Source organism: Populus nigra, chromosome 12, assembly GCF_951802175.1.
Source record: "Populus nigra chromosome 12, ddPopNigr1.1, whole genome shotgun sequence".
NCBI classification, from domain to species: Eukaryota; Viridiplantae; Streptophyta; class Magnoliopsida; order Malpighiales; family Salicaceae; genus Populus; species Populus nigra.
Window position 1 is genome coordinate 11,738,805 of NC_084863.1, and position 144,179 is coordinate 11,882,983.

General features: G+C 31.5%; 14 protein-coding genes and 1 long non-coding RNA gene across 19 annotated transcripts; 6 read left to right on the forward strand and 9 right to left on the reverse strand.

Annotated features, from left to right (window-relative positions):
• Window positions 1-8,140: 8,140 nt before the first annotated feature.
• LOC133669194 (patellin-3-like) lies at window positions 8,141-11,151 on the reverse strand. Its single transcript, XM_062089246.1, has 4 exons — window positions 9,561-11,151; window positions 9,334-9,458; window positions 8,941-9,076; window positions 8,141-8,817 (listed from the first exon to the last, which is right to left on the reverse strand). Exons 1-4 carry the CDS (start codon window positions 10,929-10,931, stop codon window positions 8,563-8,565), a joined length of 1,887 nt encoding a protein of 628 aa, XP_061945230.1. The 5' UTR covers window positions 10,932-11,151; the 3' UTR covers window positions 8,141-8,562.
• Window positions 11,152-28,646: 17,495 nt separating this feature from the next.
• Window positions 28,647-31,314, forward strand: LOC133669618 (beta-amyrin 6-beta-monooxygenase-like). 2 transcript variants are annotated; one of them, XM_062089821.1, is made up of 4 exons: window positions 28,647-28,891; window positions 29,052-30,083; window positions 30,312-30,499; window positions 30,773-31,314. In XM_062089821.1, exons 2-4 carry the CDS (start codon window positions 29,120-29,122, stop codon window positions 31,079-31,081), a joined length of 1,461 nt encoding a protein of 486 aa, XP_061945805.1. In that variant the 5' UTR covers window positions 28,647-28,891; window positions 29,052-29,119; the 3' UTR covers window positions 31,082-31,314. The 2 variants fall into 2 exon arrangements, with proteins under 2 accessions (XP_061945805.1, XP_061945804.1); XM_062089820.1 differs by having other exon boundaries at window positions 28,647-30,083.
• Window positions 31,315-39,432: 8,118 nt separating this feature from the next.
• Window positions 39,433-41,925, forward strand: LOC133669573 (beta-amyrin 6-beta-monooxygenase-like). The gene is made up of 3 exons (XM_062089769.1): window positions 39,433-40,580; window positions 41,021-41,208; window positions 41,335-41,925. Exons 1-3 carry the CDS (start codon window positions 39,539-39,541, stop codon window positions 41,632-41,634), a joined length of 1,530 nt encoding a protein of 509 aa, XP_061945753.1. The 5' UTR covers window positions 39,433-39,538; the 3' UTR covers window positions 41,635-41,925.
• Window positions 41,926-44,811: 2,886 nt separating this feature from the next.
• On the reverse strand, window positions 44,812-48,944 carry LOC133669961 (protein NRT1/ PTR FAMILY 5.10-like). The gene is made up of 4 exons (XM_062090302.1): window positions 48,540-48,944; window positions 48,235-48,452; window positions 46,600-47,132; window positions 44,812-45,878 (listed from the first exon to the last, which is right to left on the reverse strand). Exons 1-4 carry the CDS (start codon window positions 48,685-48,687, stop codon window positions 45,062-45,064), a joined length of 1,716 nt encoding a protein of 571 aa, XP_061946286.1. The 5' UTR covers window positions 48,688-48,944; the 3' UTR covers window positions 44,812-45,061.
• A 5,766-nt stretch (window positions 48,945-54,710) lies between these two features.
• On the reverse strand, window positions 54,711-59,254 carry LOC133669960 (protein NRT1/ PTR FAMILY 5.10-like). Of its 2 annotated transcripts, XR_009833987.1 has the most exons (5): window positions 58,982-59,254; window positions 58,677-58,894; window positions 57,033-57,565; window positions 55,362-56,302; window positions 54,711-55,135 (listed from the first exon to the last, which is right to left on the reverse strand). XR_009833987.1 is itself a non-coding variant. In XM_062090301.1 (4 exons), exons 1-4 carry the CDS (start codon window positions 59,127-59,129, stop codon window positions 55,486-55,488), a joined length of 1,716 nt encoding a protein of 571 aa, XP_061946285.1. In that variant the 5' UTR covers window positions 59,130-59,254; the 3' UTR covers window positions 55,236-55,485. The 2 variants fall into 2 exon arrangements, 1 of the variants encoding a protein (XP_061946285.1); XM_062090301.1 differs by lacking the exon at window positions 54,711-55,135 and having other exon boundaries at window positions 55,236-56,302.
• A 2,410-nt stretch (window positions 59,255-61,664) lies between these two features.
• On the reverse strand, window positions 61,665-65,048 carry LOC133669963 (protein NRT1/ PTR FAMILY 5.10-like). Its single transcript, XM_062090304.1, has 4 exons — window positions 64,856-65,048; window positions 64,552-64,769; window positions 63,776-64,320; window positions 61,665-62,706 (listed from the first exon to the last, which is right to left on the reverse strand). The coding sequence occupies exons 1-4, from the start codon at window positions 64,977-64,979 to the stop codon at window positions 61,890-61,892; spliced, it is 1,704 nt and encodes a 567-aa protein (XP_061946288.1). The 5' UTR covers window positions 64,980-65,048; the 3' UTR covers window positions 61,665-61,889.
• Window positions 65,049-80,127: 15,079 nt separating this feature from the next.
• Window positions 80,128-82,979, reverse strand: LOC133669964 (protein NRT1/ PTR FAMILY 5.10-like). Its single transcript, XM_062090305.1, has 4 exons — window positions 82,593-82,979; window positions 82,286-82,503; window positions 81,601-82,145; window positions 80,128-80,992 (listed from the first exon to the last, which is right to left on the reverse strand). Exons 1-4 carry the CDS (start codon window positions 82,708-82,710, stop codon window positions 80,176-80,178), a joined length of 1,698 nt encoding a protein of 565 aa, XP_061946289.1. The 5' UTR covers window positions 82,711-82,979; the 3' UTR covers window positions 80,128-80,175.
• Window positions 80,927-81,379, forward strand: LOC133669968 (uncharacterized). The gene is made up of 2 exons (XR_009833989.1): window positions 80,927-81,030; window positions 81,128-81,379. It is a non-coding gene; the product is annotated as an uncharacterized LOC133669968 (long non-coding RNA).
• Window positions 82,980-85,267: 2,288 nt separating the features above from the next.
• LOC133669373 (large ribosomal subunit protein eL15) lies at window positions 85,268-87,295 on the reverse strand. The gene is made up of 4 exons (XM_062089475.1): window positions 87,137-87,295; window positions 86,755-86,921; window positions 85,760-85,957; window positions 85,268-85,632 (listed from the first exon to the last, which is right to left on the reverse strand). The coding sequence occupies exons 1-4, from the start codon at window positions 87,138-87,140 to the stop codon at window positions 85,387-85,389; spliced, it is 615 nt and encodes a 204-aa protein (XP_061945459.1). The 5' UTR covers window positions 87,141-87,295; the 3' UTR covers window positions 85,268-85,386.
• Window positions 87,296-92,310: 5,015 nt separating this feature from the next.
• Window positions 92,311-94,646, reverse strand: LOC133669965 (protein NRT1/ PTR FAMILY 5.10-like). Its single transcript, XM_062090306.1, has 4 exons — window positions 94,435-94,646; window positions 94,138-94,355; window positions 93,373-93,914; window positions 92,311-93,148 (listed from the first exon to the last, which is right to left on the reverse strand). Exons 1-4 carry the CDS (start codon window positions 94,538-94,540, stop codon window positions 92,332-92,334), a joined length of 1,683 nt encoding a protein of 560 aa, XP_061946290.1. The 5' UTR covers window positions 94,541-94,646; the 3' UTR covers window positions 92,311-92,331.
• Window positions 94,647-97,653: 3,007 nt separating this feature from the next.
• Window positions 97,654-100,372, reverse strand: LOC133669962 (protein NRT1/ PTR FAMILY 5.10-like). The gene is made up of 4 exons (XM_062090303.1): window positions 100,118-100,372; window positions 99,829-100,046; window positions 99,180-99,727; window positions 97,654-98,477 (listed from the first exon to the last, which is right to left on the reverse strand). Exons 1-4 carry the CDS (start codon window positions 100,239-100,241, stop codon window positions 97,661-97,663), a joined length of 1,707 nt encoding a protein of 568 aa, XP_061946287.1. The 5' UTR covers window positions 100,242-100,372; the 3' UTR covers window positions 97,654-97,660.
• A 2,509-nt stretch (window positions 100,373-102,881) lies between these two features.
• Window positions 102,882-107,846, forward strand: LOC133669966 (protein SRC2 homolog). 3 transcript variants are annotated; one of them, XM_062090307.1, is made up of 2 exons: window positions 102,882-103,930; window positions 107,382-107,846. In XM_062090307.1, the coding sequence occupies exons 1-2, from the start codon at window positions 102,984-102,986 to the stop codon at window positions 107,395-107,397; spliced, it is 963 nt and encodes a 320-aa protein (XP_061946291.1). In that variant the 5' UTR covers window positions 102,882-102,983; the 3' UTR covers window positions 107,398-107,846. The 3 variants fall into 3 exon arrangements, with proteins under 3 accessions (XP_061946291.1, XP_061946292.1, XP_061946293.1); XM_062090308.1 differs by having other exon boundaries at window positions 102,883-104,636; window positions 104,716-107,548; XM_062090309.1 differs by having other exon boundaries at window positions 102,883-104,636; window positions 104,943-107,548.
• Window positions 107,847-117,382: 9,536 nt separating this feature from the next.
• Window positions 117,383-118,253, reverse strand: LOC133669599 (uncharacterized). The gene has a single exon (XM_062089799.1). It carries the CDS (start codon window positions 118,106-118,108, stop codon window positions 117,563-117,565), a length of 546 nt encoding a protein of 181 aa, XP_061945783.1. The 5' UTR covers window positions 118,109-118,253; the 3' UTR covers window positions 117,383-117,562.
• Window positions 118,254-128,060: 9,807 nt separating this feature from the next.
• Window positions 128,061-138,582, forward strand: LOC133669496 (transcription factor bHLH81-like). The gene is made up of 5 exons (XM_062089658.1): window positions 128,061-128,680; window positions 128,945-129,082; window positions 129,184-129,249; window positions 135,925-135,993; window positions 138,142-138,582. Exons 1-5 carry the CDS (start codon window positions 128,210-128,212, stop codon window positions 138,187-138,189), a joined length of 792 nt encoding a protein of 263 aa, XP_061945642.1. The 5' UTR covers window positions 128,061-128,209; the 3' UTR covers window positions 138,190-138,582.
• A 3,327-nt stretch (window positions 138,583-141,909) lies between these two features.
• LOC133669206 (agamous-like MADS-box protein AGL80) lies at window positions 141,910-142,595 on the forward strand. Its single transcript, XM_062089259.1, has one exon. It carries the CDS (start codon window positions 141,963-141,965, stop codon window positions 142,449-142,451), a length of 489 nt encoding a protein of 162 aa, XP_061945243.1. The 5' UTR covers window positions 141,910-141,962; the 3' UTR covers window positions 142,452-142,595.
• The last annotated feature ends 1,584 nt before the right edge of the window (window positions 142,596-144,179 follow it).

A 144,179-nucleotide genomic window follows, 5' to 3' on the forward strand; every position in this document is an offset into this window, starting at 1 on the left:
TCTACATGAAAATAATTTTTTTCTTCAACAAGGAAAATAAAAATAATTTTTTTATATTTATTAACTTAAATATAAAAAAAATCCTTTATTCTAATAATAAAAAAAAACTTGTGTTTGTAGAAGAACACGAGACAACTAAGTCTAGTTAATAGTCAAGCCTATCCTCGAGATGTGAGTATGGAAAGTTTAAACCAGTCTGGAGCTTTTTATGCTAGCTTTTTACTCATGGCTTGAAATTAAAATCCTGGAATAGTAATGGTAATAGTATAGAATTCACTAAGGAAAAAACAATAGTAATTATTGATGAGTGATTTAAAAAAAAAAAGAATCCCATAAATCGACTAGTTGGTGAGGAGGAATAGGCATAGAAATTCTAGTTAAATGGGACAATAATTGAATTATAGCCGTTAAAGAAAGAGATAAGAACATGGACCGTTTGTATAAATATATCTTCACTTGTTTTTTTGGGGGGTTTTTTACCTACCTTTCTTGTTGTCGAGTCCAATTACTTACCTCCTTTCACTTACCCTTCTCTTTGTTTTCTTCGATATGTACAAAACCTCATTTCATGTCGAACTTCGAACTCGATGTGCTAAAGCTAACCCATAAAACAAAATCACTCGAACTTCGATTTATACGCTTGCATATTGCACTTCATGCTAGACCCCCCACCATTTCAAAATATGCAACATTTGCCTTTGACTGTAAAATCTCGAGGCATCATTAAGGCTCTCGACATGCCGGTTTTAACAATGATTACTCGGTTTATTTAGGTCCTTGCAAACAGCCAAGCATTCATTCATCGAATATAACTGGTTTCTTGAGCCTCCAATGTTTATGCTGATTTAACGATAATGTCTGTTTTTATATTTTAAAAATATTTTTGAAAAAATTAAAATATTTATTATTTTTTGATGTTTTTAAATATTTTAATATATTGATATTAAAAATAATTTTTTGAAAAAATATTATTTTAATATATTAAAAAAACATTATAAAAAATAACGGTTACCACACAAATAAATATCTTTAAATAGAGGAGGGTGTGGATCTCCTCTTTTAATTTGCTTTCTCTCTAACTTTCTTCAGCAGGCGTGACACATTTGGGACCTATATTTGAATTTTCCTTGCAATCATTCGTTAAGAGGTTATGTTACCCTTTAAACTAAAAAGATAAGGCATAATTAGGATTTGGCATTTCATCATCCTCTAAGCACTAAAGCTTCCATTGCAAAAAAACACAAAAAGGGAAAAGGAAAGGAAAGAAAAACTCAAGAACCCTCGACTCTACCGCCACATAACGCCACCGCCACTGGCTTTGGGTCACCATTGGCCTCGACCATGTAGGCCTCCCTGCTTCGAATTCTCAGTTTCAAGGAAATTAAGCCTGCGTGCTGTCCGTAAGTGGCCCATATACTTGACAGAGTGTTTGAATTTTTATCATGAATGGCTTTTTCTAATTTGAACCTTGAAGGAATATGTTCTACCAAATTAAAGCGAATGAGAAAATCGTGGATATTTTGTTTGATTTTTCCCTAAAAATTTACTGTTTTTGAATCATTTTGAGATGTTTATATACATACACACATGAGTGACAAATATTTTAAAAAACAACTGTTATTATACTTTTAATTACCCTTAAATTATGTTAAAGTAACCATGAAGGGTGTAGTTTACTGATCAAATCTTAGATTTGTTAGAGATTATCATTTTGAGTCTCATAAATTTTAGGGTCATTGGAGGTTTACATTGTCATTAATTTCAGGGCTCGTGAAATTAGTTGAGGTACATGCAAACTGGTCCGAACATCCATGTTAATAAAAAAATATATATGTTAAAGTATGGAATTAATTCTTGTAACATATGATGGAAGAGATGTGTTTCCAATCAAAACTAAGCATTTTGATATGAATAAATGTTAGACACAATCACTTGCCATAAATCTAGCTGAGATGAACAGGATCGAGGAATAAAACTGTAGGTGCTCCTTGACGGCTCATAAGCTTCTTCATGTGTCCATTTGCAGAAGATGTTCCTGAAGAAGCAAACATGGAAACATGGCAGCAGAGGTGAGATGTTTCAAAACCTTGGTTAATTTGTCTCCTTGCCAACACAAATAGAAACAATTTTCTTTACGACCTAATTGGACAGCAGGTTTCTAGATAGACTGTAGCAATTAATAATGACAAAGTCGCAGAACTGTGTTCCTACTGTAACTTTGAAAATCAGACACTGTGGTCCTTGAGATTGCCATGGCTTCAAATGGAATGGGGACAAAGTATCGTAATTAAGAAGGAACGGTTGGTTCATTGGATTCCTTTTGTCATTTTCAGCTGTCATTGCAAGAGGGGATGATATATAATTTTGATGGTGTATTTTAAAGTGTATTTTATTTAAAAATATATTAAAATAATATTTATTTTAAAAATTATTTTTAACTCTAACACATTAAAAAGATTTAAAAATTTTAAAAATTAACTATAAATAAATATATGAAAAATACAGTTTCAATCGCATTCCTAAACGATCACTAAATCAAGACCATTTCTTAATTTTGACCATGCTTTTAAAAATTTCTGAATTTTTTTATGTTTTTAAATTGTTTTGATTAGCTAATATTAAAAATAAATTTTAAAACATAAAAAATATTAATTTCATGCATTTCCTATTAAAAAACACTTTAAAAAACAATAAGGTATCCATGGCTTTCTTCCTTTCTTGAATTATTATTTAATGAACATGGATTAATTTTCGTTAAGGAGGCAAATTTTTTTTTTCTGGGTGATAATATGATGAAGAGGAACATTATTCTGAATAATTCAAAGCTTACAAAGTTATAAACAGGTTTGTAAAATTAATTAAAATACATATAATAAAAAAATAATTAATAGAGGGACATCTTCCACCGGATGACCTCACGATCTAACCACCTGCCCATATTAGCTAATAATTCATTAGTGTCTCTCTCCAACGAACACATGCTGCTGATCTCCATGTTCCTATTTGCAGTCAAAGAGAGGCAGTGCACATGGCTTCTTGCTCCTGCTGCAAGCTGCAAGCTGCAACTGTCCATGGATATATAGACATTGTTAATCGATTTGGCATGAACGTCAAGAAAATTAAACTGACATTTCCATTTCATCTCGTCTAGAGAGAGCAGCTGCTGCTTCACAGGTGCTGTGTTCATAGAATACTCTCAAGTTTTACGAAATAATACTGGGATGGTGTTGTTTACAATGAATTTTATATAAATACTATATAATCCATGACTAGTAATTTTAGATTAATAATTAAACTAAAAAAATTTAAAAATACTGTATCTTACAAAATGATCAGTAAATAGACATAGTATTTCAAAAATACACAGTGAAATAATTAGTTAAATGTGATAATTATAGTGGAATGCAAAATTTATTTTCGTAATTGAGAACTCAAGATTTGTGAAAACAATCTCCTTGTTAAGTAGGCTTTTCTTGTACTGCTTAAAAGAATAATTATTAAGAAAGTGGAATCATCAATTAAACTTGATGAGTATTACAGTTTTTTGACGTATTAGGCAAAAACGCGTTATATAGCTGACTAATAGGGATCCACTTGTGTTTCTTTATTCTTTTCTTTTTTTTATTCGAGAAATGTGACTGTGTCAGATGATATCAGCAATTCAAGAGTTAAAAAGGTTATATGCGAACCTTAAAATTACTAAATACAAAATTTAATTAAAAAAAAGAGTTGAGAGAGAAAAGAAAAGAAAAGAAAAAAAAACACCCTAGAGGCATATTGAAACTCTAATAACGACATCATCGGTACAATTAAAAATATTTCGACAAGATGAATCCAACGATATCAAAGAAGGTCACCAACAATGATCGGAGTGGGTCACACAAGCAACCCAAAAGGAAGTGAGCTTCGATACCTTCTTTGGTGTTGTTGGATTTGTCTTATCGGGATCTTTCTAACGATACTAGAGGTGTCGTCATTGGAGTTTCAGTGCACCTCCATGGTCATCTTACTTTATTTTTTTCACTTTCCCCACCTCTCTCTTATCTCTTCATAAATTATTAGGAGAGAGAAGAGAGAGAAAAAAAAAATAACAAAATAAAATTATACTGGAAGCACATCAAAGCTCCGATGATGACACCATTGATATTGTTGGAAAGATCTGGATAAGACAAATCCAACGACACAAAAAAAGTCACAATCGGTGAACGGAGTGGGCAATACAAGTTGTCCAAAAATATTGGAGCTCACTTGCCTTTAAATTGCTCATGTGACCCACTTTGATTACTGTTAATGACCTTCTTTGTTATCGTTAGATTTGTCTAATCGAAATCTTTCCAGGGGCACCAGTGGTGTCATCATTGGAGTTTTGGTATGCATCTAAGGTTTTTTTCTCTTTCTTTTTTCTTCTCATCGAAATCATATCACAACTTATATGACACTTGCGACTTGCGAATCACAAATGTTATTTACGATTCTCTAAACTGTGCTATTTTTCTAAATATCTTGTTCACTATATTATTTTATCATTTTTTTTACTATATTAGAATCCAAAAAAAAAACTCAATGTTATATAGGTAGCTTTTTGGGTAATTTTTCATTCCATTGTTGTGCTAAATTAATAAGCATTGTCCCTATGACTTGTCACGACTTTTAACTTATATAGTAATATGATGAATAGGGCCTTATATATATATATATAGTTGGGTTGTTTGGGGCTTAACCCGAACAACCCCGATCGCCTAGGTCATCCAGATTGGCTTAGCAACCAATAAAATTTTCTTTTTCTATGATTTTTCTTTTCTCTTTGCATTTTTCTCTCATATCTTATTTATCCTTGTACTAACAACTTTAATGTACAAAAAACAATTTTTTTTATCTCACATAAATAAACTTTTTGCAGGACATATACCATTTTTTTTTATTACCAATAACTACATTTCTGTCATGCTTATCAGCCCACATGAAGACTAAAAAAATTAAATATACTTTATCAGATAGACATGGCATACCAAACAATTACGTATCCAACACATAACCCGTTACACAATATCACAACAAACAATAAGCCATCTTGGTTGGTCAATGACATGATTCCTTTCTTCATTAAGAAATTACAAACTTAGGAGGGGGTCCACAATCTTGCAATGCCCAGATATGTTTCCTCACCTCTTCCATATTTTTTATCTATTATTTCCTCTACACATACAAGTACTAACTTAAACATCATAGTGTCCACTATCTCAATAAGAACCAATTTTACAAGAACCACTCATAAGCTCAGTTTGCCAATTAAGGAAATTAATTTTTTTATGTGAAGTTTTTTCATGATTTCTTTAGTGGTGTCATTTGTGAAAAATAGAATAAAAAAAATAATTCATTCATTTTCACTCTTTATCATAAACACTTTCTATGGCTGACGAAACTCTAGGAAAAGAAGGAGCAATTGATCTCCCATTGCAGGAACTCTAGCTCCTCTAAGTCTCCAACAATTATCCCATAAGGTGTGGGTGTTCAATGATGTTGTCGTGGTGATGCAACATTTTCATACTTTTTTTCTTCCATAACAACAAGCATTACTAACTGTACAATGATGATTGTGGAAAACGTAATAAAAATGTAATTCATTCATTTTCACTCTTTATCATAAACACTTTTTATGACTGACAAAACTTCAGGTCAGGGTGGAGTAACTGATCTCTCTACTACATGGACTCTAGCTTTTCTAAGTCACCAATAACTCTCACATCAGGTGCAAGTGTTCAATGATGTTGTTATGGTGATGCAACTGTATCTTATCACTATTTTTTTCTTGCATAACAACAAGCATTAGTAAATGTACAACAACGAATCTAGTTCCTTGAGAAGGCATGGATGAATGACATGTAAGTAAGAAACACTCACACTTTTATATTTAAAAGGAGCTACACATATCCTTTTCATATGAGATGCTCTAAATAATCCGGTCATCATCAATCTCCATCTGAGTTTTACTCATGCACCAAAAAAAGACCTAGGTGTGATATAAGCTCCATGACGACTTCGTGAGCAAGAATGCAACCCCTACCAAGTTGGAGAATCCCCATGTTGTCACAGAATATTGCACACTCAACTCTAAAAAAAAAGATCAAAATCATAAAATCGAGTTAATATGTCTTCTAAAAGCGAGTTAACATTCAACTAAGGTGATGATTCAAGGTTAAGTCATTTTGAAGAGAGGAGGAATGATGCAAATCAACGAGAATCACTAAATATACATTAAAGGTACTAATTGGGCTTATTACAAGGTTTAAAACTAAGAAGATCTAAGAGAAATTGATTGGGCTGATTTTGAATATTTGAATTAATAAGTTGCAAATCTGTCAGGCTTGAACTTTGTCTACCATTTGGTCCATTTATGGTGCTACATGTAGAATTTTATTGTGATTCTAGTTGGGATAGAAACTAGACATCTAAACTTTCTATCAATATATATTAATAGTTCATCCATATAAGAGAGAATAACTTGTTTGAAGTAAGACCAAATATTTTTGTATGAGTTTTGCTATTTGTTTCATGATGATTTGTGGACTTCTTATTTAACAAGGATTCATTTTTGATATATATATATATATATATATATATATAATTGGGATTATGTTAACGTGCTAAAGTTGTAATTATCTATACATATAATATAAAAGAAGATATACACAATATAGCATTTTATATCCCCACTCACGATTTTCTTCTTTTCTTATATTTATTTATATTTCTCTCCAATAATGTAATTATTATAAAAATTCTCAATAATAATGGGAGGAAAAGGAGTCAAGATGATTTTTTTAATTACTGCGTGGGGGAAAAAAAACCAGATAGCCACAATGGTACACAAACCATATGGCCCATATATCTTCATAGCAAAATCTCATGCCATGTCATTTTGGACCCAATTGTCAAATGAAAAGAAAAGCCATCCTCGAAGATCAATTCAGCTGGATAATCAGGTAGATTATACATTACTATTAATTAATCTCTATTAATAAGATAAACACAACCATGATCTCAGCATCTCGAAACATTTTGCTCGTACATTTGAAAATGATGCAAGGATCGAGACAGGCGAGGCGAGATAAAAAAAACCAGGAATTTACAGGGGAGTTGTCTCTTTCGTTTTTGTCTTTCCACAGAGACACATATCAAATTCCCTTCGAGAAAAACAATAAGCATGAGATGTCAGTCAACGTTAATCTCTGCACTGTACTGATTATTGAGATACCCTTGTTGATGGGACCACTTGCTATGATGTTTTATTTTGTTACGTGTTTCAAACGATATTTTTAAAAAAAGTTCTAAATTTTTTTTATTTTATTGCTGTTACTAAAAATAAAATTTAAAAAATAAATAAAGTATTATTTTAATATATTTAGTAAATAATTCATCTTTGTCAATGCAAGTGTGGATTAGGATAACATTTCATAAGTTAAGCATGTTTTACATGGCCAAGCAATGCCTAACGCATCTTGATCACAAAAGTAGGATTCTTCACTAATGTGATTGATCTTAGACTGAAGAACTTGACAAAAAAACTCTTCCTTCACAACTTTAAGCCACCATAGTCCAAGTTGTAACCAGAAAAGTGCCATGGATACATGTGAATTAGATGTTTTTACATGACAAAAAGGTCAAAAAAGGACTTTGAACTACAAGAGAAGAAAGCGTCTAAATTGTGATGTCTCATTTTGTCTGAGATGAACAGTTTTTGAGCATATGATATCTTGTAATGTTTTATGTTAATGGTGAGACAGAGAATGCTCCGAAGTATAAAACCACCCTGAAAGAGCTTCTTCCTTCGACATAAAATAAGCCATAAACAACTGTTTTGCATCACTTTCATTGCTGTTTACGTTTCCAGCAAGTAACTTGCCTTATCTAATCTTCCGGCTTGATTCTTTAATTCTAATTTCTTGGCACCAACCGATTTGTTCTGTAATGGTAAGATGCTTACATTTCTTCTCCTAGGGCTTGCCCCCACTTCAATGCCCCGAATCAAAGCTTGGGACTTGCCTTCCAATGCATCACAAAATATGGAGCCAAAAGAAGAGCACGGGATGGGAAGATTTAGAACCAAGTTCATGTTTGAATGAAATGGATCCCCGAGAAATGCTATGAATTGATCAAAGACATGTATTAAGAAGTTATACACCATCACATTTACACAAATTTTACAGGTAAGAGTAGCAAGAATGATAACAGATGATATTCTTTCCACCTTGGCAGACACATTTTCATGTTCTCCATGCTTTAACCTCAAATCTGTCTGTCAATCCATGATATCCCAGACTGTCGTTACCAGTAAATTTTTATCTCCAATTCAACACCAAACAAGAAAACCCAACCCCAAAAAACTAATGTATAATGAAATATATAAATAAATGCCCCAGACTTTATAAGAACAAAAAATTAAACAAAAACAAAACTCCACTCTGGTTTTCATGCATTAAGATCAAGGACTCCTTGCATGCCATCCATGTCTTCTAAATGATTGGAAGTTGAAAACTCCACGATGGCACTGATCCTTGAAGCTCATTCAGAAATGGGTTTGGTCTTTGATCTATAGAGGAGCTTCTTCTTCTTGGAGGTTTGGTTATCAATGGTAAGCACAACCTTGCCAGGTTCACCAATTTTGAATGTGTCTGAGATCACAGGCTCGTCGGTTGAGGTAACCTTCCTAGTCTTTGATACGATAACAGTGTAACCATCCTCAGCGCTAGGCATGAATTCAGCTTCATAGCTAACGTCCCAACCCAAAACTCGAAGCTCCCAAGCAAGAATACATGCCTGAAATTACAATTAATTTGATGTCACCAATGCTTCACCCAAAAAAATGAAAGAAAGAAAGAAAAATGCTTGCTTATCGTTAGTTTAAGAATCAAAACCGGCTTATTAAATTTAGATATGTACCTCAGAAACTGGGAATTCAACAGTGTGCTTTGATGTTGGCTTAATAGTAACATCTGTGACAGAGTCAGCAACTGTGAATTCACCATCGCTGCTCAATCCACCATACTGAACTGGCACTTCTTCAGGAGCTATGTATCTGTATATCATCAATAAACACACATAAATACACGACCAGGCATATGAGAGATTATATCAACGTGAAGAAATCAACACGGAGAAAAAGAAGGAAGATGAATCTAAGAGATGTCTTTAACCATAAAAAGAGGTAGAGATATCACGGGACTTGTCAGAACTATTAATGATCAAGCAATATACAGAATTCCTAGAAAGCAAATAATGATCAAATATCTTGAAGGAAAAATAAAGGAAGCCAGATTAAGGAATTGCACTTACTTGAAAAGGGTTTCAGCAGATTTGGATGGACCAGCAAATACAAACTTGCTCTTTGTCCTTTGTGTCAGGAAAGGACTGATCATCTTACTGAATGTTAGGTACCACCATGGAACATTTATGAACACCTACAAATACCAAAACCCACATCAAATTAAGATAACTTTTTTTTTTTCAAAAAAAGCATGTAATTTAATTCAAAAGGAATTAATAGATTATGGATCACCTACATTTTTTGCCACAAATTCAGGATAATTATCTTGTAGCAAACTAAGCGCCTGGTTGGTGGCTTGCCTGAGTCCGGTCTTGGCAGGTCCAGGGGAATTCTTGAGATCACTGACCTGAACAATGGTGCAAATACCACTGGGACTAAAGTCTAACTTCCTGATACTCTTCTCCAGGAACTGAATCCTCCATTTCAGGAATTTCGCCCTCTTCTCTTCATCAGCAAAACAATTCTGATAAAGCTCCTTATCCTGGAAAGCACCATAAGCATTGTAACACACAGGGTGACCTTCTTTATCAACTCCATGGGTAAAGACCACTTTTTCCAATTCAGTTCCAAGGTCTTCTTCAAGAAGAGCATCAATTCCAAATTCCTTCCTCCACTTGATAGTGTTCTTGATCATAGTAAACGCATCCTTCACTTTAAAATCTCTAGCTCTCAAGAACTTCAAGAGGATCACATCACTCCTCTCATCGCCAAGAAGGGGGATTCCCCAGATGAAAACTTCCTCCGGGGGTGGCGGAGGAACATCTGGGGTCGCTTCCTCTTCTTTTTTAGGCTCCCCCTCTGCAGGAGCTGCCTCGGGTTCTGCAGCTGGGGCAGCCTCTTCCGTTGCAGGGGCAGAGACTGATACTATTGTCTCCTCAATTGCCTCAACTGTCTTGGCTCCATCCTCATCCACAGCAGCTACCTTCTCCACCTCTGTAGCAGAAACGACAACCGTCTCCGCCGCAGCAAATGGCTCGGCCTTCTTTTCTTCTTCTTTTACTTCTACCTTCTCTTCCACTTTTTCCTCTTTCACCTCAACCTTCTCCTCCACCGCCGGTGGTGGTGGAGGTGGAGTGGAATCCTCAGTCTCAGCCTCAGTAGCTTTAGGCTCCTCTTCAGTTTTGGGCTCTTCGCTAGTAGAAGGAGCCTCAGTTTTCTCCGCCTCCTTGACTTCTACCTTCTCAGTCTCAGCTGGCTTCACCTCCTCCTTGGCTGGTGGTGGTGGTGGTGGTGGTGGGGTGGTGAACTCGTGCTTATTAAGAGCCTCTTGAATGAGTTGTTTCAAATCATCAAGAGCCTTTTTTTGAGCATCGGGTAGTTCACCAACAACATTGGTCTCTTCCTTAAAAGAAACAGATTGTGTTATTTTCACCTCCCCTGTCGTTTCCTCCTTTGGTTTCTCCTCTTCAACAACACCTTCAACGACGGCAACAGCGTCTTCAACCACCGCTGGCTTTTCTGGCGCCACAGGCTCTGGTTCAGGAACAGGAGCTGGTGTTTCTTTCTCGATCACAGCAGGCTTCTCCTCCGCCACCACAACTTCCTCTGTTGTCGTGGCCGATGGTTGTGCTTCTGGTGCAGCTGCCTTCTGGGTTTCCTCAGCCATGGCCAAAAGTTGTGATTTTTTGGGGTTTGTAAATAAAGAAAAAGAACAAACTCTGTGTCTTTAGGCCGTAAGCAAGCAAACTTGTGTTTTAGAGAGAGAAGGAGAGAGCGAGAGAATTGAATAGAGAGTAATGGAAAGAGTAAGGGGGTTTAAAAGGAGGGAGCAAAAATAGAGGGGAAGGGTTTTGGGGTTTGTGTACAGACAGACCAGAGGAACAGGAGAGAAGAAAGACAATGAAACCAGTCTGTCAGTCCGGTTTGCCAGCTACAATACCACTTTGTTAGTGGGACCCACCCGCCACCCACCTCTTCCTTCCCTCTTCTCTATTTTATTCTTTAACCGCTATATGGTTGGTCCCTTTTCTTTTCTTTTCTCTTTCTTAACATTTTGACATTTATCACAAACTAATTATATATTATATTATATATATATATATATATATATGTTATTTATTTTTTATATATATATAATATGCATAGTTATAATATATGTAATATAATATAATTCAAGAACCCGGACGATGAATTAACCAAGTTAATTCACAAATAATTATCTAATTTTTTAATTAAAACAATTTTTTATATATATTTTAAAATAATTTTAATTTAATAAAAAGAAAATGTTGTTTCAAATAAAACCTGGTTTTAATTGAATTCAATAAATATAATCAAATGATTTAAATATGTTTTTAAAATTAGATAAGAGACTAAATTATAATTAATATTCAAGTTATTTGAAAATATCTCCATCGTATCACTATATGAAATAATTATTAAAGAAGAGAATAAATTAGAGATGAGAGCAATAAAAGGGAAGGAAAAAGATTGTGGAAGGATTTTTCAATAAAAGAATCATAAAAAGCAATTCAACTTTACAACTCATTGCCACGAATACCATCTGTCATTTGAATCTTCCAATTAATTAATTAATTAATTAATTAATTAATACACCGTATATTCTTAACTTTCATCCCTCCATCAAGGGGATTTCCATCTTTCTCCATTTATTATTGTGCTGCAGCTTAATCAGAGGATGCATTTTTCACATTTGATTTTCTCCGAGTGATAAGATTTTGCTTTGATTCCTGGATTCTTTTTTGAAAATAGCATAGTTTGCCTAAAACTTTATGAAAATAGCATATGTTAAATAATTATTTAAAAAATAGTATAGTTTGAACACAATTATGTTTTGAAATATTATTTTCATACACTTGCATCTCATGATGTGTTTTTCTACATCTCTGCTATTTGAAATGGCGGTTGTTTAATGAATATTTCAAAAAATATTTATTTTGTAAATTGATTAATCTATATAAAAATCAATCAAAATTTTATGAAAATTCAATGATCAAAAGATGGGATTCAAGATCTAATGGTCAAGAAAGAGAAAGGAGATGAGGTGATATGACAAGAGAGATAAATGGGAGAAGAAAATAAAGAAAGAAAGAATGGGTCACGAGGGACACACTAGGATTCTATTTCAATATACTCGGTGCCGTTAGGAAGATCTCGACGAGACGATTCTAACTACACCTTGAAAGAACACTAAATGAGATCGTAATTAACCCCGAACAAAACCCCTTACAAATTATGACCATGTTTGGTGATCTTTTAATGTGTGGTTAAAATTATCTCATCAAAATCTTTCTAACGGTACTGAGTGTGTCGAAAATGGAGCTCCAGTGTATTCCTGGAGACCCATTTTTTCTTGGTCATTGAATATTGAATCTCATTTATCGACCATTGGATCTTCATAAAATTTTAAGTTGATTTTTCATTCATGTTAATTAAAGGCATGTTTGTTTTTGCGTTTCAAAAATACTTTTAAAAAAAATTTGATTTTTTATATTTTTTTTCTTTATTTCAAATTATTTTTTTTTAGTATTTTTAGATTATTTAGATGTCTTCATGTCCAAAAATAAATTTTTAAAAATAAAAAACATTTTAAAAAATAATTGCTACCATACTTTTAAATATTCTCTAAAACAAAAAACATAATTTTTAAAACAACCGCTATTTTCAATAGCATATAGCGTATGTCTTCAATTGTTCTTCTCAGCAGCAATTGTATTCAAACTATGTTCAACCCGCTATTTTTCTAATATTTTTATAAAATATGTTATTTCTTTTATGTTAAAATTCTAAAATACACTTAATTCCTTCCCACTCTCTCATCTTTTAGTATTTTAAAGCTCGTTAATATTTAATAGTGGAGAAACTTAAAATTACTGTAAGTAATTACCAATAATTATTACACGGTCAAATTTGAGATGAGCTGTAACTATTTTTCTCCTCAAAACAAGCCCATATAATAACTCTTAGTAGTTACTTTTGGAAAAAATAAAAAATAAAAAGGGTATAGAATTTCGTTAGCTACGTTTTAATCCTTGAAAAGATTTAGTAATGTTTCACTCCATAATTTGTATTTAATTTTTTTTTAACAATCGCCCATAAAGTTTTTTTTTTATATAATGGAAAATTTTGAAAAGTTTTGAGTTTTTTTTGTTTTAAATTATTTTTTTATATTTTTAGATCGTTTTGATGTGTTAATATCAAAATAAATTTTAAAAAATAAAAAAATATATTATTTCAATATATATTTTAAGCAAAAACATCATAAAACACAAACTCTACCACACTCTTAAATAACTATTTAACTAATACAACAACATAAAAATGTAGAAATAATGTTTTGGTATCGAGTCCCTGCATTTCACTAAATGATCAACAAAAACACTAGGTAAGTTAAACAAAACACTAAAAGGGTTGAGCAATTGCCTAATTATTCCATTTATGAAAATATATTATAATAATATTTTATTTTATTTTATTTTTTAAAATTTATTTTTAATATTAACATATTAAAACGATTTAATATATAAAAATTTAATTTAAAAATATAAAAAATTAATTTTTAAAAATACACAATCACGGTCATAACCACAACCATAAAAATCCAAATATGTTATTTATAGATGCTGTTTATTACTGTAAATTTTAGCCTATACGAAGTCCACGTATCATGTATTACAAAAATTGTTATCTTTTATTCTTTTTAATTAATTACAAAAAGAGAGTATCATCTCGTTGTCAATTCATGATTACACAATTTGATGTCGCCAGCAACGGGCGGCACAACCTCAAGGGCATTATAGGAAAGGAAAAACATACCGGTACGCACGTAATGCCTTTACAAGATACATACATACATACATACATACATACATACATACATACATATTTATTATATCCACAAAACAGCCACTCAAATAAATAATCCAATACCAACAGACAAAGTACATTGTGACGGAACTGTCAATGTAGGATTTAACTCTTAGGTTAGCTTAACTAATAAAATAAAGCCTAATAATTCTTCAATAATGTTAACATCTCATGCTTTATTTTAAATAAAACATTAATTACAGGACTTAACTATTTATTTACAATTTCTTTTCGATTTAATAAAAGCTTATATTTTAATTTACTAGTTAATATAATCTAGTTATAATTCAATCATTCACTTTATGTTCTAATTTATTAGTCAAGTCTAATTTATTAAAGAATTGATTTGATTAAATTTGCACATTACAAGAGTATTTGATGGTTTTTAGAATGAATATGTGTTTATATCTAATTGTTTAAGAATTTCTCTGATAAATATCATACCTTGATGATTACAATACTCTATGAAATTTAAAGAGAAAATAAAAATAATAAAATCTCCACTTATTAATTAAATAAAATTAAAAATCTTAAAATAAAAACCGACTTTAGAGTCTTAGGTACTAGATTAGTCATGTCTAATAGAAGATTAATGTCAATCGTACAACATTCTTTCTAACAAAAAGTTATTTGTCACCGCGCAGTAACCAAAACCTAAAATGATGTTGTTTAATACCGTTTCGCTAAAGTTTTTTTTTCTTTTTATTTCAAGTTCAATCTTTTTACTTCTAATTTATTTACTTATTAAAAATTTTGATTTTTTTCTTTAAGACTTCTTTTAATTTAAGCTTTGATTGTATTCAAATTAATCCTTTAATATTGGTGCCTTTCATAATATGGTTTTTGGATTCTAATTTGCGCATTTTTGGTCAAATTAACCCCAAATCTCAATGTTTTCTTCAATTATACCTGTAATTGAATTAATAAGACCCCCACATTTTAGCGTCACTTCTATTTTGATTCTTGGTCCTTAAATTTTTTATTTTTAATTAAATTGACTCTCAATTTTATTTTTTTATCTTCAATTAAGTTCTTAATTAAATTAATAAAACCTTGAGACATTTCCATCTATTTCATTTTGGTCTTTTAATTTAGGCAAATCAACCATTATTTTAATTTTCTTTTCAATCAAACCCACAATAGTTTCTCAAAATTAACCCTAACCTAATCGTACATGCTCTGTACATTACTTTTAAGAAATTGTTACCGGTTTGATTTTATACCAAATCATATTTTTTTTATTTTTTTTTAAAAGCTAACTTTTTTTAAAAAAAATCTGTCAAATTTTATCTACAAAAGACTTTTGATGCAATTTTGTTTTTGTTTTTTTAAAGAGGGTAAAAATTGGTTTATATATACAATAAAAAGTATATATGTTCACAACGTGATTTTTTCTAATCTCAACAAAAAAACCCCACCCAAAAAACGTCACAATATTTCCTGTATTGACACGTGCCCCTAGCCATGGACCTGTCGTGTGATTAAAATCTCATTTTTCCATTTTTTTTTCCTGCTTGGAAAATTCTCAAGATCCCCGTACCGTACCCCTGCGCATTATGGTTCTTGTGTGAGAAATACTAAAATGCCGGCCTTCCACATTGTCTTAAGTTTTTCTTTTTTTCCCCTAAAAAATGCTTTAAATTTCCCAAATTGATAATACTCAAATTTTCTAATATTTTTTCAACGCATGCAAGCCCAAATTGCTGGAATTCCAACAACAAATCTGGTATTGAGATTGTCTGTCCAATCCTATCCATCACTTTTTCACGACTTTTTCAAGTGCCCAAAAATCATATGTAAACTTTTTGATGTATATATATAGTTCTTTTTACACAAATAACATTAACTATCAAGAACATTATCATCAATGACACGTATAACACAACAATCATGACATGATATGATATAAAAACCAACAATTATATAGCTAATATATAGTAATACATCAATTAATCTTAAGAAATATATCTCAATTGGTTACGTTTTAGATTCGCTCCTTAAAATTTATCAGTTCAAGTCCCATAAATTTTAGGGTCACTGAGACTTATATGATCATTAACTTTAAGATTCGTGTAGAATTAATTAAGGTACATGCAAGCTGATTTAAACACCAATATTAATAAAAAAAAATAATAACATCATAAAAAATCCAAGGACCTTAATTCACCAAGCAAGAAGGCATAGCAAGCCAAAGCCAGCCATGCTATTATAGTCCATAGCCAAGCAAGGATGCATGCCTTACTAGTTCTATCAGTACAGAAGTCATCCGAACATACAATATATAATTTCTAGCTAGACGTGCACTCCCTATAACTTTTTTTTTTATTATTTTTTTCTCCTTCTCCTTCGTTATACCATTCTTTATTTTATGCTGACTTAAGAATTGAAGTGTTCCTTGTTCCCATGTAGGACTGATTTTCCAGAAACAAGTCAGATCATGCAAGACAAAGGTTAATATTATTCACCAGATCAGAACAGAGCCATGAAAAACTCAGTTTCTATGGCAATCCACCATAAAGGGCACCAGTATAAACAGAATGAACAGGGGCAGGGGAAAAGAAGATCTGAGAGTGGGGCTCTCAAATACCAAAGAGCCATTGAGTTCTCTTGCTCCTTAAAAGCAAGCCGAAGCTGTTGACTGGTTATTTGCCGTCCGTCCGTTCCTCTTTTTTGAATTTTAAAATGGAAATGAATCCGATTTGTTTTCCAGCAAGTTTCTTTCATGGGAAATTCAAAAGGAGAGGTTACGTGTGGGACTGTAAAGTAGAGCGAGAGGTTGCTTGCAAATTAATCAACACAAAAGCTTTAGTGCCTGTTCCGCGAGGATATGACAGGTAGTTTGTGAAGCACTGTGAACAAACCAAAAGGAACATGATGCCGTTGATCAAAAGTGATACAAAGAAAAAGAGAAGGATGCCGTTTTGTAATCATTATAGCCCCTTTTTGTTTTTGAAATCATTCTTTTTATTTTTATTTTATTTTAATATTTTTAAATTATTTTGATTTTTCAATATCAAAAATTAATTTTTTAAAATAAAAAAATATAATTTAATATATTTTCGAGTGAAAAACATATTGAAAAACAACTGTTATCACATTCTTAAAAATATCTATAAGGTGTAATATTTTCTTTTTTACCATCAACCCGTACTGAGTAATATTTTAAATCAAACCACCCAGTACAATCCAAATTTAATCCGGTTCAAGGTGAATAGAATATTAAGCAAAATTATAAACGAAGTTTTTTTAAAATATTTAAAATCTTCTAGGGATTTTTCCTTTGCTGAAGAGGATAAAGACACATTATATAGAAATAATAACCAGAAGGTTAATTGGTTGAAACACTCCCTGATTAATCCGTCAATGGAAATTAAAATCCAAATCTTTTTCAATTTTTTTTCTGTCTCTTGTAGTTTTGCATTAAGACAATGCAGAGCTGTTAAAATATATTAAAATAATTTTTTTTATTTTTAAAAAATTATTTTTAAAAATTAACACATCAAAACTATTCAAAATATATAAAAAAATTAATTTTTAATAAAAAAATAATTTTTTATAAAACACGATTGGGATCTCGTTTCCAAACAGATACATAAGGTTCCATCTAAAAAGCAACAGAAGGTGACAACAAACACTCCTCAATTAATGAAAGACCGTTCAACTTCAAACTTGAAATTCAAAGCTATTTATTGACTTCGTTTTGTTTTTTTTTAAAGAACAAAAGATAGAGTTCGAGATAGAGATAGACAACCAAAACCGTGTTGGTTTGATGCCAATGTCGCAGGTGGAATAATTGTTTTTAACTAAAAAAAATATGTTGGTTTTTTAATGTTTTCTTTTTGACAAATAAATGTTGATTATAAATTAAAAAATTTATGAATATATTTAATTTTATAAATCGAGAATTATATAGGTTAATAAATAAAATTTTTTTATTAGTGATAACTAGAGACTAAATATGAGAAATAAAGAGATAAATACAAATCAAAATATTTGATCATACAAATCAAAATATCAAAAAAATATATTATAATTTTATGTTTAAGCCAAATAAAAACTAAATGATATTTAATCAAAGACTAAATAAAAATATTGAGAGATAGATGTTGATGTAGTTATTTAATCTTGAAAAATAAATCATAAAAAAATGATAATAAAAAAATAACACGTAAAGGAAAACAATAAAATTAAATTAAAAAAAATACATATAAGTAGGGCTGCACAAAAAGAATGTCTTCTAATATTAGAAAAAAAAATACTTAAATCTTATTTATAGACTAAGTAAAGATTAAATTATATTCTATTAAAAAACATAATAAAATTTTGTTAAAAAATCTTTAAAATAAAAAACAATCAATAAAAAACTGACATTCATTTAAGGATGAAAGCAGAAGAAAAATAATGAAAGGATAAAAAAATAATAATAAAAATTTTTTGTACCACAATTGAATTTTTGAAAAAACAAAGGGACCAAAAAGTTATAATGTAAAAAGTAAGAGGATCAAAGTGAACTTTTTGCTTTGTTTTTTAAACCGCCACACCTTTTCTCTTGTTTTTTACACTTTGGTTCTCTCTTTTTTAATTTTATCCCTCCTTAACAATTCTTGATAATTTGGTCATGAATTTGGATATAAAAGGATACAATTAGAGAGAAACGAAATTTGAGTATCAAGTTGGAAGAAAAATCATTTTGAATTGCTAAACGATTTAGTATATTCTATAATAATAATAATAATGAGGTATGAATATAAAGAGATTTTCGCACACGCATACAATTCAAAAACATGAAAAGGTAATTATGATCAACATCGATAGTAATCACCAATAATGACCAATTGCTAAAGGGCTGCTTTCTGGGCATAATCTCCTAGCTGGCTTCAATTTCCCTCCATTGCCATGAAGCTCTAATTTCTGAACAATAATGGCATGCACAGTGAATATTTTGGTGGTCAGGCACAATCAGAGACTTTATTTTGACCGATATGAACATATGATTATGATTGAATGCAACTTTTTTCTGCTCCAAACTGTAGACAGAAAAGGTGCAAGTGCCGATCCTTTGATATATAACGTTCAAATTCTGCCCACCTGGGGAAATTCTCGTTTCCGGAGTTCATGAGATTTGCCGAGCAAGAATCGACGAAACATTTCATACGCGGTTCGAGCTTTCAAAGAGGGACATGGCCCATTAAAGAGTGCATGCACCTGGAAATCATGAAGAAAAAAAATAATGAAAGCAATTCAAATGGCTAAAGATTTATAGGATGAAAAGGATGCACTTGATTTGGTTGTGACTTGACATGTTGACGTGTATACTCGAAACATGAGTGTGACTTTGAGAGTGTATAATCTCGAGCTAAAAATACAAGTACCAGCATATTGCAATAAAACTTATGGATGATGATGACTATATATAGTAATACTCGAACTTTGGATAACAATGCCCCTGTGATGATGTTCTAGAATCTGGTATTCTCAGGACAAGAGTATTGAGAGTTTGGATAAAAAATAATTACATATTCACTTTCATATTTTCTTTTCTAGAACTCATAAAATTGATGGTTGATCATAAAAGATCTAATACATGTAAAACAGTTTATTTTGACAAGATTTAGGAATTATTTAATGATAAAATCAATTACTTTTTACAGGGAATTGCAATAAATATATAAATGAGCTTTAAATTCAAGAACAAAAGTATTTGTTTATATTTGTGTATGATAAATACTATGAAAATAAGAATATAAATATTTTGAAGAATAAAAAAATTATTTGCCTCTTATTTGGGTGGTTCGGGGACATTTATTTTGTCTGAACCTTACCTTTTTGGCTGCAAGGAGTGGAGTCTTTTCCTCGCAAGAGCATTAATGAAGAAGAAAATATCTCTTACATAAAATATTAATGTTGTGAAAATAATCTTTATATAACATTAATATTGATGAAAATACGATAGACCCGTAGAAGACTTTTATATGCTATCTCAATTAGCTTAAATGTTGATGAGAATGTGGTAAGTCCCTAAAAGACTGTTCTGTACCTAGGTGTGTATGACAATGAATATTCTTAGCCTAAATATTTTATGTAAAAGTTATAAGCAAACATGACCCAATTTAGGATTTAAGAAGATTCTTAACTCTATTTATAGACATTGAATGATTTCAAATCCAAGGATAATAGATCCACATGCACTCGAACTCGGCATATGATTGAACTCAAGAGTATTGAGTCTAATATTTTTTTGATTCGCATGCATTCAGACTCAACATGTGGCTGAACCCAAGGGTGTTGGGTCTATGTTGTTGGCTGTTCAAACTTGTCCACATGTACGACTTGTGTTTACGTTAACGGATTCCCTGGAAATTATGACAAATCAACTTTTTTTCTTAATTCTTTTGAATTTACTAACTGGTTTGTTAATGGCCAAGGACCTAAGGCTAACTTCAGTGAGGGTAGTGTGTTTGGTATCTTGATAGTGATTATATTTTAAAGTATTTTTTTAAATACATCTAGATAATTTTTTTTTATTGTCTAAAATTTATTTTTAATATTAGCATATCAAAACAATATACAAATATAAAAAAATTCAAAATTTTTAGGAGCAAACGACTAGCTGCGTTTACAAACATGCACCCTAATCACAAAGGCTTATTAACGTTCGGCCTTTTGCTATTCATTTTTGATAATTCACAAAGGCTTATCATTGTTCGACATTTACTATACCTATTTTTTGCTAAAATTTTAAAAATTTCTAAAAAATTTCTTCATTTCAACAATATAAAAAGTATGTTTTATCTGGTGTGCATACAACTAGATTCTAAAATTTTCATGCGTATTTTTTATGAAAAAATAAAAATTGTATTTTCATCATATTTTGAAAAAAAAATAAGTTAATGGGTATCACAAAATATTTGCAATTATCCATTAGAATTTGACCAAAATTTCAAATAAAAACCCTTTTTTATTTATTAGCTTTTAGGATAGTATAGTTTTAATATGATAAGATAAAAATCTTTTTACCGAGGATAAACTTTCTTAAACCTTAGACAGACTTGTCTAGGCTTTAAAATGGTTAGGTTTTAACTTGATAAGATAAGGATCTTATTATTGAGAAAAACTTTTCTCAAACATTAGATAGACTAATAAATAGAAACACGACTTAGAACAAACAACAAAGCAGCTTACCATAGGTAAGGTGCACCAGGAGTGATACGTCTTCCCCTTACATAACTAGTCTCCTTAGCTAAACTCTCGAGACTATTAGGTTTTCTAATGACTATAATATTAGGTGGCGACTCCCTTTTTCTTTTTTTACTAATAAAGGACAAGAATTTCTTGTTCTTTCCACCACCCATATCTATCCTGATAACTTTGATCTGGAAGGATGATCACTACAACGTCGTCCACATGCAACACATTACTTTGGTTTGATTCAATATTACATCATTAAAGTCGCAACATATCCAGGTTTAAAAATGCGAAAAGAATGAGCAAAGTAGTTTTGTGTTGTACAATAATTCCCAGAACAAGTTTGTATTTTACAAGCTTTGAAAACTGTTATTTTTATATTAATGAAAAGACATTCCATCACACTTTTTAGATATCCAATGACTTACTTGGTATTTGATATTTGGTTTATGTTTAAATAATTTTTTTACGAGGAAAAACTACAATGAGAGTTTGTTTCTCATGATTGACAAATATCCCCCATATCGGCTAAAATTCTTATGAGCTTGGTGTCTTTAATGAGAAATTTTTTTAAAGTTCAACCTAATTCGTCCTCATAGTCCCAACATAATAGAACATTTTAACAATAACAAGCATACATACTCAATCTAATTTTTGCATTAATTTTTACATTATATTTATTTTTGTATATATGCATAACAAATAAGTGTAAAAAAAATTATAGGTCCTTCAACTTCCTCCTAAAATCTGTAACAATATATATATATATATATATATATATATATATATATATATATATAAATCAAAGAAAAATGAAAAACAAAAAGAGATCACATCTAGAATAAATCCACCAAATGGGAGATAAAAAGTTTAAAAGAAAAGGAAATTAAGTTCTCTAGCCTGTTTGAGCGAGCATTATAAGTTATACTATAACTATCCCAATTATATTAACTCAAATTAGATAACATATATTCATAGTTACCAATTTGTTTACACACAAACACACACACACACACACTAAAATTTCGGCCATCTCCTTTGTATTTTTTTGATACCAAATTATCGACTTAATATTTCTCAACCTGTAAACATCAATCACAATTTTTATCTCATTATTTTGAATTTTAAAACTCAACCATAATATCAAATATCTCATTTCTATTTTTCTATAGAACAATTATTTAAAGCTAATTAATTCATAGCATACATTGATTTCTCTCAAAGGTAATTGTGCTCAAAATATGTATATAACCAACCGTAATTCAACTTAATAATAACAACATCATAAATTACATCACACAAATAATTAAGTTAAACATTACAATTCTTAAATATAATAGTGTATCAACAAAATAACAGTTCTTCCAACTACATCAATTTCTTAACAAAATTATATATCCATGCATCTACTTTCTGGTTCGAGGGTACTATGTACCTAAAAACATGATCACATTAATCATGATTAAAATTGCACATTTCGATAAATAATTGATTAAGGACTAACTATTCATGTACATTAAAGTAATTCTCGCATCATTAAATGAATTATCTTATCTTTAATAATTTAAGAATTTCATAAATTCTTAATACGATTTCTAGATAAAAATAAAGTTCTAAAAATACTAATAGTGTTTCTAACAACCTACATATTTAACTTCAATTTAAGTCGAGTAAATTTTACAATCTATCTATTACGCCAAGTATTTATCCCATTAACCAAGAAATTAAGTAAACTCGTCCATTTAATATGACATTATTTCTATTAACCAAGAAATAATTTTCTGAACTCGCTCATTCAACAGGGTATTATTTTCATTAACCAAAAAATAAATTTCTAGAACTCATCAATCCAATATGGTATTATACTCTCTTTGTTTTTTTTTAAAAAGAAACTTATACTAGATTACAAACTACAAAAGTTCTTCTACAAATCATTTAAAAATAAGCTATTTAGTTACTTCAAGGTATCGAATATCTACCTGGTGTCTATACATACGAAAAGATCCCTTGTTGCTGATTAGATTCTACGGCCTTCTCTGTACAAACACAATTTACTACGTCATTGTTCATTCATTTGAACCAGTACAATTCTAATAATAATTTCACATTTCATGATTAAACCTAACACCCTTAATTAAGTTTGATTAAATTTTTAATTCGAGGAGGATAAAATTCTTTTTAAAAAAAATTCTTTTTACAAAAATCATTATTCAGATAACCTATCAACATCAATTATTTGCAATTTGGCAAGATTTCTTAATAATTTATCAAAAATCAAAATTTCCCTGATTTTTCTTCTTTTTTCCAAAATTCACATAAAGGAGAAAGTTAGGAATTTTCTTTTCTCTTGAAAATTCTTTCATTTCATATAATAACATTTATAAACCTATATTTTCTCTACATTCTCCAAACAATTGCATTAAAACCTTAAATCTCCTAATTTCTTTTCTCTTTGGCCGACAATTCTAATAAAAAGGGGGAAAGAAATTTTGTTTTTTATTCAAAATTAAGCACTTACCCAATCATAATTCATGCTTTATAACATGGTTTAATCATAATTTGCATTATTGTTGTAATTTATATCATAAAACCCATATTTTCATATTCTTATAATTTTACATAATCCTTCACCAAACATAAAATTAAAAAAATTAATCACTTGGAGCATGTTATTTACCTCACTTTAATAATGATTCAAGGAAAGAATGTAAGAAAAAAAAAATCAAGTTTTCTTCTCCCTTTTTAAACCCTACTTTGAATTTTTCTTCCAAAGCACTCACCAAATTAAAATGACCTTTCTTGATATTTAACTAAGTTAATTATTTTAATTACACACTTTTATTGGTGAAGTCAACAAGAATTTAAGTAGAAAAGAATCACACAAATCCTCCCCCTCTCTTTGTTTTAAACCATCAGCTAAAAGAGGAGAAATGAAGAATTTATAGTCTAAATATTTTTATATTTAAATAATGGCCCTCATTACTTTTTATTTCTATTTTGACCATCAATTCTTCTTTTTACTTAATTTATGTCATAACATCTTCTCTTTTATTCTATTGTATCCCTCTTCAATACCAGAAATCCTTTTATATACTCTATTCAATATTTTATTTATTTTGTTTGAATTATAATTTATCGGGTTTTTACATATACCATTAAGATAGGGGACCTCCAATAGGGATCAAACTAAGATAAAAATATCAATTCACCTTAAATGTCCATTTAATGTAACAAATGCAATCAAGACCATCATTTTTCCCTGTTAAACCATAGGACACCAAGTGCTTCTTTTAAGTCCCAATACATAATGCATTCCTCATTCATGGGTTTTCTATAAGCACCACAAGCCCAAGTTACTCCAATTTTTGTTCTCATTGGTAAAGAAAATTTGAGGGTTAATATTGTAGAAGAGTTTGATTCTAAAAAGTTGTATATAATAGAAAAATGATTTTTACCAATAGAAGGAATAAACCTTTATAACTTAGTAAAAACAGTTGAAATGTGTCTTGTGCCTAACATCAAAATACTTAAAAATTTAAGGTGTTTGAGTTTATCAAATACACTGGCACATAAAAATTTATGACATACTTATAGGTATATTTCAATGAAATGGCTTTAGTAGTCTATGACAAAAAGCTTCTAATCCACTTTTTTCCATAGAATTTTAAGTGGTGCAATGTTAAATTAGTACATGAGTATGAATAATACTAAGATATGAAGGTGGATAGATTTGGTAAATGCTTTTATAAAATAGTATAAGTTTAATATGAATGTGGCTCTAAATCGATCAAGTTTGCAAAAAATAGAAAAAGAATCCAAAGAATCTATTATGGAGTATGCTTAAATGTATTGTGAAGTGGATGGCATGTCTATCCTCTTCTAATAAAAAAAAAAGCTCTTCTTAAATATATTCAAAGTTCTATACTGTGAATATTTGGTTAGTAGTTTAGAACAATGTTGTATGGATATTGTTGTTGTAGGAGAAAGAATTGAGTAGGCAGTAAAATCAAGAAAAATCTTAAACACTATTAAAGCTAACCAAAAGAAAAGATGGATTGCGAGAAAGCGAAGTGACAATAAAGTGTACTAGATGGAAACCAATCAATTTTTACACAGAGGTTATTGAAAAAATCATTAGATGTCCAATCAGCAAGTCAATACCATTAGTAACAATCTTCAACCATTTACTTTGACACCACCCATAACCACATTCATTGTCAATCTAGTTTTCACAATTCATTACTTATCAGAAAATTAATTTTCTATAAAATCAACTGTTCTTTAACTAATCAACATCAAACACTCAAGTTAGCCTAAGCAACCAGCCTTATAAAAATATATTTAAAAAATTAGGAAACATTATCAATTCTTTTACTACAATTGGGAGCAATGTTCAAAATGCTCATTAGCATTGGAAAAATTGCTCCTAACCTACAAAGACCCCTTCATCCACCCTACCTTTATTGGCACAAACCTAACCTTAAATGTGAATACTATTCTAATTGTTGGACATAACATTGATAAATATAATGTATTCAAATACAAGATTATCCATCTTATTAGGAGAGGTTGGATAACATTTGATTGGGAGCTGGAATGCCCCAAATATGAACACAAACCCCTTACCAAACCACGTTGCTATAAGGGAATGAAGTGTAAGTATGATATTGTATGACGCTGAGTATGATAGAAAAAAAAAGCCATCTTGAAGATGACAATGAGAATTTTGTTTGACATGTTATCCCAAGAAAATTACATAAGGGCACCTTTCAAAACATAGGCTATTGAGAATCTTGATGAGTACTATAAGTTTCATCATAAGTCACGACATAATATCGATAACTATAATGAATTTCATTATGAAGTTACGACTATGATTATCATAGGTATGTTACAATTTAAGAATAGTATGATTAATGATAAGGTGAGGATGTTATCCTTTCAATGAGTAAATATTAAAAAAATAAAGGTATGTAGGTACCAACCAATATAGAATGGTCTTCATATAATGATTTTATTTAGCACAACTTATATGATCACTAGTAACTATCAATATTTTTCTTATAATTATGAATACACCTCTATTAATAAGGAGTCAAACCCTATCATACAGATCATATAGACTAAAGTTGGGGGTTTGACAAGAATGAAAGATGTTTTACTTTAAAAAAGTCAAAAAAGCAAAAGAAGGTAAAAAAAAAAGGTAGTGAAAGTGCTTGCCCAATATGACAAAGTCTATAAGCCAATATATAATGAGGAAGCCAATGAGTTTCTCAAATTGATGAAAGGCTACAATGGTTGACTGACTAAAAAAATACCTAGTATGGATATCCATACTCTTTCTCATCTTGAGTTCGAAATCATATTAATAGGCTCTCTAAGAGGTTTTTAATAAAGCAGATGTTCCTCAAGATATCATATATAATTTCATGAAGTATTTAGTGGAAAGAATCCAAGCCATCAATTATCTATATTTTATAAAGATGAATTAGGTCTGAAATGCATTTGATACAATAAGTTATTGCATGCCACGATCAAGTATAAAGATTATGTCATATCCAAAGTATTGATAGATAATGGTCTGGCTCTAATACGCTTCCAAGAAACATCTTGGATTGTTTAGTAGTTGATGTATTCCATATACATCTAAGTAACATGATGGTGAGGTTTTGTAATGGTTCATCAAGGCAAATGATCGGTGACATCGATGTAGACTTTGTCATTGAGCTATAATAATTTTAGGTCACTCTACAAGTAATTTATATTCAACCTTTCTATAATATGTTGTTAGGATGACCCTAAATATATGTTGTGGGAGCGGTGGAATCATCTTTGCATCAAAGGCTTAAATATATAGTCAAAGGAAGGTTGATAATTGTAAAAATGGAAGAGATGTTTTCTATGTTGAAAAATATGTTAGAACTTTACATAGAAGTTAAGAGGGAAAAAAGATGGAGATATTTATACTTTTAAGGTTGTGAATATGGATTTGGTGCTTAAGAGCATATTGTTTAGAAAGCCTGAGATTTTAGAAGCTACAAAAATAACTATTAAATACCTGATAAAGTATGAGTTATTATTGAGTTAAGTTATTTTATGAAACTTTAACTATGTTATTGAATGTATATTTATTGTTTGTATTTAGTTAAAATATCCTTGCATTGATATAAATATAGAGTTACAAGAGTGAATCAACTACATAACATGGTGATCGAGTATTTGCTTTGGTTTCAAGCCAAGTAAAAAGAATTAAGGGTGAAGGAAAGAAAATATAAGAAAATGATGGCCTAAGTTGAAGGGCATGATCCTAATGATGAAAGAAAAATCAAAGTTTTTTTTTTTATAAGGTAATGAGTTGTAATTATGATTTTTTTAATTTTTACATATGTAATAAAATGGTATTGTTTAATAACTTTTTATTACAAAGAGATCTTATACAATAATTTTAATATACAATAAATGTATATTAAAAGTTATTGCAAAGGATAAAACATCAAATTTGATCTCAAAGCTTGGCATAAGATGTGCTTGAAAAGATTGTAATCAAAATTCATGTTAACTTCTCTAATTCAAAGTAAGTGTAGGACTGAAAATAAAAGGAGTGAAAAAACCTTAAAAATGTTATCTAATAATATTTTTTATAAAATAATTTTGTTTATTAACTTATTTTTTTAATTTCAAAAATTCACTATAAAGTCTTCCCATCTATATATGATTATTGATTCCATTCAAATTGTATTTTTCCCCTTAAAAAATGACATTATTTTGTAATAATCCTAGCAAAAGGCTCGATTAAGAAATCAAAATTGTTACAAAAATATGTTAACTAAGCTTGGGGGTAAATTAAGAAGTAGTTCCATCGTTTTAAAAAAACAAATTAAATAGTTTCTTTAATTTCAAAAACTAATTAATTAGTCTCTATGTTCCTAAATCTATTTGTAACTTAATAAATTTTTTTGTCTATTTCAAGGTTTTTCCCCAATTTATTCAATATTTTTTTAACAAATAGAAGAAACAAAAAAAATATAGAAAATATAGAAAAATTGATGAGAAATGAAAATAGTTTTTTTTGTAACAAAGTAATATTCAATTAAAGACGATAAACATTGATAAAGGGACTAATTAATTATTTCTGAAATTAGAAGAAAAATTTAATTCAATTTCAAATAATTATGGGGTTAAATTATAGTTTACTCATAGTTTGGGGGTATTGTTTAGGTTTGTCAAAAACATTGACCCCACAAGTCATAAAATAATTGTTAAATATCTTATCTACCTTATCCCCTTGGTGCATGGCATCGATGTTAAATTCTGTCTCCATGCTTTCCCTATCCATCTTCAACACCATATTGAAAAAAGAGAAATGTCAAATTCCAAACCATGCTATGAAATTCAATTTTATAAATCAGAAAATTACTTGAAGAACTTTCAACTTTCACTCATGAGATTTTAGTTGCTCCATAAACAGAGAAGCATTTGGCTTTCTTCGTGCTCATGAATGTTCATTTTCTTCCTCACTGGCTTTGCCAAGGTGGTTTCACAAAAAAACCCCAGGTAGCTGATGCGACTTGCCTTTTGTTTCTCTGGGTTCTGATATTACATTCTAACCGTTTCACTTGAAATAACTAGGCAAGAAAGTGCTTTTGTTTTAGTAATCTTGAGTTGATGTTGAAGCTTTGTAGAAAATAATTATTGCACTTGTAATGGCGTTTAGATTTGTCGAAAAGAAGATGAGCACAAAGCATGTTGATGCCTAGAGGATGTTTAGCAAAGTGTTGAGACATGGATGATCTCTTCTTTCCATATTTCATTCACCTTGTTGCCCTTTCCATATCCCTTTCTCTCATCTTTCTGGTCTACAAGAAGAAGTCCTCCAACATCAAGTTTCCTCCTGGAAGAACAGGATGGCCAATCATTGGGGAAGCGTGGGGATTTGTGATGGCAGGAAAACGAGGAACTCCTGAAAAGTTCTTAAATGATAGAATGAAAAAGTACTCTACAGACGTTTTTCAAACTTCCCTTTTTGGGGATAATATGGCTGTGTTCTGTGGTGCTTCAGGGAACAAATTTCTGTTCTCAAGCGAAAACAAGTATGTCGCTACCTGGTGGCCACGCACAATAAAGAAAATCATCTACTTTCCTGAGCATGTTGATAACTCTTCCATAGAAGAGACTGCTGCGTTGCGCAGATTTCTGCCTGAATTTCTCAAGCCAGAAGCTTTGCAGCATTACATTCCTATAATGGATTCCATGGCCAGGGAGCAGTTGGAGGCAGACTGGTGTCCACACAAACAAGTTAGAGTGTTTCCATTGTCTAAAAAGTACACATTTGCACTAGCTTGTAGGTTGTTTATGAGAATCAGAGATCCCGACCATGTAACCAGACTTGCAAATCAGTTCGCTCTGGTTACAGATGGCCTAGTTTCAGTTCCTATAAATTTTCCTGGTACAACTTACAACAGGGCAATCAAAGGAGGCAAAATGATTCGTGAAGAGCTGTTAGCAATTATGAAACAGAGGGAAGGAGAGCTGATATCAGACAACAAAGATGACGCGGGAGCCATTGATTTATTAACTCGCATGCTACTTACATCAGATGACAATGGGAAAACTATGAATCACAAGGAGATTGCTAATAAGATTGTTGGCTTACTTGTCGCTAGCCATGATACAACCAGTAGTTCAATCACAATGGTCATGTACTATCTTGCCCAACACCCCTGTATCTATCAAAAGGTCTTGAAGGGTATGGTATTTCTCTCCATCCTGTTGTTGTTGTTGAATATTTTATCATTCATGACAGTACTTTATATGGGATGTCTAATGCCTTGTTCTTGGTATTAATTCCTAGATTCAAGTCTCTTCATTTTATGATATTTGTTCTTTGGATATAAGTTTTTTCAGCATATGAAGGAGAATCAGTATACTACTCGAAAGTATAATTGAATGCAACTCAATGGTGTTTGCTTCACAGAACAAACAGAGATTGCAATGTCTAAAGCTCCAGGAGAGTTATTGAATTGGAACGATGTCCAAAAGATGAAGTATTCTTGGTGTACGGTTTGCGAGGCGATGAGGTTTTCTTCGCCTGCTCAAGGAGCTTTCAGAGAGGCTATAACTGATTTCTTTTATGCTGGTTTTATCATTCCAAAGGGATGGAAGGTGAGTATTAGTTAATGTCAAGTGCTTGAAGACTAGTTCCTGATGAGTATTTTGCTTACTGTAATTAGAGATGATGATCCCTTTTGCTTATTGAAAATTGGAACGATGAAAATTCTTGATGTTGCTCATCGGAAGAAGAACATGACCTCCTGCCGAGCTAGAGCTTACGGCTCAGTAGTGAAGAAAAAGTAGTTGTACAATGCCCATCCAAATTACATAGCAGCTTCATTGTGATTAATGAAGTTTAATAGTTTTGTATCCGTCAACCTGCAGGTTCATTGGAGTGTGCATTCTACACATAAAAATCCCAAATATTTTCCAGATCCAGAGAGATTTGATCCTTCAAGATTCGAAGGAAGTGGCCCGGCACCTTACACTTTCGTTCCTTTCGGAGGAGGTCCTCGAATGTGTGCGGGGAAAGAATATGCTCGGTTGGAGATTCTTGTTTTTATGCACAATGTGGTAACAAAATTTAAATGGCAGAAAATTATTCCGGAAGAGAAGGTTTTGAATATTTCATTTCCCATGCCAGTAAATGGCCTTCCAATTCTCCTCCAACCTCATTCCACAAGCCTCGAGTAGATAAACCATTGGTGCTTAGGTAGAACTGGTCATGGTTGCAACTATAATGAAGAATGGATAGACAGGCAGAATAACATAGTACTTGGTTTCCTTGGCGACGGAGTTGTTGTGTGTGCGATTATCCTGCTGGATTAGAATTTTTGTGATGATGGAAAGTGTGGAAAGAGCTGGGAATTGTTGTTTTTTTATCAATAAAAACAGGGAATATAAGTTGATATTTAGTATTTTAATCACTACAAGCCATAACATAACTGTTATGTTGTGAGATTATGGATAATAAAATTAATTGAGTTTTTATAATTTTAATAAATTAATTATTAAATTCAATATGTATACAAAATAAAAACTATTTTTATTGATTTTTTTAGTATTTTTTTATGTAAATATAATTTTTATTTGAGAGACTTGTCATATACAATAAAAATATTTAAATACATTTTTTTAAAGGAAATTTTTATTATTTTTGAAAAAAAAAAGTAATTTATTTAATAATGAAAAAACATCTCGTGTGGAGGTCAGTAAGGTCACAATCCAAATATTAAATATAAAAAGGTAAAAAAAAAATTGAAAACTCAAAATTAATTACAAAACAATTTTTCAAAACTGTGAAATTTATTAAAATTAAACTAAGAATGAAAAAAGTTATTTTTCTTTCTATGAAGAAACGGAGTGGGAGTGTGTGCTGGAGAGTCTTTGGGTATGGAAAAGGAGAGGAGCTGGTTCAAGTATCAAAATGGTGGCTTCCTGAAGTTGCTGAGATGGTGGCTATGGAAAGTTTTTGTTTGGTTAGGTTTTAACAATGGCTTCCGTCTCCCTTTCTTGGCTGTATTAGTTAGGGTTTTGTGAGATTTTCATGGGATAAATAAAAAGGTTCTAAGGCTTATGGGTTGATAATATCTCAACTCTTGATGCAAAGAAATAAATCTTAGTTATTTATTAAAGCTATGAACAAAAGCTTATCCTATCTTAGTTATTTTTGCAGACAAAACAATGTTAAATAGTGTTTCTAAGAGACTCTACATGTATTTTTAATGCAATAAGAACTTGAATTTTAGAATGAAGTACAAATATCATAGTATAAACGACGTGGTAAATGGATTAGGGTTTGGATTAGGGTTGAAATGTGGGTATTTGGACATCTTTTTTCTTTTATTTTTGAAGAAGAAGATAATGAATAATAAAATTATGGTCTTTCTTGATTTGATCCTTGAATCTTTGGCAGTTTACAATAGAGCTCCCAATCAGCTCTAATCTTTTAGATTCCTTACAATTTCATAGCCTTCTTCAATTGGATTCTTGAATTTCAGTGCTTTTTACAAAGTGATTCTTGGTTTCAAGTTTTTTTAATGTGGTCCTCAATTGAACTTTATACTTTAATTTTTATTTCAATTAAACCCTTGATTGCACCAATTTATCCTTTTAAAGTTTCAATTGTATCCCTAATCTTTCAATCTTTGTGAATTAATACGAATTAGGCCTCCAAATTTGATTTTTTTTTTCAATTGAGTACTTGATTGAATCCACAAAACCTATTAGAAGTTTAATTAAGTTCTTGAACTTAATTAATTCTTTTAATTTTTTCCAATTGACCTTCAAACATTTTTCTTCAATTAAGTCCTTAAATAAGTCATTTAAACATGCCAGAAGTTTAATTGAGTCCTTAGACTTAATTAATTCTTTCAATTTTGATCAAGTTTGAATTTCGACCTCAATTTCATTCATTTCTTCATCTCATCTTGTCAAAACATCTCCATCTGGTTAGTATTTTGATCTTTTGTAGCTTGAAGGTTTATCTTTTTGTGTTCCGAAAATATTTTTGGATTTTATATCTTATATTTTTTTGGGATTTTTTTCAATAAAACATAAAAATATTTTTTTTTTTATAAAAACAAATTTGGGAGGTCCAAAATTAGATTATGAAAAAAGTAATGTCCTGATAGTCTTATTGCTGTTATTTTTAATCTTCAAGTAATTTCTTCTATATATTGTGTAAATTTAATCTAAATACAAGTATTGTAAGGGTACTTGTCAAATATTAATTTTAGAAACCCGGTCCATCACGCCTTAAGGAAGATGAAAAGATCTCAATTCACAGTAGCAATAAATAAATAAACACATAAGAATAAAAAACAAAATGGTTGTTCCAACTTCTGTAATTAAATAAATATTTCGCATAACTGAATCATAATCCCAATTATCGCAATTGATTTTTGCCCTCCATATCCTTCCTAGGCCCATACGACTGGATTAATTATCTTGGAACTAAAAAGCTTGTTTTTTTTGTGGTTTTAGATTTGAGTTGTTGGTTGTTTATATGATGGCTACTGGAAGTTTACATGGTCATTAATTTCAGGGCCCGTGGGATTAGTCGTGGTGCGCGCAAGCTAATCCGAACACCTAGGTTAATCTTAAAGAAAAAAAAGAAGAATACAACTGGATTTATTTATCTACAGGTCCATGGCTTGCTATGAGTTTTCAAAGAACATGTTTTTGCACAACACTTTAATGGATCATTAATTCAACTGCGCAGATGTGGACCATGGGCGCAAGGTGTTTGGCAAAATGCACGTTTGAGATTTGATTTGCGGACCACTTTAATTACTTGTAGGATTTGTTGTTTGTGGATATTCGTTGCTGATGGGGCTTCTGATCAAATGCCAACAAAAAACAATTATGGATCTATCATGGATTTTTCAAGATAAGCTTTGAAATTCGACAATGGGTTCATTATGGGTCTATTAAAGCTCTAATATTGACTTTGAAAATTTGTAGGTCTAGAGAGATTTTGGAAAGATTTCAAGATATGTTACGTGACTCGTCTTCAAATTTATTGAGTGAATTTATTTTTTTAGCTGTTAAATTGAGCTTGTTTAGAAATTTAGTTATTTTTTAAAGTGTTTTTTATTTGAAAATATATTAAAATAATATTTTTTTATTTTTTTAAAAAATATTTTTGATATTAACATATTAAAATGATTTGAAAATATAAAAAAAATATTAATTTGAAGTAAAGAAAAAAATAAAAAAAATTTAATTTCTTTTAAAAATATTTTTAAAACGTAAAAATAAACAGAACGAATAACTTAAGGGAGAAAATAAAAAGAAGGTTGGTGATGGTGTGGCTAGTTAGAGAGATAAGAGAAGGACTGATGATCGATAGTTAATGGAAAGTTTTAGAGGTGTAGATTAGTGATTTATTTTTATTTTTTATCAACAATTATAAGAGAAATTTGGACATTAAATTAATTATAAGAACAAGCTTGTGATATTTTTGAATTTTATTTTTCTAATTGAGTTGACTCATTTCTAATTTATTATATAAAAAAATAATATAAATCATATTCATAACTCTAATTTAAAACATTGTATAATACGTTGATGGACATGGAAACTAAGATTAAGCTTTGGTGGCAGAAAGAAACTCTATAAAGAAACCAAGCAGGTCTTGTAAACATTGTTTGTTGTTTGATGAACCGGGTTCTGTTTTTTATATTATTGTTTTTATGATTTGTTTGCTTGACTAGAAAAACCATAGCAAAATAATTTTTTTATTTTTTTTATTAACGTGGATATTCGGGCTAGCTTACACACATCTCGAATAGTTTCACAATCCCTGAAGTTAACGATTATATAAGCCTCTAGTAGTCTTAATATTTGTGAAAGTCAAACTGATAATCTTTAGGGAACAAATACAGAACCTGATTAATTAAGTTATACTCTTTAAGATTAAAATATTTTTTTTTAGGGTTTGTTGTGTTAATGTCGTAATATATGGCTATATTTAGAAACTGTTTGGAACATGGTGCAATCCGTGTTTTCAAAAAATTCAATTTTTTTTGCTAAAATTTAATATAGTTTGTATGTTTTGGATCGTTTTGATGTGTTTATGTCAAAAATAATTTTTAAAAAATAAAAAAATATTATTGGCATACATTTCAATACGAAAAGTTATTTAAAAAATAACAGTTACCATACTGCCAAACATACTCTCAATGAAAATATGATATATTTTAATAAATAAATTATAATAATCTCCTAAGATATCATTATCGGACAAGGGTATTTTTTTTTTTTTTTGGTTTCATGGTTTGTTTGCAGGCGTAGCCTCAAGCGTGCATGCACTTGACTTGATTCGCACACATGGACCTAGCCTTGCTGGCTTTTTTTTTCCTTGCACTTCAAATTTTTTTAACAAATTTACTTACTCATTAATATTAAATTTGATATGGTTATTAAATACTATCATAAATTTTTATTTAAATTTTAATAATTTTCTCAAATATTATGTATTTGATCCGAAGACAATAATACTATAATAACTTATAATTGAAACCCATTGTTTATTGTTAAAATATTTAAATAGATTTTTGAAACATGATTAAATTATATTCATGATATTTTTAGCTTTCAATCACACAAAATATAAATATACTATTTTGATAAAAAAAAATATTAACTTATTTTAATAATCATAAACAACTATATTTTCTAGTTTAATAATAATATCAAAAAAATTCATGAGTTCTAGTTGGTCCTCTAACAGCATAGCACAAGCATAGAATAATTATTGTATGTAGACACCAATTAAATTAAATCTTAATCTATTGATAAAATGAACTTAGTATTCACATTTGATCCACACATGCACTGTATAAACTTAATTTTCTTTAATTTTTGAAGAAATGGAGGGCACATGTGAGTTTTCTATTTATTTCTTTTTTGAAAAAATATTAAAATTTTGAAAAGGTATAAAAAAATGATATAAATATTTTAATATTTACAATTTTTATTTATTTAATTTTTACCAAAATCAAGTCTTTAATTTTTATTTATTTACCACAAATGTTTTTCTATTTTCTATTTTAAATTTTTACTTTATTTTTTTAAAAAAATATTTTATCTTTTCCCTTCATCATCGACGAAGGATAAAATTATCTATCAATAAAAACATACTTGATTCAATTTGTGTATTTCTTCATAAGAATATTTTTTCAGTTTAATGTTTCCTTGAAACCTTTTATTTTATGTTTTCAAGATGTCATAATTTTTACATAAATCAAAGCTGTTTCTTTCTTAATATATTTCTTTGGATTTTTAAAATAAAATAAAAAATCAGCAAAAAATACAAGAAAAATACCTTTTAGCATAAATTAAAAAAATGAATAAAAATTATAATGTAAATACAAAAATCAAAAAATTAATTTCTAAAAATATAAAAAAAATCAGCAAAAGTTTTTAACAAACTGTTTTGGTTTTTTTTTTTTAATATTTCTCAAGTTTTTAATAAATTTTTCTTTTTATATATATGGAATTGTAATCAATAAGAAGGTGCTACTATTCCCCTCCCCTTGAAAGTTAAAATTTAAAATAAATAAAAATCAGGTTAATTGTAAATAGATGCACTTCTACTAGGGATGATTATTTTCGATTCGGTTCGGTTTTTATCAAAAAAAGTAACTAAACCAAAATTTATTTTAAAAAAACCGAAACCGGTTCAAATCGACCGGTTTCGGTTCGGTTTTTTAGGACAAAAACCGGTTCAAACTGGTTTGGCTCGGTTTTTTTCCGGTTTGGCTCGGTTTTTTTTTGGTTTGGGTTCGGTTTGGTTTTTTCGATTTTAGGCTTATAAAACCGAAACCGAACCGGTCGGTTTTTTCAAAATTTTAATCAGTTTTTTTTCATGGTTCGGTTTTTTCAATTATTTTTTTTATTTTTCTCAGTTTTTTAGTTTTTTTACTCACCCTTAACTTCTATTATCTAAGAAATCAAACTGAGGACCCAATTGCCCAAATTAAAACTATAAAAGTATCTTTGCAAAATAAAATAATACAACATAAACCTTTAATTTCATTAAACCTCCTCCACAGTCAAACAACTACATTCAAAATGGCGATTGCATTCCTTGAAGCACATGTCTATCTAAATTAAATAATATAATGTAATATTATATATAGAATTGACTCTTTTTCTGCCGCCGGAAGGAGGTGTTCAAATCTTGTTATCTTTTTTTTAACCAAAAATTTACTTTCGTACGAACTAAAAAGACTATTTCACACTCTCTCTATTTAAAGATAAAGAAAGATGGATAGAGAAACACTATTCATGGCATTGCATGTTTGTTTTTATATTTTAAAAATATATTTTTTTAAAAAATTAAATTAATATTTTTTGGTATTTTCAGATCATTTTTATATGTTGATATCAACAATAATTATTCAATATTTTTATAAGTTTAAGATTAAAAAACATTACACACAATTGATCTAGATTAAAATGTTTTTTTTTAAATAAAAAATATATCTAAATGGTTCAGGTGTCACTCACACTTTCATTATAACTTTTCTCTGGAAAGAGAATGAACACATCTCACACAAGTATAAGCTCAAATTTTTATGAAAATATAATCTAACATAACATACAAAGGTAAAAAGTGATTTAAATGCAATAAAAATTCAATTTTTTTTAAAAAAATACAAGAGACCGATCAAAACTTTTAGAATGAGCAATATCAAAGCATTAAGAGTAAAAACAATTAAAATTTAAAAGATCATGTAGAGAGAGTTCTTACTTCAAAATCAATTAAATATATATAGAAAAATATCAAGAACTAGCTGTGACTCACAATCATATAAAAAGAAGAAATTCTTGCTCTTCCATGTGTTTTTGCATGTGTTAGAAATGGCTAGATTTAGGGTTTTAAGAGAAAAAAAGTTGTTGCAAAAAAACAAAAAAGAGAGAGAGAGAGTATTGTGTACATTTTTCTCATAATTACAAGTTTATTAATTTAGCTTTAATAAATTAATGGCATAGAAACCCATGTGATGACATTTTTAGCTACAAGTGAAAAATAAGATATTTTATAGTGCTAGAGCACATGATAAATATCATACTCTTCATTTAAGTGAGAGATCCAAAAATCATGAAGAAATAATTTTTCCTGAGGTATTTTTCAGTATATAATATTTTGTTTACTTAAAAATATTTTTATATGGTAATTTAGTGATAAAATATTTTAGAATGATGAAAATCATTTTGTGATGCCAAATAATCCTTTAAATACTTGATTACATAAAGATATAAGCTTCAAGTTTGCATCCAAGGAGTCTATAACTTCAATTTGATGTAGAATAATTCCTATAGCAATATTACTTTGAAATACATATTAAATGCAATAATACGTTGTTATCATCAAAAGAAATAATACATAGGTGATTAAAGATATTTGGGCTAACAAAAATTCGATGAGTATGAGGATGATAAAGATGATGTTGAAGGAGAAAATTTATATGTGAATTTTTCATTTGTGATATCCATGAAAAAAGAACCAAATTATTTGTGACTCCAAAGTTGATTTTTGATGAAATATATTATGAAGGATGTGTGCCTCACATATACTTAAGGATAATTTTAGAATTGATAGAATCGAAGTTAATGTTTCTATACTTCAAATAAAAATTGTGAAACAAATTTTCAAATCTTTTTCTAATGCTAAGATTGGTTTTATTGTTAGGAAAACTAGGCATGATAGATATTATGTTTTCAACAAAAAAAAAAATGAGCACGTAATTTGAAACTCTTGATTCAGCATCCACGAGATTGAGTCAGGAATAATTTGAACTTGATAATGAGTTCTTTTCAACCCACGGAGAATGATGCAAAAGAGGTATTTAGAAAAAAAATATTATTTGTTTTCTTAGTTATTTTTTTTCTATAGTTTAGAAAATTAAATATTATACTTATTTTCCTGGTTTTTTAAGATTTTTATTTCTTTTCCTTTATTTTTAGGTTTTTTTTTGTTTTTTTAGATTAATTTTTTGGCTTATTTAAGGACTTGTAAATATCTTAGAAAAGTAGACTACTTGAAGAGAAATATTAACTAATAAAATTATGAATTAAGGTTTTAAGTAACAATTTTATTAGACTTCAATTTTATCTTATTAGCTTCTTGTTTTTTATTTGTGTTTTTATCTGTATCAATATATTTATAGAAATAAATCGTCACCATCAAACTCTTCTCATTAAAGAAAACTTGTTGACGCTAACATAACCATTTTAGTTACTAGAATGTGCCGAACCAAATATTTTTACTCATATATTGTTTTTTAATAATTTTTCTTTTCTTTTCTCAATCCTATAATTTGATATATAAAAAAAATTAAATTAAAAAAATATAATTTTTAAAAACAAAGGTTTGACAAAATCTTCTTTAAAAAACCAGAAAGAGGGACTGAACACTGTTGTGAGAGGATGCACTGTTAAATCAATAAATCTTTTAGATTTCTTTTAATTTAATATTTAAAGTATCTGTACGCCACCGTGACTGGCCCGGCACCGGAGAAGTCACTAACATAAAAGAGAAAGGTTGAGCAAACCAGTTTTGACCAGCCAAAAATATCTAAGTTGACCAAAAGGACTTGATCGACCTCTTCTTTTGATATATATCAACCATCCTTTTCTATGCCATGGCAACGTGATGTGCCCACCATGCCGCTGATAATCCTTTTGGTTGTTGCGGCCAAGTATATGGACAAGGATCTCAGACTCCTCTTTTCATATCTCCTTCCTCCTGCTGTACTCTGTATATCTCTTTATCTTGTCGTTTCAGCATACAGAAGAAAATCCTCCAATGCCAAGTTTCCGCCGGGAAAAACAGGATGGCCGATCATCGGAGAAACATGGGACTTTGTGAGAGCTGGCAGGAGTGGAACACCTGAGAAATTCGTAAATGATAGAATGAGTAAATACTCGACGGATGTGTTTCATACATCCCTTCTTGGAGATAATTTGGCTATGTTCTGTGGTGTCTCAGGCAACAAGTTTTTATTCTCGAGCGAAAACAAGTATGTCACCACCTGGTGGCCTCGCCCAATACAGAGAATATTGTCTTTTCCTGAGGAAATTGTTACCTCTTCCAAAGATGATAGTACCATATTGCGCAGATTTCTTCCTGAAATTCTCAAGCCAGAAGCTCTGAAACATTACATTCCTGTTATGGATTCAATGGCGAAAGATCATTTGGAGGCAGATTGGTCCCCATACAAACAAGTAAGGGTGTTGCCATTGTCCAAAAAATACACTTTTGCACTGGCTTGTAGATTGTTTATGAACATCAAGGATCCTGCTCATGTTAGCAGGCTTGAAAATCACTTCAATCTTGTCACTAATGGCCTTGTGTCAGTACCTATAAATTTTCCCGGTACAACCTATTACCGTGCGGTCAAAGGAGGCAAAATCATTCGCGAGGAGCTTCTAGCCATCATGAAGCAGAGGAAAGGGGAACTAGCATCGGAGAATTATGAAGAACGTGCTGAAGCTACTGATCTATTGACCCTGATGCTTCTTGCATCGGACGATAATGGGCAACCTTTAAATGAAAGGGATATTGCTTACAAGGTTTTGGGTTTACTTGTCGCCGGCCATGATACAACCAGTAGTGCAATCACAATGGTCATGTACTATCTTGCTGAGTATCCCCATATCTATCAGAGGGTTTTGGAAGGTAAATATCCTTAATTAGCCTTATTCTTTGCAAGCCAACACAGACTGATTTTTAGACATTTCGTGTATAAAATGCATAACAGAGTTGTAAGATTTAAGACAACAAGAAGCTTGAGATTATTAAAGAGTTAGCAATGTTGGTCAATTAGTGCTAATTTTGAAACTTCAACGGTTTTGACTTCAAACTTCAAAGTATAAAAATATTTTGAATGTGTACAGTAGGTAGTTAGTTGCTGACTCTTTCCATTTTCGTGGCTCATATAATATATATTCTGCCGAGGCTTTGAATCCACTTAAAACGTATAATGTTGATATTGTATTGCATACAATTTAGCTATGCTTTTTTCTTGTCAAAGGCCTATCTATCACATAGAAATGAAAATTATGAAATTGCTGTGGAAGGTTAATACATTGAAATTCATTATGGTTTTTGATCAACAGAACAGAAGGAGATTGCCATGTCAAAAGCTCCTGGAGAGTTGTTGAATTGGGATGATGTTCAAAAGATGAAGTATTCTTGGAGTGTGGCTTGTGAGGTATTGAGGGTCTCGCCACCTGTTTCAGGAACATTTAGAGAGGTTATAGCAGACTTCTCTTTTGCAGGTTTTACCATTCCAAAAGGATGGAAGGTATGTTATCATTCACAAGTTGTTAGAATGGTATTTTACGAAAAAATAAATATACAATGAACAGAAACACCCTGCAAATCTTGAGTGTACTAACTTAAACGATGATGTATATGAACTTATCTGCAGGCATATTGGAGTGTATACTCAACACACAAAAATCCCAAATATTTCCCAGATCCAGAGAAGTTTGATCCTTCAAGATTTGAGGGGAAAGGCCCTGCGCCATACACATTTGTACCTTTTGGTGGAGGACCTTTTATGTGTGCAGGAAAAGAATACGCTCGGTTGGAGATTCTTGTATTTATGCACAATCTGGTGAACAGAGTCAAATGGGAGAAAGTGATTCCAAACGAAAAGATTATGTACACTTCATTTGCCATGCCAGTTAAAGGCCTTCCAGTTCTCATCCAGCCTCTCAAGAATTGAATAGCCTGCATGCAGTTTGTAGGACAAGTATTGAATTAATTTGTTTTTTTTAAGGTACATTTTATCTCAGGACAATATTGGGACCTGGGTTTGAAGTCAAATGCTATTCAGCTGCCAAGAAGGGAAACTCTACTTGCCTTTGGGACATCTTTCAGCAAGCCTAATGTTCTTATTGTTTGGTCTCTGGGAGCCAACTGATACGTACGAGTCTTTTACAGTTGGAGTTTTCATGTATTACGTTTGCATTTCATTGTTGAAGATAACTATTTTATGAGTTTTGAGATTTTGGAAGTTGGGATATTGCATTCGAAGTTTCTCCTCCTCAGCCCAGCATCCACGTGAATTAACAAATGGGGGAAATAAGAATAGTAAAATCTAAATCTTTGTAAAATCATCGTTTAACAATTGATTAAAATCTTTACATAAACAGGAATAACAACTGAGAAGAAGTTTGTTGGTTTAATATGCTCTACATTCAATTAGTTGGTTATACATGATATTATTATATTAATATAAATATATATTTATTATTAATGAAGATTTAATATATAATATTAAATTAATGAATCTAAAGTAAAGATAAGTCCATGAGACAAAAATGTTTTTCAATAAAAATTATAAAGTTGTTATAATTATGAGATTTATATTGCATCGAAGTATTGTTCTTGAAATGTTCTTGGTCGATGCTCTCTTAAGTACTGAATATTTATTAGAGTTGTAAAGACTAATACATATTATGTTCTTTGCTTTACGAAAAGAAACAATTATTTTCATAAGCTGAAGTATAAAGGATACCTATAATTAATTTATAGGTACTTGTCATAAGACATATACACGGAACTGACCCGCATAAGAATTTCATATGAAGAGATCATCTATATCTATGGAAAGGTTCACACGGTGGTTATGTAAATGATCCTTAGACTTGAGATCACTAAGTAATCTTATATAAATAATGTTATGCTTTAATTTTGTTACATGTTATCTTAATAAAGATAACGAAATAGAAAAAAATTGAGTACAACATGAACTATATAAATGTACTTGAATGAGCAAGAGATGATTTATTACCCTAGGTCAATTAAAAAAATATTTCATCTATTCTCAAATAGTATTGACTGATAAATTCTTGGATAAAGTGGAATGAGATTTAAAAAGAGTTCCAAATTGTATTCAAACAATCAATGATTATTATATAGAGAACAAACATGATTTAACATGACGGACATATTTCATGCTTTAATGTTAAATCGGAACATTATTGGTAAAATAATATTAATTACACTGAGAAACCGGTAACTAAAAGATTAAATCAAATCACTAATGACTTTTTTAATATTTGGGGGATCATGACACGATACACTTGATTTTCAAATATAAATTAATCAATTGTTTAATTGATAATAAATTAAATTATTTAATTTATTTAATTATAATTATAATTTATATTTGGATCAACATATTACAAACCTAATGGATCATATACATTAAGAACTATTAGTCAGAAATTAAACTGTGATGATTTAATTAAATATGACTTGATTAAAATATATTTTAAAAATTAAGAACAATAATATAATTAATACAGGGATTATATTTATAGATCTAGAAAAATCAAGAAAAAACTTAATTGAGTTAATTTCTAAAATTATCCTGAATTAATATATAGATATTATAAGGTTTTTTAGATTTTTCTATAAATAGTAAGTCATGCTTCTTAATGTTTAGAGGTTGTCTGTTAAACATAAAAACTATGTAAACATAAAATTAGAGTAAACACTCTAGGCATATTAATTCTTCTCTCCTAAATGGGGATATAGAAGATTTCTTATAGGTAGTTCGTGTGGATTACCGTTGGAAGCTAGACAATTGAATGACTTATGGTTTCCAACAACTTAACCTTTAAAAAATTATTCAAAGCCGAAGAAGATCAGATCTTTAGGTAATAAATCCTTAATAACTCTAAATTTGTTTAACGAAAACTTAGGAAATCTCAAATAATTTTATTTCATAATTTTCGCTGCATGTATGATATTCGAGAAACCCATCACTAATACAACATGTAAATTCCAAGTGTTCTAGTTTCTAAGATGGACGTAAGTGAAGAAATCAAGAAAAGACCAGAACTTCCCTTCACCTCAGAGGCTAGTGTAAATAGATATCAGTCATGCATCCACCACATTCATGGAACTTGGATAGATCTGGAGTGATAACTAACATGCAACCAAATATTGTTCACGATCAGTTCATAACAAAATGCGATCATGTGAACGTGAGAAATTAATTGCTAAAAGGGCTTACATCAGATTCAATTAAAAATTAATTCAGCTGACGAATCCTCATCAGAAAGACCCGGTAACAGCAGGGTGGTATAGAGAAAATGATGAAACAGCAAAAGAAAAACATGGAATGGATAGAACCCCTGTACCATAAAGGCAATCAAAGTTTATGCCTGCAGAGAACTTGAACATTAGACAAGGATAAATTATGCAGAAATAGAAGAAGGATCGATGTAGAAAGCAATTCTACGTACCAGCTATTTCATTCAACTCTTTGCGCATCACTGAGACTTCGAAGCACGAAAGGTTAACAAAAGCAAGTCCTATGAAAGTCTCGTATCGCTGCTTTCTTTTGGTTTTTATATGCAGCCATGCTCGCTACAAATTTTGATTGTCAACTAATCTCTGCACATTAGATAATAAAATCAGCACCCTGATGACTAATTCTACAGGACCAAACAAAGATGATAAGTATTGGAGATTAAATAAAAAATGGTTACAAACAACAAGTAGAGAATTGAAAGGCCTTTTGCGCATAATGATGCCAGACAAGACAGAAACCAGCAAATGAAATTCATTAGTCAGCTTTTATTTTCTCTATTTCTTGATGAAACAGACTAACAATATTCACGTCTTCCATCTTTCTTTGTATTCCAGCAGGATCCAAAGCAAATGCAGCACATTCTGTCTTCAAGATCGGACATCATCCCACGGCTTTGCATCATGCAGCACATTTTCTTGACACACATAATGCAACTGATTAACATTGGACAAGGCTGCATAACCGGTTGAGCTCAAATCCGACACCTGCTGAATTTAAACTGCGTCAACTTATGAGCTCATGCAAATATCTCAACTCAAACGCTCAGGATGAGAACTACATTTATAGGCAACTAAATTACAAAAACCAGACAATCAGTCACCATATAAAATACACATTTAGAAAATTGTTGCCAATTACAAATTTACTGAGACCATTTACATTTCAAACAAAAATGGATAACCAAATATTTTGACCACTTACAGCAGTGGCAGACTAGCAGCAAACGAGGATGTTGTGTTCCTTAAATATGCCACTCCTCTCCCCACAAGCTGCATGCTTGCAACAATTGTAATTGCAGAGAGATGGTAATGAGAAAAACATTGCCTTAGATTCTCTCATCCCTACTATAAATGTAAAATCTTGTATAATACATGTACATAATCAATTCCACCACACTTAGCGCAGCAAGTATCCAATAAAAATAATCAAGATGAGCCCGGTTCAAATTATTGTCGAACCAGCTACAACAGCCAATGCCACCAGTCGCTTTCTCAATGACAGAGATGAGAAAGCTGCTAAGAAATTTTCCTACACCAAAGATACTGAGGTATAGTGAAAGACCAACACTCTTTAAATCACTAGGGACCTGATCATAGAAAAGTTCTTGCAGACCAACCATGGTAAAGACATCAGCAACTCCGAACAAGACATATGAAGGGACTAACCACCAAACACTCATTGGAACAGTCACATTTGGTTCATTGACTAGACCAGATTCTTGAGCGATTTCGAGCCTTTTCATCTCAACTAGAGCAGCAAATGCTATCGAAACAGCAGATAAAAACATCCCAGTTCCAATTCTCTGAAGCATTGAAATGCCAGATGGTTTCCTTGTTAAAGCTCTTGCAACAGGAACAAAGAGACGGTCATAGATAGCAATACAGAGGATCATGGAAATGCTGCTAAAGCTTTCAAGTGAAGCTGCTGGTATCTCGAAACCTGGTGAAATTGATCTATCCATGGTTGCTGCTTGCTTGACAAAGAAAGTTGAGGACTGTGGAAACACAATAGCATATCCCAAGCATGTAGTCCATATTGGAATAAGCCTGAGTACTGCCTTGGCTTCTTCAACATCACGAAAGGTACAAACCTTCTGATCTTCTTTTGAGCCATCTGTTGCAAGCAGCGCATTGTTTAGGAACCTGGAATCAAGTTTTATCTTAGAGAAGCTTGATATTGTAAAGCAAAAGGTCTTTTGAGTAAAACTTCACTGATTCAAGAGCACAGAGAGAAGAAGTAATCTCCCACTTGATAAAATATCATAGAGCATCACAACTTAATCTATATGGTGATGTCAAATCACTCCCTTCTGTACCTCAGTGTTACAATCTCCACTGGTTGATGCAAATCAACAAGCACACTAAGACAATACAGCATCTTAGACCCATATCAACAAATAATTAAGTGTATCTCCTAACAATTATAAAATTGATATCTTCAAACAATTGCCAAGGATAACAAACAGCCGTTTACTGGTAATAATAGCACATAAATCAGAGACATTTCAGAGGTGATTAACTGTTTTGTGGAAAGTGTTAAAAGTGCAAGGCGCACTTAAGCACCAGGGCTATTAGAGGCTAGGCTGCCGGATCTCTACTACAATGCGCTTTGGATCCCCAAAATGAATAACGGTGATATACTAGTTTTCCATACGAAGGGTTAAATAGAATATCAGAGCTCAGATTGCTATCACAATACGATATCATGGACTTTGCATTTGATCCTAACTGGTTAAAGCTCACAAAATAAAGTATTTTCAATCAATGTCTTACTTAAAAATTCCCATCTATTGAAAATCTTCAGCCCAACTAGATGCAATTTGTGTTTAATTTTTAACCTCAAAGACACGATAAATTCTCTTACTTGAACTGCTCATAACTTTGGTGAGGTACAGTTCCACGACCTTCTTCCTCAGAAGCTATTGAGGAAGGAGTAAATCGCCAATTCCTGAAAGCTGCCACAAAGACCCGAGCAATTCTCAAAAGTGCGTTGTTCCCTTCCCTTTTAACACTGTACCGATATTTCTTTGATCCCAGTAAGAAAATGATCAGTGCACAGATCATCATAATGCATGGGATTCCAAATCCAAGACTCCAACTAAGATTGTCTTGAATGTATGTTAAAACCAGTAGTGATACTAAGATGCCTGAACTCACAAAAAAATACCACCAATTGAAGAATGAGCTTTTGGCTTTGTACTCTTTGGTGTCTTGTCTATCAAATTGATCCGCTCCAAAAGCCGGGACACAAGGCTTGTATCCACCTTGGCCAAGTGCTACTAGATAGAGAGCAATAAAGAATAAAATCACTTGCAGTGTATTAGAAGAACAGGACATACTGTCACTTTGACAGTCAGATGTACGAAGCATAGCTGATAGAGTCAACAAGCCAAATCCCTACAATTAAATTCAAAATATGACAAAAACTTTAAACCCAAAGCTGAACAGCATAAGTTTATTAATTTCCAGGAATCATGAACAAATTGTTTACCCACTCCTCAAGAACAGAAAAGAAAGGATAAGTATATAGTATGTGGTGTCTTAAAGACATTACACAATCATGCTGACTATTTAATAGGGTAGGTTTAAAATCCTTAATTTATGTCCAGCCAATCCAAATAGAGATCAAGAAAACAAACCTAAAGGAAGATGTTATCAACCTGTGAACTCGGGTTCGGTTTCAATGAAAGAAACTGCAACCAATACGAAGTATAGTAGGCAATTACTGAACTTTGGCCACAACTATCTCAATTCCTCCCGAATAGACTCTATAGGTCAGTTGATTCTTGCAAAGATTAAGCTTTGAGAACTGTTTTCAATTTCCTAATACCTTGGTACTTCAAATAAACCCAAGATAGTTAAAAGGGCCAGGTGATCAAGAAATTTGCAGGAAGGAGTGATGTTTCGCCAATGCACAACTTTGTTTCAGCTTCAATTCTTTACTACATGTGTGCGTGTGTGTCATCCATAGTTTACTAAAATGATGTGACTCGAAGCCAATGTAGATGGCGACTTTCATCTCAATTCTCGAGGACTAGAATATTTACTTGAGTTACTCAACAATCATAGATGAACATTTTCCTTTTACAAAACTCAGCTAAATGTAAGAAAAATAGCTGAGCAGATACATCAGCTAACTTAGGATTGATGATACTCAAAAAATAAAATAAAATAATAAATAAATATCAGAACTTTTTTATTTGCTTTTATGAGACTGCAGGCCTACTTTATTTGTAATCTAAAGCTTGTATCCTAGCCAAGCTTTCATAGATTGAAACATAGTGATTTTTGTTGGCATGTCATCCATACTCAAATTGGTGTATTCAGGAGAAGTTTTTTTCCCACACCCTTTCTAGATTGGAACCTACAATGATGACACAGAGAACAAACTTTCATGCTACCTAAGCCAACACCTCAATTGGTCCTTAGGAGCAATTATAAACATCTAGAAATCAAACTCTCTAACCACTAAAATTAGTTTTTGAGAGATGTTTTTTACCAAAATGTAGATAAGTGAGGCAATAATAATAGTCCTGCATTTTCCAAGAAAAGAATCAGCAACAAATGCACCGAACAAGGGCAGCAACGACGCTGTGCCTGACCATACGTTCACATTCTTAGCCGCAGTAATGGTTGACTGACCCAACGGCCCAGTTAAATACGTTATTAAGTTGGAAGAGATCCCATAAAAAGCAAACCTCTCTGCCACTTCCACACCTGCACTTGTACACCAAACAAGCTAGTTAAAACACAAAATAATGGCTTCGGCTGGATTAATTATAGAAAAAGAAACAGCTGTGTTACCTATAATGAAAGCTGCAGACCTCCATCCACCAGAGTTGTATCTGCAAACTGGGTTGCCCTTATAATCAACGCAGCCATCAACAGTGTCGTTTAGGAGTGGAGTTCGGACCTCTTGTGTCTCTGAACTGGAGAGGTTAGAAATGGACATCGCAGTTTACTACAGCTACTGATTACTAGTTAAAATGACCAGCAATCATAATCTGGTTCCAATTATGCTAACATATGGAGGATAACATTTATAAAGAATTGCCGTCTTGTCCAGCAAAAAAATGCTTGGCTTTATTTGTTAGTTGGATTGTCAGCCTCTCTTATTTATATAATATTATTACAGGGAATCAATCCTTTGTGCTTGGTGTTCATGATTGCAGTTCCCCGCCTTACTACCCGGTCGTGTTGCGAGGAGCAATATAAAATAAACGAGAATACCTTTTTTTTATTTTAATTGTATTTATCGCACCTTCTACTATTTTATAAAATATCAATTTACTTTTAAAGGCTCACCTACAACATATACTATAGATATCATAGCACTCTACCTCCCATATTAATTCTAATTTTTATATATTTCACAACACTATTAAATATAAATATAAAGATAAAATAAATACATGTTGTACAGATAGTGTATATATATCAGGTCAAATTAATTGGGTTTTAAAAAATCTCAACTTATCACCCAACTCATGATATCTATATTTTAGATTTTTTTAACTTACTATTATTTATAATAACTATATTATTTGATTTCAATGAATTGAGTTGGATTAAATAATACAAATATTGCAAAATAACCAATTTCTTTTAACATCTCTACTTTGTTCTCACTAGAGAGGTTTAAAAAACCCATGAATTTTTAACTATACATGTAAGATTATGATGTGAATTAATTCGCAACATAAACAAACATAATTTTAAAAAAATAATTTCAAACCGAGAAGTATGGAAGTTGTCGATTTCATCTGTAGATGCGATGCTCCATCTGGAAATTTTCGATTTCATGTATATTCTGAAGATTTCTAGTTTAATAAGAGCAAGTCAAATTCATTTTGCACTTTGATTTCATTAGATACCTTTCAATTTCCAGTTTTAATTCTGTTCGTACTATATTTTATGATGAATAAAGAGCTGATGAATTTTGATAAAGCTTCATTTTCACGAGGGAAAAATCATTACATCATAATAATGAATTTTTGTGCAAAGAAAAGTCATTGAATCTGCATTTCACAATGAAAAGATGAAAACCCAAGATAGCATATCATCCTGGGAAGCATGCCCCTCCCTCTTTGGCGTGTTGTAGCATCACAGTTCATACATTTAAAAAAACACCAACAAGGTTGATGATGCACAACAATGAACAAGAAAAATTAAAGCGGGAAAAAAGAGTTTTTAGAGAATTAGAAGCTAAGAATAAAAGTAAAGAAAGAGAAGAATGGGAGATTGAAAAATATACAACTTTGCAATTCTTATTCATTCATAAAAAAACTACATAATATTTAGAAAAATATGATATAAATACTAAAACTCTAGCTACAATAAGTGATTAAGCTTATAACCCCCTAAATAAAATATCCAAAAATAAATCAAACTCAATAAATAAAGCCTAATTAATAAACTTCAACTAAAAATTCATATAAATTAAATTAAAACATAAATTAAAGTCAAATCTCTCAATATTTTGAGCTATCTTTCATTGTCTATGATCATACGCGTGTGTGAACAATATTTCAAGTTCGGTGTCCCACTGCTTGACTTTTCTGACATACAAAAACAAGAAAGTATCTATAAAATAAGGAAAAAGAAGCTATGATGTCACAGACGCCAAAAGATCAAAATCAATAACAAAAGTGAGAAGGGAGGCAATGGCAATGGCAATGGCTAATGACAGCTAGAATCTGAAAGAATCAAAATACACCGCATGACCGTTGGAAGATTTGGGATTACAAAACTACATTAAACGAACTGTTTCATTTATTCACCCACACACATCATTTTATTATGTTTTTTCGGTTAGGAGAGTTAGTTAAGTTGTTTTCCACATGTCCATTGAGACACAAATCATGTAATGTCTGGTGTTTCCTTGGTTTATATGTAATAGAAATGCCAGAAAGAAAATGCATGAAGATGTTGAAGACTGATGAAGATGTTGAAGACTTACAATCATAAGCTGGAAGCTACCACGACTAACCATGAAGCAAAGATCAATGAACTCGCAAAACTTATTTGAGGATTGGCTTATCAACAAACAACTCTTCTCTAAAATCTACAAATACCCACATGGAAGACTAGTGCAGCTAGAGATAAACAGGTGGCTCATAGTGGAACTTCAGTGGCAAGACCTCACGTATTAAGACACACACACACCTAGACTTGACTTTCCCAGTTTTAATGAAGGGAATGTTCATAAGTGGTTGTATAGGTATAATCAATATTTTGATATGGAAGAGATTGGAGAATCGTGGAGACTTGAGCTGGTTTCCTATAATCTAGATAGTATTGTCCTTTTCTGATACCAAAACTACATTAGAAGTTTAGGTGGTCAGGAAGTAACATGTAAGGTATGTGGAGGCATTGTGTGCTAGATTTGGTGGCTAAAGAGACCCTCTAGAAGAACTCATGTGTAATATTTTCATTTCCAAAACCAATACATCAATTATAAAAAAAAGGAAAAGTACGATAAAATTTTATTTTATTGAACTCTTATAGTTTACAGAAATTTCTACTAAAATTTCAGTAGAGTCTTCCCTATATCGGGAAGTTCCAAGTTATCGACAAATCACTTATACATATCTTGTATTCATTGCTCATACACATTCCAATCATTCCAAGCCTCAAATTGTAACACTCTAAACTTTTAAAGTAAAATTCACACAATCATCAAGTTAAAAATGAGAAAAAAAATCCTAGGAAGTTTTTTTTAAAAAAAATTAAGAGATAACCATTAATTAACCATCGTAATTGTATTCATACATTAACATAATGTAAATTCTAAATTTCAAATTACTACATAAAGTTTTAACAAAATAGTACTACATAATTTTATACATACAAATTAAAAGTATTGTTAAATACAACCCAAAAGAAAATTCTTTGATTTTTCTATTAATTTAAGTGACTATACATATGGAACATCCATGCATAAACTAAGGGTTACGCTGCTGAGATGAACCTGTATATTAATTTGCATAAATATAACTAAATTAATTAAGATGATCTAGTACATTTTTCATTACACTAACAATTTGTTTTTAATTCATCTATCATCAATTTCTATAATTTTCCACTTGTCAACGCACCAATCTTGTCCAATAATAACTGATTATATTGGTCACACATTCCCAAGGCACCAATTTCATTCCAGGGCACTGAACCAACCATCAGCCCATTCAAAAGGGCACCAGTTCTAAACTACGACACCGGTCCAGCCATTAGCCCAATCTCAGGGCATCAATTCCAAACCAGGACACTGGTCTAATCATCAGCCTATTCACCAGGCGCTAGTCTCAAACCAAGAACCGGTTCACCATCATTCAAACACTACATATAAATACTAAACTTTGAACTACATCTTATTAGGAGCTAAGCTAAAGAATTAAAAGAGACATTAAATTAGAGATTTAAGTGTCATACACCTACCTGAAATCTTTGCTCTACTAGTCGTCCCCTGCTCTCAGTTAGTTTTCACAATCTCACTTGTACTAATAATTACATTAATTTAAATTTCAAGTCTTGACCACGCATACATATTGTTTTCATTTTCTTCATAATTCATTATTTTATAATAAATAACAATTCCAAACAGGAGTTACCAATTTACAAGTTTTAGGTGGCTCAACATAATGGATTCCAAACACTGTTTAATAGTTTGAGTATAATCGGAGCTATAGAACTCTGTTTTATATGTGGTTTGTTTTTTGGAATGCTAAAACATGGTTCTACAACTTTTATGAAGATGAATATACCAAGTTTTTCCATCTACATGCCTAAATTCATAAATTTCAGAAACCTAAAAATCTGTCCTGTTGATTCCTGGTTTTTACCTATCTTCGGTTTTTCTTCCATATATAGTGTTTTGTCACTCTAATTTAAGTAAGGTCAATTTCATTAGAAATGTAACATCCATATCTACAACTTTTATGAAGAAAAATATCTCAATTTCTGTCATTTTAGGGTTAAATCTTAGTAGAAAAATTGAGAGACAACCTGTCCAGTTTTGATTTTTATATTCAACAAGTAATAAATTTGTTTCCCATGCATTTTTCCATTATTTCTAGTTAAACACAAAAGGTCCACCTATAATTATTTAACAGACTTCTTAAACTTATACTAAGGTATTCTAAAATCTCAATTATTCAAGGAAAACACAAATAAATTCAATTGACTTAATAAAAGAGCTTGTTACCTTCTATTACAAAGAAAATGAGTCAAGAGATTGAGAACAACCACTTTTCTTCTTACCATTCTTTACTTCTTCTAACCCTTCCCTTCCAATACTGTAGATACTTGGCGCTGGGATTGTCATGCCCTGGGTGCTAGGGCCAAACTCGTGCGCCTAGCTATAGACCAAGGCAAGCGGATTTATAGCGCATGGCAGCCCCAACGCAAGACTTAATATTATTGTTTGTATTATAAATATTTATATTTTTATTATAATTAAAATTATTAATATTAAAAATATTATTATTTGTCTTAGAAATATTGTTAGTTTTATTATAATTAATATTGTCAATATTAAAAATATTATTATTTGTATTATAAATTTTATTATTTTTATTATAATTAATATTATTGTTAATATCATAAATATTATTAAATTCATTCATATTATTAAATTTTTTAAAAAAATTATTACTATAAAAAAACATAGATTTGATTTGAAGGGCAAAATCAATTATTATTATTATTATTAACTTGAGTCTGACATGCCCTTCTAGATCTAGGTTTCTTGGGGCTGGAAAGGTGTGCATCTTCCAACTTGCTTGAAAGTGACATGAGCGCAAACCCAAGTTCTTTGGGTCTTTCAGTCCCACTTAACCCAAGACACATGGACAGGTATCCAGATCCAAAGCTATTGGGTCCAATGTCTGAACCCAAGGCTCTTGGTTCCTGTGTCCTGACCCAAGTCTAATGGGTTCGGATTGCAACCCGACCCAAGGCTCTTGGATCTGTTGTTTATGAGAGGCCCAAAGCTCTTGGCTCTGGTGTTGCAGGCAGACTCACTTAAACTTGGTTAAGTTTAATATTATTATTAATATTAAAAATATTGTTATTTGTATTATAATTAATATTATTAATATAATAATTAATATTTTTGAAAAAAAATTAATATTGAAAAACAACCATAGATATTTGATTTAAAGGGTAAACTTAAAAATTATTATTATTATTATATTTGGAAAGAAATATTATTACTATAGAAGAAAACCATAATATTTGTAATAGATTAAAAGATATATGAACTTGAGCCAAATAAATTATATATTATCATTAATATTATAAATATTACCGTTGGGTCTGGTATTGTAGTCAAATCCAAGATTTTTTAATCTCTTTTTATAGACAGAATCAATATTTTAAGTCTTAAAGTTTTTAAATATTTTTAATGGAAAAAAAAAATTGACTCGTTGTATAACGAGTGCTACCTAACTAGTCTTCAAGCTAAACCAAATCATAAATGGCTACTCAGCCCAAAAAATCTTCAAAACCTCACTATATTTTGCTCTCCAATTTGTTAGAAATATTTGAAGCAGTAAAGTAAAAATGGAAACATGGAAAGCACTGTGAAAAATAAATTTCATTCATATTACATTACTCTTCTAAAAGAAAAAAAATCCCTATAGACTTGGACTAAACTTACAATACTCTTCACATATATTTATACTAATCTAAAATAATTCAAGAGACTTAAACAATAAATATATCTTTAATAATTATATACATATACACCTAGAAAAAATAAAAGATCCTTGGAATAAAAATTTCAAAATTAATTTGTGTTGAGACTCCTCCTCAAAACCTCACTATAATTAATTTGTTCAAAGCAACAACCAATATCTTCACCAGTGTGGAGAGGAGCATTAACAAAATCTTGGCATGACTTCAGTGAAAAGAAAGCGACAATCTTTTGGGATGTCAATATTTTCTTGCAAGTTTCAGAGAATATCAGAAAAATCATTGAAAGAAAGCAAGTACGATGAAAATTTTAAATCACCTGATAGAATTCTGGTCATTGGTCAGATAGGAATTTGTACAAGAAGCAAGCCAAACGAAAATCTAGCATTAAAGATAACATGTAGCATATGCCAAGCTATCTTGACATCCAAGATGCTAAACCTTTGAACATGTTAATCTCGAAAGCAACACATTCCTTTGGCACAGACAAAATCAAAGAAACAGACTGGTTTTCTCTATTTCTTGATGAAACAAACTAACAATATTTACCTCTTCCATCTTTCTTTGTATTCCAGCAGGATCCAAAGCAAATGCAGCACATTCTGTCTTCAAAATCGGACATCATGCAGCACATTTTCTTGACACACATAATGCGACTTATTAACATTGGACAAGGCTGCATAACAGGTTGAGCTCAAATCCGACACCTGCTGAATTTAAACTGCATCAACTTATGAGCTCATGAGCATGCAAATATCTCAACTCAGGATGTCAGCAAGCTGAGAACAACATTTATAGGCAACTAAATTACAAAAACCAGACAATCTGTCACCATATAAAATACACATTAAGAAAATTGTTGCCAATTACAAATTTACTGAGACCATTTACATTTCAAACAAAAATGGATAACCAAATATTTTGACCACTTACAGCAGTGGCAGACTAGCAGCAAACGAGGATGTTGTGTTCCTTAAATATGCCACTCCTCTCCCCACAAGCTGCATGCTTGCAACAATTGTAATTGCAGAGAGATGGTAATGAGAAAAACATTGCCTTAGATTCTCTCATCCCTACTATAAATGTAAAATCTTGTATAATACATGTACATAATCAATTCCACCACACTTAGCGCAGCAAGTATCCAATAAAAATAATCAAGATGAGCCCGGTTCAAATTATTGTCGAACCAGCTACAACAGCCAATGCCACCAGTCGCTTTCTCAATGACAGAGATGAGAAAGCTGCTAAGAAATTTTCCTACACCAAAGATACTGAGGTATAGTGAAAGACCAACACTCTTTAAATCACTAGGGACCTGATCATAGAAAAGTTCTTGCAGACCAACCATGGTAAAGACATCAGCAACTCCGAACAAGACATATGAAGGGACTAACCACCAAACACTCATTGGAACAGTCACATTTGGTTCATTGACTAGACCAGATTCTTGAGCGATTTCGAGCCTTTTCATCTCAACTAGAGCAGCAAATGCTATCGAAACAGCAGATAAAAACATCCCAGTTCCAATTCTCTGAAGCATTGAAATGCCAGATGGTTTCCTTGTTAAAGATCTTGCAACAGGAACAAAGAGACGGTCATAGATAGCAATACAGAGGATCATGGAAATGCTGCTAAAGCTTTCAAGTGAAGCTGCTGGTATTTCGAAACCTGGTGAAATTGATCTATCCATGGTTGCTGCTTGCTTGACAAAGAAAGTTGAGGACTGTGGAAACACAATAGCATATCCCAAGCATGTAGTCCATATTGGAATAAGCCTGAGTACTGCCTTGGCTTCTTCAACATCACGAAAGGTACAAACCTTCTGATCTTCTTTTGAGCCATCTGTTGTAAGCAGCGCATTGTTTAGGAACCTGGAATCAAGTTTTATCTTAGAGAAGCTTGATATTGTAAAGCAAAAGGTCTTTGAGTAAAACTTCACTGATTCAAGAACACAGAGAGCAGAAGTAATCTCCTACTTGATAAAATATCATAGAGCATCAATACTTAATCTATATGGTGATGTGAAATCACTCCCTTCTGTACCGTAATCAGTGTTACAATCTCCACTGGTTGATGCAAATCAACAAGCACACTAAGACAAAACAGCATCTTAGACCCATATCAACAAATAATTAAGTGTATCTCCTAACAAAATCTAAATTTTATATCATCAAACAATTGCCAAGGATAACAAACAGCTGTTTACTGATGCTAATAGCACATAAATCAGAGACATTTCAGAGGTGATTAACTGTTTTGTGGAAAGTATTAAAAGTGCAAGGCGCACTTAAGCACCACGGCTATTAGAGGCTAGGCTGCAGGATCTCCACCTACTACAATGCGCTTTGGATCCCCAAAATGAATAACGGTGATATTACTAGTTTTCCATACGAAGGGTTAAATAGAATATCAGAGCTCAGATTGCTATCACAATACGATATCATGGACTTTGCATTTGATCCTAACTGGCTAAAGCTCACAAAATAAAGTATTTTCAATCAATGTCTTACTTAAAAATTCCCATCTAATGAAAATCTTCAGGTCAACTAGATGCAATTTGTGTTTAATTTTTAACCTCAAAGACACGATAAATTCTCTTACTTGAACTGCTCATAACTTTGGTGAGGTACAGTTCCACGACCTTCTTCCTCAGGAGCTATTGGGGAAGGAGTAAATCGCCAATTCCTGAAAGCTGCCACAAAGACCCGAGCAATTCTCAAAAGCGCGTTGTTCCCTTTCCTTTTAACACTGTACCGATATTTCTTTGATCCCAGTAAGAAGATGATCAGTGCACAGATCATCATAATGCATGGGATTCCAAATCCAAGACTCCAACTAAGATTGTCTTGAATGTATGTTAAAACCAGTAGTGATACTAAGATGCCTGAACTCAGAAAAAAATACCACCAATTGAAGAATGAGCTTTTGGCTTTGTACTCTTTGGTGTCGTGTCTATCAAATTGATCCGCTCCAAAAGCCTGGACACAAGGCTTGTGCCCACCTTGGCCAAGTGCTACTAGATAGAGAGCAATAAATAATAAAATCACTTGCAGTGTATTAGAAGAACAGGACATGCTGTCACTTTGACAGTCAGATGTAGGAAGCATAGCTGATAGAGTCAACAAGCCAAGTCCCTACAATTAAATTCAAAATATGACAGAAACTTTAAACCCAAAGCTGAACAGCATAAGTTTATTAATTTCCAGGAATCATGAACAAATTGTTTACCCACTCCTCAAGAACAGAAAAGAAAGGATAAGGATGTAGTATCTTGTGTCTTCAAGACATTACACAATCATGCTGACTATTTAATAGGGTAGGTTTAAAATCCTTAATTTATGTCCAGCCAATCCAAATAGAGATCAAGAAAACAAACCTAAAGGAAGATGTTATCAACCTGTGAACTCAGGCTTGGTTTCAATGAAAGAAAATGCAACCAATACGAAGTATAGTAGGCAATTACTGAACTTTGGCCACAACTATCTCAATTCCTCCCGAATAGACTATAGTTCAGTTGATTCTTGCAAAGATTAAGCTTTAAGAACTGTTTTCAATTTCCAAATACCTTGGTACTTCAAATAAACCCAAGTTAGTTAAACGGGTCAGGTGATCAAGAAATTTGCAGGAAGGAGTGCTGTTTCGCCAATGCACAACTTTGTTTAAGCTGTCAATTCTTTACTACATGTGTGCGTGTGTGTCATCCATAGTTTACTAAAATGATGGGACTCGAAGCCAATGTAGATGGCGACTTTCATCTCAATTCTCGAGGACTAGAATATTTACTTGAGTTACTCAACAATCATAGATGAACATTTTCCTTTTACAAAACTCAGCTAAATCTAAGAAAAATAGCTGAGCAGATACATCAGCTAACTTAGGTTGATGATACTCAAAAAATAAAATAAAATAATAAATAAAAATCAGAACTTTTTTATTTGCTTTTATGAGACTGCAGGCCTACTTTATTTGTAATCCAAAGATCTGGTATCCTAGCCAAGCTTTCATAGATTGAAACTATGTGATTTTTGTTGGCATGTCATCCATATTCAAATTGGTGTATTCAGGAGAAGTTTTTTTCCCACACCCTTTCTAGATTGGAACCTACAACGATGACACAGAGAACAAACTTTCATACTACTTCATACTATCTAAGCCAACACCTCAATTGGTCCTTAGGACCAATTATAAACATCTAGAAATCAAACTCTCTAACCACTAAATTAGTTTTTGAGAGATGTTTTTTACCAAAATGTAGATAAGTGAGGCGATAATAATAGTCCTGCATCTTCCAAGAAAAGAATCAGCAACAAATGCACCGAACAAGGGCAGCAACGACGCTGTGCCTGACCATACGTTCACATTCTTAGCCGCAGTAACGGTTGATTGACCCAACGGCCCAGTTAAATACGTTATTAAGTTGGAAGAGATCCCATAATAAGCAAACCTCTCTGCAACTTCCACACCTGCGCTTGTACACCAAACAAGCTAGTTAAAACACAAAATAATGGCTTCGGCTGGATTAAATATAGAAAAACAAACAGCTGTGTTACCTATAATGAAAGATGCAGGCCTCCATCCACCAGAGTTGTATCTACAAACTGGGTTGCCCTTATAATCAACGCAGCCATCAACAGTGTCGTTTAGGAGTGGAGTTCGGACCTCTTGTGCCTCTGAACTGGAGAGGTTAGAAATGGACATCGCAGTTTACTACAACTACTGTTTACTAGTTAAAATGACCAGCAATCATAATCTGGTTCCAATTATGCTAACGCATGGAGGATAACATTTATAAAGAATTGCCGTCTTGTTCAGCAAAAAAATGCTTGGCTTTATTTGATAGTGGACTGTCGGCCTCTCTTATAATATATATATTTCAGTATGATACGTTTTTTAAATAATTTTATGTTAAAATATATGTTAATAATATTATTTTTATTTTTAAAAAGTTATTTTTAATATCAGCATATCAAAACATACAAAACATATTAAATTTTAATAATAAAAAACTTTTGAATTTTTTTAAAAATGCAATTTACACTACATTTCCTAACAATTTTTTATTCATGTAATAGTAATTAGGTGGCCGGCGTAGGATAATTGCTTTTTTATATAAAATATATATATATATATATATATATAAATGTTAAGATATAATAATATTAGATAAAGTTACATCCAAGAGTTGAGGTTAGCTGCTATACTGAATTAAAAATAATATTTATAATATTAATTATAATATAAATAGTAATATTTTTAATATAAATAATAATATTTTTTATATTAATAATAATATAAAACTTATCTGATCTAAGTTTTTATAATTTTTTATCTAATGAAATTAAATTTGTGGTTTTTTTTTAATAGTAATAATATATTTTTTAAATTTATTACTAATAATAATAATGATGACAATAATAATAATGAGTAATATTAATAATTATAAACTTAGGTCTAGTGTCCCAGCCAAATCTAAGTTTTTGAAGTCTGGTTTTCTAATAATAATAAAAATAATAATGTTAAAATTGTATAACCCAAGTTCTTATAGTTTTTACTTTTTAATCCATTCAAATCAAATTTATGATTTTTCTTCGATAATAATAATATTTTTTTTCAAATTTAATAATAATACAAATATTAAAAATAAGAATAACACTAATAATCAATTAATCATAATAATAATAAGAATAACGACAATGATAACAGCAACAACAACAACAACAATTTTTATTTTTACCCTTCAAATCAAATCTATGGTTTTTTTTAATAGTAATAATATTTTTTTAAAAAAATTATTAATAATATTTTTAATATTAATAATAATATTAAACATATTTGACCTAAGTTCTTATAGTTTTTAATTTTACCCTTCAAATCAAATCTATTGTTGTTTTTCAATATTAATAATATTTTTTAAAAATTTATTAATTATTATATTAGCAATATTCATTATAATAAAAATAATAATTTTTATAATATTAATAATAATATTAAACTTGCATGACCTAAGTTTAAATGGGTCTGGCTGCAACATCAGGTCCAAGAGCATTGGGTCTAGCTGCAACACCAGACCCAGGAGCCTTGGATGTGAGTCTGACTACAAAATTGTGTCATGAAAGTGTGATAACTAAATAGAAAAAAAATTAATATTAAAGAATAAAATTAAACAAAAACATATTAATTAAAAAGAAAAAAAACAAAGCAAAGCAATATTCCAATGAATAGTGCTTTGTGAGGATGGGTACAATAAAATCCCATCAGGAGATCACGATAATCTAATGAAAAGTAAACAAAACAAATCATAAAGTTTAATTCTCAATCAAATTGATATTAAAAAATGAAATTGAAAGAAAAAAACTAATTAAGAAAAAGAAAAAAATTCTGAATCAACTGGGTTAACTCGTCAAACCTGGGATCTATGTTATGAGAGTGTGATAACTAAATAGAAAAAAAATTTAACATTAACGAACAAAATTAAACAAAAAAAGATTTAATTAAAAAAAGCAAAAAAAGAGTAATAACAAATAATATTTTTTAAAATTTATTAATTATTATATTAGCAATATTCATTATAATAAAAATAATAATATCTATAATACAAATAATAATATTAATAATAATATTAAACTTGTCTGACTCAAGTTTAAGTGGGTCTAGCTGCAACACCAGACCTAAAAGTCTTGGATGTGGATCTGACTACAAGGTCGTGTCATGAAAGTGTGATAACTAAATAGAAAAAATTTAATATTAAAAAATTAAATTAAACAAAAATAAATAAATTAAAAAAAACAAAAATAAAATACTATTTCAATGAATAAGAACAGCTCTTTCTTAGAGTTAGAATATCATGGCTGCTTTGCACATTATTATTTTTTTATTCTCTTAGGTAAGTCACTAGAGTAGTTACTCTTCCATTGCTTAGCCTCGAAATTGTCAATCATGACAAGCTTTTTGTTTAATTTTTTTATATAGGACACGTAAAAAATTCTCAAACTAAATTTAAGCTTTCCACAATTATGTCCTAGACTACTGAAAGGTGACAAATTAATATTTCTCAAAATATACTTGCTGTTAATTATTAAAAAAAGAAAACAAATTAAAGAACTTGAACAAAGAAAATATGACACTCACAAGACCGCAGCAGGCAAGTTCTTATGTTTTCAACTATTGGTGTCCAAAGATTTCGAACTTGATTTAGTTTCTCTGGGTAAGAAACTGGAACGGAGACCTGATTCATTTAGCCAGACAATCATGATTTACTGCACCAATCAAATACCAAACAGGCCTTGGCACATGAAGTAAATGTACAACAAGAATTACGCCGTAGTTTCACGTTCACGTACCAAAATATATTACATTTTGAAACGTAAAACAAAGAATAATTACGCCGTAGCTTCGGGTAGTGATCTGGGTTCAAGATCAACAATTACAATCATGCTGAGAGAACATTCTATTTATAGTTTATACAGTGCCTCCCCTATTATAAATGTAAGATTTTGCAAAACATACATAAACAACCAATTGAACTGCACTCAACCCAGCTAGCAGCCAATAGAAATAATCAAGATGAGCCCGATTCAGATTATTAGCAAACCAGCTATATCGGCCATTCCCACCAGTTGCTTTCTCAATGATAGAGATAAGAAAGCTGCTTAGAAAGCTTCCAACACCAAAGATACTAAGGTAGAGTGAAAGACCAACACTCCTCAAGTCACTGGGGACCTGATCATAGAAAAACTCTTGCAGGCCAACCATGGTAAATGCTTCAGCAACTCCAAACAAGACATATTGAGGAATTAACCACCAAACACTCATTGGAATCGTCACATTTGGCAGATCAACTAGTCCATGTTCTTGGGCAGTTTTGAGCCTCTTCATCTCAACAAGAGCAGCAACAATCATAGCCACAACAGATATAAACATACCACTTCCAATTCTCTGAAGCATTGTAATGCCAGAGGGTTTTCTGGTTAAAGCTCTTGCTATAGGAACAAGGACACGATCATAGATTGGAATGAAGAGTACAATGGAGAGGCTGATAAAAGATTGAAGTGAAGCCGCTGGCAAGTCCAAACTGGGTGAAATCGATCTATCCATAGTAACTCCTTGCTTAGTGAAGAAAGTTGAGGTCTGTGCAAACACTATAGCAAATACCAAGCACGTAGCCCATATTGGAACAAGCCTAAGTAATGCCTTTGCTTCTTCAACATCACCGAGGCTGCATACCTTCCCATCTTCCTTTAAGCCATTTGGTGCAAGCAGGGCTTTGTTAAGGAACCTGTTTCATTAGAAGATCCAAATTGCTATCTCAGAGGTGCTATGTGGAGCAAAGTAATTCAGACTGTTTTATGTAAATTTCATCACTCCAAGTTCTTATGCTAGAAAAACCAGATGAGATACTGTCAGTAAAACACCCTAGAGTAGCACAAGTCATTTCACGTGGTGAAATATAGGGGTTCCCTCAATATAACATTCAAGTTTCCTATTCTCTAAACTATATGGCTACGAATCAACAAGCACTTGAAGTCGATAAAGCATCTTGAAGCCACATCAAACGGTGGTTGTTGCCAACCCCGCAAACAACAATTCAAATGCTTGAAGATCGTGCTCTCACAGTGCCTTATAACTAAGATCTTCAACCAATTGGCAAGAACAGAAAACAACCTTTGTTGAATGCCTATAGAAACATAAACCAGATGCATTTCAGAAGTTATGTAAATCATTTTATGGACTGAACACTACATTTATTATGCATAAAAAACAATTATACAGCCTAATAAATTATGGGTGAATATACCTTACGGATCTCTCCACTGACTAATTTAGCTTTTGGGCTTGGAGTTTTAACATGGTAAATTTTGTTTATAGACTTCATGCCTCGGCCCCTTCAATTTTTTAAGCTGGTTGTGGATCCATTTATCTCAGTTTCTATTTACTTCTTTAATTATAACATTTAGCGCTATTGGGTTTGCATGCAAGGAAGCAATGTTCAAGGCGGAAGTCATACATTTGTTTGGGACAAAATACAATACAATTCAATGTAATTGCTGCATGGAGCTGAAGGACCTTGCCACCTGCTAACCAGTACTTTTGGGTTGGGTGATTTAAAAATTGAAAATTATAAAGAAGCTAGTAGTTTTCTACATGAATGTTTAGAAGAATCACAGATATTAAAACTATTTCCAGATAGGATATTAAGTACTTTGTGAATCCAAAATGGTTAAAAATAAAAAGCCTAAAAAAGTCTTTTGAAATGTACTTAAAAGTCTCCTGACTACTTTGATGCATTTGTATTTACTTATAAATCGTAAAAAAGGGCAGATGCTATTTACTTAAAAGTCTCTTACTTGTACTGCTCAGAACTTTGGTGTGGTAGGGTTCCACGGGTTTCTTCCTCAAATGCTATTGCAGAAGGGGTGGTTCTCCAATTCCTAATTGAAGACACAAAAACCCAACCAATCCTCAGAAATGCACTTTTCTCATCCCCTTTTATACTATATCGATAAGTCTTAGTGCCAAGTAAGAAGATGATAAGTGCAATAACCATCACAGCAAAAGGGATTCCAAATCCAAGACCCCAGTTAAGATTGTCTTGGATGTAGTTTAAAACCAGCAATGTTACTACTGTTCCGGCACACATGAAACAATACCACCAATTGAAGAAAGAGCTTTTTGCTTTGGATTCCTGAGGGTCCTGTCCATCAAACTGATCCGCTCCAAAAGCCTGAACGCAAGGTTTGTGCCCACTTTGGCCAATCGCTACTAAATAGAGAGCAAAGAAGAACAAAATCAGTTGAAATGGAACCGGAGAACTTGGCAAATCAGTGCTTCGGAAGCCAGTAGTAGCAGCGTGGGAAGGAAGTAGAGCTGATAGAGTCAACAAGCCAAGTCCCTTTAACAATGGAGAGAGAAACTTTGTTAAACAAAAACAGATGATAATTGCAAGTCCAAAACTGAGCATAATGCACTTCGAAAAGACATATCATCAAGGAACAAAACCATGGTTAAGTATCATAGATTATTATCATTAGCTAGTGTCTTAAGCACATTAGTTAGTTAAAGCTGTCTGAACGTCCCCGGTCTTGATTCATGCAATATTAGAGAGAGAGACGGGATGTTTTACCAAAATGTAAATAAGCGAAGCGAAAATGATGGTTCTGTATCTGCCAAGAAAAGAATCAGCAACAAATGCACCTAACAAGGGCAGCAACGACGCCGTGCCCGCCCACACATTCACGTTCTCCGCCGCAGTAGCCGTTGACTGACCCAACGGGCCGGTCAAATACGTAATTAAGTTGGAAGAAATTCCATAATACGCAAATCTCTCTGCAACTTCCACACCTTCACTTCCATAAAGAAAAATATGTATATATAAATATAAGAAATTAAATAAAATGAGAAATTTTAAAATTTGTTAAATAATTTACCTATGATGAAAGATGCGGATCTCCATCCACCAGAATTGGATCTATAAGCGGGTCGGCTTTTATAGTCGACAGAGCCATCAACGATGTCGTATGCGAGGAGTGGAGTTTGGTTAGAGGAGGACATGGCCGTCTCTCTCTCTGGTGTTTGTTCAACTATTGTTAGCAGCCACCGCAGCAATAATTATTATTGTCCTTCTCTCCGATTGAGTGGCCCTCAGAGTTTTGCATTTCTTTCTTTCTTGCGTAAACTTTAGTTCGGTCCCTATAGATTCATCAATACTTCATTCCTATCTCTATAATTCAAAATACTTTCAATTCTACCACTAATCATTAAAATAGCCTGCATTTTCAGTTTTTGTTTTTTTTAGGTTCGTGTTTTATGACTTATTGTATAAAACGAAGTTAATGAGATAGAATCATCTAATAGAAAAAAATAAAAATAAATTATAAAATTTAATTTTTAAATATAAAATAAAAAAATTAATTAAAATAAAAAATAACTTAAGACAACACTAAATTAACTTATTAAATCTTGATTCGAGTTATAAAAACACAGAATAATCTTTATATAAAATAAATTATGGAACTCAAATCTTAATTAAACTAGTAGTAAATAAATAAATTTTAAAAAATCAATTAAAAAAATAATTGAGTTAATCTGTTAAAATTATAATATAAATCATAAAATTATTATAAATATCAAATCAAAATAAATTATTAAGCTTAATTAAATATCTCATATTAATTGAAATAATAATAATAATAATAATAATCGATTGAATAGTGCAGTGCTTTGTGAGAGCCTCCTCTTTTAAGTATTTGCAGGTGTTAATTTTCTCAAATTAGATAGTTCAATCTAACCTCTTAATAATCTCTTAATAATTTATCCAGAAATCAAAACAAATTTACAAACAGCTTCGTGGTCGGGCGTGGCCACTTTTGCTAGTTAGATTAAATTAATTAAAAAATATATAAATAAAGTTAAAAGGAATACAAAAACATTGTTTTCCACAACTATTAGCACTATGAATTATAATAATAATTCATAATATCAAGTTTTGTTTTTGCATTTTAATTTTTTTTAGTTATTGATTTTTTTTATTTAATCCTTATATGATATGTTCACAAGGAATTTAGAGTAAATAATTTATTTTAATTTATCTTTATACGATTAATAGGTTAACTTGAATTAACTTGATTTTTTTGTTGCTTTTTTAAATAAATTTTTTTTTTATTTTCATCCTTTCCATGAGAATATCCTAATATTATACCAATGATTGCAGAGTTTACGAGTTAACCCAATTTAATTGAAGCTTATTTGGTTTTTAGTTGTTTTTTAATTTTTTTTTAATTTCACCCTTTAACATTAAGTTGTTTAATAATTTAGAAGAGCTAGGGTTAAGGGTTTTTTTTTTTTTTACTTTTTTCAGGTGTTTTTTCAATTTATTTTTGTTTTTGTGTTTTTTATTTATAATATTTAAATTAACAATTAAACTAATAACTTAAATCTCAAATTTCTTTTTCTTAGCATTATTTTTTTACATTAAAAAAAACTTGATCAGCCCGTGGTAGAGCGGGGGACACAGATCTAGTAGAATATACATGTTATTAATTGAAATGAAAGAGAATTACCGAATAATAATTTGGTTTGATTAAAAATTAGTTGAACTTGAATTGTGGATATAAAATTTACATTTTTCCATGGAAATCAAAATATTATGGGCACAGATCATAGACCCAACCAAACAAAGAAAAATTCTTGAAATGGTAAAAGGTTTTTTGCTTGAAATATAGAGGTGCTTAAAATCTTAATCAACTTGATTTAGGATATAAATTGCTCATAATCTTGATTATCAACGGTTAATCCCAAAAAATAGGAAAAACAAATGTATGATCATTAAGATAATCAACTAGGTTTGATTTTGAACATAATTATTCACTGTATCCAATCTACTTCATGGTGAAAATGAAATTACCGGGTCAATGTGCTGGTTCAAAGATAAATACATGGGTATGGACATATGTGATTGATTTTGTTTAGGACTGGTTCATTGTTTAATTTACCTAAAAACAAAGCTCCTATTAAATAAAAAGCCCTAAAGCCTAGCCTGGTATCCCGGTAGCCCGAGGCTCATGAGAAGCTAGGAATGGGATTTGATAATAGGTTCAAGTAACCTCTCAAACCTGAAATAAAATTAAAAAACAATACAAAAGAATAACACAAGTTAATCTATATTAACCCTATCAAATCTGCAATTTAAAATATAAGATCAGGATAATTCTATAAAAAAATAAATTATAAAAAAAACCCTCAATAAAATCCTTATTTAATGACAAAATTAAAAAACATCAATTAAAAGGGACAAAAACATAAAAGCCCAAATTAACATGAACCCAAATTAACATGAATTAACTTATTAACCCCACGATCTAGATCATGAGACTGCAATAACCTCAAAAATAAATAAATTATATCAATCAATCCAATGTTGAAAGATAAAATTGAAAAAAAAATCAATTAAAAAATAACCTAGAAAAAAACCTAAGTCAACCATGATTAACCTATCAAAGGCACAACTAACGTCGATTGAGATAATTTCATATAAGAAAATTAAAATAAATTATGAAATTCAATCCTCAATAATATAATATTAAATAATAAAATTAAAAACACACCTATATATATATATATCATTTTATATTAGATTTATTATAGATTAAACTTCATAATTTATTTCAGTTTGTTTTTTTATAAAGTTATTTTAATCTCATGAAATCATAAGTTTTACAGGTTAATTCAGTTAACTTGAATTTGTTTTTGTTCTTTTTATAGTTTATTTTTTTAATTTCATCTTTCACCAATTATTGATTAGATAAATTTCATAATTTATTTCAGTTTGCTTTCTATAAGGTTATTTTAATCTCATAACCTGAATCAAGGGTTTTGCAATTTAAATTGGATTAAATAGTTTTTTTTTTAATTTGTTTATTTTCTTCTATTTCATCCTTCAATGTTAATGTAGCCCAACTTAAAAATTCATATTATCATTAGTGTTTACTTTTAGACAAGACATTTATTTTTAACTTAACCATATCAATGAACCAATAAATCTTTTTTTTTTATCAAAATTTTAGTAGAATTTCCTCTATATTTATAACATCTCAAGTTATCGACTAAACATGTATACCAGGGACAATGTGCCAGGCTGGTAGGATTTTCTTTTGATTTTTTTTTTAAATTAAATGATCTAATTTAATGGTATGTTTACGTGGAAAACATGGATGCGTGCGTGTGTATTAGAGATATTATTTTGGAGCATGTTAAAAGAGAGGAATATAAAGAAAACTTAAAAACAAGAACTTGATTAGCGCACCAGGTCATGGTCGGTTAATGATTATGTTGATATCATCATTAACCAATACTTGATTAGCTTACCGGGTCATGGTTGGCTACGATAATGGTGATATCAGCATTAACAAAAACTTGATTAGTTTACCGGGTCATGGTCGGCTAATGATATCAACAGGATTATGTTGATATTGGCATTAAATTGTGTTGTGTTTTTCTTTCGGATCATGGAAGCTAAAGACATCATTTTAAATAAATATTGGTATTAAGCGAGTTAATTAGATTCCTAATGGTAAAAAATCAGTGATTGTATATTTTTAGGAACAAAAATATGTATAAAAAGATTTAGTAAAAAGAAAACCATATGACCAAAGAAGAACACAAGGCATTGTAGTTTACATATTAAAAAATAAGAGTTTTCATTTGAAATGTAATTTTAAATTTATATATTTAATTTACAGGTATATCTCAATCACGACAAGAGTAGTATTTTAGTTGGGGATGTATCTATTTTGTTCTAGATAGCTAGACTTTTGTAATGTAAACTTGATGAATTTATTTGACTCATGTTTGTATGTTAAACTTTTGGGATGTTATGTAAATTTACTAGTTACTTTATCTTGTGAGGATAAGTATAGCAGTTATCTTTTCATATAATGAACTTTGCATACATGCTCTTCAAGTTATAATTTCTAAATAATGTATTTGTTTTCAAGAAAGATTATAAATAATGTATTTGTTTTCCTGTGAAATGGAATTTGTTTAGGAAATCCTTTCATACTTTAATCTTAAACTTTCATTTTATTTTCCTTGAAGTTTTATATTTCAAGAAAGATTATAAATGTGGGTCTTGCCGTTTATCTTTAACATATAAAAAAAATAAAAGAGAGGAAATATTGTTTGGAAAAATATAACTTACGTTATGAATGTGCTAATCCAGGATGATTGGATCAAGTTTGAAAAATATTTTTTTTAACCCCTGGGATTTGATCGGGACAATATATCCTATAACAACCCGAATATTACATTATCACCACGTACATAACACACTTTTCAATCATTTCCACATAAACATCATAGTTTTATGTAACATACCAATATAATTTATTTTATTACTACCTTTTTTACTTATGAATCAGATCCTAAGATTTGTTTTCTTATTTCAACACGCCTATCCCTTGTAAACATTTACTATATCTACAATTTAACGTAATAACACCTAAACAAATAAAACTAAATTCAATTTGTCTTAGTGATCTTTTGGCCGACACTTAATCTCTAGGAAATTATAGATTCCTTGTTTTTCTTGTTTAAATTTTGCATCCAATTATAATTATAGACTTTCAACACAATCTTCCACGTCCTATAAACAAAACAATTTAAAGAAATTATCTCCCCCCTTAAATGGCAGCCCAGGCCAGCACTAAGCCTTGGTAAAATGGCCGTCATTTTTTGATGAGCCACGAAGTGAACCACGAAGATCTGCAAGGGTAGCAGTAAAAAACCCAAAGTATTTCGATTAATTGTTTGCTGTCACGCATGGACTTGTGACCACGGACATGGTCTAATTTGTTAGTCATGCCCACAAAGCATGCGTGCTTAAGAATAGGTCTATGTGCTTAAGAATAGGTCTATTAGTTATTTGACTTTCAATAATGCCGAAGTGGCTCATTGCCAGTAGAAGGTAGTGTCCTGATTCGGAGGGATACGATCTCAGAATTAGGAATGTTTGTTAGTTTCTTTCCTGTATAAAAAGACCCTTTGGGAAATCAAAAAAGGGCAACTTATTTCATTCAAATACAATTCTTGAGGTTAATTCTCACCCGAAGTAGAATAAATTCTGCATTACATAGTCATAGCTTGATTGAGAGCTATCATTGGTATTAGAGCTATGGGAACAAATAAAGAGCGTATTGAAAATTTAGAAGCTAGCTTGGGTGGGCTGCAAAACAATTTCAGCCGCATGGAAGCAGGTGCAACTGACAAGTTGCACCACATTGAAGACGTTCTTAGCAAACTCTCTGAAGTCATGCTATCCAATCCAAATGCATCAGTTAACAACACAGTGGGCACCAATCCTTCTAACCCTGCTACCAGTTCTCCCAATGGACGTCCCCATTCTTTAAGGGAAGAGTCCAGAGATGTCACAGAAGGTGGACGACCATTGTTCTCTTCGAAACTAGCAAGTTTGGAGTTTCCACGATTTTCAAGAGATGACCCGACGGAATGGTTCACTCGAGTGGATCAATTCTTCGAATTCCAAGGAACCATTGAAGCTCAAAAGATGTCTCTAACATCATTCCACTTACAAGGTGAAGCTAATCAATGGTGGCAGTGGCTGAGGCGATCTTATAGAGAAGAAGCCAGGGAGGTAACGTAGGACATTTTTCAGGAAGAGCTGTGGCAAGATTTGGCCCTACCAAATGTGAGGACTTCGATGAGGCCTTATCTAAGGTCAAACATGAGGGATCTTTACACGAGTATTAGAAAGAATTTGAACGTTTGGGTAATCAGGTGTATGGATGGCCACATAAGGCTTTAGTAGGGACATTCATGGGTGGCCTCAAACCCGAAATAGCTGATGGCATTCAGATGTTTAAACCAAAGTCATTAAAGGAAGCTAGCAGCCTTGCACGAATGCGAAATGAACAGTTGAACCACCAACGACGAAGTGCACGATCCATACCTCAGGTCATGCAAGACTATGCTCCACCAAACAGATTCAAAACAAATCCAGGCATGAAACGACTTTTATGGGATGAAATGCAGAAGAAACGCGCACAGGATTTATGTTTTAATTGTGAAGAGAAATTTAACCCTAGTCACAGATGCAAAAGGCCATAGCTACTATTATTAGAAGGCTGCTGTGAATCTTTAGAAGAAGCTGACTGTTCGGAGGAATTTCAACATGAAATATCTTTGCATACGCTAACTGGATTGTCGGCATATAAGACCATGCGAGTGTTGGCCAAAATTGGACTCTATGAGATTGTTGTTCTCATTGATAGCGGATCTACGCACAACTTAATTAGCGAGAAAGTAGCTAGTCTGCTGCAATTGCCGGTGATTCCAACAGACTCCTTCAATGTGCGCGTAGCGAATGGCAGACCACTACAATGTCAATGTAGGTTTGAAAACGTCCATATTTCACTCCAAGGTATTCCTTTTATCCTCACGCTGTATGCCCTGCCTTTAGTTGGATTAGATGTGGTCTTGGGGGTTCATTGGCTGGAACAATTGGGTACTATCATATGCAATTGGAAGAAATTAACAATGGAATTTCAGTGGTGCAACCAAAATCATGTACTGCAGGGGATGAGTACCTCAATTCAGCCCACATCTAGGAAAGCTATTGCCAAAGATGTACGTCAAGGGAGTTCGATGTTTGCCATTTACATGCAATCTTCAGCTAATCCACAAGAACAGAATGTCAATCCGGAGCTGAAACAAGTATTGGAAGACTTTGCATATTTATTCTAAGAGCCCACTCAACTTCCACCCACACGAGAAGTAGATCATCACATCAATTTGCAGGAGGAGACAACACCCATCAATGTGCGACCCTATATGTATGCCTACTTTCAAAAAGCCGAAATCAAAAAACAAGTTCATGATATGTTAAAATTGGGGCTAATAAAATCTAGTACTAGTCCTTTTTCATCTCCTGTTTTGTTGGTAAAGAAAAAAGATGGTTCGTGGCGGTTTTGTACTGATTATAGAGCCCTTAATGCTGTAACCATCAAAGATAGGTTTCCTATCCCCACTGTTGATGACATGCTCGATGAACTTTATGGAGCTAATTATTTCACCAAACTTGATTTACGAGCAGGATACCACCAGGTACGAGTACATCCATCCGATATCCCTAAAACTGCCTTTCGAACTCATAATGGTCATTATGAATACTTGGTTATGCCCTTTGGTCTTTGTAACGCTCCATCTACTTTCCAAGCTATTATGAATTATATTTTCCGCCCTTACCTGCGTAAATTTGTACTAGTCTTTTTTTATGACATTTTAATTTATAGCCCTAATTTGAGCATGCATCTTGAACATGTTACGAAGGCATTTGAAATTTTAAGGCAACACCAGTTCTTTGTCAAATTCAATAAATGTACTTTCGGTTTGCAAGAATTGGAATATTTTGGGCATATTGTGACTTCTCAAGGAGTCAAGGTGGATCAAAACAAAATTACAGCGATGCTAAATTGGCCTCGCCCTACTAATGTTTCCGAATTACATGGTTTTTAAGGCCTTACAGGTTATTACCATTTGTTCGAAACTATGGACTCATTGCTCGGCCTCTTACCAGTCTTCTCCAGAAGGGCAAGTTCGGGTGGTCTGATGCAGCTGAAAAAGCATTTCAAGAACTCAAAACTGCCATGACAACAACACCCACACTTGCGATGCCCAATTTCAATGAACCTTTCACCATTGAGTCAGACTTGTCTGGTACCAGCATCGGGGCTATTTTGAGTCAACAAGGGCAGCCTATCGCATTCATGAGCCATGCATTGGGTATTACCAAACAATCATGGTCGGTGTATGCTAAAGAAATGTTGGCCATCATCCATGCCATTCAAACATGGAGACCATTTTTGCTGGGAAGGAAGTTCTTCATTCAAACCGACCAGCGCAGCCTCAAATATTGGTTGGATCAACGTATAGTGACACTTGAGCAACAAAAATGGGTAACAAAACTGCTTGGTTATGATTATGAGATAATTTATAGACCGGGTCAGGATAACAATGCAGCTGATGCTCTCTCACGGGTACTGGGTAGTCCACGCCTGGATAATTTATCTGTCTCTTACACTTCATTATGGGACGCAATCAAAGATGAGGCTCGCGGCAACCCCTACATGTTGACAATCAACAACAAGGCTACTGCAAATCCCAGGGCTCCCTACAGCTGGCGTAATGGGTTGGTCTGCTACAAGCATCAGGTGGTGGTGCCACCACATTCCCAAATAATTTCCCAGTTGCTCCATGAATTCCATGACTCTCCCAGTGGTGGTTATTCTGGTGTCTTACGTACCTACAAACGGTTGGCACAACAATTCTATTGGCCCTCCGTGTTCCAAGTAGTGAAGACGTATGTGGCAGCATGTGAAATCTGCCAACGCACTAAAAATGACACACTGTCACCAGCAGGTCTTTTGCAACCTCTTCCAATTCCGTGTCAAGTTTGGGATGACATTACGATGGATTTTATTGATGGTCTTCCCCCCTCAGCTGACAAAACTACAATTTTGGTTGTTGTTGACAGATTGAGTAAATCGGCTCATTTCTTGGCTCTGGCGCACCCATATACCGCTAAAATGGTGGCTGAAATTTTCATTACTGGCATTGTCAAGCTCCATGGCATGCCTTAGTCTATTGTGAATGATCGGGACCCCGTGTTTATCAGTCATTTTTGGCAAGAATTTTTTAAATTGTTCGGCACCAAATTAAAGATGAGTTCAACTTACCATCTGCAAATTGACGGACAAACGGAGGTCGTCAATCGATGCATTGAGCAATATTTACGTTGCTTTACTTACCAACAACCCAGTAAGTGGAATTCATTTCTACCTTGGGCTGAATTTTGGTACAACAACACCTATCATGCCTCAACAGGTATGACCCCATTCCAGGCTCTCTATGGAAGACCACCACCAACGATTCCTCAGTACCATGAAGGATTTTGTCCAGCACACGAAGTTGACAAGAACTTAGCTTCGCGAGATGCTCTGCTTCAGCAACTTAAGAACAATCTTCATGCTGCAAATAATCGTATGAAACAACAGGCTGATGCCAAACGCAGAGATGTTGAGTTCCAGGTTGGTGACAGGGTATTTCTCAAACTACATCCCTATCGTCAACAGTCCGTATTTAAGCGAGCTTATCAAAAACTTGCAAGCAGATTTTATGGGCCTTATCTCGTGGAAGAAAAGATTGGAAATGTTGCTTATAAACTCCATCTTCCCCCCAGCTCTCGCATTCACCCCGTTTTTCATGTCTCTCTTTTGAAGAAAACGGTGGGAGATCACATTACTACTCACACTGACCTGCCTCCAGTAGCAGATGATGGAGAATTGCTCCTGGAACCGAAGTGTGTGTTAGATACTCGTTGGGTAAAACGTGGATCCAAATTTATTGAGTAGAGTTTAATCTAATGGAAGCGACTTCCACGTGATGATGCTACATGGGAAAACACTCAGGAATTACGCGACAAGTTCATGAATTTCAACCTTGAGGACAAGGTTTGTGTCATAGGGGGGAGTATTGATGAGCCACGAAGTGAAGCACGAAGATCTGCAAGGGTAGCAGTAAAAAACCCAAAGTATTTCGATTAATTGTTTGCTGTCACGCATGGACTTATGACTAAGGACATGGTCTAACTTGTTAGTCATGCCCACAAAGCATGCGTGCTTAAGAATAGGTCTATGTGCTTAAGAATAGGTCTATTAGTTATTTGACTTTCAATAATGCCGAAGTGGCTCATTGCCAGTAGAAGGTAGTGTCCTGATTCTAAAGGATACAATCTCAGAATTAGAAATGTTTGTTAGTTTCTTTCCTGTATAAAAAGACCCTTTGGGAAATCAAAAAAAGGCAACTTATTTCATTCAAATACAATTCTTGAGGTTAATTCTCACCCGAAGTAGAATAAATTCTGCATTACATAGTCATAGCTTGATTGAGACCTATCATTTTTCTTTAATTTCTTCAATGGTAACTTGTCCCAACCCGTAATTATACTCATCAACATGACTATAACATCATTTCAGCAATTTAAACAAGTAATTCCTTAAATCCCCAATTTTCTCCACCTGAAAATTTATGTTCAATTATTAAACTTGCATATTTTACATTAGTTGCTCCAAATCAAGAATTATTACCTTGTAATATGAAGAATTGAAGAAGAAAAATGACAAGGATTTCCTTAATTTCTCCCCTACTTTCCTTCTCCTCAAAATTTTCCAATTCTCCCCCTCCTCCTCCCTAGCTTTAACTCCCTCAATCTTGTGCAAATAACCTCCCTCAATCTTCCAACCCTCATCTTTTATCCATTTGATCGAGAGCTTTTGTGCAATTTATGGAGATTTTGCAAGAAATTTAAAATTTCCTCTTCCCATCTCTTTAGATGCTGAGGCCGGTTGCCATTGGCTTCCTTTGGAAGCCATGTGGCTAAGAAAAAAAATTATATTTTTTTAATGTGGGATTAAAAATCATTTGGTTTAAATATTTCAACTTAAAAGGATAATATAATATCTTTTTAATATGAAATTTGAAACCCATTAGTATATATACTCTACGTTCGTAATAAAAAAATTATGTTTTTTTAACGTGAGATAAAAAAAAATTAAAATTTTCTTTTAAACTTCATTATTTACAATATGTATAGCTTATATTTACATGAATTTTTTTTAATGTTTTCATATAAAATATTTACATGGATTTTTTTTAAATTTTTTCAGGTTGATCTGGGTTGACCTGAGTTGACCCACAAAACCCAGAACCCGGTTCTTTAATCAGGTTAACCCACGAACCGGGTTTAATATCTATAAGCAGTGTATTACAGGACGAAAAACTATTACTATACTATTTGCATAGGATAATAAAATTTGCTAAATAAACATACTTCTTCAATTCATTTACTTCGGTGTGCTTATAGAACAGTACCTGCATTGTTTGGTAACGCGGTTAAAATTTTATTTTTTTAATTTAAAATTTGTTTTTTAAAAATAAAATAATTTTTTTTATATTTTTAGATTGTTTTACTATGTTTATGTTGAAAATAATTTTTTTTAAATAAAAATATATTATTTTAATGTATTTCCCAACAAAAAAACATTTTGAATCACAACCTCTACGGCAAGGTTGTTAAAATCACGATTTTGACACGGCACAGAAAGTACTAAATAAACTCGAATCGTAAAATCGGATCGTAAAATTGTAAAATCATAAGGAATTTTTAAAAATATAAAAAAAAATTCATGCTTCAAATAAAAATTCATAGCACCTTAAAATACATGTTTCAAATAAAAATCCATACATAATTTAAATAACTTTTCATTAGCTAATAATTAACAAATTTAAAACAAATAATCTGCTGGTGTGTCATGTAAACTAAAACCAGCTTCATTGCCTTCATCTTCCTCATTATTCCTCAGGCATTCATCAATATCATTAACATCAAGAGGATTATTAGTGTCACTACTAGTACCAACACCAATATTATGAGCATTAGTGCTGCTACTAGTACCAACACCAATATCATCAATTTGAATCTTCAAATCATCTTCAGTACCATGACTCTCCATTTCAGCAGCATTACGAATTTCTTCTTCATCACTTTCATCTTCATTACCATTTTGTCTTCGTGTTGCACTATCAATAGCACCAAGCAAATCAATGTTTGAATGTTTTTCTCTCTCGGTTATCCAATCATCATCAGATGAAAGATCATCTTTTACACCAAAATCATCAGCTTGCTTTTTGACTTGATTATTATTCAATTTCAGATAGCACATTACAAATACCAAGTCATTCATTTTTCTCTGGTGCAAACGATTTCTTCATTTTGTATGAACCTAAATAAACAATTCAAATTGATAAGATTTTTATCAAATATTTCAACATTTAAAATAAAAAAAAATAAAAAAACTTACCATTTCAAATGCACTCCAGTTTCGCTCACATCCAGATGAAGTACAAGTCAAGCTTAGAACTCGGATTGCAAACCTTTGTAATTCTAGATATTCATCCCCATAAGAATCCCACCATTGAGCTGGAGTTTTTTTTTTTTATATCTCTAGTTGTCTTGGCAGCCTCAATGCTAAACAACCATTTGGCATCCTTGAATGATTTAAGTTGCAAGTCAATTTTGCACCTTTCACTTGCATTAGGCACCATCCTTTCTAAGCATTGATATAATCCAATTTTAATGTTGGCATTAACCTTAAAATTGGGATTATAATGATAATGATGATTCAAATAATAAGCTGCTGCATGTAAGGGTCTGTGGAGTTGAAGTTCTCATCTTGCATCAACAATATTCCATATAGGTATATAACTATATAAAAAAAACAATAAAAATATCATTACTTTATATTTGACATTCATATTAATAAATGACAACATTTGAAATAAAAATTAGCAAGATATATACCTTTTTTTCACAGAACCAAAATTCACTTGTATCTTCTCTTTTGCTTCATCCATTGCTTTATATATAAAACCCATAACTGGTATCTCATCAGAATCAACTAATCGAAGAACTTTAATTAGAGGAAATGTTGCCTTAATACATATAATAACATCATGCCAAAACCTGTTGTCCAAAACACAATTTTGAATTCGTTTCCCTTCTTCTATTCTTGCAAACCTACATGAACTCCACTGTTTGAAAGTAAACATGGTCATCAATTGCATTTTATGATCATTCAAACATCCCAGAGTCAAATATGCAGTAGCAAACCGAGTGGCAGCAGGCCTAATCAAATCCCTTCCTTTCGTAAAATGCCTTAGCATGGAAATAAGAATGTTCTTGAATAAATATATGAGGTGATTCTCCTCCCCTTAGCAATAGTTACTTGATGAATCTTTAACTTCTTCTCAAAATCCTCTAATATCAAGTCAATACAATGGGCAGCACAAGGTGTCCAAAACAAACTCTTTCTTTTTTCCATCAATAATTGTCCCGCTGCCTTATAATTTGCAGCATTATCAGTGACTACTTGGACAATATTTTCCTCCCCAATCCTCTCCGCAATGGCATCTAACATCTCAAATACCTTATTAGCAGTCTTGGACATATTAGAAGTATCCACCGATGACAAAAAAACCATCCCTTTAAAACTATTAACCAAAAAGTTACAAATACAATGTCTTTTTTTATCTGTCCATCCATCAGACATTATTGAACAACCAATTTTTTTCCATTCTAGCTTGTACTCCTCAAGCAAATTCATTGTTTGATCCACTTCTTGCTTCAAATACTTCTCTCTAATATTATAGCAGGATGGAGGCTTGAAACCTGGCTCATGCTTTGCAACCAATTCAAGTGCCTTAAGAAACTCAGGGTTTTTTACACAATTAAATGGAATTGCACTAGTGTAAAAAAACCTTGCAATTTGTCGACATGCTTCTTCTCTAATATCCTTTTTTAGCAATTGATTTAGGGTTGTTTGTGTACTTTCACTCCCACTAGCTACTCTCTTTCCTTTGTCCTTGGAGCTAATTTCTTTTATTTCATCATCATCATCATCATTTACACTATATTGAAGGGCCTTTCTTTTCTTTTCAGTTGCTTCTAGATTTTTCACCAAAACACCTAAAATCATCTGCTTAACATTTTCTGGTACTTGTTGACATGGCTCAACATCCTTACGAATGCAAGCCAAATGCTGTTTAAAACGAAAAATACCTCCACTAATAATTTTTTGACAATACTTGCACTGAACTTTTCTAGAATTCTTATCAATATCTATCCCATGTTGCCATCCCACATCAAGCCTATTACCAGAAGAATTTTTTCTAGATGCCATAAGTTCAACAATTCAAGAATCAATTCAAATCAGCCCTGTAATCAATCCAAACATTTTATAACAGGTTACAAACTTGATTTTAGTACACACTACACACTACAAAAAAAAATAACAGCCAACAACCCATCTTACAATAAAATCCATTCATCACAAATTCACAATTCACAACTCAGCAGCAGCATTATTCAATAGACAGACTGACAGAGTCCATTCATCACAATTCACAACTTAGCAGCAGCATTATTCAATAGACAGACTGACAGAGTCCATTCATCACAATTCACAACTCAACATCCAAATCCAGTGTAAGAAAAAACAGAGTCACACGCACGCACGATTAAATTTGAATCTAAAATTCGCAAGCAAACTCTCAACAATAGACAAACTGACAAAGTCACAGAAACTTTGAATCAAAATATTAATCTTTAACATCATTAAACTGTAAAGAAACGGACATGGTAAGAAACTAAGAAGCTTACCTTTGTTCTGAGCAGTTACCACCGAGGCTGAGCAGATGCAGCTCAATATTGCAGTCAAAGTTGGAGCCTGCGAATCCAATCAAACCAATATTAACATCACTACATCAGAGTAAGAAACGGACAGGGAAAAAAAGCACCCCTAGCATTGGAAAAAAGAAGCACCCACAAACAGGGAAAAAGAACCAGTGGTTGTGGTGAAGACTTACCTGGTGAGGACTGGAGAAGACTGGATAGACGTCATTGTTGTTGTGTGGACTCTGGTTCTCACGGTGGCTGCTGAAATGGACAACGTCGGTCGTCGATGATGGAAAAATAAAAAAGATGAGGGGCGACTGGCGAGGGCTGTTGTGGAGGTGGATTGTGGTTGATTGTTGGCTGAGAGAAAGAGATTAAGAGACCGAGACACCGAGTCACTGAGGAATTCTCAGTGAGGATTTTGAATTTTGGGTTTTCAATTTAGGGATTTCTGAACGTGAACAATAAATGTGAAGAGAAGAGAGAAGACTGATTGATTCGGTAAAGAGAGATTAATGAATTGCATTTGATCTGGTATAGCCAATAGGCGGTCGACACCTGGCAGCTGAATTGTATTTTAATTTCCTGCGGGCAAACTCGTTGAATCGGCAGTGAAATCGTGATTTTAAGCGATTTCACCCGATTTTAATAATTTTACCCGATTTTGACCTGATTTTATCTGATTCCAAGTTTCGTAAACGATTTAGCACGTAAAGCCTATATCAACTCGTAAAAACGTACAATTTTACGAGTTGAAACACGATTTTAACAACCTTGCTCTACGGCTCGTAAACATTCCTTAAATGCCTATGGCTAGTAACAACGCAAATGGCCGCACTGAAAGTATCATTAACAAATTTTAGATTATATTTTGATATATTAATATTAAAAATAAAATTTAAAAATAAAATAAGTTATTTTAATATATTTTTTAAATCACTGCTTTTATGTTGCGCCTCCCCTGCTATAAATGTAAGACTTTCCAAAATACAAGAAAGCAACCAGCTGTACAGCACTCAACGCAGCTAGTAGCCAGTAAAAGTAATCAAGATGTGCCCGATTCAGGTTATTGGCAAACCAGCTATAATGACCATCCCCACCGGTTGCTTTATCAATGATGGAGATAAGAAAGCTGCTTAGAAAGTTTCCTCCGCCGATGACACTGAGGAAAAGAGCCAGACCCACGCTCCTTAATTCACTTGGGACCTGATCATAGAAAAATTCTTGCATTCCAATCATGGTGAACACGTCAGCAGCACCGAGCAAGACATTTTGAGGAATTAACCACCAAGCACTCATAGGAATCGTCACCTCTGGCGTATCCACTAGTCCATATTGCTGAGCTTTCTTGAGCCTCTTCATTTCAACTAGAGCAGCAACTACCATGGCAAGAAAAGATAAAAATACCCCAGTACCGATTCTTTGTAGCATTGTAATGCCAGAAGGTTCCCCAGTTAAAGCCCTGGCTACAGGGACGAAGGCACGATCGTAGATTGCAACTAAAACAACAACCGTGGCAGGAATAAATAATTGAACTGAAGCTGCAGGAAATTCGAGATCTGCTGAAACTGATCTATTCATAGTTATGGCTTGCCTAGTAAACAAAGTTGCGGGCTGTGCAACCACAATAGCATATATCAAGCACGTTGTCCATATCGGAACAAGCCTAAGTACTGCCTTGGCTTCTTCTACTTCTCTGAGGCTACAAACCTTGCTGTCTCCCTTCGAGTCATTAGGGTCAAGCAGGGCTTTGTTCAGAAACCTGCCACATTGGGAAATCGAAATATGCAATCTTAGAAAGTGAAAGTTTAGCTAAATTTTTATTGCTTCACCCCTCAAAAAACAAGGTTCCCACTGGCTAAATATCATGTGTTTTTTTTTTTTTTGACAATTACAGGTAGTGGAGCATCTGCAGGCCCCTTTGAGACACTGCAACTAATCAACCATGGCTTGGGACTTTGATACACCAGCCTCTGATGGACTTTTGCATCTGTTTATCCCTGGTCACTGGTTAAATATCATGTAGTGGACAACTCTATGAAGTGATAGAGTAAGGGTTTATCTGCATTCTGCAGGATAGGAATATTACATTTATTTGGTTTTAAACGTATTCTGATTTAATAAATTATGGATTTGTCTGCCTACCAAATTGAGAATGCTTTAACAAATCATAATGGTTTCTACCGCGTATTTCACTGGATGCTTCATTGAAAACAGTAAGCACAAGAAAACCTTGACATTTCGAATTAAAAAAGGCTTGTACTTCCAAAAGGCTCTTGATTTATCAGAAAACTTCTTTCTGGTTGAGGTATCGTTAATATTCGCTTCTATAAAAATTCTCAAAAAGTCGTAACATTAGTTCTCTCTTACTTGAATTGCCCAGAACTTTGGTGAGGTTGGGCTCTGTGAGTTTCTTCTTCAAAGGCTACTGCAGTAGTGATTCGCCAATTCCTAATAGTCGCAACAAAGACCCGACCGACTCTCAAAAACGCGTGTTTCTCTTCTTCCCTTCTGATACTATAGCGATATGTCCTAGTTCCAAGTAAAAATATTGCAAGTGCCCCAGCCAAAATAAGACATGGGATCCCAAATCCCAGACCCCAATTAATGTTATCTTGGATGTAGTTTAAGGCCGGTAGGACTACTATGAGGCCAGCATTCATGAAAAAATTCCACCAATTGAAGAACGAGCTTTTGGCTTTGCGCTCCTCAGGGTCTTGTCCATCAAACTGATCAGCTCCAAAAGCCTGGACACAAGGCCTGAATCCACCTTGTCCAAGTGCTACTAGATAGAGAGCAAAGAAGAACAAAATCAGAACTGGATCAGGAGAGCACGACCCGGCACTATCGGAACTTCGGCAGCCAGAAGAACCGAGAGGAGGAAGAACAGCTGATAGAGCCAGCAAGCCAAGTCCCTGTGAATTGAGATTACGTTATAGATGCCCTTATGTTCAGACTATCATGAACAGTTACGTTAGCAAATATTAGACAATCACAAGCAAACTGTCACGCCTCTGAAAACAAAAACCAGGAGAAAGAAAATCTAAATACTTGCCAAGATGTAGATAAGCGTAGAGACAACAATGGTTCTGTATCTACCAATGAAAGAATCAGCAACAAATGCACCTAACAAAGGCAGCAACCATGCTGTTCCAGACCAAACGTTCATGTTCTCTGCAGCAGTAACCGTGGACTGTCCTAAGGCCCCTGTCAAATACGTTATCAAGTTCCCTGCTATCCCATAATATGCAGACCTCTCTGCAACTTCCACAACTGCATACGCAGACTAGCTGGGTTAATTTACATCAAACAAAATACCAAATATCTTTTGAGTGATGTTTAGTTTTGCTACCAACACTTACCTATAATAAAAAGTGTAGATTTCCATCCTCCAGAATTGAATCTATAAACCGGACGGCCTTTGTAGTCAACAGAGTCCTCCACAGGGTTGTCCGATAACAGCGGAGTTTCGATGGCCATATCTTTCTGCTAGCCCTATCCACACCTGACGGCACTACTCTCGATAATCGATACAGTGTTTAAAATCCTATCTTAATGTCAGCAATTATTGATGGCCATGGGCTCACCATTTGAGTGCTCTTCTACGTGTTAAAATAATTTAAAAATAAAAAAACTTAAATTAAATAAAACAGCGGAGTTTCCCTGTTTAGTTTTGCTGCCAACACATACCTATAATAAAACCATTTGATTTGGATATTTGTCTTTTGTTGTTATTTTGTTTTATTTGGATCTAGAAATACATGTTGTACGTTGAGTTTATGAATTTATGCGTTAAATTGAAACTTTAAATGACCTTCAACACTGCCATGGAAGACAACGGGCCTAGAGGTTGAAGAAGACACCTTGGGTAGACGACAGTCGTTTGCATGATGATTTCCTTAAAAAAAAAATTGTAAGAGTTTCATGAGTCAATAACAAATTATTTTAGCTTAATTGAAAAATGAAAACACTCAAATGTATAAACCAGGTAAATTCAAGCATTCAAAATCTCCATTAAAAAATCTAAGGCTAGCTTGAGAAGGCTTTTTTATCTTTGCAGCATGGTTTTTTTTTATATATAATATTCATACACTTTTAAGAACTATTTAGTAATTTACATTATTAATATATTAATAAATCAATAGCACGAGGCGCTTGATCAAGGTTGTCAATTTCATTTTGGTAGGTGTTTTATTTTTTCAATTGAAATAAAATATTTCAGTTTTAGAGTGTTTCAGCGTGTCGTTTTGAGATTATACTGTTTATATATATATATATATATATATATATATATATAATTCAACAAACATAATTCAAATTCAAGATAAATTATGTAATACAAACACAATACCAAAAAAATATAATTTCAAAATTTAAAATATTTTTAAATAGTCAAGATTAAATATATGTTTAATTTAAAGTAATTTAACTTAAACAAAATATCAAAATATTATGAAAGTAAAATGTTTTAACATATATTTTAAATATAAAGTTAGGTCAATGTTATCAAGATTAATAAAATTTAAAACATCCCTTTTTTTGCTCAAATTCCTACAGATTATAAACATGAAAAAAAACAACATCAATATAAACCATATATATTAGTGATAAATCTAATTTTAAAAAATTAATATCATTATTAATAAAAATAGTAATAATAATTTTCAATATTATTATTAATATCATTATTATTGAAAATAGTAATAAAAAAGAGCTTTTTATACTTGGATGGTTTAATTAATGAAATTGAACAAGGTTCAATTTGATTCAATGGCGCTTTTCAAGAGCGGAACGGAACATGAGGAATGGAACCGGAATGTTCCAGCCGAAATTTAGTCGAAAAATTTGGAACGGATCGATATTTAAAATGAGATGAAAATTGTTTCGTTTTTTAAATTGGTATGGAATGTTTCGGCTATTTCGAACGAAAGAAAATGAAATTGATAACCTTACGCTTGATTACCATCTCATCTGATGCGTAAGGTAGCAGGTGCAGCTATTGGAGTGATGGGTTTGGTCAGGTTGGCGGCGGTTCAATGACAATGAATTTTTTTCTCATCCTTTTATTTTCTTTTTTATGGACTTGGTATTTGTGCCGAGCCTTTAAAAAATTAATTATGTTCTCCAAATTGTACTTATTTTGAATTCAGTCCTCATTATTTTGATTTCTATTTATTTTGATTTTAATACTTCTTGAAGTGTTTTTTTTTTAATTTCATCCATTGACATTTAATTTTTGTATCCAATCGGGTCCTCATTCTTTTGATCATAATTTTTTTATCCTTAATATTTTTTTTTATTTTGTCCTCTAGAATATTATTTTATTTTGTTTCCAATTTTGGTCCTCATTTTTTATTGCTCTTATTTTATGATTTTTTTTATTTTTTTTTCAATTTAATCCCTAATTAGTTTCTTTCAATTATTTTTTATGCAAGATTTAGTCCTCATTTTTTTAATTTTAATTCCTTTTTTAAAAAAAATTTATGATTAAGAATTTTACTTTATAATTTTTTCATGTTTTTTTTTACAGGGTAATCTCAATCTTATGATCCAATCTACCAGTTTTGAGCTTCATGATTTGTTTTTGTTTTATTTTTATGAGGTTATCTCTATCTCAGGGTTCAAATTAGTCAAGAATTAGCTTGATTTCTTTTAAATTAATTTTATTTTAATATTTACTATTAAATTATTAATTCCTAAGCATCGTGACACTTGTTCATATGCTGAGTTATCTTAGGTGCGAAGTGATCTAGTAAGTTAACTAGTGCTAGCTTGGTTTTTTTTTAAAAAAATTCAACTTCAATTTTTTTAAGTTTTTTTTAATTTATTTTTAAATCCTAATCTTATAATGATTTAACATGTTTGTAAAATAAGGTTTGTGAATTGTTTTTTAGAATTATCCTAATTTAATATCCCGGATCGCATGAAATTAACCTAAATTGATTTTATCATTGTCTTAACATATTTATTTATTTTATAAAAAAATTAACCCGGTAGGCCACCACTTTAGTTTGAAACAACTATGCACCAATTGAAATAGACAAATACTTTCATGTATTCAGATATCCAAAATTTTGCACTCAATGACTACAATGTCCTCCAAAAAAAAAATCCAACAAGCGACAACATAAAAACAAGCTCATCACTGAACTCATCTCATCGGTAACGACGAAGGGAGAGGGTGTTGTTTCTCTTCCAGTTTGCCCGGCGAGAGGGTCGAGCTTTGTGGTGCAAGTGTCCCCTGCCACGTAGACCCCTGTATTTCTTCCCAGCAGAGGTAAGGCCACGGAGCTCCCTGTGCTTGTGGACAGGATTGCAGAGCCAGTTGATTCTTGGGTCATTGCGGATGGCATTGTGGGCAACATCAACCAAGATTACCTCAAAGTACTTGTAAGTCGAATCCTGCATTGAAGACAATGCATTACTAATGCAAGTGAAGAGATAACAGTGAGAAAGTACAACTCTTAGGCTACGACTTGTGGTGAAAGTGACTAGTGAAATGAGACACATTCAAACTTCGCCGCCTAACCTCATTAATCCAGTATGAATTGAGAACCCTGAGGCCCCCCAATTTCCGACCAGCACGCTCCTCTGCTACAGACCTCTTGCTTCGTTGAAACTTCAGTTGAGTAACACCCTGGTTTGTGGGCTTACCATATACAATACCCTTCGGAACAGGCCTCTTCCTCCCACCCCGCCTAACACGGACACGATAAACCACGTAGCCCTAAAAGAAACAAACTACTTTCAGTATCCATACAGATGTGCAAAGCAATAGACTTTCTATGTGTGTGGCAGCCATGCACACTTCATCGAGTAGAAATTAAGATGAGCTAAAGGAAAACGGGTAAGAATAGCAACTTTAATAGCTTGATTAAACAATGGTGTTACTGATCTCCATTTTTATATCTTCAACGTTGTAAGCAATCACCTAACTATCAAAATCACAAATTCTTAGTGTTCCATTAGAAGACAAACTGAAAGTTTGAACAGAACAAGTCAAGCAAAAATCAAACTTAATAATTTAACATCCAAGCAATTTCTTCTCAACCAACTAGGAGATAAAATTCAAGACATCAATAACAACAAATCCAGAAAAGAACAGCAAGAACTCTATCTGATCGAGACAAAAATAAGGTTGACTAAACGAGGGCCCATTTGCTCATATGATCGATCGTTTTGATATTACAGGTATCAGGAAGCATTCCACAAATGCAAGTAGACACTCTCTCAGGCAGGAATGAATATGCATCAAGAAGCTACTTAACCAGCAAGAATCACACAATGGAAATGAGAAACCTCATTGTTCAGAAACAACAACATTAAGACAAGCACAAGCTGATTATGTCTATCAACATAGTGGAACAGAATTACACACATCGACCAAAACAAACTATGCCCTCTAAAACTTTGTGCCATAATCATCATAAACAGTAAATCTGGCACCTTAAACAGAAATAAAAACTTGGAATAACATACGAAGAAGTACTTCTTTCAGATGTAATGACTCAAAAAAAGTGTTACCTGCTTGGCCTTATAGCCCAACCGGCGAGCCTTGTCAGGGCGTGTGGGGTGCGTGACACGAACAATTGAAGGATGCTGACGGTACTCCCAGCACCTAACCCTTTGCAAAAACCTCATCACATCCGATTGTTTCTTCCTCCATAGCTCAGATACGTACTTGTAAGCCCCTATTTACATAAAACCCACAAAAAAAAAACTTAAGCTCTTCACCACATGCTTACAAAATCTCTAGATTGAAGCAAAAACTTAAGCTCTTTATTTTCTGTGAAAATGAATTTATGTAATACCTACAAAGGTAATAGTTAGCTGATACAAAAAGAGAGATTTGCATTATTCATAAGTGGAAAAAACAAAAGGGTTAGTTTAGAGAGAGAGAAAGTACCCATTGGATCAGAGTAGATCAACAGCGGTGACTGGATGGTGGGGGTGACTGGGGTTTTTAGTTTACAAGATAAAAGGAGAGGGCTTGGCTTGGATCAGTGGAGAAAACATAAACCCTAGTATCAAAACAAAAAACTGCACAAACGAAATCTTGGCCGTTCATTTCTTTTCCTTGTTAGATATTCTTTTCTTCTGGTGGCGGAGCCCATTAATAGACCTAACCCTTTGTAAAAATGGACAGGCCTCTCCATGGTATCGTACTGCCCGTAATGGCCTTGGTGCAAACACGCATAGCCGAGCAAGACCCAGATCATCATTTTGCTTAGAGTTAAAAAAATAAAAATAAAATGTGTGAATTATTTGTTTATTTTTTAAGCTCAAGATTCATAAATATTTAAACCAAAAGAATATAATTAATAGAACAAAACGCCATATAATTTGTCAATGTTAAGTGAATGTTAGGTGAGGTGGTTAATAGTATCCATATCTATGTTGTCTATTTTTTCTAATTAAAATAACTAGAAAATTATTTTACATCTATAATCTCTAAAATAAAAGGTTTTGAATATTTTATTATTTTTAATAAATTATTTTTTAAATTAAAATACTATAATGATTATACTTTATGACATTTTAAGGAAAAATTAGCCATGGTTTTTTAGGATGTAATATTTTTTAGTGTATATAGTACACGAAATGAATAGAAAAATTAAAACACATCATTAGATTCTAATACTTGCTCTTACGATGCCGCAACTTCCTAGTGCAGCATACACCTTATTAGTACAACATCACCACCTTTTATGTTTATAAATACATAAATTGTTAGCGCAACACCCACTTTTCTCACAAATAGCTATCACACGCCAACCTTTCTCACTCATAGCTTTTACCAATAGTAGTACAACATACACTTTGTTAGTATGATGCCAACTTTACTCATTAATCACCAGGAACCAACCTTTTTCACTAATGATCATGGTGCCTTACCTGCATAGATAATTGATCTTCATCAGTACTCCACATTTCATGAGGTAGTTTCATGTTACTAAGGTATATAAATATCTCAAATCATTAGGTAACACAAAACTAAATGACATACCACAAATAACAATCACAATATACACTCTCATATGCTCTTCATTTTACTTCTTTTTGCTATTCATTATTTTTCTTTTACAATTTACTAAAGAATCAGAGAGTTTTCTATTCTAATATGAGATTTATTTTTACAAGAGAGCATAGAATGAGCAAGCTTAGAAACCTCGACCTATAAGAAGTCATGGAAAACCCAAATCCAATATAAGGTTTTTATAACTTCATTAATGATGTCATTTGTGATGAATTGTAGAAATACTAAGAAATAAAAGAGTAACCAAATACACCAACTCCTCTAAATCTTCAAACAAATCACGCATCAAATGAAAGCGCTCACTGGATTTGTCTTAGTTACATAATAATAACTTCACACTTTTCCATCTCATTAGCAGGTGACACTATTAATGGCAGAAAGTTAGGGATGTTAATCCTTAATAATCATGTAAATTAGCCTTATAAAGTAATATATAATTGATGTCTTCAAAAGATAAAATACACAAATTTCTTTCAAATCTTTGTCTTTTAAAAAACACCATATGGTTCCATTGTATGTACCATTGAGTGGATAATAACTATTCTAGTCCCGTAAAGGAACATGATAAAACAATGTGTAAGAAAGTAAACATGAGAACACTTGTACTTCAACCTTTCAAAAGAGTCGCTCCCCTCCTTTCATAAAGAACACTTTTAAATTGGATGCTCTAGACATGAACTCTAATGATAAAAACTAAAGCCTCAACGAGTCCTAACCATAAAAATAGGTACCACCATTAATCTCACTTTGAATCTCACTCACGTGCACCTTATAAAAAAAACAACATAATGTGAGATGAAATTAATAATAATATAAGCTTTTATAAATAAATATCTCTTTTAAGCGAGACATCCTCCACTTTTTAATAGGGTGTTACACACTTGTCTCTCTAAATATCACGTGTTCATTAAGGCAAACCTATAAAACTACGATGAATTTATAGACCAAAAGGAACATATACATAATATACAAAGTAGCTTAGAGCTTGTAGCACAAAAAATGGTGATATACGCAAAGTCCTTTCAATAAAATTTCACGAATATGCTCAAATATGGTACTATAGCATAAAGCCTAACTCCGCCCTTGATTTTTATGATATTTGCACCAAACTCATCTCTTGCTTCAACATGAGCATACGAGTTAAAAGGAGCATAATTGAGCTTTTTTCTATCACACAACAAGTTGTTGAGAGCAACATAACATATCTTCAAAGATTTAATGATGAAATGCTCAATATGAAAAGTCTACTTGAACCCGTTGTAACTAGGCATGATTAGTGGAGTCTAAAACTATTCTTTATGAAAAACATTATATACTTTTCCTAACCAAACTCTCCTCAAAATGAAATAGGTCATTGGAAAACCATTTTCGAGTAAAAAAAGTAAGCATTAATAGACAAGAATAACCTTGGTTCCAGTAACAAAGAGCAAAATCTCCTAAGTTCCATCAATCTCTTTATAGCCTCGGGCAATCTAAAAGGAACACTAAAGGAACCATTAACGATTGACTAACATTTGGTAAAAAATATCCTCATCGATTGTGGTCTTATTGGTTCAAAAGTTATCTATGGTTTGAATATTCAGAGAAAAATATTGCATTTTGTTTCCCTTGCTATATATTTCCAAGTACACCATTTGGAAAGCCAGGGTCAGACATATTTACTGTTAAAGGATTCAATTGTTGGAAGAAAGTTAATGATGGAGAATAATGTGTTTTTTTACCTCATATGGGAAAATGTCCAAATTCAGCTCATAAATTTGCTACCAAGTGCTTGAAAAAATTGAAAAATCGGTCATGTCATATTGAAAAGGTAGTTAAGAGGAAAACTTCTCAAGAAATCTAAATAATCGATTGCATATTAAAGCCTCAATAGATATTGTTCGTTGACTCACATTTCAAGCATGTGCTTTTAGAAAGCATGATAAATAATCAAAAATAAAAAAAAATCAGGATAATTTTCTTGAAGTGGTGGAACTTTTAGCACCATACAATGAACAAGTGATCTTATTTTGGATAATACTCCACAAAATGATAAATACACCTCACATCAAATTCAAACAGAAATTTTACATGTCTTTGCTAGAAATATTCAATCTTTAATTTTTCATAAGATTAATGATGCAAAATCTTGTATAATTATTGATAAAGCTTAAGATGAATCCAAAAAAGAGCAAATGGCCCTTGTTATTAGGTTTGTTGATAGAAGTGGATTTATACAAGAATAATTTTTAGATATAGTTCATGTCAAAGATACAACTACTTTAACTCTTAAAAAAGAGATTTTCTTTATTTTATCTCATCATAGTCTTAATGTTTAAAATATTAAAGGTCAAGGGTATGATGGTGGTGCTAGTAATATACGTGAAAAGTGGAATGGTTTGCAAGCTTTATTCATTAATGATTGCTCTTATACATGTTATGCATATTGTTTAGCTCGTCAATTACAATTGGTTCTTATTGCTGCATCTAGAAAAGTATATAATGTTCATACTTTTTTTTAGAATTTGAGTTTTATTGTCAACATTATTTGTGCTTCGTACAAGTATAATGATGAATTATGGGTTTTTCAAGCAGCTACAATTGAACATTGAGTTGATATTGGTGAGATTGAACGAGTAAATGAGTTAATCAAGTAGGTGGTTTGCAGCGACTTAAAGATAGCAAATGTAGTTCACACCTCAAATCAATTTGTGGTTTGATAAAAATAGTTTGGAGCAACTTTCTTGGTTCTCGAAAACATTTCTTCAGATGGATCTACTTCTTCTCAACGTGGTGATGTGGTCTTTTCATTTAAATTGCTAATATCATTTGATTTTACATTCATCTTACATATAATGAAGAATGTTATATGAACTATTGATGTGTTTTACCAAGCTTTGTAACAAAAATCTCAAGACATTTTAAATGTTATGCATTTGGTAACTACCACAAAGACTTTAATTTAGAAGTTAAGAGATGATTGTTGGGAAAATCTTTTAGAAGAAGTGACATCATTTTGTAAGCATCAAGATATTGAAGTTCTTGATATGGATGCTTGTTTTTCTAGTGTGGGAAGATCTCTTTGTAAAAAAAATTCAGTAACAGTTGAGCATCATTACCGAGTTGATATATTTATAATTACCATTGATAAAAAAATTACTAAAGTTGAATAATAGATTCATTGAGCAGACGACCGAGCTTTTTAAGTTGAGCACAACTTTCAATCCTAAAAATAGCTATAAATTATTCAATGTTGAAGATATATACTTGCTTGTTGACAAGTTCTATCCTGAAGATTTTTTTTACCAAGAAATAATTCATTTGAGATTTCAGTTGCAACATTATAAGCTTGATGTGCTCAATCATCCAAAGTTAAAGAATATGTCATCGCTTGCTGATTTATGTCAAAGATTGGTTGAAACTGAAAAATCAATAATTTATCCATTCATAGACAGGTTAATTCGACTTATTTTGATTCTTTCTATTTCGACACTAACTACTGAACGAGCTTTTTCAGCAATGAAAATTGTTAAAACAAGACTTCGCAATCTGATGAATGATGATTTTCTTGCAAATTATTTGATTCTTTATATAAAAAAAATAAATTATTGAAAGATTCCCAATTAATATGATAATCAATGATTTATATTCTATGAAAGAACGACGAGTACAATTAAAATAAATATGCAATAATCTTTCTTTATTATTTTTTACTTTATTTCAAAGTTTATTAAATATAAATAATGCTTCGCTTTAACTAATGTTTCTTATATACTTTGTATATTTATACTTGATTGGTATAAAGACTAACAAAATTAAAATGATGTAAGCATTATGAAGATGAAATTAATTTCATAACTTTGACTTAATTTGGTATTGCTTTATACCTTTTATCCTATATAGAGATCATTATATGTTTATAATAAGTTCTATGAATAAAACTAATGCATGCAATCATTTTGTTTTTAGTTTTTCCGAACTCATGTATAGTAGATTAAAATTTGAATTTTTAAAAAATTTAATATTTTTTTGTGTTTTTAAATTATTTTGATGTACTGATAGAATGAGAGTAAGTAATATTGCTTTTATACGATGCTTCCCCTCTTATAAATGTAAGATTTTGAAAAATACAAGAAAGCAACCAGCTGAACAACACTTAAGACAGCTAATATCCAGTAAAAGTAATCAAGGTGAGCCCGATTCAGGTTATTTGCAAACCAGCTATCATCACCATCCTTACCAGTTGTCTTGTCAATTATAGAGACGAGAAAGCAGCTCAGAAAGTGTCCTACGCCAACGACACTGAGGAAGAGAGCAAGACCTACACTCTTTAGTTCACTTGGGACCTGATCATAGAAGAATTCTTGCAGACCAATTATGGTTAACACATCAGCAGCTCCAAGCAAGACAAGTTGAGGAATTAACCACCAACCACTCATTGGAATCGTCACATTTGGCATATCAACTAGTCCGTGTTCCTCAGCAGTTCTGAGCCTCTTCATTTCAACTAGAGCAGCAACTACCATGGCCAGAACAGATAAGAATAACCCAGTTCCAATTCTCTGAAGCATTGTAATGCCAGAATGTTCCCCAGTTAATTTCCTTGCTACAGGGACAAAGACACGATCATAGATAGGAACTAAGACAACAACTGCCAAGGGAATTGATAATTGAATTGAAGCCGCAGGAAATTCAAGACGTTCTGAAATTGATCTATTCATTGTTCTTGCTTGCTTAGTAAAGAAAGTTCCCACCTGTGAACCCACAGTAGCAAATATCAAGCAGCTAGTCCATATAGGAACAAGCCTGAGCACTGCCTTAGCTTCTTCAACTTCTCTAGGGGTACAGGCCATCCAGCTATCCTCTGAGCCATTGATTTCAAGCAGAGCTTTATTAAGGAACCTGTCACATTTGCAACTTCTCCATTGTAAGTATTTATCTGCCATCTAAATCGAGCTTTTGGGTTGGATGCTTTAGCAAATTATAATGGTTTTACTAGCATTTCATGGGATACTTCATAGGAATCGCTAATATATCATTCATGAAAATACTTCTTGCCAGTTGAAGCATTAATCTTCAGTTGTATAAATTTAATTCAACAAAGTTTGCAGCATGAGTTCTCTTACTCGAATTGCTCTGAATTTTGGCGAGACACGATGCAGCTAGCATCTTCCTTGAAAGATACTGCAGGAGAGATTCGCCAATTCTTAATAGCTTTAACAAGGACTCGACCAATTCTCAGAAACGGATGTTCCTCCTCCCTTCTGATACTATACCTATACGTCTTGGTTCCAAGTAAGAAAATTACAAGGGAAACAGCCATAATAACACATGGGATTCCAAATCCGAAACCCCAATTAAGGTTGTCTTGGATATAGTTTAAGAACGGCAGGATCACTATTAGGCCAGCATTCATACCAAAATTCCACCAATTGAAGAATGAACTTCTGGATTTGCGCTCCTCAGGGTCTTGCCCATCAAACTGATCAGCTCCGAAGGCCTGAACACAAGGCCTGAACCCACCCTGTCCGAATGCTACTAGATAGAGAGCAAAGAAGAACAATATGAGACTTGGATCAGGAGAGCACAACTGGATAGTATCGGCACTTTGGCAGTCATAAGCACGGACAGAAGGAAGCACGGCTGATAGAGTCAACAAGCTGAGTCCCTGCGAATTGAGATTAAATTCCATACACTTAACTAGCTAGTTGCATAAATATCATAATTTTTAACCCAAGTCTGAAAAAACAACACCTCAAACAGTTGTTGGATGGCAACATTATATATCAGGTTCGATATAATTTTATTAACTCTGAGAAATTCATTTCCCTTGAATTTGATTCTTTCAAGCTCAAATACGATCATATATATCAGAAAAGCTAGGGATATACCAAGACATAGATAAATGCTGCAACAATAATGGTTCTGTATCTGCCAAGGAATGAATCAGCTACAAAGGCACCTAACAAAGGCAGCAACCACGCTGTTCCCGACCACAAGTTCAAATTCTCCGCTGCCGTAACCGTGGACTGCCCTAAAGGCCCTGTCAAATACGTTATCAAGTTCCCTGATATCCCAAAATAAGCAGACCTCTCTGCAACTTCAACACCTGCATCATTTTCTTTAGTAAATCAACTAGAGGATTTTCATAATTAAAAATGGCATAATAATACTCCTATATTAATTACCTATAATTAACAATGCGCATTTCCATCCACCAGAATTGGAGAAGCCTTTGTAGTCAACTGAGCTATCGACGGCATAGGGCAAGAGGACTGCAGTTTCGGTGGCCATTTCTAGCAGCCTCAGACTCTGCGAACAATGGTTTCTGTCTGTGCTTCTCAATCATATAGAGTTACACGTGTGGATCACTTTCCTTGTTCTGCTGACACGTTGCACCCATTGGCCCTTGCTTTGATCAATCATTTAGAGTTTTCTGTTCATATACTAGTCCCTTGTCCAAAGGTGATGGATTATTAATTTTTTTAAATTTAAGATTCCCCGATTTCATAGGATTTTTTTAAAAAATCCTGCTCGTAGGTGGGATTGAAAGAGAGTAAAAATAATTATTTTAATAAATATTTCAAGAATTAAAAAATAATCAAGTTGATGTCGACAGTCTAGCTACCAATACTGTGTAGGAAAACAAGCTGACAGGACATGTTTGATAAATTAACCTCCGAAATTACATGAATAAACTATAGCCATCATAGCATGTTTTAATTTATGGGAGAAAAATGGTGTCCAAGACAATCATAGTCGCAGGGAACAAATGCCACCATGTATAGGTAAGCTTCCAAAGACAAAGATAAATTGAGACGATTGAAGACATTATAACAATAACATTAATAAATTAAACCAAAATCAAAGGGTGAGGAACATGATGTAACACTCTGGATTATAATAATAAAAATTATAATTATGCCTCTCATGAAAAAAACATTTGATTCGGTTGGTGGGGTAATAAGATCTTTTATAATTTTTTGAACAATAAAATTATAAAATTACTCTTAGAGCCAAACAGATTGGAGCTATTTTTGACTTTTTTATTTTTAAATACATTATGAATTTACTAGATTGCTCTTAAGTAAAAAATACTTTAACTTTGGTCCCATATCTTTTTTGTTATTTCACTTTTTTTTTGGTTATTATTAGGTGGGTTGAGGGGCATATTTGCACTTTACTATATAATAAATATTATTAAAAAAATAATTAGCTAACATATTGATTGTATGTGTCAAATGTTGCCCACCATTTTTGGACAACATGTGTTGTGTTGCTCGGTAGCTTAACAATGGTTTTATAATGGGCATCCTAATTATCTCAGCGGCTTCTTCTTACCTAGCTTACGCATGTTAGCAATAAATGTCTAATTTGGCACCGACATTTCTTTTTTTCCCTCTTCTTCTCTTCACTTGATTTCTAGCACTCTAAATTTTTAAAGCAACTCTTTAATATTTTTTAAGCAACCTTTTATTTTTTTTTTATATTTGGTCCCTATTTTTTTTTTTTCTTGACCCTTTTGTGAAGTTTTGATTTTTTTTTCAATTTCATACTTCAATCTCAATTTATCACATGTTGTTTTTTTTTTTTTTTGGTCCTTATTATTTTGATTTCTGATTTCTTTTCTTCACCCTTTTGTGCAATCTTTATTGGCTTTCAATTTCATTCCTCAATTAAGATTTATGGTATTTTTTTTAATTTGATCCTCATTATTTTGATTTTTAATTTTTTTTACCGTTTTGTGTGATTTTTATTGGTTTTCAATTTCATCCCTCAATTCAAATTTATGGTATGTTATTTTCACGTCCCTAGGGTCAAGTTGTAAACTATTAATATGACTTGCCAACAAGAATATGATGTGATAAAGGACCCAAATAGAATTAACCCATCTATACACAAACCAAAATGTACATTCCATAGCTCTATTGAAAATTGAGGATGCGCATCCTATTAAATTATTTATAAACTTCATCATCGGAAGGATGCATCATAACTCTATCAACTGCATCATGTGAATAATACAATGTCTTATGCTCAACAATCTTTGGAGACGTTAATAAGTTTTTGCAACCAAGGGGTGATTAAGAAGTATCTCAGTTTTTTATATGCAACAAATGTCCTTCCTCTACTAGTATTGAGTTTATATTGAGCATGCTCATAAGTTGTGCACTCAGTTAAATTTGCATCTTCATAATAGTACAACATGTAAAAGTTTGTGCACATATCAATTTTTTGGTATCCTAAGCCAAGAGGTTTCATAATAGATTTTATAGCATGGAAGTTCTATTTCAAACTATTTCTTTTAGATAAAATACTTTTTGCCCATTTGATGATGTTATCATAACCAAACTCACTCAACCTGTAATCTAACTTGATGATACACACTCGTATAATGGCAAAAAATTTACTATGAATTATACACTTATCCCATAATAGTTCATCAAAATCTTTTAAAAGTTAAAACAACCTAGTTTCATTTACATTTGATTCGTCATCTACACGTGAACTTTCACTTGAATAACCATGATTTATTTTCATTGTGTCTATCACTATACTCCTATAACGATTACTATTATCATCTATAACTCCATATATATTGCTAGAACTAGATGTTGAGCCAACTATTATTTTTAACATGGTCTTGTAAAGAATATAAGGTTCTCTGAATGGAAACCAATACAAGTATTTTTTTATAAATCTTTTTTAGAAGACGCAACATCATAACATTTATAAAAAAGACGCAATATCATAACATTTATTTATTTATTTATTTTGCGCGCATTTTACAAACCTAAAATTCCTTTCATTTCTTTTCAAAAATTTCTACATCACCTCCTGCAAACAAACGAACAAAAAATGTACATGAAAAGCGCAATTTAGACAATTAATTAAACAGTTATCAATCAATTTTTGTTAAAGGAATAGCTTTTGATTTTCAAAACTGAAGAAACTACTTTACAATATCATCAAAACCACATGAATAAGTTATAATTTGCTCTTCATAGTTTATACAAAAGGGTCTTTGGTATAATAAAAAGATTCATAACAGTTAACGATATCGCTGTGTCTCTGCTGAAAAAATAAATTACTAGTTATAAAGCTCATAGTTTCTGATATCTGTTCATAATGCATGCATGGAAGTAATCTTTTCTGCTGTGATGTGCGTTTCAATGTATGATGTTCTTTGCCTTTATGAATACGACTGCAATGGCATAAACAAGATTGAAAGGCAGCTCATGATTTTACAAAGCGGACGATGGTTTGTTTTCATTCATAAAGATATGGAAAGAAATGCAGGTTTTTTCTGTTCTTTTTGCAGGTAAGAATCGTTAGCTGAAACATTGTCACCTGTTGCATCACTTGAAATGAGTGATCGTCTTAGGAAGAATTTTGCAAAATACGAGTGAAAATTTATCTAGTGCCTTCCCTGTTATATATGTAAGACTTTGAAAAGTACAGGAAAGCAACTAACTGTACAACACTTAGCCCAGCAAGTAGCCAATAAAAGTAATCAAGATGAGCCCGATTCAGGTTATCAGCAAACCAGCTACCATGACCATCCCCACCAGTTGCTTTTTCAATGCCAGAGATAAGAAAACTGCTTAGAAAGCTTCCTACACCAAAGATACTAAGGTAGAGTGAAAGACCAACACTCCTCAATTCACTTGGGACCTGATCGTAGAAAAATTCTTGGAGACCAACCATGGCGAAAACATCAGCAGCTCCATACACGATATATTGTGGAACTAACCAGCAAACGCTCATTGGAATTGTTGTATTTGGCAGATCAACTAGTCCATATTCACGAGCAGTTTTCAGTCTCTTCATCTCAACAACAGCAGAAAGAACCATAGACAGAGCAGATAAAAATATCCCAGTTCCAATTCTCTGAAGCATTGTAATGCCTGAAGGTTTCCTGGTTATAGCTCTTGCCGTAGGAACAAGGACACGGTCATAGAATGGAATAAGAAAAACAATGGAAAGGTAAATGAGGGATTGAAGTGATGCCGCAGGGACATCAAGACCTGGTGAAATCGATCTATCCATAGTTGCTCCTTGCTTAGTAAAGAAAGTCGAGGACTGTGCAAAAACAATACCATATATCAAGCATGTAGTCCATATGGGAACAAGCCTAAGTACTGCCTTAGCTTCTTCAACTTCACCAATGCTACAAACTTTCCCGTCTTCCTTTGAGCCATTTGGGGTAAGCAGGGCTTTGTTGAGAAACCTAATTAACACATCAGAAGATCCGAAATTGGTGGATCAGCACAACTCATTTTATGCACTGATATAAGAGCTTTTTCTTCTGAACCATGATAAAATTTTCTGTTCTGTTCTGTTCTGTTGTTGTGCGAGCAGACGTGAACCGACACCCTTTTGATGACAATAAAGCATCTAGTAATCCTATTTAATGAACTAGCTGTTTCCCTTACAAGTCACAACATAAGATATTCTAAAATTGAAGAAAGTTCTCTCACAAACTCCTGAATGTCACAGTTCAAGCGACTGGCAGGGCACAAGTCAATAAATAATCTTCTTTGTTGAATGCCATAAGTAACACGAATCAAACACAACTAAGATGCTTTGTACATCACGTTGGTGACAGGAGTCTCACATCTTGGTTTAGTACAGTTTAAGTATCAATCGACAACCTCGCTATTGCTTTTGCGTTGTGTTCTTTATCAAACCTCACCGGAGATTGTAGGTACAAACATGGGTGAGCCTACTGTATACCTCTATGTTTAGCCCCAGCCCCCAAGTTTTAAAAAATGTCATATACATCCTATTTTGACTCTCTGTGTATCTATAGCTCTTAGGTGTCCCCAAAAAAAAAATTAGCACAGGGGATACAAATTTTCTAAATCTTCTTGGCATATTGATAACTGTATGCTGTGAAAACGTAAAAAACTTGGAAAATGGTTTATCTTACTTGAATTGCTCAGAAGATTGGTGAGGTACGATGCCAAGAGCTTCTTCCCTGCAATCTATGGCAGAAGAATTAGTTCGCCAATTCCTTACAGCTTCAACAAATACCTGGCCAATTCTCAGAAATGCACTTCTCTCTGCCGTTTTGATACCATACCTATATGTCTTAGTTCCAAGTAAGAAGACAACAAGTGCACCAACCATTAAAATACATGGGATTCCAAATCCAAGTCCCCAATTAAGGTTGTCTTGGATGTAGTTCAAGATTAACAGCGCTACCACCATCCCTGAATTCATAGAAAAATACCACCAATTGAAGAATGAGCTTTTGGCTTTGCTTTCCTCGGGATGTTGCCCATCAAACTGATCAGCTCCAAAAGCCTGAACACAGGGCTTGTGACCTCCTTGACCAATTGCTACGATATAGAGAGAAAAGAAGAAAAAAATTACTTGTCGGGGATCAGGAGAGCACAAGCTGATAGCATCAGCAGTTTGGCAGCCAGAATCTCTAGAAGAAGGAAGCACTGCTGACAGAGTCAACAAGCTCAGTCCCTGTGGTTAAGTCAGAGAGAATCAAACTCCATCTTATGACCCAAGGGCCTGAAATGAATCAACAATATGTATAGGGACAGAACAAGAGTTTGTATTATTACCAAAATGTAAATACAGGAAGCAACAACAATAGTCCTGTATCTACCAAGGAAAGAATCAGCAATAAATGCACCCAACAGAGGAAGTAACATCGTCGTTCCTGACCAGACATTTACATTCTCTGCAGCAGTAGCAGTTGACTGGCCAAGCGTTCCCGTCAAATAAGTTATTAAGTTGGAAGATATCCCATAATACGCTGACCTCTCTGCAACTTCCACACCTGCAAACAGCTTCTGTGTCACTGTTTTGTTGTGTTAATGTTTACAAGAGCAGTTAAATTTTTGTTATTACCTATTATGAAAAAAGCCGATCGCCATCCACCAGAGATGGACCTGTAAACAGGGCGGCCATTGTAGTCAACGCAGCCATCAACAGCTTCGTGTAAGAGGGGAGTTTGTGTGTCAGAACTGGGCATGATTGTTATTACACTACAGCTATCCAGATCCAGCTAAAGCACTCGAGATAGAGAGAGCGACGATCGTGTTTCACCATCAACGAGCTGTCAATTATAGGTGGAGTGAAATCGAACTATTGCGTGTTTCTGACCACTCCATTTCATTTATTAAGGTTTGTCATCATTAACATTATTCATTTAAATAGGAATTTGCTTTTCTTCCTTTTTTTTAATTAATTTTTTTTAAAAAAATCATTAATTAATATTAAATTTATTTTTATTAAGTTATTATTGTATTATAATAAAAATTGAAGGTTTGGCAAGTTAATTCAATTGATTTAAGTTTTTTTATTTTTTTTAATTGATTTTTTTATTTAATAACAAGGATTGTAGTCTCGAACGAATATTCTGATATTTAGTTGATATTTAATTTTATAAGTGTTTATTTTTATTGTTTACATTTTTTTTTCTCAATTAATTTTTTCTAATTTGCTTTTTATAGAGTTATCATGATTTTTTTTTAAGTCAAATATATCATCATCTTAAATTTTTTATTTAAAAAAATCATTTTAAAATTTTTTTTAAGTCAAAACATGTTATTATTGAATTTTTTTAAGTGCTTTTTTCTAAATCATCATTAATTTTATTTTTTTTTTGCATTCAAACTTGTAACTTTTTTAAGTGGTTTTTTTTATGTTTTGGTTTTATCTTTTATTTTTAATTCTATTATTTGATATTAGGTTTTTTTTATCTAATTTTATCATTTAATATTTAGTTGATCGAGTATTTATTTTTATATTTTATAGTATGTAATAAAATAAAATAAAAAATAATTCAACACAATAAAATTCATAACTCAGATAACAGATTTGATAAATTGACTAAGATAAAGCTTTTTTAATTATTTTTTAGCTACCCAATTAATAGGAGTATGTCAAGATAATTATTTTTTTTTAATTAAAATGTCAACTTCTTTTTTGAAAATCAAGAGTTCTTTTTTATCACTCCAAAGAATTTAGGTACAATCTACAATGAAAGGACGTAAGAGAAAGTAGTGTGTGCTAAATGTACTAATTGATTATGATAATAATTATTAATACTATTATTAATGTTGGATCTTAGTCCTTTTAGGAAGGTTCTCTCCATCACGTCTTTGGGTTTTTTCAATGACCTTCATGAGACTTTCTTTCTTCTTTAATTTCTCTTACACGGCATTGTTGACCACTAGAAACAATACACGTGTCATGGATAGCATCGTGTTGGCCCACGATGAGTCCAAGTCTGATAAGAGATCAAATATTGCAGCTGCTTGAGCTTGGAAAGGGCCGAAGCCCATACGAATACATACCAAGTTCATGCAGGAAGAAATATACGGCATTCCAGTGTTTTTAAATCCAGTCCGGTAATTAATTCGGTCCAAGATTTAGGTTATGGGTTTTGACTGGATCATTCGAGTCAATCCTGTTTTTTATAAATCAAAACGATATTGTTTTGTAAAAAATAAAAAAATAGTCAGCAGGTTACGACCGGGTTTTGCCGGGTGAACTGGGTCAGCCAGGTTTTTAACTACTCTTATTTTTTCATGAACCCGACCCTGTTCCAACCCTGGATCAGTCGGGTTCCAGGTCGTTTTGTCGAACTGAATTTTAAAACTATATATACGAGGTTGATTTGCCAAATCTTAGTACAAATAGTGTTTTATGGGTATTTAGTCAATTTTCAATGTCATATTAGTTTAAGAAAAAAAATTAATAATCAATAATAAATTATTATCAAATTATTTTTTCTTAAATCTGAAGTTTCAATGATGCTACATAAGGTATTTTTAAAAAAAAAATATAACTAAATCAGTTTATTTAATTGTTTGAGCGTGTATATAAATTAAAAGATAAAATACACAAAACTTTTGTCAAAGTGCAAAGAAGCATTGAATATAAATTGTCAAGTACCAATAGTCCATGAATAACATTAGGGATATAATCGTGTCTTTCCATCAAGTAATATATTTCTATCCAATTGGTTTTGAGTAAAGAAATCCTAATTAATTTATTTAATTAAAACTTTAATTATAATATTTAATTTGATTAAAAAAAACCATCCAAACCTTTCGTGAATGGTAATATGGATACTAAAGATATATTTATCATAAAAAAAAAAATTAAATGTATTTAATAGTATGAAAATGCATATTTTTTTCATGGGGTCATGACTATCTTGTATTTTAAAGATGTTTGGAAATAGGATAACAGTTATTTTTTAAAGTATTTTTTATTTACAAAATATATTAAGATAATATTTTTTATTTTTTAAAAATTTATTTTTGATATTAATATAATAAAATGATTCAAAAAAATTATTTATTTTTTTAAAAAATAATTTTTATAAAAAAATAGATTGAATCAAAATTTTACTTTCGAGGACCGTCGAGCCTGTTTGGAGTATGGTTGCGGTTGCTTTTCACTCAGAAATGAATCAAAATGATATATTTTTATTTTTTTTAATTATTTTTTTATCATTAAATTAAAATGATATGATAACATTAAAAATATATTAAATTAAAATTTAAAAATATTTAATTTTTTAAAAAAATATTTTTAAAATATAACAGCTTTTGCGAGATGGGAAAATCCGGGGTCCATATACCACCGACCGAGTATATGACGTGTGAGAGAGAATCCACAACGGTTTTAGATATCTTCACTCCCTCAATCGGTGTTCTCTATAAGAAGCAGTGGAGAGATCATAAAAATAAAATAATATTCTATGGATTCAGGCTCCATGGAACTCAAAGTGATGTATTGTAAAGACGTAAACTCATTCAATTTCTTCAAAAAACTCTTAGTTTATGTTCTTGTTTCAATCGTGAGAGATGATGGTGGTGGTGATACTGATAAAAAACAACTGGAGCTGCAGAAACAGCAACAAAGAACACCCACTGACACAGAAGGAGATGGGAATCCCGAATGGAATCACCAGATGCATTTCGATCTGACCGAGGTTTCATTTCAAGATTGTGATCATTTCTTTATCCACTTCGATCTCTGTCATGAAGGTCTCTATTTTGGAGACAAAACTATTGGGAAAGTTCGTGTACCCTTGAAAGATTTGATCGAGGAGGCTAATGGAATTGTCAGGTTTTTGAGTTACGAGGTTCGAACTCCAGATGGGAAACCCAATGGGGTGCTAAAATTCTCCTGTCAGGTGAAGAACATGGGTACTAATTCTTCACAAGCTGGCATCACTGGGTATCCAATAGTCAATAATCAGCCATATCCAACATCGGAAGTTCAAAGTTTATCAGAACAAGCTCATTATCCGACGTTGGATTTGGAAGGTAACTCCCAGGAAACAGACACTGTGTCTCAAGTTCGTTATACATCAGATTGGATACAATATTCCTCCCAAGAGAATTATTATCCACCACCACAAGCCTATTATCCGCCGCCGCCGCCACCACCACAAGCCTATTATCCGCCTCCGCCGCCTCCGCCACCAGGAAGACCACCACCGATGGCGGATGGGGCATGGGGATGTAACTGCCCGCCTCAGCCCCCACTGCTCCATACTTGGCCTCCTGGTGCTAATAACTATGGCAGCCAGGGGAACTGGAGCCCCATGGCAGGACAATTGCCGACATATGCTGACAAAGAGATGCGAGCAAATGATTTGAGATTGGGGAGAGTTCATCATTCATCGTTTTGGAATGGCAGGTGATGAACGTTGACTTGTTGTTGTGCTTTTGCTACCTAATGTTTTTCTCTGTAGAATGACAGGTACAATGATGTGGCATCTCTGTCATGATGCTTTGCTGTCCTCTTCAGGCCCTGGAAGATGTAGCAATTGAGTGCGCACAAATTTGTCAATCAATTCCCTAGTTAATTAGCAGAATCGAAGCACGATTAAAAGAAATACTGTTTGTATTCAAAATAAATGTACTAGAGTACTGGTGTATATTTTGTGTATATGGCTACCGTTATTTTGATTGCTCAAAGGAATAGCTTGCAACCCTCTTGGAAATGGTAGCTGAGAACAAACCAGTTCCAATCCTTTGAAGCATTCTAATGCCAGTGGGTTTCCTAGCTAAAGCTCTTGATAAAGAGACAGATGCGATCAAAGACAGGGACTAGCATAACGATTGTCAGGTTTGTGAAGGATAGAAGCGTAGCAGTTGGTATTATGAAGCCGGATGCAATTGTTCTATCCTTGCTAGCTCCTTGCATGGTGAAAAATGTTGAGTATTGTGCATCTACAATGGCATATAATAGATTTGTAGCCCTTATAGGAATAAACCCTTGGCACTGCCTTCGCTTCTCGATCTTCATCAATACTGCATACCCCGTCTTCTCCAAAGCACATATCCAGCGCAAGCAAGGCTTTGTTGAGGAACCTGTAACATTGGAGGATCCAAATTTCCAGGTCAAGGAACTTCTTTATCTATATAACATTAAAGTTCCAGTTGTTCACATAGAGTTTCTCTTACTTGAGTTGGTCACAGCCTTCATGGGCCAAGGTTCTATGATCAGCTTCCATGGCCTGCATATTCCTCGTTGCAGCAACGAAAACCTGACCAATTCTCGTAAAGAAGCAATTTCCTTCTTTGGTCTAATAACTATAAGTTTGAGGTCCAAACAAGAAGAGAACCAACGCAAGAACCATCATGAAACAGGGAATCCCAATTCCAAGAAATCAGCTCATGTAATCTTCTGCCTTCGCTCTCCTCAGGGTCTTCCCCCATCAAATAGATTGGCTCCAAATGCCTGGATACAAGGCCTGCGCCCACGTTGTCCAACAGCTACTATATATATATATTGAAAGAAAGAACAAGGCTTCTTTGAAATTGAGAGAATGAAGGATAGCAGACAGAATCAACAAGGCAAGTCCCTGCCAACAATCCAAGGGAAAATTACTGGCATTCAAATTTAATTGTAAGGTAAGAAAACAAAAATCAACATTCTAAATCTTTTGCTAAGTTATCACAACTAAACTATATAAGAATCACACACACACACACACACACACACACACACACACACACACAACTAAGCTATATAAGAATCATTAAATAACTAATATAACTAACAACTAAGTTTAATGATTCTCATGTAGCCTAGTTATTAGTGATTATATTGTGCAAGTAATCATACATAAAACTCATTTTATTCTTTTAAAATATAATTATTATTAATAAAAGTTCTTTATTTTTAATATTTCTTTATATTTGATTAATGAATATAATGTTTAATTAATTAATATAGAGTAAAGATAAAGTCAATGAAACAAAAAAATATTTTGCAAAGTAAATTATAAAGTTGTTATAATTATGAGATTCATATTGTTTCAAATCATTGTTCCTAAATATTTATGATCAATATTTTATTAAGAAGAAATATTAATTAGAGCTATAATACTATCACTCATATCAAGTGTTGCAATAAAGGACGATGTTTTAATTCAGTGATTACTGGAAAAAAAATCATGTATTAATTTCTTTTCTTATCTTTATGAAAAAAAACAAATTATTGTCTGCTGTGTGAAATCATGAATTTCCTTTGAATCTTGTTTATCATAAAAAATAGTGTAGTACTTTTTATGGATGCCAAAAATATCATACATTGAAACGCATATCACAACAAAAATGATTACTTCCATGCATTATGAACAAATTGTTAGTGAATATGTTATGCAATCAATCGGTTAATTATACGTAGCATTGATTTTATTCATGTAAAATATATTTATTATTAATAAAGGTTTTCTATCTTTAATAATCAATTATATTTGATTAATGAATCTAGAGTAAAGATAAAGTCCATGGAACAATAATGTTTTGTATAGAAAATTATAAAGTTGTTATAATTATGAGATTCATAATTCATCAAAGTATTGTTTTTAAATGTTCATTGTCAATATTATATTAAGACTGAACATTAATTAAAATTTTCGAGACTAGTGCATATTATATTCCTTCTTTTATGAAAGAAAATGGTTTTTTTCATAAATTGAGGTATGAGGGATGCCTGGAACTAATATACAGATACTTGTCATATGATATGTACACTGAACTAACTCACAAAAAAATTTCATATAGAAAGATCACTCATGTCTATGGAAAGGCTTTCGTAATAGTTATGTGAGTAATCTTTAGACTTAAGATTATTAAATTATATTATATAGAGAGTGTTTTGCTTAAATCATAACCACACATTATCCTAATCAATGGTAATAAACAAGCAAATATTGAGTATAACATAAAATATATGAAGGTATTTGAGTAATTAAAAGATGATTCATCACTCTAGGTGAACTAGGAAAAATATTTCATATGTTCTCAAATAGTATTGATTGTGAAATCTTTAACCAAGATGAAATAAGTTTTGAAAAGAATTTCAAAATATTTTTCAAAGAATCAATGACTAAAATGTTGAGAACTAAAACGACAAAACAGATATATTTTATGTTATAATGTTTAAATTGGAACATTCATGATGAATGAATAATAATTATACCAAGAAACTAGTTATTAAAAGGTTAAATCAAACCACTTATGACTTTTTTAATATTTGAAGGATCATAACATATTGCTAGACATTGTACTTGATCTTTAAATATAAATCAATAAATTATTGAATTGATAGAAAATGAAATCATTTAACTTATTTAATCTTATTTTATTTAAGATTATGATTTATATTTGGGTCAATTTATTAATAAAATTAAAAATTAAAAATTAAAATAGGATGATTAATCAAGTATAGCTTGATCGTAAATAAATTTTAAAAATTAAGGATTATAATATAATTAATACATGGTATTACAATTCTAGACCTAGAAAGAATCAAGTAGGGACTTAATTAAATAAATTTCTAAAATTAGTCTAAAATATTATATGTGATATTATTTAAGAGGAAAATTAATATTTTATTATTTATATAATTAAATAAATTTTTAAAATTATTCTAAAATATTATATGCTGACATATGCTGACGAAGAGATGCGGCAAATGATTTGAGATTGGGGAGAGTTCATCATTCATCGTTTTGGAATAGCAGGTGATGAACGTTGACTTGTTGTTGTGCTTTTGCTACCTAATGTTTTTCGCTGTAGAATGACAGGTACAATAATGTGGCATCTCTATCATGATGCATTGCTGTCCTCTTCAGGTCCTGGAAGATGTAGCAATTGAGTGCGCACAAATTTGTCAATCAATTCCCTAGTTAATTAGCAGAATCGAAGCACGATTAAAAGAAATACTGTTTGTATTCAAAATAAATGTACTAGACTGGTGTACATTTTGTGTATATGGCTACCGTTAGTTTGATTGCTCAAAGGAATAGCTTGCAACCCTCTTGGAAATGGTAGCTGAGAACAAACCAGTTCCAATCCTTTGAAGCATTCTAATCCCAGAGGGTTTCCTAGCTAAAGCTCTTGATAAAGAGACAGATGCGATCAAAGACAGGGACTAGCATAACGATTGTCAGGTTTGTGAAGGATAGAAGCGTAGCAGTTGGTATTATGAAGCCGGATGCAATTGTTCTATCCTTGCTAGCTCCTTGCATGGTGAAAAATGTTGAGTATTGTGCATCTACAATGGCATATAATAGATTTGTAGCCCTTATAGGAATAAACCCTTGGCACTGCCTTCGCTTCTTGATCTTCATCAATACTGCATACCCCGTCTTCTCCAAAGCAATCCAGCGCAAGAAAGGCTTTGTTGAGGAACCTGTAACATTGGAGGATCCAAATTTCCAGGTCAAGGAACTTCTTTATCTATAGACAACATTAAAGTTCCAGTTGTTCGCATAGAGTTTCTCTTAATTGAGTTGGTCACAGCCTTCATGGGCCAAGGTTCTATGATCAGCTTTCATGGTCTGCATATTCCTCGTTGCTGCAACGAAAACCTGACCAATTCTCGTAAAGAAGCAATTCCCTTCTTTGATCTAATAACTATAAGTTTGAGGTCCAAACAAGAAGAGAACCAATGCAAGAACCATCATGAAACAGGGAATCCCAAATCCAAGAAATCAGCTAATTATGTAATCTTGGATGTAGAATAAGATTGAAAGTGTGAAGATAATGCCCGCGCATATACCAAAAGTCCACCATGAAGAATGAGCTTCTCTGCCTTCGCTCTCCTCTGGGCCTTCCCTCATCAAATTGATTGGCTCCTAAAGCCTGGATACAAGGCCTGTGCCCACGTTTTCCAACAGCTACTATAAGAACAAGGCTTCTTTGAAATTGAGAGAATGAAGGATAGCAGGCAGATTCAACAAGGCAAGTTCCTGCCAACAATCCAAGGGAAAATTACTAGCATTCAAATTTAATTGTAAGGTAAGAAAACAAAACACAACATTCTAAATCTTTTGCAAAGATAAGCTATGCCACTCCATCTTTGATGTCTAAGGATTCTCATATAGCTTAGTTGTTTGTGAATGTACTTTATAGTCAATCAGTTAGTTATTCATTAAACTCATTTTATTCATATAAAATATATTTATTATTAATAAAAGTTTTTTATTTTTAATATTTATTTATATTTAATTAATGAATAAAAAGTAAATATAAAGTTCATGAGACAAGAAAAAAATAATTTGCAAAGTATATTATAAAATTGTTATAATTATGAAATTCATGTTGCATCAAAACATTATTCTTAAATATTCTAAGTCAATACTCTACTAAGAATGAATATTAATTAGAGCTATAAGACCATCACTCATATCAAGTGTTGCAACAGGAGACAAAGTTTTAGTTTGTTATTACTGGAAAAAAAAAATTAATCGTGTATTTTTTTTTATCTTTATGAAAGAAAACAAATAATTGTCTGTTGTGTAAAATTATGAGTTGCATTTAGATCATGTTTATCACAAAAGTATTGTAGTACTTTTCATGCATGCCAAAAATATCATATATTAAAATGCACATCACAACAAAAATGATTGCTTCCAGCATTATGAGCATATTATTAGTGAATATGTCATGCAGTCATTCGGTTCATTACACGTAACACTGATTTTATTCATGTAAAACATATTTATTATTAATAAAGGTTTTCTTTAATATTCAATGATATTTTATTAATGAGTCTAATATTTGATTAATAAATTTAGAGTAAAGATAAAGTTCATGGAACAATAATAGTTTGTATAGAAAATTATAAAGTTGTTATAATTATAAGATTCATAATGCATCAAAGTATTGTTTCTAAATGTTCATTGTCAATATTATATTAAAACTAGACATTAATTAGTCTCTAAATGTTCATTGTCAATATTATTCTGATGCATATGATGTTTCTTCCTTTATGAAAGGAAATGATTTTTCTTATAAACTGAGGTATGAGAGATGCTTGAAACTAATATACAGGTGCTTGTTATATGATATGTACACTAAACTAACTCGCAAGAGAATTTTATATGGATGGATCATTTATGTTTATGAAAAGGCTCTCGTGATAGTTATATGAGTGATCTATAAACTTGAGATCACTAAGTTATCTTATATAGGGAGTGTTATGGTTTGATCATAACCACACATTGTTATAATCAAGGGTAACAAACAAACAGATATTGAGTATAACATAAACTATATGAAGGTATTTAAGTAATCAAGAGATAATTCATCACTTTAGGTGAATTAGAAAAAATATTTCATATGTTTTCAAATAGTATTGATTGTGAAATCTTTAATCAATGTGAAATGAGTTTTGAAAAGAATTTTAAAATCTTTTTCAAAGAATCAATTACTATAATGTTGAGAATTAAAACGATTTAACAAAGCAGACATGCTCCATGTTATAATGTTTAAATTGAAACACTCATGATGAATGAATAATAATTACACCGAGAAACTAGTCATTAAAAAGTTAAGTCAAACCACTTATGATTTTCTTAATATTTGAAAGATCATAACAAGTTGCTAGATATTATACTTGATCTTCAAATATAAATCAATCAATTATTGAATTGATAAAAAATTAAATTATTTAATTTATTTAATTTTATTTTATTTAGAATTATGATTTATATTTAAGTTAACTTATTAAAAAACCTAATGAGTTACACTCATAAGAACCATTAGTCAAAAATTAAAATGAATGATTAATCAAGTGTAGCTTGATTGTAAATAAATTTTAGAAATTGAGGACTAGAATGTAATTAATACATGGTATAACAATTCTAGACCTAGAAATAATCAATTAAGAATTTTATTGAATAAATTTCTAAAATTAGTCTAATATATATATATATATATATATATATATATATATATATATAATTTAAGAGGAAAATTGATATTTTATTATTTATAGGGTGTTTAGGTTTTTCTATAAATAAAATGTTATGTCTTTTATTTTCTAAGGATAAAGAAGAGAATGGTGATGAAATTACATTATGTAAAAACCTTAAAAAAAAAAAAAGAGCTAGTACTATAATGTTATGGAAATAATGGGAATACAAATTCTTATGAAAGTTTTATTTTCACACTAAATTGAGTTGAATCAACTAAAAATATATTAAATTTTTCAAATGCAATTTCAGTTATAATTTTTAATTTTAATACATATTTAGATTTTAAAACATTTTAAAATCTATAAATGAATCAAAATGAGCTATTACCTTAACTGAATTAGGTTGAACCAAATCAGTTAATTTGACTAAACATCACAAAAGTGAGGGAAATAAAAATGGTATGCTCTAACCAAACAAAAACTAAATTAAAGTCTTATTTGTTTGTTGAAAAATAATTTTTTTTAAGTGGTTTCATATAAAATGAATTATTTTTTGATATGTAGTAATGTCATGAAAAATAAGTAGGAAGAAACTTTCCAGTATTTGACTATGTCTTGAAAAATAAGCTGAAAAATAACTTATTAAATTTATTAAAAGAATTGAGACTAAATCTAACATATAAAATTGTTGAAGGAGGGTGAGATTAAAAAAAATCTTAATTTCATAATTTTCTTTGCATAAAATAAAAAGAATAAAAACCAAATTTGATAGATAAAAAAATTCGATTAAGAAAATGACAAGAGAAAAATAAATAACAATTAAAAGAATAAGGATCAAAGTTGATATAAAAATCAAATTAAATCAAATTCTAAAAGATAAAATTCAAAACAAAATATACAACAATGAAAAGATTGAAGACCAAATTTTATATAATCAATAAATAACAAAATATTTTTGAATTCTTTACAACTTTTAAAAAATGTATTTCATTCAAAATAAAAGCAAAATATTTTTTTTAAAAAAAAACAAGCCGAATTCTTTTTTTATTGGAAAGTATTTTTTTATTAATTAACTTTTTTAATAGTAAAAAAACATGGAAAAGTTTTGAAAATAGTTTATTTTCATAAAAGTACAAAAAAAACCGTAATTATGTTCATCCTATGCTGTATGGGTGACCCTACAATAAATTTCTGGGAGTTTCATCATTTACATCAAAATTAAAGATTACTTGGGTCGGCTATATACCCCAACTCCCAAGTATACTTCAAGGCCCATTAAAAAGTCCATTGAAATAATAATAATAATAATAATAATAATAATAATAAGGCTTGTGATGTAAAAGCCTTGATTTGAGACCATATTGTTTCTTTTAATTTTTTATTTTACAAATTGATCAGATTGTTTTATCCACATAAACTAACCTAAATGTAATTTTTTTAAAAAAAAATCTAAAGAATATTCTTCCCTATAAAAAAAAGAGAGGATATTTCTGAGAATTAATTTAGAGACAAATAAAATTGGAAGGGGAGAAACACCAGCCAATATATAGATAACAAAAGCAACAACAATAGTTAGATAGCGGGCAAGAACTGAATCAGCGGCGAGAGGGAGCGGCGAGGCGGTGCCACACCGTGCATTAACTTTCTCAATTGCTGTGGCATTTGACTGGCCAGGCGGCCCCGTTAAATCTGCTGTGAGGTTTGATGCAAGCCCATCAAATGTAAAGCTCTCGGCCACTTCTACACCAGAACAAACACAACGCAAAAGAATATCATTTTCTTCAACGGCTTCAAAATATTTCTAAGTACTTGAGAATTCAAGCACTGTACCTGTAATGATTAATGACAGAAGCTGATTGATCTACAGCCAACAGAGTTGGATTTGGAGACAAGATGGCCCATTGATTGTGCCTTGTAGTAATGGATTTTCAGTTGTCAGTGGCAATTTCAGACATGACCAAGGGATCAACTCCAACGACTACCCATATGCCGGAGTAATGTTGCAGAGACTACTACATTTCAAAATTTGTTTGGAAATACAATAGATATTATTTTTTAAAAATTAATTAAAAAATACATCAAGATAATATATTTTTTATTTTTAATATTAGCACGTAAAAACAATTTAAAATATAAAAAAATATTAATTTAAAAATAAAAATTTTCAAAAACAGTACACACGATTACTTACCTTAACAGAGTATCCTTCCAAGAAAGGATTTGATGAATTAAAGATGCGAGGCCAAGATGTTACCAAGCTAGGCACATTTTTAGCCGACCCAGGTAGCTTCCCTAGTGGAGAATCTTCGCACTCTTTTTGGCCAGTCATAATAATGTCTTTTCATTGTGATCCTGCTTTGTTAATTTGCAGGTTTTTTACAAGGGAGCGCGACAAGAAAGTGGTGTAAAGAGGTTGAATTTTGCCCATCTACAGAATTTTACTTGAAGAGTGGTTAGTATTCAATAGATAAAGCTTGGTTTTGGATGTGATTGCCCACATTGATCAAAAGTAAAATAATCATTGCATATGACAAGTATTTGGGCAAACCTCAAAATAGCCTCTAAACCATGAACTAAATCCCAAATGTTTAAGTTTCCCAAAAAAACATTCTCAATTGGAATGCGAGAATTCTTGATTTATCAATTTTTTTTATAAACACACTTATAATTTTTTTTTAATATGGATATCCGGGACAAATTATGTTCATCTCGACTAATTTCATGGACCCTGAAGTTAACAATAATGTAAGCTTCCAGTGGCTTTGAGATTTATGGAACTCGAACTGTTGATCTTTAGATAACAAATCTAAAATTTGATTAATTAAATTATATCCCTTAAGATTCACACATAATTATTAATATTGATGAATCAATTGAGATAACAAATTTATAGCTAAGGTGTTTATTTAAGGTTTTCCTATGGTACTTGCTTACTGTATTTATGGTGTTATTGTTGTGGGTTGGACTAAAAAAATATTTATAGCATTAAAATAATACTATCTAGAATGTAGAAAAGTTTTTGGTATCATCATTAAACTTCGCGTAACAATTTAAACTCCAAAACTTTCAATATAAATATTTTTTTAGTTTAAATTTTAAATTAAATCATATTAGAGTTGTTTTGATATGATTTTATTGACTAGGCAGGTTTAAAAAAAATCAAAGAAAAAAAAACAAGTCGGGTTAACCTGACAACTCGCCAAACCCGTGACCTGGATTATGGACTAAATAATAAAATTAAATAAAAACTCAAATTAAAGAATAGAATTTAAAAAAAATTAAAAAAAGAAAGAAAGAGAAGCAAAAGGCGTATTACAGTAAAACCAAGTGTGTGGGCCTGAAAGAGACCTGCAAGCCTAAGCTAATATTTTATTTTTAAAAAATAAACAAGTCATTTGTGTTTCTTAAAATAAATATTGTTAACTACTTAAAATCAAAACCACGATCTTGACATCAACTCACACGCTTACCGCTTGAACTATGACGCGAGGTTATTAACCAAGCAATTAAATATATATATATATATATATATATATATATATATATATATATATATATATGAATGTGAAACAAGCTCCATGGCATCTAGTTATTATGAAAAATTAGGAATTGAATTAATCTCGATGCATGGAAAATAAGCTCACACGCAATTTGACTTGTGCATCGAAATTAAAAATTAAAAATATATATATTTAATCTCGTGTTATAAAAAATTATTTTTTATTTAATTATATATCAATAATATTTTATAAAAAAAAATATAATTTAAATTCCATTGAAATAAAATAACTTGATGGTGAAATTCATTTTTTTATTATTAATCTATTTTAATCTAAAAATAATTAGCTTTATTAGATGAAAATTGAAAGTAATTAGAATAAATATATATAAAAATATTCGGACAATTTAAAATTATCTCTCTGTTCAAAACCCTTTTTATCTTATTAATACACTTCCCTTTTAGATTGTTTTTACTTGATTATTTATTTATTTTAAATAAAAACTAGTTAATATTATAAAATCAAGTTTTAATAAAAAAATATTTTGATAATGTTGACATGCATATATTAAAAATATAAAAATAATATATTGCTCATGGGATATGGTAGGGAAATTTTTAAAGTTTATTTTTTTATTTAATTATATAATAATAAAAATAAATATGCCGAGGAAAGCTAATTAATAAAATTAAAAGAAAAAAGATCTACACAAAAAAGCATTTACTAATATTATGAAAAAAATGCTGTAATTTTATTCAAAAACAAAGTAAATATAAAATGATATTTAATAAAATAATATCTTAAATATATTTTTAATTAATTTATTTTAATAACACTTAATTAAAATAGAAGAAAAAACTTAAGAAAAAAGCATGAAGGCTTTAACAAAAAGAAATCAAGTGGTGGTGTATGGTCCATCACAAAGGAGGACAAGTGAGGAGGGCAATGGAGCGTGGGCTTACAAAGCTAGGACCGCGTGTCATGGCCTTCATATTTTTTTTTTAATGGGCGTTTTTCGCCCTATATATATATATATATATATATATATATATATATATATATATATATATATATATATATTATAAGATGGCTAAAAAGATATTTCTCGACCTCTTGTATTAAAAAAAAATCTATTTTCAAGTTTTTTTCTTACTTAAAAATATTTAAAAAATACCTTATAACCCTCAACAAATCTATATATAATTGCTTAATCAGTCGAAATTCAAAAATATTTTTCAAATAAAAAAAAATTAAACCCTAACCTTTTTTTTGGCAAAATAAAAAATTAAAACTTTTAATTAAAACTATTTTCATTAAATAAAACTTATTAACCGTGGTAAAATAACAACTTTTTTTTTCTATTTATAAACAACTATTATTCTTTAAAAATAAAAATAAATTCAGGGTTTGAAGTATAAATAAAACTCATTAATTAATATAGCCAACCAACAATTTTTTTTTCTCCTCTACTTTTTAAACAATTTTTTTTCTTTTTTTTTTTAAATTCAAAGGTAGAAAAATGAATAAAACAAAATTTTAAACCAAAACATTAATTATAAACTAAAAGAGAATAAAGTTTTACTCTACCCCTCCTCACAAAACACTATTTATTAGAATAATGCTTTATTTTTTTTTTTCTTCTTTTATTCTTTTCAATTAATGTTTTTTTTAATTCATCCTTTATTACTAAAATTTTTTATTTAGTTATTGCACTTTCATGACACATATCCTAGGTTTGACATGTTAATCTAATTTGGCGAATTAACATGGTTGGTTTACACTTTTTTTTCTTTTTTGTAGTTTTTTTTTCAATTTCATCCTTTAATGTTGATTTGATTGAAAATTAAATTTCATGAACTGTTTTGTTTACTTTTCATAAGATTATCCTGATCTCATGACCCAAAAATAGTGCTTAATGACTTAACACGAGTTAACTCGGGTTATTTTTTCTGTCTTTTATTTAATTGATTTTTTTTTTAATTTTATCATTCAACACTGGATCGGTTGATAATTGAGCTTCATAATCCATTTTTATATGCTTTTTATGAGAATATATTGGCATCACGATCAAGGTCACATGTTTTGGGATTTTAACCTTGATTAAATCTGGTCATTTTTATATTTTTTTTAAGAGGTTATATATGTCTCATGATCAGAGCATGAGTCCTTCAACATTGAACTTGATTTTTATTGGGTTGTCAATGTCTCATGACCCAGGTTAATTTTTATAACTTAATTTTTATATTATTTTTAATTAAAAGTTTTACAAATTTCATTATTCAACATTAAGTCAGACAGAAGCGATTGAAAATCGAGTTTATAATTTGTTTTGACTTTCTTTCTATGAGTTATCTCAGTTTCAAAATCAAAGTTGTGGATTCGACAGGTTAACTCAGGTTAGATTATTATTATTTTTTTTTTAAGGTTATTTTAGTCTAATGACTTGGGTTATGAGTTTGGTGGATTGACTCGAGTTTTTTTTTTGTGTTTTTTATTGATTTTTTTTAATCTCATCCTTTAATATTAGGCTAGTTGGGGATTGAAATTAGTTATTTTTTTGATTTGTTTTTTATGAGATTATCTCGGTCTTATGACCTAAGTTGCAAGTTTAACATGTTAACTCGAGTCATTTTTTTAGGTTTCTTTTTAATTTTTTTTTCAATTTTATCATTCATAGATTATGAATTAAATTTTATAATTTATTTTGATTTGCTTTCTATAGGGCTATTATAGTTTCATAACCCGGGTCACAAATTTGACACGTTAACCCGAGTTGTTCCAGGTCATTTCAATATGTTGTTATTTTAATATTATAAAAAGATATAATCTTGAAATTTTATTTAGTCAAATATTTTTTATATATTATTTTTATACCAGTAAAGTCAACCGAGTTACATTATATAAACCCCACACAATTATTTTTTTCTTAAAAAAAAAATATTAACAATATTTAAATATTTTATTTTGACATTCAATAAAAATTAACTTGACCCGCAGTAATCATCTCTGTAAAAAGACTAAAAGAACAAAAAAAGAAGTCTAACTTTGTCGCACAAATTTCAAATAGGTAAAGATTTTTTTTCTTTTTTTTTGGTCCTTTTTATTTGTATCTTTACACTAAGAATTCAAATCTGTCTGTAATCAAGTTCAGAAATTTAATCCAAACCTTTAACTTCCAAGAACACACAAATAGAAAATATCATAAACTCAAAACAACACCGTCTTAAACAGGGCAAATAGAAAAGGTTTGATAATAAAAAAAAACACTGCTGTAAATCCTAAATATGTGAAGAGAAGCACAGCGCAGCTCGTTACAGTATTTTCCCGGTTTTTTTTCTTAATTTTTAATCTAATTTAAATGTAATGAAATTGTAATGCCTGCCTAAGATGAACCCAGAAGCTAAGGAAGTAGGAACTAACGAGCAGAATGATGTTTTCTTACTTGGAAGGCAAAAATTATCACCTGGAAGTATCATACTTGAAGTCTCAAAAACTGAAATTACATTACCAAATCCTAAAAGATTAACAAAATCACTCAAACCATAATCAACAACATCAAATCCAAAATGTAATTTACATCAAACCCCACAAAAAAATAAAATCTATAAAAAAACTAACCCAAAAGAGGAGTATTTAGATTATATTCATGATCATTTTGACCATCTTGATCATCGACATGATCATCAAATTCATCACCACACTCATACACAGATCCAACGAGCCGTAGCTGATCTTCTAAATACCTTTGCAATAACCCAACTTCTTTCCCCTCTTCCTCTTCACAATCACAGTCAAAAAAACCCTCTTCACACCGCCGCAACCGATCGCCTCCGTCCTCTTTGTTCTTGCCCCAGCCACGGCGGCAGAGGCGGATGCATAGCTCAGAGGCACATAGTAGAGGCAAGGTGACACAGAGGAATGGAAGGAGGATCGGTGAGAAAAGGAGGAGGAAGACGCAACGGCTCCGTCGGGTTCGGAGCCAGGTGCTGGTGGCTAGCATGACTCGATAAGGCGGGGAACACATGGTGGGGTATTGATTGTAGTGGTGGTGGTGGAGGCGGAAGTCATGGCGGTAAATCGGTGGTGGTGGTGGAGCTTTGGAACTTGGGTGAGGAGAAGGGGTGTAATGTGAGTGGGGATTTTTATACATGGAGGGCATGTGATTGTTGAAAGCGATGATTTTTTATTTTTTGAAGCAGTCAATCTTCCTCAGGAAGTAGTAAGGACTTCGATATTGTGAAGTCGTTGATCTTCGCAAGGAAGTTGCAAGTACTGATGATAATTTAATCTAATCTTATGAATATTGAAATGTCTTTACCTGATTTGAAAGGATAAATTTATATATATATATATATATATATATATATATATATAGGATATAAATATTATTAAATTTGTCTGAATTTAATTTGAACTATATATTTATATTATATAATTATATTTGTAGATTATTTAAATTTTTTAATATAATAGGATATATACATACTTTAATATTGATATAAATAATACATATATATATATATATATATAAATAATACTTATCATTTAATATTTTATTTTTCATTGATTAATAAATAATAGTGAATAATGGATATTCATTGGATACTCAAAACCCCATAAATAATAAATATAGTATAAATATTAAGAAATTTGACCAATGAATGTTCATTATAATAAATAGTTGTAAAGAAGAGTATTTGTAATTATTCATTGAACTTTAATTTAAAATTAATTTGAGATTTAACACGTTTGTTTGCTGGAAAATAATTTTTTTAGAGGTAATTTTTATAAAACATAAACCACTGAAAAGTAAATTATTTTATAATATTTGATAGTGTTATAAAAAATAAGTAGAAAAATATTTTTCAGTATTTGATTATGTCATGAAAAATAAGCTCGAAAATAAATTATCAATGTTTTAATTTTTTTTCCAAGATTATTAAAAGAATGAGCACCAAATTATACAAATAAAAAAGTTGAAGGAGAATGAAATTGAAAAATAATATAATCTCATAAATTATTTCAAATAAAAAAATAATTAAAATAATAAAGACCAAACCTGACGGATAATTTTTTTTTCTAAAATACAATTTCATAAATTATTTCAAATAAAATAAATAGCAATAAAAAGAATAAGAATCAAATCTGATACATAAAAAATCTCAATTAAGAAAAGAATAAGAGAAAAGAAAATAACAATAAAAAAAATGAGACCCAAAGTTGATATAAAATCCAAATTAAATCAAATTGTAAGGGATGAAATTGAAAAAAAAATCAAAACAAAATATATAGAAAATAAAAGATTAAGGATCAAAATTGATATAATCAACAAATAACAAAACAGTTCTAAATTTTTTACAACTTCTAAAAAATGTTTTCCATCCAAAATAAAAGGAATACTTTTCTTAGAACTATGCTAATTTTTTTTTTATTAAAACGTAATTTTTGTTAATCAATTTTTTTAAAGGTAATAAACATAAGATAAATTGGAAAGTACTTTTTAGGAAAAAAAAAGGACTTAAGTATTTATTTTTAATTTTAAAAATAAAGAAAATCAATAATTACTATAGCTAGTGTTAAATCACTTTAATGATAATTAAAGTGTTGTTGATATCATTCTAATTCTTCCTTTTCTATTTATTTTAGTGTTCGGTTATGTTGTTGTGTTTATTTTTTGTATGAATAATTTTAAAATTAAAATAGCTAATTGCTTTCATATGAGACCATCCATTAATATTAAAATCTAGTGCTTATTAGCTTTTATGAGAATCTTTTTTTTATTCACAAAACATATATCATTATCAAATATATAATGAAAGGCTTGAAATTAATTTTCAGTATTTTATCATTCTTACAGGAACACGAACATAAATTTTGGATGGTAAAAAAATATTTAAAATTCAGTTTGGTTGATGGGTTGAACTGGATCCTGAATTGATCTAGATTAAAAAAATATAAAAAAAATTAGGTTAATCTAATTAAAAACCTAGATTAACCCGATCAAAACCTGACCATCAATCTTTTGATTTTTTCCTTGATTTGTTTTTTCAAAATGATATTGTTTTGATTATTTTAAAAACCAAATAGATTTTGGACCTATAATAAAAAGGACTAAAGCCAATAATGTAGTAAGTTATGGATTTATTTGGTAATGCAAATCACTCAAGTGATATATTTTTTTGAGGATATTTTTGGATCATTTAATTTATTTCAATGTATTGATTAAGATTAAATTTTCTTTTATGAATGATTTTAAGAATATATTCTCCATATTAATTCAGTATATTTTGAGAAACTTAATAAATGTTTTCTAAATATGAATTCCAAAATATATTAAATTCTTTTTAGAGTTAAATCTTGTTTCCCATATTTATTGATAATCAAAACGGAGTTTTCCCTTTTACTCACTATACCTTTATCATCTTCCCAGTATTGTAAAGTAATCCTTGCATATAACTAATTATTTTATAGAAACTAAAATAAAATTGTAACCAGAGCTAATGATTTTTTTTTTGTTTTGTAAAGAGGTTACTAAATAAAAGCAGCTCTCCCTGGTTTAATTATAACTAGGAAAAAAAAATAAAGTTATTAGCACTTAGAGCCCGTTTGACACTACGGCTGCAGGTGAGATTGATTATATACCATAGAATATTGATGTTTGATTTAATTAAAAAATAAATTTTTCTTTGGATGGAACCTACTATACGTGCGGCTATGCCTCAAATTTAACAAAAGCAAAAAATTGTTGCTTCTGCCTGCGTTCCGTCTCTATGTGCATGTGTGTGGAGTGAATAATTCACTGTGCAAAACTGTGCAAAATAAGTTTTTAATTCACTTTGCACTGAACAGTGCAAAGTGAATTAAAAACTCACTTTGCACAGTTCGACTTATCCATTATTGATAGTCGGATTAGGTTAAACCTGAACCTGAATATATTAGATCGGTTCGATTTAGTAAAAAAAATAATTTTTTTTAATTTTTAATTGTGTTTTATTTAAAAAATTAATTTTTAACATTATTCAATGATACTGTATCAATTAGAAAGAGATCGCATAATAGTGTAGCATTTACAGAATTTGATCGTAATCCCAATTTTGTTCCTAATGATATTTTATCTGATTTTGTTGTATACTCAAAAAACCATGGAAATTATAGTCCTTGTCGGATGAATTTATATAAAGTATTATTTATTTTATGATATAATAGCAGTAGTTAAATCTATAATATTTAAATTAAAAATCATCATTATTAATATATATCTTTTTTAGTTATTTTAAAATCTCAAATTAAAAAGCATTTTAGACCAAACACATTAAACTACTTTTTATTCAATTTTAATTTCAACCACAGTTTTAAACAAACATATATAAATACCAAATCAATCTCAACAAAAAATACTTTTTAATAAAATAACTTTTTTTAAATATTATTATATATACATGGAGTTGTCAATTACACACACACTAATTTAATCTTTCCCTCTCTTATTTTTAAATTTTACTCAATAAAAATGTATTTTTTAAAAGAAAAGTTCATCTGGTTTTACGCAACACTATGGGATGGTTCTCGGAATATTAATGTCCATTCTTTCTCGGAAAAAGAAAAAAAAATTATATTGTATGCAAACATATTATTGTTAAAAACACATCTATTTATTATGAGAAATATTTTGTTAAGAAAATAATAAATATTTTTTTATTGCACATACCAAATATATTAATGTTTTACGTAACTCTATTTAAAAATCCTTTCACATATATGTGAATGCTAGGCTTTGGACCCACGATTCATTACATGTCGCATAAAAAGCATATAACTGTATTAAAAAATATAAACGTAGTTTTCTTTCACCTGCATTCAATAAATATTTGAAATGATGATTAAAAACTCAACCAATATATCATAATAAATGAAAAAAAAAATTGTGTGACTTGTTTGACAAAGCGAACAAACAATAAATTAGATGTCTCACTCAAATAGTGATCTGGTTAAAAGAAAAATGTCTTTGTTATTTTAGTCTTGTTTAACCCCTAGCTTAAATGTGAAAACAAAGAATTGTCAAATGATTAAATAAAAAAAATCGAGGAAGTGAAATGAAAAGACGACGATAAACTATATTGACCTGAGTTAACACGTAAACTTTACCGTCCGGGTAATGGATATGACTATAATGAGTTAACATAACTGGATAATTTATCTTTCTTTTTCCTTCCCTTATTATCTTCCTGATTGGACCTCCATTGTATCTTAATTGACCACAAATCGGATTAAGTCTAGAAGTACATAAAAGGATTTAAGCTAAAAGTTTAAAAATATGTCATACTGTATTTGATCTCAGTCAACTTTAATTAACAAATAAAATTTAGAACTCAGGTAAAACATGATCGCAATTAGGCATAATTGTTTTAAGATAAATGAGAAAAAATAATTAAATTGCTTTTTTTTTAATTTTAAGTGAAATAAGAAAAAATCAATGATAACAAAGAGTTAAACTATATTTTTTAAAAAAAAAACTAGGGGGAAAATGCATTAAAAAAACCCCAAATGTTGTGTCATAACGTGTCGAATCACCGATCCATGCCAAGGACTCAACAAGGTCTAATAATTTTGTTTTATTAAATTTATGTTGCATCTAAATAAAAAATAAAAGAATTGCAAAAACAAACCTCGCACAAAAAAATCTGGTGCATCTAGGCCCATTAAAAAAGACCCTAGGCATTTGGGCCTCGTGGCCCAGGCCCGCCCACTTGGATTTTTTTAAAATAATTTTAAGAGGCGATCAAAATTAATTAGGCGACACGTCACCTACCATAGTAGCCAGTGTGTCTCCAGTTTACCAATTATAAGGATTCCTTATTCATCCTAGCTACACAAGAAAAGAAGAGTTGATGCTACTTTATGACATATTAGTTATTTTTATTATTTTCTTTCATGTTTGGGCTTATTTAAAACTTTATTTTGAGCTAGGATTCAAGACTTGTTTGGATCAGGTTATGAGTTTTTCAATTTAGGGTTTTTGGGTCAGTTTTGTATGTGGGTCAGTTCAACCCACAAAGGTAGATTCATTAGGGTTAATTTTTAAAAACTATTTAAACACATGTAATCTAAATTTCAGCAGTTATTGATGAATATTACTTTTGAATTTTTCAGTTTTAACGTGTGAGAGTAATTTTCGCATTCTTCAGTTCTTGAACGAACTGAATCTGACTTATCAAAGATTGACTGGCTTTGTGGTATTGTTCTACTTCATTCCAATAGTGTTGGTGCCTAGGGACATGTTTTTATTGGGTCATACTCCTATCAGATATTTTTTAACTTTCCGAGATTAGATCTCAATCTTGATTGTGGGTTACGTGACCACGTGATCATGAGATTCGCATCACACCAGGTTTTGCTTTATTTTAGAGAGAGAATAGAGAAGGTGAATAGATACTCTTAATATTAAAGTTATTTTTTTTTCCCATTTTAAGGATTGTTGAAATCCCACCACAATATATATCACCACCCCCACAATATAAGAAATTTTATTAGGAACTCTGAGGAGTGTAGCTCAACTGGTTATGTTATAGGTTTGCTTTTTAAAGGTCACTAACTCGAGTCCCACAAATCTCAGGGCTACTGAAGGGTTACATGGTTATTAACTTCAAAGCCCGTGAGATTAGTCGAGGTACACGCAAGCTGACCCGGATACCCATGTTAATAAAAAAAAAATTATATTAGAAAATAATGATAGAATAAACTTGTAATTTATTGACTTTGAAGTAAGAAATTATTTATCCTTCTTTATTTTTATCTTTGAAGTGATATTATCCCTAGTTACTCGCTACAAACATAGATTTACTTTGTTGTCAAAAACCCTTAATTTTATAGGAAACTAATTTGCTCAAACATGATTTTATCTTTTATTTTTGTTTTGTAAACCAAAATACCTCTTCCAAACCATGGAAAGAGTTTGCCAAAATGCCACCACAAATCATTATATATTGCTACCCCCACACTAAAACAATCCATGCTCGAAGATAATGATAAGAAAAACTTTAAATCTATTTGACTTTGAAGGAGGAAAATCTATACCTTTGAAGTAAAATTTGCCCTCCTATGGACGTTATTTGATTGGTCCATAGAAAATGTTTCCAAGACAAAACGAAGCCATCAAGAGTTTGATGGATAGCAAATCAAAGACTTCTCTTAGAACTTCACAAAGAGATATTATTTTTGAGATAAAGAAGAAGAAGAAGAAGAAAATGCAATCATTAGGCTCCTAAATCCAAGAGAGTTGTCGGCGTCGCATATCCAGAATTCGAAGTAGACTATTGCATAGATTATGTATGATAAGACACAAATACACATAAAATATGTCTTTTCAATGTAATATACATAATAGCCTCTTCTTTATTCTTACTGTTATACCCAAAATAATTTCAATATATTATTCTCAATACAAAGTATTGATTATGTACCATGGATTAATAGGCGTTCCAGAGCAATTGATAAAAATAAACATAGAATAAATTTTATATATATCAAAATTATCCTTTTCTTATTCAAGTAATTTTTTTAAATAACTTTTTTATAGTAACAAAGTTTATTAGATAAAAAAAAACAATGATCAGAAAAAAAAAACTATTCACAAAAACTGTAATGATTTAAGCTATTTTTTTAAAATTAAGAATCTAATTTTTTACTCATATATTTCTTTTTTATTCTAACCAAACATACTTTATTTTTAATAAGAAGCGTTGTTTTTAAATAAAACCTAAAATTAAAAAAATCATGAATAGATTATTTTTAAGTACCTATAAGAAAAAAAATAAGATAAATATATTTTATTCTCATTCAATATTAATGAGTAAATTATTTAAAAAATTCTTCAGCTAAAACATAACCATCCATAAAATCAATCGATAATATCATCACAAAAGCTCTATTTTTTAAAAAAAAAACAATGACATAATTAGATAATTATTTAAATAGTCTTTTAATTAAAGGATTTAATGAGATTTCTAATATATAGCGCGCGCACACACACATATATGTGTGTGAGAGAGAGAGAGAGAGAAAAAAAAGAAAGAGAAAGAGGTCAGACGTGCTTGGACATAACTTTTCGAGCCTAGGGGCACATAAGCTTTCTTTTTTCAAGTTGTCTATCCCCAAATTTTTTTTTTATATATAGTAGATGATGCGTAGTTTTCTGGTTGACTTTTCAAGCATTAAAAGTGGTCGGAAAGTAGGGGTTCAAGTTCGTAGAAAAAAAAAACTTATTTAAAACTTGTTTTCATATGAAAATATCTAAAAAACATTATAGAAACCTCAATAAACCCATTTCAAACCTCAAAAAATAACTCATAATCATTCTAAAAATAAAAAATTCAATAGCATAAAAAACAACTTTATGGGTTCCAATCTACTTTTTACGACTTGTTCGTAAATAAACACAATCTCCATTGAACATTTCTCTCCAAAATGAATTAATTGACATTGATATAGGTTTTTTTGGTGGTTAGAATATGGTTAACCAAACACTCTCTCTCTCTCTCTCTCTCTCTCTCTCTCTCTCTATCTTTTAAAGACTAAAATGTAAAACAAATGAGGTTTAGGATTGAAATGTGAAACCCTCAAAATACAAGAACTAAAAAAGAAAGATTTCAGGGGTCAAAATGGAGTTTTTCATGCCCTATGAACGATAAAAAAGAAAAAAGTGCTTGTTTTTTAGTGTTAAATCTGGTCCCTGTTGTTTTAATTTTTTCTAACCGAAAAAAATAAATTCTATTTTGGAATAGAAAGCATCTATTTAATGCTATGATAATTTTTGACATCTTGAATAAGTCATATAGCGTAAATAAAACAAATTATAAAGCTTCAGATCATGTGAATATAATGGGAAATGATAAATAAAATTAAAAAGAAAAAAGTTTAGTGACCATATTAGAATAATTTTCAAGGATTAAAAAAAGAGGAGCTGACTCAGCTGCCCACCGTGCATCCGAATGTAGTGCCACATTAAAAGAAACAATAATTTACCTTCCTCTCTTAGTATTTCTTGTAATGTAATTATAATTATAATAAGTATTTCATCAATCTAGAGCAAACCACTTGTGTATTAATTAGAATCATTTAACAAATCACGAATTCAAAGCAAATCTGAAGAGGATTCATAGTGGATTATGTCAAAAAGCAGCTCATATTCCAAGTCCATAGTAACTTCAAGTGCAAGGAATGAGATAAATGTGTGCATGTTAGGGAACTATGAAATATGATTTGAAAACAGCGATTGCCCAGGAGTAGTTCATAAGATAGTTATTGAAAGGGAAAATATGCAAGAAAATGCATGAATTTTGGAGGGGACAGCAACAATCAATAATAAAAATAAATGTTCTTAACCTTAAGGGAATAACTCAGCTGATAAAGTCTTGAGTTTACTCCTTAATGGTTACGAGTTCAAGTCCTCTCAATGTTATTATAAGTTTACATGGTCGTTAATTTTAAAATTTATAAAATGAATCAAGATATATACAAAATAGTTCGAACAACTATGTTAATAATAATAAAAAACAAGACTCGTCTGCAGTGTTATAGGCTTAGCTTTTTTTATTTTATTTTAGTTTAATGTGGGTGTCCGGACTAGATTGCGCGCACCTTGACTAATCTCACAGGCCCTGAAGTTAACGACCATGTAAGCCTCTAGTGGTCATCATATGAGCAACCACATGGCTCGAACTTGAGACCACAGAGAGAGCAAACTTCTTGATCTCAAACTCTTACCACTGAGTTACCTTCTAAATAGTTAGCTTATCTTTAATTTAATATGCAACGTACAATCACATAAAGTAGAAAGAATATTTTTATTAATATTTCAACAGTTTGTTAATATTTTAATTTGACCACTTATTTTTTTGAATGTCCCAACAAGTTGTACATCAAATGAAACTCTTCCAACCTAAGCTTTTCTAAATTGAAGCCTTTATCCAACTTAGATGAACTTTCCAATTTTACACTGACATTAATAGCCAAGACCTTCAAATGATATACATGTTTTGGTGTACGACAACCTTTTGCTTTGAATTATATTAAAAAAAAATATTTTTTATTTTTATTTTTAAGAGCATATTCAAATCATTGAAATAATAATAATAAAAAATATTAATTTAATATTTTTCCTGAAACAAATATACTCTTTAAAACACTTTCGAATAAAATTAAAAACACGGTACCAAACATTTGATATTTTGGCAGCTATTATTTTTTAAATTATTTTTTTATTTTAAAATATATTAAAATACAATATTTTTTATTTTTAACAGCACATCAAAATTATAGAAATAACAATAACAAAAAATATTAATTTAATATTTTTTTTCCAAAACAAATATACTCTTAAAACACCTCTAAACGAAGTTAAAAACACGCTATTAAATATTAACTAATAGTCCGTCTGATGCTTAACTATAATTTTTTATTTTAAAATATATCAAAATAAAATATTTTTAAAATATAAAAATAAACCTGCTCTGAATATTAACTTTAACGGGGTCACGAAGAAGGAGGGGGTCCCACCATGGTCTTAAAAGGAAAAGAAAAGAAAGATGGCCGCATTGTGTGCATATGTGGATGGGTGCAAGAGCGGTCACCTCTCCTTAAATTTGCCATTAAAAGCAACCACATTTTCGCAAGAAAATAAAAATAAAAATAAAAATAAAAATAAAAATAAAATCTAACAACAATCATAAAAAGTAACAGCCTTCACGTGATTCTTTCTGCCACTCTCTGCCTCAATCCCCTCCAATACCATCCCTCCTAGTTTCTTCTCCATTGGACCGTGTAGGCACGTGATAGCGTTGCATCTGGGATTTAGTTTTTGACCGTGATGAAGCACAGTAATCAAATCTACAAAACGATGACGTTGCAGCTCTTTGAAGATTAAGCCTTGCAAAGGCCAGCCCGCTCTATGCTACTCTACAATTCACGTGTAACGCATCCCTCCTTAAGCACCCTGCATCTCATCTTGATGAAAGGATTCCTCATCGCACGGTAAAAAATGGGAGGTAAACATAGTTACATGTACACATGCGATGTATAGAGTTAAGGCATTAAATAACAGACAAGAACCATCTACAAAATCTGGTTTTGTGTGAGACTCTTTAATTCCACCAAAGTGAAGTGCTAAAAAAAGGAAAAAAATTCTTTTCCTTTTCTTTTCTTTCACTTTCCCTACCAAAAAAAAAAAACCATCAAAGCTTCGCAAACCTGAGAGAGGAAGCAGATGCATCCAGCACCAGCAGGAAGCAGCAACACTAGTGGCGGTGGATGTGGCGGTGGCGGAGAGGGAGGTGGTGGTGGTGGTGGGCTTCCTAGGCTCCGTTCAGCACCAGCCACATGGTTACTAGCACTTCTTGAAGAAGAAGAAGAGGACCCGTTAAAGCAAAATCAGAACTTGACTCAGTTACTCACTTCAAACGCACCTTCAAGTAGAAATTCAGCGCCCTTCAATGCTTCCAGTGCTGCTGTGGAACCGGGTTTGTTTGAAACGGGTGGTGGTTTTCAAAGGCAAAACAGCTCCCCAGCTGATTTTCTAGGGAATTCTGGTATTGGAAGTGATCAGGGGTATTTTTCGAACTATGGAATTGCTTCAAATTATGAGTATATGCCGCCAAATATGGATGTTTCACCTTATGCTAAAAGGGCTAGAGAGCATGAGTTGCAAAACCCTCCTGCTAGATATCCACCTCCTTTGGTATGTTCACACCGATTTGTAACTGATGTTGGTTATTAATTAACTGTGTTTTGGTAGTCTTTCTTTCTTATCTTTTGTTGAAGTATGTGGGTTCTAATTGATTTGTGGAGGGGCGCTCTTTAATTGGTCACTTATTTCCAGAAAATGTTGAATCAAGAATGGCTTTACTTTCATGACCGAAGTTTGAGCTACTTTTTTTTTCTGTATATGTTCGGATTTTTGTTGTGGGCAATGGGGTAGTCATCTTAGTTTTTGTTTTGCTAGAAAGGAGCGCAAACTGGACCTCTAAGGGCTTCTAGTTTAATAGAAATGGAGATGGACAAGCTTTTGGAGGAATCAGTGCCTTGCAAGATTCGTGCCAAGCGTGGCTGTGCTACTCATCCTCGGAGCATTGCGGAGAGAGTAAGATGAATCAATTGACTTGCTATCTGATGAATTCTAGGGACAGACAAGCCAAAGTGCTTTTTGTTAGTCCTAAATGAACTTTTTTTCCACTGACTTAGGTTCGGAGAACAAGAATTAGTGACCGGATAAGGAAACTTCAAGAACTTGTTCCGAATATGGATAAGGTAACTCCCTTTTGAACTTTTATTGAAAATTTAAATTTCTTTGGGTTGAGATTTTCTTTTGAGTCACAGATTTCAACATGGAAAAAGTTTGATTGCAATTTTATTGTAATAATAATGCTTGTCCCGACAGAGAATCTCGGTAGCCTTTCTGAATAAATAATAGATATTTTCAAGTCTATCTAGAGCAGAAAAACTTCCGGGGCACTTAATATATTTTAACTGTTGTTAAATCCTTTGAATTCCCACATCTATCATTTTATGTGAGACTTCAAAGTTGAAGTGCATTCTTTGAGAGCCTCTTTTATAATATGGATCTAATGAAAAAGGAGGGAGGAGAAAGTTCATTAGGTCCTTTTTTGCTATAAGCTTTCATAACATGTTAGGAACATTAATTACTAAAGTCTTTGTGTTAGATTTCTCAATTCCTAAATTTTTATAGTCCTAAACTGTAGATAAAGAAACATGGGTTCTCAAGCCTAAGGTTAAAGCTCATAACCGGAGAAAATTTTAGAGAAAACTCTCATATATTCTAAAACATCTTTATTTCATAAATTCTCTCTCCGAGAAATAGCCTAAAAGGCTGTTTAAATACAAGTTTAATGTTCTAATTAGTAAAATCCTAATTAAATTGCAGTCCTAATCTAAATATGAAAAAAAACACAAAAACAATAAGGAAAATAAGGAAAATTCCAGAACAGTATCTTCTGGGCCTAATTTGAGCATAAAAACAAAAGTAGCTAGCAATCTAGTAGCCCTTATATAATTAGGCTTTTAGAAATATTTGTAAAATTTTTAGCTTGATTCAACAGTCGAATTAAAAATTATGCTTGTTTTATCAAACTACATGTTTGACTCATATAAAATTCCTCAAAACCTGGAAAATCTTAACAATTAAAGAACTAGTACATTAAAACTAATTATGCCAAAAACAATGAAGATAGTGTCCCTTGTCAGCCACTTGTACTTGCGAAAAACTTGCTCTCGAGTTAACTGTTAGAAATTGAACTTGACAATTTCAAAGGAATCTCAAAGATAGCATTATAGCTAGCCTATTCATAAACTAAATTTACTGACACTATTAACCAAATCAGTTTATTCACCCTCTTTTGTTAAATTCTCTAGACTAGCCTTTCCTATGACTTCAGAAAGAGAATATTTTCCTTTTTTTCTTCGATTTCAACTTCGGCCTCCCAAGTAAATTTAGCAACTTGTTCTAGCTTTTCATAAGTTAGCTTAATCTCAACCTGTTTGTTGACTTCAGATTGTCTCTTGGATTTCACCTCCGCTTCACATTCCTCTTGTTTTTCAGCTCCCTCCTCCGCCATGTTATCTCCTGAAAGATGGGCTCACTTTAAAATTTTAAAATTAGCAGATCAAATTTATCCCTCAACAATATTTTCATTCAAAACCAACAATGAACACATATCTTACCTTCTAATAACAAAGCATTTTGGACTCGTCTCCACCATGAAAAAGTTACTTAATCAAAATTCAATCAACTGTCGATCTCTTTCCCATACAATTTCAAATATTCCATCACTTTATCATAATTAGTAAGATAGTCCATAAATTCACCAACACTTAGATCTCCATTGAAACTAGGGATATCAAGCTTCGAATGGAATTCATTTGTCTCATGAGAATGCCTTTCAAGCATTGTCTTATCATAATCAACAAAATCTCTATAGCCTTTGTTAATCTCGTCCTTTATATTTTTCCACCTTGCTATTAGAGAAAGTTGAATAGAAGACAATTAATAGCAATTTAATTTTCATTTGTCTTGTATAAAATCTCTTCATAATTATCTTGTATAAAATCTAAAATTAATAATTTTTCATAGTTTTCCATAATAGAATTAAAGGCTTATTCGTACGAGCTCTATATTCTAGAACTTCAAACCACCAATCATCATCACTACAAGTAACATTGTGTATGACAAATTCTATTTTTTGATAAAAAGAAACCTTTAATATAAAATATGCTTCCGAGTATGATAACCATTTTATAAATTCTTTCTTTGAGAAATTTCCATCAAAGAAAAAAATTTCTTTGAATTTAGGAACGTGTCTACAAAAAGGTTGATTCCTAACTATGTTTTCTAACTAAGGTTTGAATGTATCGCCTATCGTATACACCACTTTCTAAATAGACATGATGTTTATATGAGCTTGCAAGAATAAATCCAGGGTTTGGTTATCTCTAAGGTAAGTTTCTAAACACATTCTTCTCCTCGTCACGATTCCTATTTGTGCATCCCTCTTGTAGTGTCAGATGGTTCAAGCGTTTTGCAATTTTTGCTACTGAAGGCTCCACTCAATCTAGTATTTGCTATTAAATTCTTTGTTCTATCTTCCGAGACCTTAAAATGTCTTAGATGGCCTCCTCTCCTACATCAAAGATTAGGAAGTTGTTAATACTTCCGTCAAATAGGCCAACCTGCTTTGATACTAGTTGACACAACATATAGTGTGGATAGTGTTCTTCAGTCCCTAGAGTCTTACAACCCTAATTTGTAGATAAATAAACTAGGGTTCTCAAGCTTAAGATTATAACGTTGAACTGTAGAGACAATTGTAGAGAACTCTCATATATTATGAAATGTCTTTATTTCATAGATTCTCTCTGAAAAATAATACAAGCTTAAACATCCTAATTAAATTGAAAGTCTTAATCTAAATAGGAAAAAAAATCAAAAAACAAGAAGGAAAAAAAAATCTGAAACAATATCTTTTGGGCCTGAAAACAGCTAGCAAACTAGTTGCCCTCATATAATTAGACCTTTAGAATGATGTGGAAAAATTTCAGCCCGATCTAACGGTGGAATTAAAAGTTTTGCGTGTTTTTATTAGACTGTGTGTTGGACTCGTTTAGAATTCCTCAAAACCTAGAAAACTTGAACAATTAAGGAATTAGTAAAAGTAGGGGAAAATTACTTGAGCATCCTATAGTTGATTTTTTTAACACTTTGCAACCAAGTTTTTAAATATTAAACTTTGCAATCTAGATCAAAGCAGATTTTGAAAATCAACAAAATGACAATAATGCCCCATATCTATATATATTAAAGCATGAAAGGTAATCATTACCACACAATTCATTTTCTCTCTTAGTGCTAACTTGTCTCTTGGTGCTAACCTTCTCTCCTCTCTCATGCTCTCTCTGTCTTTGATAAGAACTTGAAAGTTGTTAAACTACATAGAACCCTTCAATATTTTTGGTTTGTTCAAACTAGTATCTTTTTTCTCTTGATCTCTCAAGATCTTCTCTAGCTCGGCCACTCCTGACAATCACTTTGGGATTTTTTTGTTTCTTTACCTTGTTTGAATATGTAATATCAACACCATTGTCATCACTATTGTTGCCACGATCACCATCACCTTCACTATATAGGCTAGTATAACTACACATGTCTATGCTTAGGGTGGTTGTTTACATTTGCATTTGGCTTTCTAGTGTGACAATCATTAGTCTGTTACAAGACCACAAATCAAAATATAGAAGGAAAAAGTTTAATTATGCAAAGAAAATAGAGAGAATCTAGTGAAAGTTTAACAAAAATCCCCACATTTCAAGATCCACAAATCTAAAACCAATATCAAGAAATCACTTCAAAACCAAGACATATAGTATAAAAATCATCTCAAAAGGATGTGGAATTGAAAGCAACTATCTAGTCGTTAATGTAAAAGTGAAGCCAAAAAACTTCATCCATGTTTTAATGTAGAATTGATTAAGGCTATACTGAGTATGGGTCTATGATTGTGGTGGTGGGAAGTAAAGGTTGTTGGGTGGCGTTGGTTTTGTGAGGAGATTGACCTATGTGTTTTCGGTGGCTGGATATTAGAGGATGAAGGTGACAACGTGGGTCTTGCAGTGGTGAAGGAGAAATGTTACTATGCAGAAGAAAGGGAGAGATGTGGTGGAGATGGTGGTTTATAGTAGGGACAAATGATATTTTTGTTATTTATAGGTTTTAGAGACTTTTTAGTTATTATTTCAAATGTGGCAATCTTGTAAATAAATATGTATTTTTTGTTGACTTTTTTTAGGCACTAACTCCTAAGGATGTAGAGTGCTATATGCCTTCAATTTTTAGGTTGTAAAGTATAGTATTCAAAAACTTGGTTGCAAAGTTAAAAAAAAACCAAACCATGCTCAAGGTGATTTTCCCTAAAAGTGAGTATGGCAAGAATAATAAAGATAGTGCCCCACATCATACTATACTATTATTTAAATGTTATAACTCTTTAAGCATAAATTATAAATTTAGAAACTATTATATAGATTTCATCTTTAGAAGAATTAGTGAATTAATTCATCATCAATTCCATGACAATAAGATTATAGAGTGTTTATATGAATCAAGTCCTCCTTGAAAACAATGTGAGTTGACAATAAGGTGCGGGTTAATGATGATAGGGTGAATGCAAAAGCATATTGTCTGCAAGAGTGTTGACATAATGCTCTATAAGAATAAGGTTTCTTTGGTAGTCAAGGATTGTTTGTATGTGTCAAGGTGGTCATTATTAGTTTTTGGTCAAGGTTGATGGACATGCAAAGGCTATAGAAATGACATTATATAAGAGCTTTGTTTGAGGAAGCTCTTTAGAGAACTAATGTTATTGTTGTCTTGATATGGAATATTCTTGATTCTCAAAATTGGCAACCAAAAGCAGTTGTGAAGATCTTCTTTAAAAATGAACAGATGAATGTTAACTTGCAATGTTGGCTCAATGGTAAAGGCATGAGTTAAAGTTTTGTGGTAGGCTCATGCTTGAGATTTGAATCCTAGCATTATTGGGAGCAAACAAATTTTTGTTTGGGTTGCTCATCTCAGCTTCAACCCATGATTCATCCATCATGAGTTTAAAATGTTCTTGTAGATTTGTACTTGCTTGTGGTGGAAAGAAAAATGATTTCATAATTGTTAAGCTAGATGACTTTGGAATCCAAATTTGTCTTTGTTAGCAAAACATAAAAGGTGTCGGACCACCCGACATTGCAATGATCACGCCTTCTTTTTCTTGGATGGGGAAAATGCTTTTTGTACAGAGGGTAAAAAGGTTTTATGTTAAAAAAGAGTCACCACCTAGTACTAAGGTCACTAGAAAACCCTAATTGATCTTTGAAGTTTTAAAGTAACTGATTGGTTATGCTAAATGGAAGATACTCTACCCTAAAACATTTTAACCAAGGCAAGCTACATTGCCATTATTGTCTTCGATTCCTACCAATTTACTTTACTTATTCTACCAGCGGTCCATCTATAAGGGTGATAATAAGTCTAATGCTACGAGTTAAATCCTAGATGAATATGTAGGCTAAAACCTAACCATTCCAAAGCTCGATAGTCTTAGACATTCCCAATTATTACCATTTTGATAACACTTGGTAAATAAAATGTCTACAACCAATAACTTTTAATCATGACCTGTGACTAATAGTCTATCAAGTCATATCAATGAATAATCAATGAGCTTATATTGAATTCATTGTGCCCAACTTAAATCCTAGAAAGGGGTTATGAATAATGTCTTATTAAAGTTCTAGTTCCAAGATTCACTTGCGATTTCACTGCAAGTGAATAACCAATTATCAATATGCATATGGTAAATGTTAGACTTCCTAATCTTACCTAATATCATCTTGTTCCTTTGTTAATTCTCGGTGAAATGGCATTTTGTCATGTTTATAGTAAGCGGTTGGGCGTTTGTATTATTTCAAAATCCTGGGATAAAGCATTCGTAGATGATCTTCCAACAAGACCACATATTAAGGCATTATAGCGTATTGCCATGTGCAGGCCAAATTGCTAGTTTGATTTATAATTAGTATTTTGAATCCCCGAGAACAAGCTTGTTTAGTTGCTCCTGCAAAAGGCCCACGTGAAGGAACTAAGTGCAACAAAATGCTCATTGCTCAAATCGGAGTTGTATGTTGGGTTTGATTTGTTAGGCTTAAATACAAGACAGATCAAATTGCAAACTATCTTAAGGCTCAAGGATTTACCTTTTTGTTATCTTTCTTTTTATGTATGGTGTAAGATAAATAAAATAACAAAAAACACCCCCAAGGTTCATACGTTTTCTGAACAATAGCCAAAAACCTCGGTGCATGGAGGAAGTGCCGCCATGGTTAATGGAGCTTGTGAGGGAAGAGAGGGTATGCATATAGACTGCTTGACGGAGCAGAAGTTTGGTTTATTGGATTTGTTCTAAAATCCCAGGGGTCTTTTCTGCTGGTTTTCTGATTCCCTCGCTTGTATTTGAACCTGTGATCTTGATATCATGCTCTTGTTTGTTTCTCACTTCAGATTGTCTCTCGTATTTAATATCTGTAAAACCAGGAATGAAATTTCATGCCTTTATAAAACCTCCCAATTGACCAAGTTTTAATATCAGTGTGAGAATGATGTTCCCTTGGCTCTATGGATATCGATGCTTAAAATGTAGAAAGATGAACAGAAACAGTAAAATACCATGACTTAGCTGTAACAAATCCCTCTTCATGGTTTAGATAACCCAATATTTTTGTGTCATGCATAATTTGGATCAGATGGTCTTTGATGTAAAGTTCCCTGTTGAAATTCTTCAGATTGAGTGAATATTGCAACTCTTTTGATTGACCTTAGTTTGCAATTATTTGATTTGGCATTTTCCTGGATGATTGTTGCAGCAAACAAACACTGCAGATATGCTAGAGGAGGCTGTAGACTATGTCAAGTTTCTTCAAAGGCAGATTCAGGTACTCCCCACATTAATTTTTTTTTATTTAAAAAAACTAAAAGCTATATATTTGACATTCACCGTGCACCAAGATATAGTTCACTGTGGATCACAGTGAAATTTTTGCACTTTTTTGTAAAAGAACCTTGCTATCAAGGGTAGTATGGTCTTATCCACATGACTCATTAGTCATTTCGAAATATATATAGACAAATCAGTTTTATCACATTTTTTTGACGTAGTAAAATGATTTAATTACTCATAAAACAAAAAAAAAAAACATATTAAACATGTGTACAAGGCCTTTTTTTTTCTTCAAATTTTTAAGCACAGTGAGATGAATTAATTACCTTTTAAATAAAAAAAATCTTAAATTGTTGTCCAAGGATGTTTTTGTCTTTTCATTATGGTTTTTTGTTATAACCAGGTTCATTTTATGAATTATTTGGTTATTTAACAAATATAAATATTATTAAAAAATCTGTTAGATGCTTCCGTTGCACGTATCAGTGCGTGGGTGGCATGTGTGATGACGAATGAATTGTATTTGCCGCCCCTTCATGATGCGGCGACGCGTATGGCCAACGAGCCTTTGGTTTGGTGTCAATAGCTCTTTTTTATTCTTCTATGCACTCCTTAATTTCCGTGCATGTCCTTTATTTTTTTATTACTATTTGTTTTATATAAAATAATTTATGAAATTTGTTTTTTTTTTCAATTTCATCTTTAATTTTTTTTTTCATATGTTAGATTTGATTTTTATTTTTTTGATTACTATTTATTTGATTTGAGATATTTTAAAATTTGATCCTCCTTTGATTTTTTATATTAGATTTGATTCTTATTCTTTTAATTTTTTTTTACTTTGGCAATTTTCTCAAATTGATATTTTTTACAGGCTTTATCCTTCAACATTAAATTAGTTATAAATTGAGCTTATTGATCGAACTAGGTTTAGGATTTCACGGGTTGTAGATTCGAGAGATTAACCTAGGTATAGGAGATTCGTCTGAGTTTGCTTAGTGTTTTTATTTTTTAGTTTTTTTTTTAAACTCTTGTTTTTTCAATTTCATCCTTCAATATTTATTTAATTGGAGATTGAGCTCCATTTGTTTTTCTATTAGATTTTTTGCTGATTTTAAAAATGATCCGAGTAATCTTGCTCCTTGATATTGGGTTGTTTGATAATTAAGCCTCATAGTTTTATTCAATTTGTTTTCAACGGAGTTACCTTGGTATCACAATAAGGTTGCAGATTTTGCATGCTAACTCGGGTGGACTTGGGTCAGGTTTTTTCAACCTTTATTCAAATTTATTTTTTTCATCGACTTTATCCTTCAATATTTTGTTTGCTAGAATTTGAGCTTTGTTTTTTTTTCTTTTTTTTTATATAGTGTTTTCATTTAATTCTTTCTTTGTTTTCAAATAAGATTATTTGATATTTGATTTTTTTAAAAAAAATAATTTTTTATTTTAATTTCATTCTTTAGCATTTGATTGATTGAGAATTAATCTGTGTTTTTTTTTACACTTTTTTTAATGAGATTATCCCAATTTTATCCTTATAATCGTAGGTTAATGGGTTAACCTCGTTTGATTTATTTATTTTTTGTTGCTTTTTTTTTAAATATTTTTTTTTCAATTTCGCTCTTTGATATTGGGTTGGGTTGTTTGATAATTGAGATTTATGAATATATCTAATTTGCTTATGATAGGGTTACCCTGACGACAAACTCGACCCCAATGGGTTCGGGTCGAGTTTTTTTGACTTTTTTTCGATGTCAGTTTTTTTTCCACTTTATTTACTGCTGTTGTATTTTTTTATTCGTGTTGTTAAATTATCCAAAGTTATTCAACATAATCAAGTGAATGTCTCAATTTATTTTTGTTTTTGTTTATAGAAATACTTGCATCGCTATAACAATTTTTTTTTATGTTGGAAAAAAATTGGGCCACCTTGACCAGTCTAGTTGGTACTCTATTTGGTTTTCAAGTCATTGGTAAAGAAACAAAATTTTGCAGTCTTTACTTGTCACGACCTCCTAGTAACCAACAGATTCCAGATTTTATCTCATTTGTCCCCTCACCTCCATGATTAAAGATAGTGCTACAAATTGGAAAGCAAAAGCAGGGAAATATTAGTATTTGACTGACTGAAATATGGCAGGAACTCACGGAACAGCAAAGAAAATGCAAATGCATGGCTAAAGAATAACAAGGAAGCATTGCCTGCCCACTGTTTTATGTAATTATCAGATTAATGAGACTTCATTGAAGGTCCATCATAGTATTCTGCTGATAAATCTTCTCTGGAATCTCCATCCTGTAATTAAAAGATTACTACCGTTGTATCATCACACCTTTATCCTGTATGTAGATGAAAGCCTGCCATGTGGGTAACAAATCTATAGAGTTCATGTCAAGGCTTAGCCGCTTCATGTAAGAAAGTTCTGGTCTCTGAGTTAAAGTTGGTATTTTTAAACTCCTGTACACAATAATATATACTTTCAGGGCGTTCCTGAACCAGCATAGATATTGTTTTACGGCTATGTATTCCATTGAACTGTCCTGAATAAGCAGTTTGCATCAAAGAAAATCTTCTGTCAAATATGCTTATGGTTACGCAGTATCACGTTCACTGTTAACAGTAGCATTTGTTTCATTTTCTCGTGGCAACAGAGAAGATTTCAATTGACGATTTCTCTACTCATGAACCATCCTTTTTTGATGATTTTTTTATTTTATTTTATAGAAAAAAGCTGAAATGCTATTATCAGGCCTTGCTGCTTTGTGCGCGCTTGTGCCCATGTCATCGATGGATTGATGATCTTATTTGTGCAGTTATGTTGTGGTTGCAATCCGGATGATGGTTTTGTCCATCTTCCCCATTTGTTTTGAAATCTTAAACTGGAAATTTCTGTCTGGTGTTTCATGGATTTTTATACTATAATTTGTGATAATGAGAAATGTTGTGAGAGGAAATTGATGGGCAGGAGAGGGAAGGAAATTTGTTTGGTTAGTATTTAGTAGAGAGGAGAATAGATGAACCGAACCTTCTTCTCTGGTTGGAAGATGAGTTGAGAAAATAAAGAAGTGATTGATAAAGAAAATCAAATCTTCTCAAATGAATCAAGTGTTTCATATATTCTTCATCATTTCTTCAGCGTGTCCTATGGAGAAGAGTTCAGGGTGCCAAGACATAAAAACACTGGCTTTGTTGGTTACGCATGAAGCCATGAAAGTCCATTTTGGTGAACTTGATGACTACCAACACTTGTCAGAGGACAGAAATGAAAAATGTGAAATAGGTGTTCTGGGCATAGTTTTGAAACCCAACCTGGCCCGGCGGTTCGACCAGGAACCCGGGCCTGTGGTCAGGCCAGGTCTAAGCAAAAAACAGGCTGGGAATTGGCCCGGTGGAACTCGGTCGACCTGCGGGTCGACTCAGGACCCGGCCAGCCCGACTAAGACTCGGGTTTATCATATATATATATAATGACCGAAACGATGTCGTTTTGGCCTTTTACAATTAAAAGGCCAAAACGAGAAGAGCAAAGGAACAAACACGGTTAAAAGACCTAATTAATTTCAAACCTAATTCAAGAAATCTTCAAACCCATTTCAGTCGCGAAGAAAAGCAGAAGATTCTTGAATCCTTGATCGCTGTTTCAAATCTAAGAATAAGGTTAGATGAGCTGTTGTTACTTATTTCTTTCTTCTTTCGCTCTTTTTTTTCTATAACAGTGGCATATCCTCTATTTCAAATTGAAACATCTTTAATCGCCATTTGTTTTGAACTTGCAGGCTTGCAGCTCTTTACTATAACAGTGGCATTGATTCTTCCCTCTGTTGACCCATTTGTTTTGAACTTGCAGCTCCATAGGTATTTATCTCACTTTCTCTGTTCTTTTATTTTTCTGCGACTTCAAATGGTCAAAAACCTGAACTTTGCTGTGAATATTGCTCAGACATGGAAGAAATATGATTAGAAAGCTCTTGACTTGCTATTCTATTTTACTGTGAATTTTGTTTCACTGTTCGTTCATTTTGCTTTTGCTTCTGCTTTTGCAAATTAGTTGTTTTTGTTTCTGCTGGAGTGATTGCTTCTGCTTCTGCAAATTAGTTGAAAAATATTTTTTTTAGGTTAACCTGGGTCAATCTATCTGACCCGTGACCCGATCACTGAATCGGGTTAATGACCGAGTCGGGTTTCAAAACTATGGTTGTGGGTGCACTAAGCTTTTGGAGACATGTTAAATCTTTGGGTTTTGGGCTTTGAATAAGTAACATCATCATTTGAAATAAACTAAATTTTGGTTTAAAAAAAAATAAAGGATTCGATTGACTAATTAAGTAGACATAATATTTTTTTATCAATTTATATATTTTTTAATTTAATTATTTAATTATATAGGACTTTATACTTATAAATAAGCTTGTAATCAAAATATAAGAGAAGCAATATAAAAGAGAATAAAAGTGTATCTTGGAGAAACACTTAATGAAATATATTCTTTCTCTCAAATATCTTGTTGTTTTTTATCTTTGTTATTTTGTTTTGCTGTTCATAAACACCTTCCACACTTATCTTTCTTCCAACAAGTAATATTAGAGTTTGTTTTTGTTTGACATAACCAATACAAATACAAATTGCATACTTAAATGTTCTCATTTGACAAAGGATAATTATGAAATTTGATGTATTCGTATTTTATAATGACTCATTCTATAGGTCATTTTCAATCTTATAATCTAGATTGTAGATTTAATGGGTCAACTCTAGTTGGCTTGAGTTATGTTTTGTCATTTAAAAAAAAAATGGATTTTTTTCTAGTTTTGCCATTCAATATTGATTTGGTTTTGGAATTGAGCTTTATAGTTTTTTTTTTGCCTTTTATTAGTTTATCCCTTTTGCATGACCTGAGTCGCATGAGTTGATGGGCTAACTGAGTTTACTGGGTTTTTTGGGTCTTTTAAATTAATTTATTTTTTAATTTTTTGATTTTATCTTTTTACATTGGGTTGGTTGGAAATTGAGTTTCATAAAAAAATTTCAATTAACTTTCTATAGGGTTATTCTAATCTCACGACATGAGTCACAGGTTTAGTAAGCTAATTCGAGATGACTTGGGTTATTCTCGAAATTTTTTTTAATTGATTTTTATTTTCAATTTTGTTCTTCAACACTGGGTTGATTAAGAATTGAGCTTTAAATTTTTTTTATTCGCTTTCTATAAGATTATCTTCTTCTCATGTTTTGGGTCACATGTTTGTCAATCTAACTTAGGTTGATTTAAATCTTTTTTTTATTCTTTTTTCTAAATTAAATGTATTTTTGGTTCCACCCTCCAACGGTTTGTTAGTAGGTCTCTTTTTTTTAATTTTTATATGAATGAAAAATGTATTTTAAATATTATTTGATTAAATTTCATTTTATTTATTATTTATTATTAAGAAAGATTATGGAGATTTTTTAACAAATTAACAAGATATTGTATTAATAATATATCATCCAATATATTATCATGTTAAGATTTTAAATGGATGTTATTAAGTATACATTAGATTTTGATTCCATAATTGAAAAAAAAAAATTGCTAATAAACACATTAGCAATATTTTAATTTTTTTATATACTTTTAAAAAAATTAATCCAATCCGCAACATGTGAAAGCGAAGGATCCAGTGAATATACTACTTTACATAGGGATCAAAAACAAAACTCAACCGTAAAACCTTGACTAAACGAGTCTTTTCCTGCAACTCAATAAAGGGATCATTTAAAAATTTTAAATTTTTGTTCTTATTATTTGAGGTCCTGTAACTCCCCCCCGTTTACCATTTTACACTAGGAAATACTGAGTTGTTCATGATTTATCTTACTATGTTAGCATATTTGCTTCTATATCTCACGACTTCCATAATCTCTGAGGCTTTCAACTCATTATCAAATTCTAGAAATATTTAATCTTCTTGGCATTCTTAACAATGGGCCGCAGGAAGGTAAAACATGAATTGATTTCCAACGAATCTGTTAGGAAAGTGACCTTCAGGAAGAGGAAGGCTGGCCTACTGAAGAAGCTTGATGAACTCGCAACTCTTTGTGGGGTTATTGCTTGCGCTATTATTTTCAGTGCCTATGATGATCAACCAGAGATTTGGCCTTCCCGTGCAGAAGCATTGTTTGCGTTTGAAGAGTTGAAGAGATTACCATCAAGAAAGCCAGGAAAATACATGGTGGACCAAGAAGCTTTTCTCAGCACAAACGTATCCAAGCTGAAGCAGCAACTGGAGAAACAAAGGCGGAAAAATCTAGGGCTTGAGTTGGAGTTAATGATGGCCGGCAGCACAGAAGGTATGGATTTACATGATTTAAAACACATAAAAAACCCGTCTGAATCAATTCAGTTTCTGGAGGAAATGATTGCGTCTGTCACCTCTGAGATCGAGCGTGCTGAGAATGAGAATAATGCTTAATTGTTGGTGGTTTAGAGAATGGATTGATTAAAGACTAAACCTTTCAGATGAAGGCTGTTTTAGAATCTTGTTTTCCATAAGAGAACTCTCAGCAGTTGATCATATGCTTTGCTCATCTTTATATTTTCTTCTTCTGTTGAACTGTGACCCTTTCATCTCATCTGGTTGAATATACATCTTTAATTATAGCAAACCTTGACATAATATGATAAAAGAAGAAGATGAAGAAGAAGACAAAAATATGTTCTGATTGAAGAGGTGACCTTCTGTGATAAATTATTGGAAAAGGATTGGATTCCATTGAAATACATGCCAACTCTTTTACGAGCTCAAATCTTACGATGATGATGCCATACAGTGATGTTGCGGTGGCCAAGAATGTATAGCACGAATGCTTTATCTGTCATGAGCATTATTTACATGGAAATTAAAGCAATTATCTTCGTAACAGAAAGATACGATGCATACAAATTGTTCTGACCGAGTTGCCTAAATTGAGAGATTTATTTGTTTATCATTGCAATTATGTTTTTAATTATTTTTATATTTTTAGATTATTTTTATGTCCTAATGTTAAAAATAAATAAATATTATTATTATTTTATTGTATTTTCAAACAGAAGAAACATTTGAAAAATAATCATTCTCAAATAAATACTTAATGTTCTAAAAGAATATGATATATTGGATTTGATTAATGTGAGCCTTTTAAAACAAATAAATGGTTACAATTAAATTCAAAAATATATTTACTTGAAAAGATAGATGTTCAATTTGATTTTTCTTTATTTTTTATTTTTTGGCAATTTTCCTATTTAGGTAAGTCTAAGTAAACAAGAAAAGGAGAAATTAACAAATCCTAGAAATAAATTCCTATTTGTGCTTATGATTTTTTTTTTAATTTTAATTGTTGATTAACCAAAGTATAATTAACTCTATATAAATTGTATGTAACAAAAGAAGAAACAATAATCTTGGCTCTATAAATTTATCAATGTTTCATTTCTACTCCCATGAAAATTACCCTTAGAGACATTGAATATAACTAACTTCATTTGAGCAAATGCTGCAAAAGTTATGAATGGCGTTTCAAAATGACTAACTTACAAGAAGCATTGAAAATTGCCATTAAAAAAATATTTGTGTTGTCGCGATTATTGCCTTAAATAGGTTTCAATTTTGCCATTTACTACTTAAATTACTAACAAGAACTCAAGAAGCATTAAGAAATAACAAGAAGCTAAACTTTTTCTTGATATTTTTATTTGTTTTTCATGTTTTTCTCCTTTTTTTTCTGCTTAAATTCCCATAAATATTATATTATCTCGCAAAAACAATTAAAAACTTTTTTTTTTAAAAAAAGATGATAACATTACAACTTTTATGAAATTAGAAGGGTGACAAGGGAGAATTGTTTTTTGATTTACGTGGGTGTCCGAGCCAACTTGCACGCATCTCGACTAATCCCACAGGCCCTGAAGTTAACGACCATGTAAGCTTCTAGTAGCTCTAAAGTTTGTGAGACTCGAACTGGTGATCTCTAGATATTAAAAAATTTTAAACTATAGAAATAGGAGGGGGGGAATATAGGGGGTTTTATTCCTTAAGAGTTTATTTGCTTCCTATTATATTTTCTCATTTCTATTAAACTATGTTATCCTCTCCTCTCATCTTAATAATTACGAGATGGCATGCCCGCGTGTTGTCGCGGCCTTATAAAACAAATGT

Excerpts from the sequence above, each read along its gene's own strand:
- LOC133669496 (XM_062089658.1), top strand. The coding sequence starts at position 128,210 with ATGCATCCAGCACCAGCAGGAAGCAGCAACACTAGTGGCGGTGGATGT. Across the intron at positions 129,250-135,924 it reads TTGTTCCGAATATGGATAAG|CAAACAAACACTGCAGATAT; the intron begins GTAACTCCCTTT and ends TGATTGTTGCAG. Across the intron at positions 135,994-138,141 it reads TTCTTCAAAGGCAGATTCAG|GAACTCACGGAACAGCAAAG; the intron begins GTACTCCCCACA and ends GAAATATGGCAG.
- LOC133669373 (XM_062089475.1), bottom strand. Across the intron at positions 85,958-86,754 it reads TGGGCTATAAGGCCAAGCAG|GGCTACGTGGTTTATCGTGT; the intron begins GTAACACTTTTT and ends TGTTTCTTTTAG. Across the intron at positions 85,633-85,759 it reads ATTCATACTGGATTAATGAG|GATTCGACTTACAAGTACTT; the intron begins GTTAGGCGGCGA and ends TCTTCAATGCAG.
- LOC133669573 (XM_062089769.1), top strand. The coding sequence starts at position 39,539 with ATGCCATGGCAACGTGATGTGCCCACCATGCCGCTGATAATCCTTTTG. Across the intron at positions 40,581-41,020 it reads CTATCAGAGGGTTTTGGAAG|AACAGAAGGAGATTGCCATG; the intron begins GTAAATATCCTT and ends TTTGATCAACAG. Across the intron at positions 41,209-41,334 it reads CCATTCCAAAAGGATGGAAG|GCATATTGGAGTGTATACTC; the intron begins GTATGTTATCAT and ends ACTTATCTGCAG.
- LOC133669194 (XM_062089246.1), bottom strand. The coding sequence starts at position 10,931 with ATGGCTGAGGAAACCCAGAAGGCAGCTGCACCAGAAGCACAACCATCG. Across the intron at positions 9,459-9,560 it reads CTGAATTTGTGGCAAAAAAT|GTGTTCATAAATGTTCCATG; the intron begins GTAGGTGATCCA and ends TGGTATTTGTAG. Across the intron at positions 9,077-9,333 it reads TCTGCTGAAACCCTTTTCAA|ATACATAGCTCCTGAAGAAG; the intron begins GTAAGTGCAATT and ends GATGATATACAG.
- LOC133669965 (XM_062090306.1), bottom strand. The coding sequence starts at position 94,540 with ATGGCCACCGAAACTGCAGTCCTCTTGCCCTATGCCGTCGATAGCTCA. Across the intron at positions 94,356-94,434 it reads ATGCGCATTGTTAATTATAG|GTGTTGAAGTTGCAGAGAGG; the intron begins GTAATTAATATA and ends AAAATGATGCAG. Across the intron at positions 93,149-93,372 it reads CAAAATTCAGAGCAATTCGA|GTTCCTTAATAAAGCTCTGC; the intron begins GTAAGAGAACTC and ends CAAATGTGACAG.
- LOC133669962 (XM_062090303.1), bottom strand. The coding sequence starts at position 100,241 with ATGCCCAGTTCTGACACACAAACTCCCCTCTTACACGAAGCTGTTGAT. Across the intron at positions 99,728-99,828 it reads CTTCCTGTATTTACATTTTG|GGACTGAGCTTGTTGACTCT; the intron begins GTAATAATACAA and ends ACTTAACCACAG. Across the intron at positions 98,478-99,179 it reads CAATCTTCTGAGCAATTCAA|GTTTCTCAACAAAGCCCTGC; the intron begins GTAAGATAAACC and ends TGTGTTAATTAG.
- LOC133669618 (XM_062089820.1), top strand. The coding sequence starts at position 29,120 with ATGGATGATCTCTTCTTTCCATATTTCATTCACCTTGTTGCCCTTTCC. Across the intron at positions 30,084-30,311 it reads CTATCAAAAGGTCTTGAAGG|AACAAACAGAGATTGCAATG; the intron begins GTATGGTATTTC and ends TTTGCTTCACAG. Across the intron at positions 30,500-30,772 it reads TCATTCCAAAGGGATGGAAG|GTTCATTGGAGTGTGCATTC; the intron begins GTGAGTATTAGT and ends GTCAACCTGCAG.
- LOC133669206 (XM_062089259.1), top strand. The coding sequence starts at position 141,963 with ATGGGCCGCAGGAAGGTAAAACATGAATTGATTTCCAACGAATCTGTT.
- LOC133669964 (XM_062090305.1), bottom strand. The coding sequence starts at position 82,710 with ATGGCCATCGAAACTCCGCTGTTATCGGACAACCCTGTGGAGGACTCT. Across the intron at positions 82,504-82,592 it reads ATCTACACTTTTTATTATAG|TTGTGGAAGTTGCAGAGAGG; the intron begins GTAAGTGTTGGT and ends CTGCGTATGCAG. Across the intron at positions 82,146-82,285 it reads CTACGCTTATCTACATCTTG|GGACTTGGCTTGCTGGCTCT; the intron begins GCAAGTATTTAG and ends CTCAATTCACAG.
- LOC133669961 (XM_062090302.1), bottom strand. The coding sequence starts at position 48,687 with ATGTCCATTTCTAACCTCTCCAGTTCAGAGACACAAGAGGTCCGAACT. Across the intron at positions 48,453-48,539 it reads GTCTGCAGCTTTCATTATAG|GTGTGGAAGTGGCAGAGAGG; the intron begins GTAACACAGCTG and ends GTACAAGTGCAG. Across the intron at positions 45,879-46,599 it reads CAAAGTTATGAGCAGTTCAA|GTTCCTAAACAATGCGCTGC; the intron begins GTAAGAGAATTT and ends ACTTGATTCCAG.
- LOC133669599 (XM_062089799.1), bottom strand. The coding sequence starts at position 118,108 with ATGCCCTCCATGTATAAAAATCCCCACTCACATTACACCCCTTCTCCT.
- LOC133669960 (XM_062090301.1), bottom strand. The coding sequence starts at position 59,129 with ATGTCCATTTCTAACCTCTCCAGTTCAGAGGCACAAGAGGTCCGAACT. Across the intron at positions 57,566-58,676 it reads CCTCACTTATCTACATTTTG|GGACTTGGCTTGTTGACTCT; the intron begins GTAAAAAACATC and ends ATTTAATTGTAG. Across the intron at positions 56,303-57,032 it reads CAAAGTTATGAGCAGTTCAA|GTTCCTAAACAATGCGCTGC; the intron begins GTAAGAGAATTT and ends ACTTGATTCCAG.
- LOC133669963 (XM_062090304.1), bottom strand. The coding sequence starts at position 64,979 with ATGTCCTCCTCTAACCAAACTCCACTCCTCGCATACGACATCGTTGAT. Across the intron at positions 64,770-64,855 it reads ATCCGCATCTTTCATCATAG|GTGTGGAAGTTGCAGAGAGA; the intron begins GTAAATTATTTA and ends ATGGAAGTGAAG. Across the intron at positions 62,707-63,775 it reads CAAAGTTCTGAGCAGTACAA|GTTCCTTAACAAAGCCCTGC; the intron begins GTAAGAGACTTT and ends CTAATGAAACAG.
- LOC133669966 (XM_062090307.1), top strand. The coding sequence starts at position 102,984 with ATGGATTCAGGCTCCATGGAACTCAAAGTGATGTATTGTAAAGACGTA.